This window comes from Meriones unguiculatus, chromosome 2 (assembly GCF_030254825.1).
Source record: "Meriones unguiculatus strain TT.TT164.6M chromosome 2, Bangor_MerUng_6.1, whole genome shotgun sequence".
NCBI classification, from domain to species: domain Eukaryota; kingdom Metazoa; phylum Chordata; class Mammalia; order Rodentia; family Muridae; genus Meriones; species Meriones unguiculatus.
Window position 1 is genome coordinate 27954572 of NC_083350.1, and position 141894 is coordinate 28096465.

The 141894-nt window shown below is 47.8% G+C and overlaps 3 protein-coding genes across 4 annotated transcripts; 1 reads left to right on the forward strand and 2 right to left on the reverse strand.

Moving 5' to 3' along the window:
* Positions 1–9209: 9209 nt before the first annotated feature.
* Positions 9210–54072, forward strand: Hmgxb3 (HMG-box containing 3). 2 transcript variants are annotated; one of them, XM_021633679.2, is made up of 21 exons: positions 9210–9682; positions 13733–13868; positions 14616–14790; positions 18234–18731; positions 20199–20297; positions 26049–26180; positions 28523–28669; positions 28766–28941; positions 30932–31104; positions 31240–31337; positions 34107–34205; positions 35278–35427; positions 39580–39881; positions 40598–40725; positions 45648–45779; positions 46502–46686; positions 47628–47847; positions 49109–49242; positions 49878–49994; positions 51451–51660; positions 52723–54072. In XM_021633679.2, exons 2-21 carry the CDS (start codon positions 13735–13737, stop codon positions 53176–53178), a joined length of 3765 nt encoding a protein of 1254 aa, XP_021489354.1. In that variant the 5' UTR covers positions 9210–9682; positions 13733–13734; the 3' UTR covers positions 53179–54072. The 2 variants fall into 2 exon arrangements, with proteins under 2 accessions (XP_021489354.1, XP_021489353.1); XM_021633678.2 differs by having other exon boundaries at positions 9211–9682; positions 28523–28941.
* A 138-nt stretch (positions 54073–54210) lies between these two features.
* Positions 54211–85735, reverse strand: Csf1r (colony stimulating factor 1 receptor). Its single transcript, XM_021633680.2, has 22 exons — positions 85530–85735; positions 78234–78490; positions 74403–74660; positions 73775–74059; positions 72291–72427; positions 71559–71718; positions 69569–69755; positions 67371–67486; positions 67116–67236; positions 66808–66998; positions 65407–65513; positions 60547–60673; positions 60351–60455; positions 59995–60105; positions 59126–59288; positions 57222–57310; positions 57010–57107; positions 56494–56616; positions 56308–56419; positions 55541–55640; positions 55124–55232; positions 54211–55033 (listed from the first exon to the last, which is right to left on the reverse strand). Exons 2-22 carry the CDS (start codon positions 78280–78282, stop codon positions 54848–54850), a joined length of 2934 nt encoding a protein of 977 aa, XP_021489355.1. The 5' UTR covers positions 78283–78490; positions 85530–85735; the 3' UTR covers positions 54211–54847.
* A 14546-nt stretch (positions 85736–100281) lies between these two features.
* Positions 100282–137611, reverse strand: Pdgfrb (platelet derived growth factor receptor beta). Its single transcript, XM_021633699.1, has 23 exons — positions 137185–137611; positions 122708–122753; positions 121480–121800; positions 119061–119327; positions 118243–118370; positions 117987–118161; positions 117264–117456; positions 116667–116782; positions 114938–115061; positions 114121–114332; positions 111406–111500; positions 110366–110498; positions 109804–109908; positions 109392–109502; positions 108082–108241; positions 107225–107385; positions 106599–106717; positions 106272–106394; positions 105528–105639; positions 104879–104978; positions 104211–104316; positions 103263–103495; positions 100282–102087 (listed from the first exon to the last, which is right to left on the reverse strand). Exons 2-23 carry the CDS (start codon positions 122745–122747, stop codon positions 101928–101930), a joined length of 3294 nt encoding a protein of 1097 aa, XP_021489374.1. The 5' UTR covers positions 122748–122753; positions 137185–137611; the 3' UTR covers positions 100282–101927.
* Between the last annotated feature and the right edge of the window lie 4283 nt (positions 137612–141894).

Consider the following 141894-nt stretch of genomic DNA (forward strand, 5'->3'; position numbering starts at 1 on the left):
AACTACACTACAAGGGCTGAGGATATGGCTCAAGAGTACTTGTTGCTCTTCTAAAACGCCCACATTTGGTTCCCAGCACCCAGGTCAGGCAGTTCATAAGCACCTATAACTCTAGCTCTAGGGAATCCAGTGCCCTCTGGCCTCCTCAGGCAGGCACAAACATAAACACATTAATAAAATTTTAAGGAATAAATCTTTTTGTAAAACTATGCTAGCTGGATGGTGGTGGTGCACTTGGGGGGCGCAGAGCCAAGCAGATCTCTGTGAGTTTGAGGCTAGCCTGGTCTACAAAGTGAGTTCTAGGACAGTCAGGGTTACACAGAGAAACCCTGTCTTGAAAAAACAAACAAAAAACTATATTAACATTTTAATAGGTACCATATGTGCTCTCTACAAATGAGCTTGATATTTCTCTAATTTATTAGTAATAGATACTAAGACTATAAAAGATATTCAGAATACTTTCTCTGTATGGGAAAACTAAATGATTATAAATTTAAATGTCCTTTCTATGAAGGATATTCACAGAGAGAAGGGACTTATGAAGCAAGTTTACTGAGGGGCAAATGTAATATGTCCTCACCTTCATTTTATGTGACAGACTGGATAATGTACAGGCATTGAGAAAGCAGCAGGCAGAAACCAGTCATAGCATGGTCAACACTCTAAAAGGAATCCACTCTTACCCTGCCTGGAAAGCAAGAGGCAGGCTGGGTTGATACTCCTTCTCCCCTGTGGTCCTGGTTAGTAGGATCCTCTGATATATTCTTCCTCCCACACCATACATAAGTACTTTGTACTCTACTTAGCTCTCTAACATGCCTCAAGTGCTACATCTTAAGGCCAGAGTGGCTGCATGGCCACTGGATCTGGAAGCTGAAAGCTTACATTGGGCAGGAAGCCGAAGGAGCACACTGGAAAGCTCAGAGCCTGCCCCTAGTAATGTACTTCCTCCAGCAAGGCCACCAAAGCCTCCCCAAACTGTACCACCAACTGGGGACCAAGTTTTCAAATGCCTGAGAAAATGGGGTACATCTCATTCAAACATTAACTAAAGAAAGTTTCTTGTCAAGTACTCTATTTAAAAGTAAAAGACACCGTTAATTCCTGCTTTTCTAGATATAGGGTCTCATGTAGCCCAGGCTGGCCTGCAGAACTCACTCACTTTATAGCCACATGTGACCTGGGTGCTGGTTCCATCTCCTATATTACCATGCCCAGATTGCAGGTGCTGGGGATGGAACCAGGGCTTCATGCATGTGAAGCAAGCACTATCCCACCCTTTCATATATATATTCCTATATATATATTCCTATATATTTTTTTATTTTTTATTTTTTTTATTTATTTATTTTTTTTTAGGAAGAAATCTGTAATGTTGATATCACCGAGACTCTGGGTCATTCTTTCTAAATATTCATCTATATCATTTAGCTGTCTTTGGTGGTTAGAAAAGGTGTGAACCCCATCGCCTCATGTTTGGCTGCTTGACCCATACTAGTGGCACCATTATAAGGTGTGGCCTTGCTGGAGGAAGTGTGTCACTGTTGGGGCCAGCTTTCAGGTCTCCTATGCTCAAGATAAGCCCACTGTGGCACACAGTCCCTTTTTGTTGCCTGTGGATCAAGATATAGAACTCTCAGCTCCTTCTCTAGCATCATTTCTGCCTGTATACCACCATGTCCTGCCATGATGATAGTGGACTAAATATCTGACCCTGTAAGCCAGCCCCAGGGAAATGTTTTTCTTGTAAAAGTTGCTGTGGTCATGGTGTCTCTTCACAGCAATAGAAACCTTAAGACACTCCAAAACCAGGGTCTGGGAACTCATCAGTTGAGATGGCATTTGTGGTGGGTTTTGGCTGCTCTAATAGGGAAACCTCATTTTCTCTTCTAGCTTTACCAGTATGCACACACCATTCCCTGATCATCTCTGTGTCATTCGCTTCCAGGAAAATGATGAGATCACCTTCAGTGACAAAGACCTGGAAGTCTTACTTCACTTGGGACACATGTGGCAGTAGCTGCTAAGCGCCAAAATGTTTTTTCAAAAGATTTTTTGAGACCTTTTTATTATTATGCAGGAGTATTTTGCCTGCATGTGTGTCTGTGTACCGTGTGTTTGGTGCCCCAGATCTCCTGGAACTGGAGTTACAGTTTGAGCCATCAAGTCAGTGATAGGAATTGAACCTGGGTCTTCTACAAGAGCAGTCAATGCTCTTCACAGAACCATCTTTCTAACCCCATGCGTGCCAGATATTTTAACAGTAATTTCAGCTGTCTGTGTCAGGTCTATTGTAGTCTGGATGAAAATGGCCTTCACAGACTCATAGGGAGTGGCATTATTGGAGGTAGGGCCTTGTTGAAGAAGTGTTTCACAGGGGGTGGTCTTTGAGGTGTCAGAAGCTCAAGCGGGCTCAATGTGATTCTCTCTTCCTGCTGCCTGCCAATGCAGATATAGAACTCTCAGCTACCTCTCTAGCACCATGTCTCCCTGTGTGCCACCATGCTTCCCACCATGATGATAATGGACTAAACCTCTGAACTGTAAGCCAGACCCAATGAATGTTTTTCTTTATAAGAGTTGCATGGTCATGCTGACTCTTCATAGAAATAAAACCCTGAGACAGAAGTTAGTACCAGGGGCCAGGATATTTCCAGAATAGGCTGGACCATGCTTGTGTTTGGAGGAATATGGAACACGTTGGACTACGTAAGTGTAATTGGACACTTTAAGGGAAGCTCAATAAGCCAACCTAGTGGGAGCATGGAAGACAAAGGTGCTGAAGGTGATTTGAACTGTGGGGTCCTGGATCAAGAGGTTTCAGAAGATAGTATTAGTATGTGGCCAAAGATACTTTAGTGAAGATATTTTGGTGGAGAATGGGGCTGCTTTCTGCCCTTGTCCAAAAAATCTGGCTGAGGCAAAATTGAAGTTATGGATTGACAGCTTTGGCAGAGGACATTTTCAAACAGCCTACTATTGGCTGTGTTGCTTGGGTATGAGTGGCCACATTATGCAGATCTATAATGAAAAGGAGCAAACTGAGCAAGGAAAAATACAAAATGTATAGCTTAATGAGAAAAGGGGCACTAGGGAGTGTAAAAGAGCTAAATCCTGTGTTCAAGGAGATAAACAGATTAAAGAAAAGCCTGGTCCTCAATGGAATAAAGGAAATAGTGACCTCAGAACAAGACCCCGCCCAGCTGAGCTTATGAAAGGAATTAAAGAAAAACCAGGGCCAGGGGTATGCTGCTGCACACCTTTAATCTCAGCGCTCTGGAGGCAGAGGCAAGCGTATTTCAGAGTTCAAGGCTAGCGTGGTCTATAGAGAGAGCCCCAGGACAGCCAGCCTTTGGTAGTGAAGGAAACCATCAGAAACAGAAAGCTGGTGAAAATATATTTGAAGAAGGGAGCCATGTTCCAGCCCCAGCAAGCAGACTTTGTATCCTTGTATCAGGGATACAAGAAAGGGGTTATGAAAGCTCCCTCTGAGACTAAAGAAAGCCACTGAGGCCAGGCATGGGACAGAGGTATCCCTGTATGGAGGCCCAAAGAGGCCATTTTGTGAAACTTTGAAGGTGAAGCCTGGATTGCCTTGGAGACCCCAAGATGCTGGATATGCCAGACTCATGTGATACCTGTTGAGGTGGGCTGTTAATAGAAAGTAGAAACAGCCCAAGAGAAAGTAGTGTGCACAGTCAACAAAGCCAAAAGGGGTTGGAGATCTGAAGGGTGCTTTGACATCAGACATAGAGATGTAGAATTCAGAGTTTGCCTAGATGGTTTTCAGTCTTGCTTTGTTCCAGCATTTCCTTACTATGCTCCCTTTCCCCCACTTTGGAACAGTTATACATACCCTGTGCCATTATATGTTGGAAGTATGTGATCTGCTTTTTGATTGTGATTTTACAGGAGTTTATAAGTAAGATATTGCATGAATCTCAGAAGAGACTCTCAACTTTGGACTCTTAAACAGTGCTGATACCGTGATAGACTATGGGGACTCTTGAAGTTGGACTAGATGCATTTTGCATCACGATATAACTACATGACTATGGGGGACAGGGAGTGGAATGTGGTGGTTTAAATGAAAATGGCCCCAATAGTCCCATAGGGTATGGCACTATTAGTATGTGTGGCTTTGTTGGACTAGGTGTGGCCTTGGTGTCAGTCAATTTCAGGGGTATGATGCCTGCCAGCTACCCACATTTCACCACTGTGGACTCCTTCATTCACCACAATGTGTAACAATCATATCAGTGGCTTGCTTGATGTCCAAATCGTCTTGTTCTTCTGCTGCTGACCATTTCTAGGGTGTGAGTTATGTAAAGATCCACTGGCTGTAAGACAGCAGTACAGTCTGAGGTCAGGTGTCTGCCTTGAATCCTTTCCAAGTATGGACATGTCTTGTGAGCACAGCAGTTGTCAGTGAGCAGGACTCCATTTGCCTGCTTCATCCTGGTCTCTACTTGCATCAACCACTCATTAATCAGGTCCCGCGTCATCCATGCCAGTGGCTGGCTCAGTAATCACAGGTGGGATAGGCATTCTTTGACACTGTGATCGGCTGACTTAACAATCAATGGATTCATGGTTTCTGTTCTGGAAGAATTGCAACAAAAGGCTTTCTTGCCCTCTTTACAATGGTCCCTGTCTAGGTTAGTGTTTTTACTGCTGTAATAAACACAATAACCAAAATCAACTTGGGGAGGCAAGGGTTTATTTCATCTTGCAGCTTGTAGTCAGTCCATCACCCAAAGAAGTCAAGGTAGGAACTCAAGACAGAAATTCAAAGTAGGAACTGATAAAGAGGCCATGATGGAGTGCTGCTTACTGGCTTTTACACCTCAGGACCACCTGCCCAGGGTTGGCACTACCCACCATGGTCTATGCCCTCCCACAACAATTATTAATCAAGCCCCTACAGACTTGCCTACAGGGCCAATCTTATGGAGGCATTTTCTCAATTAAAGAGTTCCTCTTCTCAGGTATCGAGATTTGCATCAAGTTGACTAAAATCAACCAGCACAGCCTGTTTCAGGAGAAGTGTATGCAGGGAAAGCAACTAGGAAAAAAGCCAATTCCTGCCTTATCAGCAATAAAGATGTCTTCTGGACTATAGTTAGCAATCATGTCACTCATTAACCTTATCTATCCACTAACTGTCAGGTGCATTTCTGCAGAATGCTTTCAAAGCAGTTCCACAGAGATCTAGAAATCTGTTTAGTCAGCCTACACTTGCTTGAAAATTGCCACAGTCTAGCATGTTGACCAAGTTGAATGTCTGATTAACAGAGTGAGGGATGAGAATGTTTTTGGTGTGGATTTCCTGAAACCATGCGAAGAGGCTATTGGTGCCACCACAGAGAGTATTCATCATCCTTTTCCTCTGGGGTCCCACAAATGCCTCTTACACTTAAAAAAAAATTGGCACAATTGATTAAGAAAGTAGACAGGGAAGTAATGTTGCCTATGCCTTCCATAATTTTCATTTTCTCCTCTAGGCTAAAGTGCTGAAGTTTCTTGTTCCTTTTCTTTACCATTTCTAGAGGATGAGAGCTGTGCCACAACTAAGAGGGTTGTGTCTGTTCCTCCCTCCACACTTGTGGCGAAACAAGTGGAATACCAAGCAGAACTCTAAACAAGGCTTTAGAATGTTAAAGTTTCTAGGGGAAATCAAAAGAAGACAGGATCCATGACACTGGCTTTTTGTCCATATCAGACTACCAGCAAACTCAGAACATTTAAAACAGAAAGAATCTTGAAAGAAATTTATTTATATTCCAAGCCTGGGACTAGTAATGTTTGTTTACACTGCTTGCTATGACAACAGACTGAAGGAGGTTGCAGAGGCTTGCAAATAGTAACACACTATATACATTCAAGGAGCTATACACCTGGTTTTGTAGATACAGAAAAAGGCCAGAGGAAGAGGCTAGTTGAGGGCCACAAAGATTTATTAACTCAGATCACTGATATACCTGGCATGCCATTGTCCTGCTCAAAAGTCCACCAAAATGAGAACTTCAAATTCTCTCATGATCTATCTTAAAAAGATTTTTTTACTGTGGCAGGCTATTTTGGGTGTCACTCATTCACTTAATGAACATTTACAGGTGCCGAGCAGTAAGGACACGGTGATGAACAACAGAGTTGAGTTATACTCCCCCTGAGGAAGATAAAATGGAGGGAAACAGTAGGTAAACAGATAAATAAGGCAGTTACAGAGTGTAGTAATTGCTACGAAGAAAGTAAAGATGATTGTAAAGAATAGGAGAAAAAAAAATCTGACTGGCATGGTGGTATAAGCCTGTAATCCAGCTACTGGGAAGGAGCAAAATCAGTTGGCTGTCAACCTCAGCAAATTAGTGCGACTCTATCTCAAATAAACATTTTAAAGGCTGGGGATGTAGCTCAGTGGTAGAGTTCTTGTCCAGCATGTTCAAGGCCCAGGGTTCAATCTTCATTATAGAAACAGTGGGGTTGTGGGTAATCGCTGAGATCTCCAAGGAGGGCATTAGAGAAAGGCAGTGCAGCCACGGATAAGGTATTTGGAGAAGTTGTGGTTAAGTGCTCAATCTAGAGCTTTGGAGATTTAAAACAAATGCCTTTTCTACTAAGTATCGTCTGACAAAACACCATCCGCAAAACAGTTTAGAATTTATTTGTTTATTCAGTATTTATTTCTGATGTACTCCAAATTGACCCTATAAGATTTGGAGACTAATTTCTCCATTTGGCAGAGACCTGGAACACAGTTTCCAGACAGACAGTGGAATCAAAGGTATAAGACCTTAGGAACAGCTAGAGTACTTTAGGGAGAGGCCTAAGCACTAGGCCAAGGTGTGCAAAGAGTTTTCCATGGAGTGTTACAGTTAGTTAGCTCTTTTAAAATGAGATTGCCAGTGGCAGTGGAAGTCCAGGCATTCTAAAGCCCATGGCAATACTAAAATGTTACAGCCCCTTAGTTAAGCTGCTGTGCACAGCAGAGGCCCAAAACGGGCCAGAAGGCAGGTCCTGTGAGACCCAAGGCAGGCCTGCAGCCAGTAGCACACGACAGGCTAACCAGCAGTCAAGCTCCTGGCGGTCCAGAAGCTTGAAGTGGTGGGTAGACAGCTGCTTGTTTGGCAGCCATAGTCATCTTTGGGTGTCCAGCAGCGACTCTTACCCAGAATAAATGAATTTCAGACAGTCTTGAAGTGAGAGAGCTTGTGCATTTTTTGTGTGAAATCAAAGGCAATATAAAGCTTGGGCAGTGGGAGGGTTTCCGAGGGTGAATGTGTTTGATTTGCTGGGGTCAGGGGTGCCAGGGATACTTAATCTACGTGTACCAAAAACAGTCCTATCATAAGAGGGGACAAACAGAACTTAATTATCCTATGGGTGCGGGAAAAGCTCCAAGTAAAGTCAAAGGTCATTTGGAAAGTCAAGACATCAAGGCATCTTATGAGCATAGGTAGCTATCGCCAGGAATTCCCAGGTGCTTGCCTATCAAGAAAGGGTCGGGCTTGTGATCTTTTTCTGAGGGCTATGTGACTCTCCTTAGAAGATCTGTAGTACCCAGATTAGGTGGAGAGAAACCGCTGCTAAGAAAAGGGAGTCTGTCATTGCACACCAAGCTCTACTGGCTATCCAGAAACACCAGAATTCAACCTTAAAAGCTTGGTTACACACAAAATGACTGTTTAAAGAACTGGTGCCAGAGAAAACATAGGAATCCTAAAATTGGGAGTGTAGCTCTGTAGCAGGGAACACGTACAAGGCCCTGAGCTCAGTCATCAGCACAAAATGGCAGCAGGGTAACAATCCAGATCAGATATGGAAAGTTGGATTAGAGAAAATGGTGGGAAATATTCAGCTGGGGCTGGTTTTGTGGGCTGGGGGGGGGGGGAAGTGAAGGAGTAAAGGGTAACCCTCAGATTTCTGAGTATTCAATACTCAGATTTGAGTATCGAACAGTTCAGTGAATGCTGATGTTATTTACTGAGATCGAACCAATTACTGAAGATATACTATATGAAGCACTTTCTATGATTAATACAGCTTCCTCATAGCAGAACAAACATAATGCTCCAAATTGTTAAGTCCAAAGGAAACTCTAGTTTCCAAAATTCAAAAATGCAGTCCAAATATCCAGAAATGGGCTTAATCTGGACTATAGGAGGATTTCTGGAGGTTAGATAAAAGCCAGCATTGCTCAGAATTTGTGAAGCCAGTTCCCCTCTACCAAAAGTTGTTTCTCTTATCACTAGCTTCCTTTGGACCTGATACTTTTTTTTTTTCCCCATCTAGGTCTAATCTGTTGGCCGTGTTCAAGTCTTCTTCTTTCTCTGCTCTGGACTCTTCCAGACGTCTCTGGCTGTTCTCTCTCAAATCTACAATAAAAACCTTCCCCTTAACGGCATCATGGAATGGTGTTATCGGTTTATACACGAATCATGTCTTGTTTTGAAAACTACTGGTACTGAGAGAAGACACGGGAAGATGAAGACAAGTGAGTGTCTTTTGTCTTGGTCAAACCATTACATTTAGGGGGGAAATTGTCCTGGGGATTGAACCCAAGGCTAAGCACATGATAGGGAAGCTCTCTACCACTGCTCTACACTCCCGGGCCCGAAGACAAGACCCCCTGACCAGACTTAGCTGTGCAAAAGGATCAACCTGCCGTGTTGACGTACAGATCACAGAGGAACACTGCATGAGGTCAGGTAGCTCGAGAAGGTGGCGGGAATGGGAAAGACTGGCACTGCATTTGCAAGCAGTCTTGCAGGAATTTGTTTAAATGTGGCACAATCTATGATGTTAAGATCCAATCCAGTCCTACGTTCCCAGAGTTCTACATTCCAGAAAGTCGCTGTTGTTAGTGCTCACGGGAGTGGGAGGGAAGCTCGGTGCAGCACCAAGTATCAGCCTCAACCTGAAAGAGAAAGATCTGAAAGGTGAAGCCGAGAGCTCCGCATAGCTCCGCCCCTGTTACCTGATCGTCCCTCAGCCCGGCACCGGCAAGGGTGGCCTCCTGGTCTCCCAACCGCAGCCCCAGCTTCCGGCTCCGGGAAGTTCGGCCGGAAGCAGTCCGTCTGCCTTAGCGGACGCCCCCCAATACCCCGCCCCCCGTCCAGCCCCCAAGCCTCCAACCGGTTCCAACAGAGGACCGGTCGGTTGCGCTTGCGCGAGGGTCGTACGCAATCACGCGCGCCGGCTGCTTCCGGTGCGCCGCGAGGGCCGCCGGGACGGGTCTCCCTGGCGATCGGTGGTGTGCTGTCGCCCCTGCCAGCAGCCGCCGGTGCCGCGTAGACTCTTGAGTCCTTGCAATCTTCCTCGGGCTTCCCGGGGCTGGACCCCCGGGGCCCTCGGCAGGCGTTGGCCGAGCCTGTGCGCGAACCTGCGGACCTCCACTCGCCCTTCAAGACCCCGCAACGCAACTCGAAGAGGGGGGAGCAAGAGGGGCCGTGGCGACTCCGCACCGTGTGTCGCCGGGCGGGGCCGCGGGGCCGGGGCTCCTCCAGCCCCCGGGATGCGTGCGCGAGCTGTCGCCTCCACTTTCTTTTTACCGCTGTCACGACTGGAGCCGCCTCTCGCCTACAGCGGGGAGCGCGAGTGCACCGATCAGCATCCTTGCCGAGCCCCGGGGCCAGGTACCCCCGGGAATGTGAGCCAGGAGGCTCGCAAGCTCCTCCGGGTAAGTCCCGCCCTCTGGCCTCACCCCGCCCCACCGAGCTGCCCAGCCACCTGAGTGTGGTGTGCTGTGGCTGCCTCTCCAGCTTCTGTTGCTCGGTGCGGCACGGTTAAACCATTCTCTTTAGTCTGGACGTTAGGGACAGCCCGGAGAGGGAAAGAAGGTAACCCGTGACTGAGCCATCATCTGAGATTCCAAAGAAGGTTTGATAGGGTAGTGAAAGTGTCTCAATTCAAGTGTTGCCCTTCTAGTCTACGGATGAGAAAACTAAGGTTTAAAGAGAGAAAGTAGTTTAAGGTCTTAGGCATCGGTAATAATGCTGCTTAACAGTGTAACCTAAATAAGGACTCAGAACTTATGTCCTCAAAAGGACCCCATTCTCCTTAATTTTCTTTCTTGTTTTGGTGTTTGAGTTTTCATGCATCCCAGGCTGGCCTCAAACTCACTGTTGTAGGTCCGGTTAGCTTTCAACTAATCCCTGTCATCTAGCTTTCATCTCACAAGTGCTAGAACTATAGGCATTCACCACCACACCCTACTCTCAGCTGTTTTTCACCTTCATATTCTTTCCGAATCTCTGCTTTGCTGTACCGAGGCCTAAGATCTGAAAATGAACTTGGGCCCAGGCATAGGGCACTGTACTCAAACAAACAGAAATTCAAGATAGCCCTTTTATGCCCCAAGGTATAACTGGTTCTTAACTTGGTTAGTTCCGGCTGCTAACCCACGATGTACCCTTTTTTTTCAGTTGGTCTCCTGGATTAATACTGCTTTCTTCACAAGGCTCTAAAGGACACAGGGAGTAAATTATATATAAGGCAAAAAGTTTGATCCCTATATGTCCTTGATGTGAGCTGCAGTTGCGCTTTTAGAGTCACATTGTGGACTGTCTCGTTAGGTTTCACTATGACTGTTAGGAAGCAAGTTTTTTTTTGTTGTTTTTTGTTTTTTCCTTTTTCCTCTTTGTAAGGTTTTGGGGAAGAATGGCAGAGATGTCGCTTAGAGCTGACACAACTATAAAATACTTTAAGGAATGTGCTCTTAAACTGGTGTATAGCTTTTAAGATTGGGGCTAGAGATTTGGCTCAGCAGTTAGAGTATTGGCTGTTCTAGAGACCCCAGGTTCGTTTCCTAACTCCTACATGGCAGCTCACAACTGTCTGTAACTCCAGTTCCAGGGGATCTGATGGCCTCTTCTGGCCTTTGTGAACACCAGGCATACGTGGTAGACAGACATGCATGTAGGCAAAACCACCCATAAATAATAATTTTTTTTTTTAAATGGAGGTGTAATACTGTGCGTTTGAGTGTTATAGAGGAGGGGCTTTAGTTTTTTTATATCTCGCTCAGCAGTTAAAGCACTTGTAGGAGGTTGAGAGTTAGGATCCCCAAAACCCATGCGTGTTGGGTAGGTGTGATGGATGACCTGTGTATAATAGTAGTCTTGGAAAGTGGAGACAGGATCTTAGGAGGCGAGTCATGTTGCTTGTCTCCGCTTTTGGTTGAGAGACCCTGCCTCAAAGGAGAGAAGGAGTAGTCTAGTAAGATTCTGGACATCAACCTTAGAACCCCACATTACATACTTCCACCCATGTGAACTTGCATGCGCACAGCAAACCCTCATACATATATAAATGATTTAAAAAACAACAACGAAAAGGGGGTAGGATGGGGCAGGGGTCTTACCTCCCAAAGCTTGTATCCAAGTCTCCCGGCTTCCCTCTTTCTCTTTATTCTTGTCAGTTATTATTTGTGAGGTCTACATGTGTTGTATATGGGCTCTGTGCCATACCTGCTGGTCCTGTCTGTATTTACTACCACAACCCCATTTCCTAATATTTGTTCTGTAGGTTGCCAAGAGCAACCACGTTTCCCTCTCATAAAATCCAGTTGATTCTGGGATCTTTTTCCCTCTTCTTGAACTATTCAGATTTTTATGCCTGTCTTTTACTAGACAAAAAAAAAAGCTGTTATTTCTGTTGTTTTTGTTTTATTTTAGGCCAGCACCGTAGAGATAGGCTTTGAACTCCTTGCTAAGTGCTGGGATGACAAGTATGTATGCCCCAACACACCAGCAAGGTTCCTCTTTAGATCTATGCTGTCTGACACTATAGCCACTAGCCATACAGTTAAGTTCAACAACAGAAAATTAGTCCATTTTTGACTACTAGCCCTATTTCAGGTGCCTAATATCCGTCTGTGACTAGTGTCTACTATATTGGTCAACATTAGTGGAGACCATTTCCATCAAAGTTTATTGAATAGTCCTAGTATAGAAGATTGCCAGTCAAGTTGGATGGCAATATAGCATTGTGAAGAAAAGGACCAGGAGCTGAGTGTTTGAATTGAAAACCTGTTTTTGATCTTTGGGCCTCATGGCCTCTAATGAGTTATTAAATATCTTCACTATAGATCATAGTCTTTAATAGTGAACTTTTTGATTAGTATAGTGCTTGGCTGTTTTCCAACAGTAATGTGATTTAAATCCTATGAGACCTGCGTGTAAATCTGTGGGAATGGGCCTAGTTGGGTGAAATGCATACAGTGTGTAAGCATAAGGATCCAAGTTCAAGCTTCAGATGTTAAGGAAGGAAGGAGGGAGGAAGAGAGGAAGGAAGGCAGGCTGGCCCACTTTCATCTTAGTGCTCTGCCATCACTGGGCTCGCTAGCTGGCTAGTCAAGACAATTTGGTGAGCTTCAGGCCAATGAGAGGCTCCATTTCAAAAGACAAGATGGACATCTAAGAAACAGTACAAGATTGCCCTCAGGCCACTACACGCACACACTTGGACCCACTCCCACGTATGTTGTACTAGCTAGTTTTTAATGTCAGCTCCACAAAAGCTAGAGTCATTTTGGAAGAGGGAACCTTAATGGAGAAAATAACCCCTACCAGATCAACCCATAGGGGTTGGAGACAGCTCACCTTGGGCAGGACCTCCAGCCCAGTGGCAGTCCTGGGTGCTATAAAAAAAACAGACTGGGGCTGGAGCAGTTTGCTCAATGGATAAGAGCTCTTCCAGAGAACCTGAGTTCAGTTTCCAGTGCCCACATGACAGCTCGCAACTGTCTGTAACTCCAGTTCCAGGGGATCCAACACCCTCACATGGGCACACATACAGGCAAAAACACCAATCACACCAGTGCACACAGAATAAAAAAATACATAAATCATTAGAAAAAGAAGAAGAAGAAGACTGAGACAGCTATGAGGAATAAGCCAGTAAGCAGCCCCCATCCATGACCTGTGCTTCAGTCCCTGCCCTGACTTCCCTAAGTGATGGACTGTGGTGCGGAACCAGACTCATAAGCTGAGATACACCCTTTCCTGTCCGAGTTGCTTTTGGTATTGGTGTTTTATTACAGTAAATATATTAGTGTTTTGCCTGTGTGTACATCTGTGCAGCATGCGCATGCCTAGTACCTGTGGTAGATGTCAGAAGAGGGCATGCCATCTCCTGGAAATGTAGTTATGGATGGTTGTGAGCTGCCACGTGGATGCTGGGAACCAGCCCCTACCTCCTTTTTTTATTTAAGCATAAAGGAAAGAGGTAACAAAATCTGAAATAGTTAGAAGGCTTGCCCCAAATCACACAAACAGGCAGAATAGCTAAATCTCTTCCTTAATTAATTAAGTCATCGAAACTGACATTTAAAGTAATGAAACTGTAAGATGGCCCAGAACTTTTTAATTCTTGGCTAGGTGTTCTAAAACAAAGTCTAGTTCTTTATGAAATTCTCATTATGTGGTTCTGCTGTATCCCATGAGGGAATGTAAATGAGGGCTTTCAAAATCTGTGGTACCAAATTTGCCTAAACAAAAGACTCAGTGGAGGCATTTGCTTTTCTCACCCTCTAGAGAGTCTCTTTTAGAAAGGCTGAAACGGAGCCCCACAGTCTGTAAGAGTCAAGTATCCCATGTGCTTGTTAGGATCCGTTGAACTGGAGAAACGTCTAAACCTTTAGCTCCTAACAGAATTGATTTGCCCTGGAGGCTGCTGTTCCTGTTACGTTGGATACTTAAAACTTGCTGTTGACTTCTGTCTTCTCTAGCCATGGATGCCCCGTATGATGGTGCTGAGGTAACTGTCGTGATGGAGGAAATTGAGGAAGCTTATTATACTTCCCCTGGGCCACCTAAGAAGAAGAAAAAGTATAAAATACATGGAGAAAAGGCCAAGAAACCCAGGTTAATGTTAATATTTTGATATTTTGATTCCTGATGGTATTAACAAGTTGGCTTGGGAAGCTGTGTTGAAGAAGACTCAAGATTCATTCAGTGTGAGAGTCTGAGAGGGCATTGATGTAGGGAGAAAGAGAGAGACACTGTCTGAGTGGGCATTGATGTAGGGGGGAGAGAGACTTGGGTTGCAGTGGGACCCAGGCTCTTAAAAGAATCTGAGCTTTATCACGCTAGGATTTTGTGGAGTCTTTTGCAATTTTTTTGTTATGCAATTATTATTTAAATATTTTGAACAGACATTAGTAACATTACTGTTATAAGTGATGCTAATGGTTTCTACAGATAGTATCTACTTTAATTTTCCTTAACTTTGAATACTAAAGACTTCTGGCTGCGCTGACCAGGATTGGACCACTTTGATCGTTACCTGCTTTCTTCTCTCGGCCTTGATGACATACATTTGACCAGTTAGGTGACCAAAGGCAGAGCAGTAATGTATGCGTATAATAAGTCTGGGTAATCACCTCCACTGTAACCTTTGCCTGAGAGTGGAGTGACGGGACCCCTGCACATTTGGCTATATCTGCCTACGTGAATGTGGGTGTTACGGATGGTCTTCACTTGGCTCTTCTTCCTTGTTTAGAAACAATGCTTTGAGTTGGGAGGTTTGGCTTTGCTTGAACAGCCGTTGGCTAACACTCCTAACGTGGCGGCGAGTGCTGCTGGGAGTAAGGGCCGTTCTTGGTTCTGCAGGTCTGCCTACCTTCTGTACTATTATGACATCTACTTGAAAGTGCAGCAGGAGCTCCCCCACCTCCCACAGTCCGAGATCAATAAGAAGATCAGTGAGAGCTGGCGGCTGCTCAGCGTGGCGGAGAGAAGTTACTACTTGGAGAAGGCCAAACTAGAGAAAGAAGGTTTGGATCCTGTAAGTACCCCCTAACTCCCTCATTGGTTTAGTGGGGAAAGACCTGGGGAGACCAATCTCCTCTTCTCATGACTCTTACTTTCTTGAAAAGCTTTTAAGTTAACTTTCTTGAATCTGATACTGTGTCTGCTTCCATTTTCATGATGCTCTGCATTCTTTTTAATTGCAGTAGTACAGAGAGATGACTTTTTTTGAGTTTTTTATAATGTGCCTTTGGTTTCTTTTCTGAATTTTAATGTAACTTGGAGCTCCTTTTTCTCATAGTAACATTTTTCCTTAATGTGATGTCTCATATCGACATTTCTTCTACACCATGTTTTTATGTTAACTAACTGAAAGCAACGTGATTCATGTGTTCTGACTGGTATCATAATAATCAGAAATTGGGTTTGTGTGCAAAGAAGTAAAGTAAAGCCACTTTGTGTAATGCCATGTACTTTTGTCATTGTTGTTGTTTATGAACCAGACTAGAAGAGAAGTGCAAGGTTAAAGCCAGAGCTGATGGTGGTGACTAGGGCTTTGAGGACTTGAACTAACAAATTTGCAAGGATGCATTTAGGCTGGTGTTGATCTGCCATTTGTTATCTCTAGTTCACAGTGACAGAATACACTGATGACCATTTAAACTGCTAATTGGCATGTTGGAGTTTTGGTGCTGGTGATAGAACCTAGGGCGTCATTCATAGTAGGCAGGCATGCTGCCCATGAGCTATATGCCGCCCCAGCTTGGTTTTCTAACATTTTTAACATATTGTGATTGCAGGCCAAAACCTTTTAGTGCAGACTTTTTGTTTTTAAACTTAGGCAACTGTTTCTAACTTCTGTTTTGGAAATGTAAAGAGCAAAGATTCCAACAGCCAAGCTATAACAGAACTGGATTTTTCCTTAATGGAGTCCATCTGCCAATGCCAGTCAGATTATTTGTCCTTACTGTCTAGCTAGTCCTCTTCCTCCAGTGGCTTTGTGTCACCTACAGTCTGGGAGAATTTCTGCCACTAGATGGTTTGTTTGTAACAAGCCTGGCAAGTAACCTCAGCAAAGGTCAGGCTGAGAAGGTAAAATGTAAGCAAAGTATACTTATTCTATATGGCTTCCATAGTCTGACGTCCGCAGTCATAGGGCTTGGAATTTAACTCAGTGGCAGAGCATATTTTTGGCATATTTGCCATGGGCTCCATACTTAGTGCCAATTTCTTTTAAAACAGTACATAAAGGGAGCAAGAAGCCTTTTTGTCTGATAATCTCAACTAACTCTGGACCGATTTGGTTTTTATCAAGACTGAATTTTCTAATCATGTGCAGGAATCACAGGGATCTTCCTGATTTGCGTTCTTGTTTATGTTCACTCACTTCCACCACTACCCTCAAGTTACCAGAGAAGTGACGCTGGAAGAATCACTTAAATGTTTGAATCCATAGGTTTTCTCATCCACAAAGTGGAATTGTAGAAATCATAATATCTAAATATATACTGTAGGGCTGGAGTGATGGCACTTGCTCTTACAGATGACCTTGATTTGATTCTCAGCATCATTGTGGCTCATGACATTTGTAACTTCAGTTCCAGGTGAACTCCCTCCCCCCTTTTTTTAAATCTGTGAGGACACTAGCCACACATGTAATATGTAGACATGTAGGCAAAACTCATGAAACTAAATAGATAAAATATATAATGTAAGTCAGTTATCTGAGTTCTTGGGACTTTCTGATAAGTGTTACTCTTTAGTAGATTAAAAATCCAGTTCTGGTGGTGGAGAGATGGCTCAGCAGTTAGCTAAGGAGCACTTGGCTGTTCCAGTGGAGAATTCAGGTGTGGTTCCCAGCACCCAAATGGCAACTTAACATCCATCTGTAACTGAGTTTTCAGGGGATGCCCTTTTCTGACCTTCTTAGACACCAAGCATACATGCAGAGCACATGCATTCATACCTACAGAACATTCATACACATAAAATAATTAAAGCTAAAGAACTTTTTTTTTTTTTTTTAATTTAATACCATGTAAGAAGAAAATGTCATTTCTGGAGTGCACTGAGACTTGGCGAGGCTTTTTGTGCTTAGTCTAGATTGTCTGTCCTGCAGAGGAGTGTTCATCTTGAGTCCTTGGCAGACTGTCGTCTTTGTGGCCTTAACGACTCCTGCTAAATGCAGGACCTGTGACGCCTGTGTTATTTCTTAAAGTCTATATAGTTTTTTTTTTTCCGGCTAGTCCTGTTTTCTTCAATCAAGACCATTCTGTTTATTTGCCACCATTTAATCTCATTGCCCTAATGTGTCTTCTCCTGAGGGTGCTTTGAAAACTCCATCTTCCTTTCTCTAGTAATAGTTTCATAAAGGCCTTAGTCCCGCCCACCTTCACATTTCCTCTGAGTGCTGCCTTTGAGCCCATTGACTTTTCCCTTTTGATTTCTCTAAAGACGCTCTTGTAATTGATTTTAGTGCGCCTTTAAAAGGTGCTTTGAAAATTTTTTTTTCTTTGTATTAAACTTGGGTTTTTAGTTAACCATTCACTTTGTTCTGTTTCTTTTACTGGGTGACTTTTAGTTTTAATTTGAAAAAAAAAATCAAACACAAATTCCCCTTTGGGCCCTGATCTGCTATGCAAGGCTGGTTCTGATTTTGATCTTTAAAAAACTGGTCTGGGGGTTAGTTTTTTATTTCTTACAAATTTTGTATCTTGGATGCTTAGCCTCATAAATTTTGGCCTTGATTTCCTCACGTATTAACTGGTAATCCTAATAGTGTTACTTTAAAGATAAAGTTAAGTTACAGGTTTCAATGCATTTCAGACTGTTAAGATACCATGTCCCTTCCCCTTCACATATTCAGCGCCTTTCAGATGGCTCCTCACCAGACAGAATTTCTCTCACAACGCTTTCTTAGCTTGGTAACCTAATCATCCTTCTAAATCTGGAGAAATCACTGAGGTCCGAATCCTGATGTGCCTTACTGAGCGAATGGTCTGATAATCTAGTATTACTGGGTTTGGTATTTAAATTGTTTGTTACTTTGTAACTCAAAAGTATCAACACTTAAAAGGAACTCACAAATTGCCAGGTTCTTTTTATAAAACAACAAAAGCCTAGGTTGTTGCTGAGGCTACAAGAGGGAAGGAATAGCGTTTTTTCAAGTCTATGATGTTCTAGCTCACAGTTTTAGATGCCAGAGTTTAATGCATTTACCCTGGATGCATAGGCCCCCAGCTCAATGTCTAACACTGCAGAAAGACCTAATCAGCAGAGTCTAATCCATTTTAAAGTTTCTTGAGCAAGTAAAGTATATTGATTCGAATAAAGATGATGTTGCTGTTGACAGAGGCTGATCTTTTCTGAATTAGGTCAGACAGTAGAGTCCTGCAGACAAAAAAGACATAATACAAATGACTCATGAGCCCTTTGTCCATTCATCTCTGCTTATTTCCCTCTTGCCTTCCATATTCTTAGAACTCTAAGCTGTCTGCACTGACTGCTGTGGTTCCAGACATCCCAGGTTTCCGAAAGATTCTTCCCCGATCGGATTACATCATTATTCCCAAGAGCACCCTGCAGGAAGACAGGAGTTGCCCTCAGCTAGAGCTATGTGTGGCTCAGAACCAGATGTCCCCTAAAGGATCTACTGTCGTGTCTAACGCATCCCCAGATGTGGTAGCCAGCCATGCAGGCATGGCAGAGCAGTGCCTGGCTGTGGAGGCCCTGGCTGAGGAGGTGGGAGCCCTTTCCCAGCCAGCTGCTGTACAGGAGCTTGCCACCTCAGAGATCCTCAGCCACGATGTGCTCCTGGAGGAGGCATCCTTGGAGGTAGGAGAGAGCCACCAGCCTTACCAGACAAGCCTGGTTATTGAAGAGACTTTAGTAAATGGCTCATCAGACCTCTCCACTGGAAGCCTGGCTGTGCCACACTCCCAGGTTGGGGAGAGCTTGTCAGTGGTAACAGTCGTGAGGGTAAGTGGCTTTACACTAATGTCTTCCGCTTATTTATTATTTATACAGTGTTCTGCCTGCATGTACACCTGCACGCCAGAAGGGGGCACCAGATCTCATTATAGATGGTTGTGAGCTATCATGTGGTTGCTGGGAATTAAACTCATGATCTATGGAAGAGCAGCGAGTGCTCTTAACCTCCAAGCCATCTCTCTAGCCCCTTGTCTGGTATTCTTAAAAAAGCACATTGTGGTTTTGAACAGGGTAATGAAGGGTACAGGTATGGTACTTTAATGTTTCTGGGCCTTGGACTTGCTCCAGGGTTCTCAGTTTCTCAGGCTAGCTCAGTGAGAGTTTTCCTCATGTAAGATAGTATGTGAGGGACATTAGCAGAGAGCTGGAAAGGGTGTTGAAGCCAAGAAGTTCATGCTATTAGCCAGTGAGGATTTTGTGTCCTGAGGCCTCTTTTTTTTAAAAAAAAAAAAACACAATGGCAACTTAAATTGTATGTGAGAATTACTGAAAGGAACTCTTGGATATAGATAGGAGTAGGAAGAAAAGTTGTCCTCAAGAACAGGGCTGTGAAACTAGGACCTAAGAAAGAAAGATAAATCTGGGGCCATTGAGATGGCTCAGTGGGTAAAGCAAATAATGATTGATTGTCAAATCTGGAGAACCAAAAACTCCCACAAGTTGTCTTCCTACCTCCCCAGGCCGTCACATGTATGTTCTTCAGTATACCAAGGGATACTCAGTTGAGGTGAAAGCAAAACTCTCATTGATCCTGGGGGAGCTGCCACAGTTGGTCTAGTTGCCCCTGTGTTTCCCTGGGTAGGATAGCATCCTAGAGAAATAGGAGTCCTCTTCAGGGTAGGAAGGTCAGTGTGTTTTAATATATCCAATGAACTTGGGTAAAAGAGAGCAGGTACCCCAAACTATCCAGACCCAGTATATCTGTTTTATTACCGCCTCAGTGCTGTTTTATGATGTGTTGCATGGGTGTATGCTTATATGCCTGTGCCTCTGTGTCTGGGATCCAGAGATCCAGAGAGGCAGTTGAGCCCTCTGCAATTAGAGGTAAGAATGATTTTTGAGCTGCTATGTGGGTGCCATGAACAAATCCAGGTCCTGCAAGAGCAGTTCTCTTTACCACTGAGTCATCTCTCTAGTACCCCTTAAAAGGATACGTTAATGACATTTGATAGGGTCAGAAAAATTGAGTTTTCTTACCGAGTGCTTACGTGATCTTGGGGGTTCGTGAGCCATTACAGCTCTATTTCTCACCCATGAAATGATCATAGCGTGTCTTTCTTGGTAGTGGTTTTCTCTTGTTTCTAAGTTACCTTCTTAGTTTGAGGTAACTGTTTATTTTGCTAAGCCTTCTGGATGAGCACATTGTCTGAGTTCTGGGCCTATGTAGTCTTCTAGTATTGTGTGTGACCTTGGGTGTTTTGCATACTGTTTAACTGTCCTCTCCATTGCCCACAGGACTCCAGTGAGAACAGCCCCTCTGCTCCCACCACTCAGTTCATCATGCTGCCTCTGCCTGCTTACTCGGTTGTGGAAAACCCTTCCTCTATCAAACTGGTCAGTGATGGGGAATTAGGGCTCCATAGCATTCTTTTCTATTAAGTAGTTTTTCGAGGTCTTGCAGCCTTAGGATTTAGGAGCCAGCAGTGGTCTTTGGGGATTCCATGGACCACATGTTGATGGTCAGGAGCCTTGTACATTCAGGTCCAAGGTATTGGGAACTCCCTCAAGTATACAGACTTACTGAACTACCCTGGGGTCAGTTCCATGACTATAGCAAATTCTTAGAAGCATAATGATTTCGGAACACCATGGAACCATTGATCTAGCTAAGCATTGTCATTGCACAGACAATGAAACAGCCCAAGAGATCCTCGAAGATGTAAACAAGCCAGAACTTGGCTTCTTGATTCAGTTGATGTATTTTCATCATATACTCCAACTTCTGGGTTGAGATGTATTCCTAAATACTTCATAGTTTTTGTTTGTTTGCTTGCTTGCTTGTTTTGTTGTTTTGTTTTGTTTTTAAGACAGGGTTTCTCTATGTAGCCTTGGCTGTCCTGAACTCACTTTGTAGACCAGGCTGGCCTTGAGATCACAGAGATCTGCCTTAGATTTTGCAAGGTCTCCCTGCAGCTCAGGCGGGCCTGGAGTTAACAGCAGTTCTGCCTCAGCCTTGAAAGCGCTGGGATTATAGGTATGAGCCACAGTGTCCTGACGTTGCATGACTTTTTGTTGTTGGTCGTGGTGGTGGTAATGGTGGTTTTGCATCAGTTTTTGGTATTTTGTCCGTTTGAAAAAATCTGATTCACTTAGGTTGTTAATTTTATTTATTTATTTATTCATTCAGACAAGGTTTCTGTCTATAGCGAAGACTGCTCCAGAACTCACCCAGTTGGTCCTGAACACTGTCCTATCTCAGGGTCATAGCTGCTAGGATTCCAAGTCTGAGCTACTGTGTCTGGCTTTAGCTTGTCAATTTTATTGGCATGGAGATGTTTATAAAATGCCTTCTTTGCCTTCTTTTAAAAAATAATGGTAAAATATACATAACAAGAGGCTAGAGAGGCAGCTCAGTGGTTAGCTCACTACAGGGGCCCTGAGTGCCATTCCCAACACATATGTTGGGTCTATAACCCCAACTCCAGGGAGATCCTGAATCCTTGTAAACTCACTGTTTTATTACCCAAAATGTGGTCTGTCTTGATAACTGTATATTTGAAAATAAAGTGTGTTCTACTATTTAGGGAAATGTTATATTCCTATTAGATTAGGTCAGGTTGATTGAGAATATCGTTCAACTCTTTCTTATCTGTGCTGATCTTTGGTCTGTGTTGTGTCTACTGAGAGAAGGCATCCAACCAGCACTGTGGATGTTTCTGTTTCTTCTTAAAACCCTGTTAGTCTTACTTAACTCTCTTAATTACATAAACATTAGAGTTGTTACATCATTTGCATAAACTGGCCCTGTCACAATCACATTTAAATCATAGCATTCTACCCAAGCCCTCAGAAGACCATCTAACAATGCAAAATTCATTTAGTTTGTCTCCAAGAGTCCTGAAGTCTTAACCACAAGTCTAGAGTCTATTCTAAGAACTCAAGGCAGTCTCTTAACAGTGGGCCCTTGTAAAAGCTGCTGCATGCCCAGAAGCTCTGTTTGTGTCAGCAGCATCCTGGCTCCAGCAGGCTTAGGCAGGCTGACCTGTCTAGTTCCGCGGCCTGCAGAACATGTGGCCTTTTCTTCGGAAGTGCCTGTCTGTGCCAGAAGTCTTCAGCAGATAGCCCACAATCCTAGCATCTCCAACATTCTGAGATCTCCACTGCAGCTCAGTCTTCCTTCCCTGCCTCACACAGGAGTTTCTGGACACCTTGAAGGTACTCTGGTCTTGCTACATGACCTCAGAGGCATTCTGGAATCTCTGTGCAGGCCTCAATGGCCCTATAACTCTTAGATTTTGCATGTCTATAAAACCGTGAGACAGTGCTGCTAAGTTCTCTTGCTCACTCAAGATGTAGTCCTGCCTACATACATAAAAACTTCAGAGGCTCTATGTGCCTTGGAGCTAAACCTGGGAAAACTTGTCCAGGTGATTGATTGTTTTTGAGTAGAGGACTTCCTCAGTACCTCTCTCAGTTCAGACTATCTTCTGAATTTGTGTTTAGAAGAGTTTGGAGCATTTGACGTGGGGGTCTTGCCTTCAGGGCATCTTGGCTATATACCAGTATAGAGCTAAAGGTTTCTCTGTAACATTCATAGCTGCTTTCTCCTGCCTTGCTCATTTCCTTTCCAATTGTGTATTCTTCATATCTTTGCACCCCCTCGCTATAGTTCTGAATAAGAGCCATGGGCAGTGACTATGCCTCAGCCTGAATGCTATGCTTCTCTGCTAAAGAAGGAGCCCATTACTTTAGATTCACCCTTTCCCCGTTACCACGACCCAGGCAGAATACAGATGTATTTCCTGAATCCAATACAGTGGGCCTTCAGCCCACTTCCCAACGGAGTCCTTGGTCTTCTCTGAAGCCTGATGAGCCAGGCCATCTCTGTTTGCATTTCTGTTGCTGTACTGTTCTTCTGAACTTCCACCAGAACTGTTCAATGAGCTCTGCTTGCTGGACTCTAGGGCTTCCTTCCCGCCCCACCCCCAACATAAACCAGGCCTAAAGGCCTATAAATTATATGTTCATGTCGTCAAGGAATGGCTCTATTCCTGGTACCAAAATCTGTGTTAGGCAGGGTTCTATACATGTATGGTAAGAGGAGATTTATTAGATTAGCTGATATGATAGGGGCTGGATAGGCCTACAGTGGATATCTTTGTGCTGAAAAAGCAGAGACCCTGGTAGTTGTTCAAAAAGCTGGAGACACCTCACCAGTTAGGCACTGAAGGTGTAGAGTGCCCTTAGAGAATCTAGCTGTCAGGCCCATATTGACAAGCTAAAGAAACCTTCAGTGGAGGACTCCAGCAGCAGCGAGAGACACAGTCACTCAAAGGCAAGTAGACATGAAATGCTTTTTCTCTAGACCCCTTTATATCTGAGCTGCCATTTGGAAGGTCTCACCCACTTTGAGGGTAGATCTTACCCCCTCTATTAATCCTCTCTGGAAACTTCCCTCCCTTATAGACCTACCTAGTGGTATATCTCTTAGGGGTTCTGTGTTCTGTAAAGTTAATGGTCAAAGCTGGCCATCATAGTCTGTTAATTGCTGTATTTATCTGATCAGTTCTATTCAGCTTCCTTTGATTTTTTTTTTTTTTTTTTTTAAGATTTATTAGGTATAGTGTTCTGTCTTCATGTGTACCTCAACACCAGAAGAGGGCACCAGATCTCATTATAGACGGTTGTGAACCACCATGTATTTGCTGGGAATTGAATTCAGAACCTCTGGAAGAGCAAGCAGTGCTTTTAACCTCTGAGCCATCTCTCTAGCCCCTGATTCCTTTTATTTTAATTGAATTTTTATGACTCTTATTTTCTTCCTCCCTAAAACTCCTTACTCACCTTATCCCTCCTTCGCCCTTTAAGATCTCTGCCTTACTTTGAAGCCCAGGCTAGCCTTGAATTCCCAATCCTTTGGCTTCATTTTTCTTTCCATTTAATAATCGGTTGGTTATTTAAGTTTGTTTTGGTTATTTTAGTAGTTTGTTTAGAGTTTAGAATACATTTTTTCAACTTAACCCCAGTCTGACTTTCAATAGCTTTTGCTATAGATAATCTATATATTCTTTGATGTTTGCTGTTTTGAGATGATGTCTTAACTGTGTTGCCCAGGCTGATCTGAAACTCATCGACTCAAATGATCCTCCAGCTCCCACTTTACAAGTAGCTGGGAATATAAATAAGTGGCACTGTGCTGCACAGTATATCCTTAGATGAGAAAGTGTGTTGTTGCAGTGTGTGTATGATCACATATATACAAGGTGTACATGGAGATCGAAGGTTGATGTCAAGGTGTCTGTCTCTTTCCACCTTACTTGCTGGAACTGAGCTTATCTCACTGGCTTGGACTCATTGGAGCTCCTTGGTTGCTGGGCTCCTTGGTTTGCTTCGTCTTCTCCCAGCACTGAGATTACAGGCACACTCTGTTTTGCACTGGTACTAGGATCCTCATGTTTGTGTGGCAAGCACCGTCCCCACTACGCCATCTCCCAGCCCAGAAAGTTGCAACATCTTGAAATAGAACCTTTCATTGAAGCTGGATTGATGGAGACATTGGTTCTTTTTCTGGAGACCTTATTTTCCTGGAAGTGGCTGTTCTATCAACAGCCAGGCTCTTCTACAAAAGTGTTCTATGACACTTTTTTATGTTTTAGGACTGAAACAGCCTTAAACATCAGCATTTTTGTCTAGTGGTATTGTTCCTTCATGATGCTGTTGAGTGTTCCATGATTACGATAACTATTTCTAAGACTGACTTCCTCGCATTTTTATTCTGCTTTCTGTGGGTATTCAGTGTGAAGAGTCTGTACTGGTATTGGGCAATGGTCTGGGAAAAGATGAGAAGGGTTTTCTGTACTAATTATAGTAGTCTCAGAACTGTAAAATCCTTTACAGCTTACTGTGCATTTTTTTTTTTTTCATTCTTGACATGGCATACTTCTGTGACATGACGAGGATGTAGTGTTTCAGAGAAGACTGCTCCTAGGTCATTCAGTGTGTCAGTGGCAAAGTTGGAACCTACAGCTTGGTGTCTTTCCTTGGTGCCACTCCAGTTGGCATTCATTCTTGACATGGTACCACAGTAATGGGCAGCTTTTCCTTCTGCCTTCTGGCAGTTAGCTAGTGGCAGGTTAGTGTTTGCTCAAAAGGAATTGTTGGTTTTGGCCAGGCTAGAGAAGTCAGGGATTACCAGTTTAATAAACATATTTGTAAAATATATATTTACAGTTTAATAAGTATATTTGTAAATATATTTTATGTCTAGTATTTATTTACAAATAGATCTAATAAATAAGTAGTTTTGTTTCTAACCGACATGCAGTGATCCAGTTTAGAGGTTTTCCCAGAGGCTGATTGTGGAATAGCAGATGACCCGGCATCTATTCTTAGATTGTCTTCATTTGTTTTTAGAGTCCATAGTTCTCATTTTGTATATCTGAACTATAGATACTAGGATCTCTAATTTTTAAGTAAGAGGAATAAAGATAAAGCAGTTTTTGAAGTCTATAGAGCCAGAAGATATAACTAGATTCACAGAAGCAGAATTGGACCAAGAATGAGGGTGTCCTGAGTTGTAGGTCTAGCTCTGCTCTTCAGAGATGGTCTGTGTATTCCTGGCTGTCCTAGAACTCAACATGTAGACCAGGCTGGCTTTGAAGTTAGCGATCTGCCTACCTCTATCTCCCAAGTACTAGGATTAAAGTATGTGTGTCCAGAAGTGTTCCAGTTCCAGGGTGTCAGATCCTCTGGAACTGGGGTTAAAGAGAGTTGTGATCTACCAAATGGGTGCTGGGAATTGAACCTGGGTCCTCTGGAAGAGTAGTCAGTGCTCTTAACCACTGAGCCATCTCTCCAGCCCCACTATGCTACATGATACAAAACATTTAAAATGTATTAGCTACAATAGCAATAATACCCACTTACTGCATTGCTGAGAGGATTAAGTGAGATTCTGATACAATGTTGAGCACTGAGTGCTACCATGTTCAGTAGCAACCACCATGCTGGTGACTCTGTAACTCTGATGAGTTTGTACCAAAGGAGGGTTATAAGTGACCCTTTTGTGGTGTCCACTTGATATTCTAATAGGCAGCAGAGGCTTGGGCTGGATTCTTGTTCTTAACTCATGTTTTGTTTTTACAGACCACAACATACACCCGCCGGGGCCATGGGACGTGCACAAGCCCAGGTTGCTCCTTTACCTATGTCACCAGGCACAAACCACCTAAGTGCCCTACCTGTGGTAACTTCCTAGGAGGGAAGTGGATCCCAAAGGTAAGGCTCGTTTCCATTGCCCTTGGGAACAGATGGTTTTCTGTTTTCTGTTGTTCTTAAGTGAATGCTGACTTACTTTGAATCTTTTTAATTTGTGTATGATGTGCATGGGCGTGTGTGTGTGTGTGTGTGTGTGTGCGCTTGTTTGTTTGAGTGAGTGCAAGTCCATGCATGCAGTGTCACATATGGAGGTCAGAAGACAACAACGGCTGTTAGCCATTGCTTTTCACTTGTTTAAGACAGGATCTCTTTCGTTGTTCACTGCTGCATATGTCAGGATAAGCCATTCCTCAAGCTTGTAGGAATTCTGTGCTCAGGTGTTTCGTCCACTGGGGCCACCTCTCCAGCCACTTTGCTAAATTCCCACAGCTAGTTATGCAGCACCTTTTCCACTAAACCGTACTTTCCCAGGTATTATTTGTTCTCTTATTTAGCTGCAGAATCTAGGATTTCTTTTCGATTATATTTTTTTGAGTCAGGCATGAACTATTTCTGACAGTAAGGAAATGATTGGCCTTTTCTTACATCGTCCCTGGGATCAGACTGGCTTAAGTTAGCCCAAGAAATACATGCAGCAGTTCCCAGTGAGGTAGTTGGAAAAGAAAAGCTAGTGAGTAAGGCTGTGTAACTCGAGGCTTTGTTTCTGTGTGCTCATTCTGACAGAGGTTAGTGAGCTGCTTGTATTCACTTCCTTCTTAAAGCAACATCTAAAAACTTCAGCTTGAGTCAGTGACAAAAATGAGATTATCTGGAAGAGTTTTTGAACAATCACTTTAATTATCTTTCTCCACAAAGAGTTTTAAATAGCCTGTTGGTAGGCAGTACAGGGCTCAAAGTTTGCATCATAAGAGGTATGTTTAGGCTGTTGGTTTTAGGTTGGTTTTTCCTTGTCCTGCACTGGATAAGCTCTGCAGTTTACTTGGTACTTTGCTTTCATGTTTGCTCATCTAGAGCTCATCTGTGTTAGAATCAGAGTGCTTTGTTATAGAGCCCCTAAGAGCCATCTGAAAGATCGTCTTTTACTGTCTCTAGCCAGGAAAAGGACACCACCCAGATGGCTTTAGAAGTTTGAAGGGATGTGGTTGAAATTTTAATGGCATTAGCTACAGATACTGTACTTCATACAGCACCTAGGTCAGCCCTGAACAGTGCAGACTCGGACCACCCAGAGTGCTATCTTATTTCTGTTGGATTTTTAAATATCCAACTCAATGTTTTTCAGAACTGAAGTCAAGAGACCTGAAGTGCCCAATGTCCAAAGTCGAATACAATCCAGAGACAGTCAGGACTGGAACTGAGTCTCTGGCCACCAGCCAAGGACTTTTGTAGGGGCCATGGGTTCTCATTCTAATCTCATATGGGGTTGGTAACTCATGGTTTTAACCCTGATCACATCTCCTACCAGCAAGAGTCTAGCACACCTTTTGGAGAACCCAGTCCTGTCGTTTATATGAGGAAATAATTCAGATAAAGCCTGCCCAGATCACACACATAATTAGGAATGAAACCCAGCTTTAGTTTTCCCTTAGTTAATATATAGTACCTTTCATGAAACCTAACCCAGGGACAACCACTATTTTTTTAAAAATTAAGTCCGTATTTGTGTGTGTGTTTGTGTATTATTGCTGTTATTTCCACAGCAGTGCTCACTGAATAAAGCTAAAGCACCGAGGACTTTAAAAGTCGATCTAATAGGTAGGAATGGCATCACATGCCTTTAATGTCATCATTCTGGAGGTGGAGACAGGCTGTCTTAAGAGTTTAAAGACAGTCTGGTGCATGGGTCTGATTAGCAAGTGTTAGGCTGGCTAGGGCTACATAGTGAGACCCTGTCTTAACTTCTAACGTAATTAATGTGTATGAAATAATTTGACTTTTTGAAGAGTGACTCACTGTGGAAGTCATTCATATTGACTCACCTGAAGGAATCTAGGACTAAAGGTTTTCTCCAAGGGAAGGAAAACAGTGTGAACTTGAGCACGTTTGGATGAACTGAGTTTAATGGAAAGACCACCAAGGTAACCCACTTGGTACTACAAGATATCAGCTTCTTACTAGATGGGGAGAAATGGGCATGAGACAGTCAGGGCCAATACCCCATAAAAAGAGACTTGTCAAGAAGGAATGTTTACATTAACTCACAACTGAGGTGTCCAACACTCTAGTAAGAAGACCCTGGAGCAGAAGCCTTTTATACTTGCGATCTTGACTCTTCTCTGTGGACTCAATTTCCTTGTTTATTACCCATGTATTTTTTAAAAGAGGATCAAATGAGAGAATATTTGTAAATGTCATTATGAGCCATAAAATACCTTATGTGTACAAGTTTTTTCCCTCTCTAGGAAAAGCCAGCCAAAGTCAAAGTGGAATTGGCTTCAGGTGTCTCCTCTAAAGGTTCCGTGATTAAAAGAAGTCAGCAGCCTGTCATCACTGAGCAAAACCCCTCCAAGGAAAATGCCTCAAAACTGACTCTGGAGAACTCAGAAGCTGTAAGCCAGCTCTTAAATGTAGCTCCTCCAAGAGAAGTGGGTGAGGACAATGAATGGGAGGAAGTGATTGTCTCCGATGCTCATGTTTTGGTCAAGGAAGTTCCTGGGAATCATGGTACATCAGTAACTAAGACGTCGGTTGTCAAGAGTGGTATACAGGCTGAAGTCTCCCTGGGGACAACTGAGAATGACAGTCCTGGACCAGACCTGCCACCATCAGCAGACGGGACCAGCACCTCCAGTTCACTCTCAGCTCATAAAAAATATCCAGGGTATGCCATTGTCATTATATATCATTGGAGCTGTGTTTAGAACAGCAGCAAAGCAAGAGCCCCGTGTTTGCTTTGTCAGATATCCTTATAGTAGTCCTGAGAGAGGCAGCAGAGCCTGGAGAGATTCTAACACTGTGGCCTAGAGACATGACATGATTTGCCTTTCACCTTACATTCTAACATCCATACATGCTATTACATTCCTTGCACATATTTTCTTGTCAGTCTTCATAAAACAGTTAGGATCTTGTTGGTACAGGTTGTGGGTAGAGTTCTAAAAACAAAAACAACAAAACAAAACCAAAAAAAGACGTGTTACTAATCCTGAACATGGGATTAGAAGGAGGGGACTTATCTTGACACCTTATGCAAAGAGTATTCAGCTGTTGGTAAGACTCAGTTTGGTCCTTGCTGGCGCTGTCTTCTGTTTGACCTTTGGCATAGTCACTCAGTGTCTTTTGACTGGTTCTGAAAAACCTTGAGTTGGAAAGAATGTGATTATGAAGACTAAGGGAGATTGCTTGTGAAGCATTCAGGCTGTACCTTACAAACAGGGCTTTTTCTCCTTCTTGCCTTTTTAGAGGCTTAACTGGCTTCTCCATTAGTGTCCCAGAACCTGCCATGCTCTTGTAACAATAGTTGTCAGCTGGGAACAGCTTTGCCCACAGGGGATGTTTTGGCATCGTTGGGAGGTATCGGTCGTCACAACTGGGGAGAGGTTTACTGCTAGTATCTACAGTACACAGGACAGCCTCCCAGGGGAATTGGCCTCTGTGAAATATCACTAGTTCCGCATTTGGTTTCTATTGTGATTTGTAAGTGTTTGTTTAATGACCAGGAAATAATGTTCACATAGCTCAAATTTTAAAAGTATAAGAGATAAATATATTTATAAGCACAGACATGTAGATGTTGTATGTATTTACTGCTTTTTTATTCATATGTGCATGGCTGTTTTGCCTGCCTGTATGTCTGTGAACCATGTGTGTACCTGGTACCCAGGGATATCAGAAGAGTGTATCATGTCTTTGGAACTGGATTTACTAACAGTTGCGAGCCACCGTGTGGGTGCTGAGGATAGAACCTGATCCTCTGCAAAAGCAGCAAATGCTCTTAACCACTGAATCACTTCAGCCCCTTTCCCACTTTTCTATTCAAATACTAGCATAGTGGGTATATTTCTAAGTCCACCTGCTCTATTTCCCCTGACATAGTATGCTTTGGAGAAAGTTTAGTATACTAAAGCCTAAAGCTGTGGGCTTTTGACTGGTATTTGGGGCATAAGTTACTTTATGAGCTGATTATTGAGGCCATCCATGATTCAGCCCTTGCGATTAACACTGGCACTGCAAAGATTAAGAATAGGCAAGGTTGGGCTGGCTTTCCCCAGGGTCAGATGATTGTTCAAGGTTCCTGAATAAACTGCATTGAAAAAAAAAAAAAAGAATAGGCAAGGTTTATTAGCCACAGTGTCTGCTGCCCTCATGTGGGCGCTTGGTAGACTTCAAGTAGCACTTGATCTAATAGAGGCCAATTTGATATTGTAACCTTAATGCCTGTTGCTTTTATATACTGCTCTATACTTCTATATCATTCATTTATGTATGTATTTGGTCTTTTTGAGACAGTTTTATATAACCTAACCTAGCCTTGTACTCACTGTGTAGCTGAGGATGACTTGAACCCCTGATCTTCCTTATAGGATTATAGGGGTACACTACAGCACTCGTTTAATTGTGTCATTGTGATAACTTCTCTAGATACTTACTTCCCCATTTTATGTTTAAAAACTTTAGGTTAAAAGGGATGAGATTACTTGCCTAGAGCCCTGCAGATTTTTAAAGTCTAAATTTAAATTCAATTTGTCTAAAGCCTGCTGACTTAATCATTGTAATAACCGCTAAAAAAGCATGTGGAATATTACACTGTGGTTGCTTTCGTTTGTCCAAGCTTTCCGGCTTTCCTTCATGGTTATTTTTTCCTCCTCTAGAGTTGACCTGTTCACCACTGGACCCAAAGCCCCAGAGCTTAAAGGCAGAGCACGAGGCAAGCCCTCATTACTGGCTGCTGCAAGACCTATGAGAGCAATACTGCCAGCCCCAACGAGTGTTGGACGGGGCAGCAGCATGGGGCTTCCCAGGGCCAGACAGGCTTTCCCCCTGGGTAAGAGCTAGTTCAGACCTGGGAGGAGGGGCTGTCTGATGGTAAGGAGCCAGGAGTGGTGGTGGGGCATGGGAAGGAGAGAGCTGGGGAAGCGGAATGGCTTTAAATCACCAGGCTGCCTTGTGGTTCTCTCAGATAAGACTCCCTCTGTGGGGACTTGCGGGCTGAAGCCAAGCACGCTGAAACAGCTGGGTCAACCCATCCAACAGCCACCTAGCACTGGTGAAGTAAAGGTAAGACCAATCCCCAGAGGACCGCTGTGTGGACCTCTGCTCAGTGTGTTTAATGTTTCAGCGTCTTAGGGCATAGGCAAAAGGCAGACACCAGTTTCTACAGTGATAGGCCTCCAGGAGCATATTAATAAGAATTGAAATCTCATTTTATAAAGTGAATGCGTGCTTTTAAGCCTTTTCTTTAGATAACCTATACGTTTTAAAATAGACAAAAATAAAAGCAATGTAATGAGCACCTATAAAATCTTTACCCAGAATCACCAATTAACATGTGATCCAGTGCCAGCAAGCTCGCTCCGCAGGTAAAGGCACTTGCTGTTAAACCTGAAGACTTGAATTCAGTTCCCAGGACCCACATGATAGAAGGAGGGCACCAACTCCGGAATGTTGTTCTCCAGCCTCTCCGTGCATGTTCCTGCCATGTGCACACAAGATAAATAGGTGTAATTTTTAAAGACTATCATTTATGTATATGTAGGTTTGTACGAGTGTGGGTGCTCTAGGAAGCCAGAGGCTTACCAGCAGTTGTAAGCTGCCTCATGTGGGGTCTTTGAAACCCAACTTGGGTCCTCATTAGGAGCAGCACATGCTCTTAACCACTGAGCCATATATCCAGCCCCCATCCCAAAATGTAATTAATAACAAGTTTTAATTATATGTGCCCCATTTGCTGTCTCTGTGCACATAGCTTATTCCATAATGCTTTCTTGTATATTTCTTAAGGATTCTTAAGGCTGTTCTTTTGCTAAATGTTAGTGTTCTGTGTTAGACTTCATATTCCAGTTTTGTCTTTTACCTACGCATGTTCCCCATTCCATATAGGATCTAATCTAGGATCATGATGTTGCTTTGATTTTTACGGCTGTTTAGCTTCCTTTTAAAAGAGATGCCCGGTTATTACAGAAAATTCAGCTGCACATGTGGCACACAGTAATCCCAGGACTTCGCAGCCTGAGGTAGGAGGGTTAAAAGCTCAAGGCTATCCAGAACTACATAGTGAGTTAGAGCCAGTTGGGTACATAGCAAGAGCCTGTCTCAAAAAAAAAAAAGGAAGAAAGTAGAAATGGTAGTGGGGAGTGAATGAGACATTCAGTTATTATGAAATTATCAAAGAATAAATAAAAAAGAAATATAGGGAAGAAAAGTACAGAAGTTTTTAGATAAAGAAAGAAGAAAATAAATTCTGTCATGACCCTCACCTTAGAACCAACTTGAAAATCTAGTAGGCTGGATTTCAGTGTTAAGTCTTTTTCTTTTAAAAAAAGGGGGGGTGTTGTTGTTGTTATTTTTATGTTTATGGGTGTTTTGCCTGCAAGTGTCTGTGCACCACATGGGTGCCTGTTGTGGGTGGAGGCCAGAAGACACTGGAGTTACAACAGGAACCTCCATGTGAATGCGGGGAATTGAACCTAGATCCTCTGCGATAGCAGTCAGTGCTCTTAACAGCTGAGCTCTCTCTCTCGTAAATGTGTTCTTAATATAATTTCTATAAACTATAAGTGTGATTTTTAGTGTCTATTAGTTTGTGGCCTGTAACTTTTAGTTTGGTGATAATAAAGGTTTCCCATATTTTATAATTCCGTGTACTTAAGAACATTTGCTTGTTTTTGTTTTCTAAGATAGGATTTTGCTATATAATCCATGCTGGCCTTAAACATGTGGTTCTTCTGCCCCAACCTCCCAGGTATTGGAATTATAAGCATGTGCCACTGTGCCTAGCTTTTTCTCCCATATGTATCTAGAGTAGTTTTTGAATCCCCTAAGCCAACATTTTCCAGATGTTGCTGTGGTCTTCAGTAACAAGTATGTTCTCTATTTTATAAAAATATTTATGTTATAAAATATTTTATATTGTACATATCATTATATATTGTGAGAAGGTTAGTACAGGTGAGCACTTCTCTGCTCGTCTTTGACAGTTCCCATTCCTGTTCACAGTGACCGCTTAATGGCTTGTGGCCCAGAACTCAAAAACTGTCACAATCTAGGTTGGAGTAGGAAAGTCCATCTGCTGTCTTCCTTGCCATGCTTTTTGCTGGATCAGTTTCTCTTTGACTGCTCTGAGTTTGCCCTGATGGCATTAACTGGCTTGTAACTGGACAGCTGTTTTATCTGATGCCCAGATGTATTAACAAGCTGTTGTTGTGTGTGTGATCTTGGGTAGAGAGAAGTTCAGTGGCATTCTAGTTCCTGCACTCTGTCCGTGTGCGTCATCACTTGAACAGTTTTTGTAAAGAGTTCCTTTTGCTCAGCAACATTGTTCAGTTTTGAAAGTCACAGCTCTTTTGTCTCTTAAGTTGTCTCATAAACCACTGTTATAGAGTCATTTTGATTTAGAATGCTATATCTTTTCATTATATGTGCATTTCTTATAGAATATGTGTAGATCTTGGTAAAGGGTGAAAACAGTAATCCTCCTTTTATTCCATGACAATTCCATGAAGCTGATAGACTCTAGACTTGCTTCTGTGCTAACAATATTCAATTGTGTATTTATATGTAAAGCAATTACAGATCTTATTGCTCCAAAGCAGTTGTAAATCTGATGTACAGTTCAAAGCTACACAGAGAAGTGTGGCAACCCATAGACTTAAATATGACATTCAGTCTTTGGTGTGCTGGTGGCTGCCAGTGGGCATTCTTGAGGGCGCGTTTGGAGCATTATCTCCTGTAGTTTGCCCAGGAATTATTTCAACTTATTTTAGACCCATGAGTTAGGATTTTGCCTAAAGTGTAGAACCAGCACTAACTGGTTGTTCTGATCCACAGCTATCAAATTACCCAAGCAGCAGGACACCTCAGATGAAAATTGTGGAGGTCAAGCCTGATATGTTTCCTCCATATAAATACAGCTGCACTGTCACGCTGGTAAGTGTGCACCCTGCTGATGGCAAGTTGTTTTGATTTTTGTGGTTGAAGCTTTGTAGGAGGTTGGGGAGCCAGGAGCAGTAGCAGAGAGTGAGTACATCTGGGCTAGATATGAGTGACTGATGCTAAATACCCACCATTGATACAAATGATAGTTGCTGGGTGAATCCGCCAGCACTCTTAACTGCAGAGCCATCTCTCCAGTCTCTCCAGCTACTTTCAAGGGTAACATACCAACTTTAGACCGGACTCTGATGTCTGACTACTCTTTAAAAAATGTCCTGGCCCATGCTTTATATCTACCCGGAAAAACATATAAGTTATATACAGGGTCTCACTAAGTTTTTGAGGCTGACCTTGAACTCACTTTGTAGCCCTAGCCTATCCAGCTTCATAGTGGTGTGTGTGTGTGTGTGTGAGAGACAGAGAGCATGGTATGCATGTTTGTGTACATGCACATGCAAAAGTGCCCCAAGGTTAATGTCAAGACTTTCTCGATTGCCCTCTGCCTTATTCTACTTGAGGTAGGTTTTTAGTCAAATACTTGCTGGCCAGCTTGCTCTGAGAAACCCCATCTCTGCCTTCCATTGCTGGGATTACAGGTGAGCTACCTCACTCCTGGCATTTATTTGGATTCTTTGGACTCTGGTATTTTGCTTCCACAGCAAGTCTTTCACTGCTGAGCCATCTGGCCCTTCCTGTTTTTGAGGCAGGGTCTTATGTAGCTCAGGCTGGCATTGAACCGGCTATGGAGTTATTGAGGCCAGCCATGGACTCCTGCTCCTCTCCCCTCCCTTTGCAAGTGCTGGACTATGGGTGTGCACCACATACCCAGGTTCTTGAAGTTCTGAACCTTGAAGTCAACTCACTCATTTGAAAGATACAGATGAACTAGCCTTGCATTCTTTACCAGAAGTGAAAGAGGATACCCATAGAAAATGGATCTTGCTTCAAGAATCGTTAAAGCTGATTTGAATTTCACTTCCTTTAAACTAATATCTGGTCATCCTGGTTTTTTAGTTCTGTTCAAGATTAACCTAATTTTTTTAATTTAAACATATACTTTTTTTAGGATTTGGGCCTTGCTACATCGAGAGGACGGGGAAAGTGCAAAAATCCCTCTTGTAGCTATGTCTACACTAACCGACACAAACCTCGGGTTTGTCCCAGCTGTGGTTTTAACCTTGCCAAAGACAGGACCGAGAAAACTCCAAAGGCCATCGTGAGTTCCTTCCCCAGACACTTCCTTTAGACTTGAATTGTTTTTTGGATTGTAATGCATGATTAGGGGTTGTCCTCAGGATCCGGACCAGGTTGTAGGTTCTGAAGTTGACAAAGAACCTTCTCTCTGAACCTTGTCCTCAATGCCAAAGTAGGGGTTGGTCAATGCCCTAGTCCATTTTCTGCTTCTGTCATAAAATATCCTAGACTGGATAATAGAATACAGAGGTGGATTATGTACTTCCAGTTCTGCAGGCTGAGAAGTCAAGAACATGGTGCTGGTTGGGATCTGCTTAGTGTCTGATGGAGCCCTTCTCTGTATTGTAACATGGTAGAGGGCACATAAGACAGAACAAGGAGCCAGAGCACTCAATTCATAACAGAGGCACTGTAACGTAATGTGGATAAACTGATCAATCCTGGATTAATCCATTTATTGTTGTAAATTAAATGGGTGTTGGGCTGTGTATTGTTTATTATTAGCCCTATGATTATCACGGTAGTATTAGGTAACCAACTGTCACAATTAATAAGACACAGAAACCTGTTAGATTTTATAATTGCCTATTTACCTTGGGCTGAGCAGATATTTCTACCTATGCTATGTCAGTAACCTTACCATCTACCTCCCAGCCTCCATCCAGTCCCATCCACCTTAACCATTCCTAGTTGGCCTATCTCCCATCCATAATTCTATAAGTACTTGGTTATCCTTCATCTGGGTCATATTCTTCATCCACGCCATCCTCAGAGTCCTTCCTCCTAGTCCATGTGGTTCCTCCTGTCTTCTTATCTGTTTCCCATGGTTCTCCTGTCCCCAAAGCCTGGGAACCTTAGCCACGCCTATCCCATTCTGCCCTGCCCAGGTTTTAAGCCTTCTAATCAACCAATCAGGAATGTCTTAGGCAGGTTTACTCAACAAGGATAGGTGTATCTGGCAGTAACCAGATCTTGAGGGCCAGCAATTAGCATCAAAATATAAGCATCAGACCAACCCTCAACATCCATTTGTAAAGACTTTGTAATTTAACCAAACCCTTTCAAGTTCCATTAATATATGACGCTGGGGATTATCTAATACATGAACATTGGGGAATCACTGAGAACCAAGAGATCAGTCACTGAAAAGAATGCCACAGCAAGCCTTAAATAGACGAGAATGAGAGGCTGTCTTACTGTTCTATAGCTGTGACAGAGCACCACCACCAAGGCATCTTATTTAAAAAAGCATTTAGTTGGGGCTTGCTTACATTTTCAGATGGTTAGTCCATAACCATCATGGTGGGAACATGGTAGCATGCACTGGACAAGCAGCTGGAAGCATTCATGTTAAGAGAACAACCTCAAGGCAGACACAGTTAACTGGGAGTGGTGTGAGCTTTTGAAACCTCAAAGCCCACCCCCAGTGATGCATCTCAACAAAGCTACACCTCCCAGTCCTTCCCAGACAGTTGCCCCAGCTGCCAAACAAGCATTCAAATAAGGTCTTTGGGGCCATTCTCATTCAAAGTACTACAGAAGCCTATCTGAGACCTGAAAGTTGGTTCATTTCTTTTGTAAATAGTCACTGCTAGCCCCAAAACAAGTGAGGGGGATTGAGGGAATCATACACTGGTTAAGAATTAAAGATGAAGTATGCTCTAAGTTGTCTAAGGAGTACAGGAATTGATGACCAAGGAAGGCATGCTCAAAACCAAGCATCTTAGATTTTGGGTTTTGTTTTGTTTTGTTTACCATTGTGAAAATCAAACCAAGAGCTTTCCAAAGGCCAAGCAAGAGCTGTTGATGAAGATACAGTCCCAGCCCATAACCAACATTGAAAGTAAAGAGTATTTATTCCGTTGGCTAGAGAAGGTGTTGTAGGGGGGCAGGGCTCAGATAGGAAAAGCTGTTGGGACTGTTCCATCTAGAGTCTGCCAGCCAGGGAGAGGCCTAGAGGGAGGTTATTTGAAAAAGTGGACTTGGGGCTTAGAGAGACAGCTTGGAGGTTAGGAGCACTGAGTGCTCTTGCAGAGAGCCTAAGTCCTAGCACCCACATGGCAGCCATAACTCCAGGTCCAGTTTCAGAAGGCCTCTGCAGGCACTGCATGGTATGCAGAGACATTTACTCTTGCAAAACACCCATGCACATAAAAGTGAACAGATTTAAATATATATAAATATATGTGTCTGTATGTATGTATGTATTTGAAATGAAAAGAAAAGGGAGACTTAAAATTTGGGAGTAGGAAGGACTAAAGATGGGGAAACTGCTTTAGGCCTCAAGTTCTCTCTGCATGTGGAGGGGAGCCTTTACTGGTAATTGGTCTCCAAGTCTGTCTCCAGCCTGAGGTATATTCAGGGTCACTGCCCTTTCTCAACAAGGAACTAATTTTGAGATGAGATTGCATTAGGATTGGGAACTGAGAGGCCTGGCTGGTGGTGGCCCTTAGCTGGAAGCTTAGCATTTGAGCTTTAGTTCCTGTTAGTGAAACAGAGGAGGGAGGTGAGCTAAACTAAATATCAGCATTTTGCTCAGAGGACCAGGAGCCCAATGGCAGGGCTCCTGGAGCTTCAAACAGTCTACCGTAAAGCCCTGCCATGGGAGAGGGGTCCTAGCCTTCCTCTGGGGCTCCTGCTCTACCACATACCCTCCACCGAAGTGACTTCCTCCCGGATCCTGCAAGCACGCATCCACTCCTCTTCTCATAGTGCTGCCTGTGCCCTGTGTGGCCTGCTTCACTCAACTCACTGCAGAACATAAGCTCTTTTAGGCAGGCATGGATGTGTCCACACCTTACCCTAGAGTCTCAATACTAGTTCAGAAAAATAAAACTGCTTAGAAACTAGGGCGTTGGTGTGTAGCCTTTGGAGCCCCTAAGTGGCAGGGGTTCTCTTTGCACTTTGTTTGCAACTCTTATAATTAAAACTGTACCATCTGTTGGCTGAAGTGGCCTTCAGTCCTTTCTGTTCTCATCCCTGGTTCCAAAGGGACAGTGTGGTTCATTGTCGTCACAACAGAGAATCAGAGAATATGTGACCTTCAGGGACAGCCTGTTGTGGTGGTACTCACTCTTTTGCAGCCCTTCATGCACTAGTCAAGCATGTGTCATGTGCTGTATGAGCCAGGTGTTCAGAGGTAACCATCACCTGGCCCCTTCCCTGAGGCTCTTACAGTCTAGTGCAGGAGAAAGATAGAGAACTGAAACCTTACAGTTACAGTCAGGGAGACAGAAGCTGTTCTTAGTAAAGAAAACACCCTCTTGTTCTTCTTCAGTTAGCTTCTGCAGAGGACTGTGACCCAGGCCTCTTGCTGGTTTGGAGAATAAATAGGCAAGCAGGTGCCTGTACTCACCAGTGAGGGAGAAGTGACTGTATTAGTTACTTCTCATTGCTGTGACCAAATTCCTGGCAAGAGGAAGCTTAAAGAAGGAAAAGCCTGACATGGTAGGCCACACCTTTAATTCCACATTAAGGAGACAAGCAGGTGGATCTCTGGAGTGTTAGGCTAGCATGGTCTGCAAAGTGAGTTCCAGGATAGCCAGCGACGAGGTGAGGTGACAGAACTTCCTTATTCAGTTCACTATCTCTCTGAGAGGCTTACCTGCCCCTCTGGAAGGTAAGTGTCAGGCTGCTGTCCATCTCTGACAGTCTGCAGTCCTGGTAGGCCTTAGGTAAGTGCCACCTGCACATTGCAGTACCAGCAGTGTCACACTGTTTCCTGTGCCTGGCAGAAGTAAGCAGAGGGAGGGAACTCAGACGCTTGGGTGGGGGTGGAGCTTCTAGAGAATTGTCCTTATCTCTACCATCTCTTCTCAAGCATCCTGAAAGTTCTTGTTATTTTGTCGCTTGTTTCACAGATGAAGATACCAAGTTTCAGAAAAATCAAACTGCTTCAGGTTCCCACAGGTATAGCCACTAGTGTCATGTCCAGAACCGAACGCCTGGTCTGTTATCCTCCCAATGAGTGGGAGTTAACAGTTCAATCTATTGTCAAGAGATGCATTTTATTGATAAGAAAACCGAGTCCCACAGAGCTTTAGCAGCATGAAGAGTTACTAGCAGAACTTAATTGATAGGAACTTCTTTCCCCATCCCGGCATCGGCCCACCCCCCTGCTCTTTGCACACGGATGACTTTTGGCCTGAGGCTGTCTCTCTACCCACTCTCTCAGGAGGCGAGCTCACCACACCCAGATGTGCCAAGTACCACAGAACCCCTGAACACTACCCAGAGGGAGATCCAGCGTCAGTCCACGCTGCAGCTGCTGCGCAAAGTCCTGCAGATTCCCGAGAATGAGTCAGAGCTGGCTGAGGTCTTCGCTCTGATTCATGAACTAAACAGCTCTCGACTTATCCTGTCCAACGTGAGTGAGGAGACAGTCACCATCGAGCAGACCTCTTGGTCGAATTATTATGAGTCTCCATCCACGCAGTGCCTTCTCTGTAGCAGCCCATTATTCAAGGGGGGACAAAAGTAAGCACCCCCTTGCCCTGCCCTGGATGCCCTGTCCACTTGGCTCGCATTGCCTCTTTCTTCAGACAGGTCGACAGTTATAATCTAGGGAGATTCTGCTTTCTTCCCTTCACCTTCTCAATTGCCAATGGTAAAATCACTAGCAATCAGGGACTGCTGGAGAGTTTGCTCAGAGAGTAAGGGCAACTTTTGCTCTTGTAAAGGACCTGGGTTCAATTCCTGGCATCCACATGACAACTCATGACTATCTGTAACTCTGGTTCCAAGGAATCTGATGTCCTTTTCTGCCCTTCATAGGCACCAGACAGCACACGTGTGGTGCACATACTTACATGCAGGCAAAACATACCACGTAAGATAATAAATATTTTTATATACATTTTTTAATTAGCAGTCGATTTTAGAGATGCCTGAAGCTTATTATCACCAGCCTAGGCTTTAGATTACATCTGGTATGCCCAATATAACATTTGCTTGAGTTTTCGGTGTGATCGCTTAACATCATGTTATAACTTGAGAATTAGATTACCTTGTAAGTACAGTTTCAGAGCCTAGATCTCAATGAAATGGAGATTTTCACCTAGAAAACCTTGGAAACAAAGCTCCAGCACCCTCTTTTGCTGGTTGCATTAGAGTGTAGAGTTTTGGTTCTGACCACAGCCTGTGGCCAGCATAAAGAAGCTGATTTCCCTCCTCGTTTCTGTTCTGGGTACTAGCTCTCTGGCCGGGCCGCAGGAATGCTGGCTCCTGACAGCTAACCGGCTGCAGGTGGTGACTGCCCAAGTGAAGATGTGTCTGAACCCTCATTGTTTGGCCCTGCACAGCTTCATGGACATCTACACAGGTAGGCGCTAACGTCCTCTGTCCTCAAGCACCCAGAACAGGTTTGGGAGCTGCCTTACTGGTCTGAGCTTTGCTCCTTTGTGCACTGCACCTACCTTAGGAGCTCCTGAAGAAGCCATCTTTGTCCTGGCTGCCTCTTCACCATCATCAGTTAACTCAGGTGCGATGACCAAGTTAGTTTAAAAGTAACAGCTCTCCCCAATTGGTAATGGTGCACACCTTTAATACCAGCACTGGAAAGTCAGAAGCAGGTGGATCTCTGAGTTCGAAGCCAACCTGGTCTACAGAGGAAGTTCCAGGACAGACAGGCCTACAGAGAAACCCTGTCTTGAAAAACCAAAAAATAAAATAAATTAACAGCTCTCAGTGCACTTTTAATCCCACCAGCACTCAGAAGTCAGACAGGTGGAACTCAGTAAATTTGAGATCAGCCTGCATGGTGAGTTCTATCTAGTCTTTATATAGTGAGTGAGACCCTATCCCAAAACAAACCCACATCTTCATTGTAGAAAAAGAGCTACTCTAAGTACAGAGTTAAAAAAAAAAAACTGACAGTGATCCTGCCCGAGAAAGATCACTCTGTGCTCTTCAGCGTGTTCATTTTCTCCAGACTGGCCGGAGTTAGAGAAGCTGTTCACATTCTCGTTTTCTTTGAAGAGAGTAGAGCATGGTGGATGTTGCTGAACGCACTGTTTTTAGCTTAGCAGTGTGTCAGCGACATCTCCCTCTGCCAGCAGGTAGAGAGACAACCTTTTGAAAAAGGATGGCTGGTGCTGTTTTACAGTCTTGCCTATCAGTAAATAATTATGTGTGTCTTTATTTCTTATGGACAAATTCTCAACAGTAGAATTGCTGTATTTTACCCTCCCCTTTATTTATCACTATTAAACTATAGACAGCTTTTCTTTTTTTTCCTCTTTTCTAAGCTTGCTTTCTGTGGTACTTGGGGCTTCCTTACTCTCTTCCTGAAGCTCTCTGCCTTGTGGTTGGCTGACCTTCATGTGTGCTTAACTCAGAGGCGTGGCTTCTTTTTCCTTCTCCTACATCCTGCCCTAGGGTTTGTCTTTAAATGCACAAATAAAATTGTCTCTGAACCTCAAAAAAAAAAAAAAAAGACCAAAAGAAAATACAAAAAACAAAAACAACCCAAACAATAACAAAACCCATGCACCAATCATTGTGAGTCTGAATCCCGAATTGACATGTAGGATTCAGTGCTGAGGACTAAAACACATTTATTCTTCGTCTCTAGAACCTTATGTTGCCTTATTTTGAATACCTGTTAAAGCTTGTATTACCAGTTAGCGCTTTTATTATTTTGTATTCTTATCCAGAGCTGAATTTCTCATTTTTCTCCGCTGTACTCTGTATGGGCTAGTGCTCAGGATTATGTGTTTTTAAATTAACATTCTGTTTAAATTCACATAGAGTACCCAGGACTTGGGATGCAAAAGCAGGTAAATCTCTGTGAGTTCAGGGCCAGCCTGGTCTATATAGCGAGTTCCAGGACACCCATAGCCACATATATACCCTGTCTCAAAAAAAGAAAAAAGAAAGAAAGAAATTTACACTGAGTAGACTTTGTTGTTGTTGTTGTTGTATATCCTGACAGTGCACCGAATCATGAAACACTCAAGCCTCTTGTCCCTTATGGTTGATAGCCACTTAACTCTCACTTTTGTAGTGTCCTCCACCCAAGAACATTGTATGAATACAGCAGTAGTACGTAATCCTCCAAACCTGGTTCCTGGGTTTTATTGTGAATCAATGCGTGTCTGTTTATCACTGACTGATTTTTCTCGTCTGTTGATGTGCTTGCTAGTCTGTCCATTCACCTGCTAAAGGATGATACCAGATTTTAGCAATTACAAGTAGAGTTGCTACAAACGTTTGTTAACAGGATTGCAAGTGAGCATATATTTTCGTTTCTTCTAAGTAAATATGTGATGGCCCAGGTGGTAAGTATATGTTTAGTTTTCTAAGTAACTGCCAAACCATTTCCCAGAGTGCCTTTCTGCTTTGTATTCCTGTCGTCGGTGTACGCCAGCACATGGTGTTGTTTTAGCCATCCTGCTTGGTGCGTGCTGTGGTGCTACATTATAGTTTCCCAGTGGCCAGTGGTGGAGGTGTGTTCTTTGGGTTTTTTTTTTTTTTTCTTCTCCCTTTCTCTGCCTATTTGTGTGTGCCGTGGGGCACGTGGAGATGAGGAGACAACCCTGTGTGTCAGTTCTCATTTCCTACCTTGTTTGAGACAGTTTCTTCTTGGCTGCTGGGTAGGACAGGGTGGGTGGCCCAGAATTCTGTCGTCTCTGCCTCCCATCTCCCTGTCGGAGTGCTGAGCCTACAGATGCACTGCCATGCTGCCTTGACCTGGGTGTGAGGACTCAGGTCCTCACACTTGCATGGCCTTTACTGTACCCACTGAGACATCTTCCCAGTCCTTAACATCTTTCTAGCCTGAGGTGTGTTTTGTGGGCTAGGATGGATGGGTGGCAAACCTCAGGGCTAACAGATGTGTGACACCATTATTGATTGGTTTTCACATAGGTTCTAGGGATTGAGCCTAGAACAGTGAATCACTTCACTGACTGAACTCCAGCTCCTGTGAGTCTGTTTAACTGTATAAAAAGATGCATTGATATTTATGCCCCGTAGGTGTGGGTGTGTGTCTATATATGAGTGCCTGCGTGAGTGTATTGTGCTCCACATGGTGCCAGCGGGGACCAGAAGAGAGCACTGGATCCCCTGAAACTGAAGTTGTAGGCAGTTGTGAGTTACAGCATGGGTGCTGGGAACTAAACCCTGGTCCTCTGCGAGGGCAGTAAATGCTCCTAACAGCCGAGCCAGCCTCTTTACATAACTTGTTTTTAAGATCTATTTTATTTTATATATATGAGTGCTCTATCTACATGTACACCTTAATACCAGAAGAGGCTATCAGATCCCAGTATAGATGGTTGTAAGCCACCATGTGGTTGCTGGGAATTGAACTCAGGACCTCAGGAAGAGCAGACAGTGCTCTTAACCACAGAGCCATCTCTCCAGCCCCTTTACTTAACTTATAATATATAAGTATAAGGTTCACTTGTCCAGTTTTTGCACCAGAGTTTGTAAGATGGACAGTCCTTTCTCCTTTGGTTTGCCACTGCTCCATTTGTATCACTTGGCCTGTGCACATGAGACTGCCCTAGGCACTGGATTGTTCCATTGTTTATCTTTTGCTAGTATACACTGTCTTCTTTTTGTTGGTGTTTTCTCTTTTTGTTTCTTGAGACAGACTCTCATTGTAGCCTTAGCTGTAGTAGAATTTGCTATTTAGAACAGGTTGGCCTAGAACTCACTGCGCTCTGTCTTTCTCGGCTTAGATTAAGGGCACATACTACCATGCTGGGCCCCAGTACACACTGCTTTACCACTGAAACCTCAGAATAAGTTCTGTTAGGCAGCATGAGGCCTCCAACCTTGTTCTTCATAAGTTCTTTAGCTAGTCTGTTTATCACTATAGTCCCACTAGAAATGTTGTGGAAATTTTATTGAATTTATAGACCAACTTGAGGAATATTGTTTAAAAATATTGAGTCTTTCAGTCCAAATATAGTCTTTACATTTTTTTTCATTTTCATTTTTTACATTTTTCTTTTAATTTGGTTTGGAGACTTTTTTGCTATTAAATACTTTATCATTAAGAATTTCATCCTTTTTATAGTTTATAGCACACAGGTCCTGGGTGTATATTGTTAGACTGACACCTAAATTTGTTTGGTTTGTTTTAAGTGCTATACAGATAGTTGGATCCAGCTGTTTGTTGTTGGTAGAATTCTTGAGTATCTGTTGACTTAATATGCCGTGTACCCAAACCCAGTTATCAGCTCGGGGAACTTTGGGGGCTGCTTTCCTAACGTTTGCTGATTAGACAGATAAAAAGCTGCTACATTACTGATTTGTCATGTGTCTTTAATTAATCAAGAGGGTAGAGATCTTTTACATGACCCTAGGAGGAATAGGAGAGGATTAATTACTCTGTTGTGAATTGTATTTGTGAATGTTGCCATTTTCCTTGGCTTTTTATGAGTTTTCTCTGGGTTTGTTGTCTTTTTGTGGGTGGTGATTTGGGGGACACCAGGGTTTTATTTTTTTGGTTGGTTTTGTTTTGGGGGTTGTTTGTGTGTTTGTTTGTTTGGATGGCTCGCACTTCGATACTGTGTTTTCAGCCTTTACTGTCATATCTAAAAAGGGCCTCTCCCACTGGTGGCCTTCTTTCCCAGGAGCATGTGTTTCATTTGCTTTTGTCACATTGCACATTGTGTTGTATATAAATGAGAAAGGAAAAAAAAAAACCACTCTAATTTGACAGGACTTGACTGCATTTACATTCACCTGAGTTTTTATTTCCCGGGTGACCTTACAGCCTGTGTTAGGCCCGCCACGTCTCTGCACTAAGGGGTGCCCTGGGATCCACAGTGTGGTTGTGTAAAAGCTGGGAAGAGTAAGCTGGAGCTAGAGAAATGTTTGGGGTTTTTGTTTTTGTTTTTGTTTTTTGTTTTTTTTTAACTAGGATAAAGCAAAACTGTGCTATACATAGTCTATCTTTCTTTCTGTCTGTCTGTCTTTCTAGATAAGGTTTCTCTGTTCGGCCTTGGCTGTCCTGGACTCGATTTGTAGACTAGGCTGGCCTCGAAATCACAGAGCTCTGCCTGCCTCTGCCTCACTGAGAGCTGGGATTATAGGTGTGCCCTACTGTGCCCTGCTTATACATAGTATTTCATTCAGTGTGCGCTTGTAGACAGCGTCATATCGGAACAGTGGGTCTAGTTCTCTCTTTTAAAATGCATTGTTCTGTTTTGTGACTATATTGTAGTAGACATTAAGTTTGTTTGCACTGTTGATAACTACAGTGATCCCTTTGCCTGTGTTAACCTGCAGGTCTCTTTAATGTGGGAAATAAGTTGCTAGTCAGCCTGGACTTACTTTTTGCAATACGGAATCAGATTAAGCTGGGAGAGGACCCCAGAAGGTGTGTTGGTGTTGTGCTGAAGTCTGTGCAGGAACAAACAGGTAAAGGTCTTGCCCTCTTCTCCGGTCCAGTCCTGAGCACTCTGGGTATTGTCAGTGGTAGGCTTCAGTCGAGTCATTTGGAGTGAGAGTCAAACGAGCTATCCCTGACTTCCTAGTAATATATTCTTCGTTCAGAATTTTATAAATGCCACGCTGACTCTACAAAATGTTTTCATGCATCCAGGGGCCTGTAGCAAGAAATCACAAGTGACTTTTAGAATCATATCCTTTGGTCATATGTGGCTTTGTAAGTTTGGCAGAGTTCCTAGATGTCTACCACTTCCAAGACTTGTGGAGACCCAGTCGTAGGGACCACATTCTTTTCTTCCTAGAAATTGTTTGGCCATTGCTTTTCTTCCGTATGTTTTTTACCTATCCTGTTTCTACAAGCTCCAGTTCTGTGCTTTGTCTTAGGAGGGGTAGATGAGGCAGTATGATTTTGAACAACTCATTCTGGGTTTTGTTTTGTTTTAGTCATAAAAGAAGACAGGAATAGCTCCTATTCATAAACAGTTAAAATCAAATAAGAATTAGTCTAGATAGTGTATTCAAAGCTCTCATTGCCACTATCTAGTTCCTAGGAAACATTAGTTCAGGGTAGCTGTCCTCTGAGTCACTGGGTTGCCACCAGAACACATAGAGATTGCTGTCCTTGCTGGCTACTGGCTGATCCGAGTGCTGTTGTTGTTGTTGTTTTCCTTGACCTCTTGCTCTCCTTCCAGAGAAGACACTGACCTCAGAGGAGCTGAGCCAGCTGCAGGAGCTGTTGTGCAATGGCTACTGGGCTTTTGAGTGTCTCACTGTTCGTGACTACAATGACATGATCTGTGGGATCTGTGGTGTGGCCCCCAAAGTGGAAATGGCTCAGAGGAATGAAGAGAATGTGCTGGCACTGAAGAGTGTGGAGGTAAGTCCCTCTCAGCCACCACAGCCACTTTTAAAACTGTCCTGTGACTTGGGCAGCTTCCCTCCTGCATGCTATTCCCAAGGATAGATGGCTCCAGTCCTGTCTAGGTGAGACCAGTGGCTTTTTCCTCCTGTTGCCCAGTATTTCATTTGAGAAACATCAAAAAGAAACAGGACTTGTTTGTTTTCCTTTTTATGATGCTGGAGATGGAGTCCAGAGCCTGTGAATTAGGCAAACACATTACCAGGAGAATTACACTCCCAGTCCTTGTTGGTTCCCTTCACTGAGAATTGGACCAGGAACTGTGTACATGTTTAGCCATGTGCTCTGCAGCTGAACTACACTGCTAGCCCTTATGTGTACTTTTTAGGCTTCTTAGAAAGTAGTCTAAAAATGAACTGCCAAACTTCCGTCTCCATTCAGTGTTTATTTGCTGCTTTGATGAGTAGGATAGAGATGTGTGTGAGAAAGGGTCCCTCTTTTTACAGAGGGTAGTCAGGAAAGGTCTGATACAGTGGCATTTGAGTAGACATCTGAAGACCATGTAGCTTTGGGGAGGAGCATTCTAGGCAGAAGGCGCTCCCTGGTGTTGATGCTGGGAACCAATCTTGGGTCCTGGAAGAACAACAAATGCTTTTAACCACAGAACATGACATGAACGGAGCTGTAGAAACAAGGGGCTATTATTATTTGGTCTGGGAGAGTACTGTAGTGTGAGAGGAAGAAAGGGTGGCTTGGTTATTAAATTGTCAAATTCAGGGCTCTCCTGGCAGTGTGTGCCTGTCAGATTCTTGGCCTCTCAGGGCTTTGGTTTCCTGGTGTGTAATAAAGTGCACACTGTTGTTGCTAGTCTGTAGCTCGCACACTTTAGCCTATTTTCATCCTTGTTTTGTTTTTTTTTTTTTTCTTCTTTGCCTTTTTAAATCTTGACCACATTTTAGTTTACCTGGCCTGAATTCTTGGGCTCCAGTGAGGTGAACGTAGAGGACTTTTGGACCACAATGGAGACAGAAGTGATTGAGCAGGTTGCGTTCCCTGCCAGCATCCCCATCACCAAGTTCGATGCCTCTGTTATTGCTCCCTTCTTCCCACCGCTCATGAGAGGAGCTGTGGTCGTCAACACTGAGAAAGACAAAAACCTGGATGTGCAGCCAGCACCTGGTAAGACCATTTGGTGGCTGTTTGGTATTAAGAGAATGACTCAGTCAGAAGTCTGAAACATTGGTCATGGCAAGGCAGAGCAGTGGTAGAGAATGCCAGGCCCATCTCAAGGACTGTGTCTAAAAATAGGGCTGTGGCTGGACATACCTCCAGCACTTGGGAGACAGAGGCAAGTGAATCTCTGAGACTTCAAAGCCAGCCAGCCACAACTGCATAATAAACCCTGTCTCCAAAAAAGAAAGAAATAAATGCTTTTTACATTATGACCTAAAATGATACCCACACTCTGGCAAATGTCACATCTATAGTTAGAAAATTGTACAAAATGGAAATTTTCCTATAATAGTAGAATACACCTTATATTCTGTTTTAATTTTTAAAAGCTTGGAATGAAGTATTAATTTTGTCAGTGCTCTGTGTGATAAACTGGCTGTAAGCATTGTTTCTTAACATTAAGTAGTGAGGCTTACCCTCACTTCAGCTACTTTACCTCTGAGCTCTGCCCCCTTTAAGCTTGGTCAGGAGTATAGTATGTAGAGAGCATTTTTAAAATGACAGCTATTGCCTGTGGCTCAGTGGTTAAGAACCCTTGTTGTAGCCGGGCATGGTGACACACGGCTTTAATCCCAGCACTCAGGAAGGCAGAGGTAGGGGATCCCTGTGAGTTCAGGGCCAGCCTGGTTTACAAAGTAAGTCCAGGACAGCCAAGGCTACATAGAGAAACCCTGTCTTGAAAAACCAAAACCACTTGTTGCTCTTGCAAAGGAGCCAGGCTGAGTGCCCATCATGCACGTGGTGGCTCATCATCACTGTGACTTCAGTTCCAAGAGATCTGATGCCTTGTTCTGACCTCCATAGGCACCAGGCATGCACATGGTGTGCATACATTCAGGCATGCACCCACAAATAAATAAAAATAAATTTAAAGTAATAGCTCCTGTTCCTCTTGTTGCTACAAGCACCTGAAACATCTGTGCTCTTGGTTCTTAAGACAAAATGTGTGGGTTAAAAGATGAACTGTTCTAGGGGTCTTGGTAATGACTGTTTCTGTTATCGAATGTAGGTGTTTCAGGAGCATGGTCTAGTCCTGAGAGCCTTCAGGCATCAGCGAAGCACACACACACCTGTGTGCAGCATTGGCTTTTGTGCCTTGCCTGCCACCCTGCATGCCTCACCTCTTGTTCTCAGTCTCCAGCATGAGGATGTCATGGTGCCAGGTGCTGTCAGCAGCGTCTCCCATCAGCACTATTGTGTGTTTCAGGAAATGGCAGTGCCTTGGTGAGGTTGCTGCAGGAAGGCACTTGCAAGCTCGAGGAACTCAGCTCCTATGATGGAGAGGAGCTACAGTACCTTCTGGAGCAGTGCGGCATTCCCTTTAGCCCAGAAGACTCCAGGGTGAGTGTTGGGAGCAGCTGTGGAGACTGTGGAGCTTTGGGAACAAGACAACTACTCTCTCTTCTGTACAGGGCATAAACCCTCTATGACAGGATTCTAGAGGTCAGGAAACCAAAAAAAAAAACAAAAAACAAAAAAACAGCCAGATAGTGTCATATGTGAGGCCTTGACCTAGACTCGGGTTTTTAATCCTGGCTCTTCTTGCTCTGTATGGTGCTAAGTCACATTTTAAATTTGTTAACCTCATTTATAAAATCAAAACAGCTGAAAATTCACAAGGTACTTTTCAAGCATACTTCACACGAGGACTGGGTTCAGGCTTATAAAAATACTGCTGTAAACGCAGACTGTATGTTGTGATCAGCTTTTATTCATACCTTACTTGCTTTCTGTGCTACTGACAATATGCTTCCTTCAAACTCAGATTCAAATGGTAACTCCTCTTTGAAGGTTTCTCTGACTTAAAACAAAACAAATAAGAAAGGACAAGGCACAGGTCTGGCAGCTTCCTTTGGAGCCTCCTCATGTTTACCTACACCTAGTGGACAGGGCTGGTGAGGCTCGGTTTGGAGGGACATTTTATATTGGGTACCTTAGCATTTGTGCCTGAGCCTTAATCTTTTCCTTCTCTCCAGGATCAGCTCTGCTTCTCCTTATTGGCACTCTATGAATCTGTACAGAATGGAGCCAGAGCTAGACCGCCCCCAACTCACTTCACAGGGGGGAAAATCTACAAAGTGTGCCCCCATCAGGTGAGAAAGTAGCGTGAGGGCAGCACTGGGTGCCTCTGTCAGTGTTGAACTGCCCACAGAGAATCCGATTGGTCCCTTTGGGACTGGAACTGATCTCTCTCTGCAACCTAAGGAATCACTGCCATTTGGGGCCCTGGAGAAGGAGCTGAGAGGGTAACTCAGTGTATGTATTATTAAATACTGTACTGCATGCTGGCCCTGAGTTGCGTAAGTGCAAGGGTAAATGACAGAGATGCTATTCTTCTCTAGTTGACCCCCATTATTGTGGAGAAGGAACGTTACCACAGCTTGTGATGCTAGTTCTGGAGGAACCAGGCAAAGAATTGAGGTAGAAAGTGGGGCTGGACCTGCAGTCTCTAGTAGCCAGAGAAGGCCAAGACCTAGGGACAAAGGAAGAGCCCACGGGAGAGCCAGAGGAGGAGTGGCTCCTGTGACTTCATTCTGAAGCTGGTCAGAATAGATGTTGAATGGGGAATGGCTGGTGAAATCACTCCAGATGCAAAGCTATGGGATTGGTTGTGTAATAGATGTCAGCACTGACTGAGGAAAGTATCAGAATGGAAAATCCAGTACCAAATGGGCATTGTCAACAGACTCCCATTTTACAGTGATTTGAGAGTCAAGCTGAGCGGGCTGTAAAAGAAGGATGAGGTAGCCAGTCACTGGAACAAATCTGGGTTTTGGGGAAGGGATTTGAAACTTACTCTGGCAGATCAGCACCCACTCAGGGTATGTTGCTATGTGTCCATCGTCACCTTCTGAGAAGCAGGGGACAGGGATTCCAGTGCTGTCTTGGGGCTGTAATGGGGAACATTTCATGTGGGAGTGACAGATCAGTGGTGCGAAGGCAGAGTTCTCCTGTGTACTCAGATCTGTCCAGCAGTGAGGTAAGTGGATAGTGTTGGTGGAGGTACTTACTGGGTCACAGCAAAGGCTGTTTTTGGGCAGCCCATTGAAATCTAGTGGGAAGAAGCCCTAAGCCTTGTGTTCACATTGCCAGGATGGGTGTAGAGTGATAGGAATGGAGTAGGATTTAGAGATGTTCTGAGAGACCTTTCTGCCTAACCTAAGTCCTAGCTGTTCTCAGGACAAGGATGAGCCGGTAACTTCCTTTAGGGATGTAAGTAGGACAAGAAGGTCAGTGCAGTGACTCAGTGGCTAAAGGCTCTTGCCAAGCAAACCTAATAACCTGGGCTCAATCCCAGAATCCACTGTGGAAGGAGAAAACAGAACTCCTGCAAAGTCATCCCCCGACTTCTGTGTGCGTGCTATGGCGTACCCAAGCCTGCATGCACAGTAACAGTTCTTTTTTGAAAGGAGGAGGAGAGCAACCAAATGTCATACACCCTGCTTCAGTCTCGAGGCTGATCTTCCGTGAAAGGAGTAAGTGAGGTCCTACTCCAGCAGCCTGCTGGCTGGCTCCTTAACTCTGACCTGTGCCCTTCATCTCCCACAGGTGGTCTGCGGTTCCAAGTATCTTGTTCGAGGTGAAAGTGCCCGTGACCACGTGGATCTGCTTGCCTCTTCCCGCCACTGGCCACCTGTCTATGTGGTAGATATAGCCACACCAGTGGCCCTATGTGCTGACCTCTGCTACCCAGAGCTGACTAACCAGATGTGGGGGAAGAACCAGGGCTGTTTCTCTAGCCCTACAGAGCCAGTTGTGGTGAGTTACCTCCTAAGAACTGGAATAAATCCCCCCCACACACACAATTGATGTAGGGGAGCCTGCCTGGGAACTATCGCTAGCATCCTTACTCTCCATCATTACTTTACCTTGATGCACCAGTATTTGCAGAGACACTTTACTAACTGACCATGGTATAGGCCATAGCGTATCAGTTAGTGTGCTTGGGGTATTCCAAACATAGGCATCGTGTGAAAACAGAGAAGCCAGAAGGTTGCTGCATCTGGGAGTCAGTGTACAACCTGGCCACCTTGAAGAGCACTCTTAATTCCTGAGTCTTACATGCTATAGGGCATGCCTGTTGAGACGCAGATACAGTGGGCCTAGAAAACACTCATTTTTGCATCCAGAACTGTAAACTAAATAATAGTCTATTTTTTTTATTTTTTAAGCTGCTTAAGGAAGGTGGGGTCTGGGGTTCAGCACTCAGCACTGATCTTCTCTAACCCTCTGCTTCCAGTAGAAAAGGAAAAATCAGACCCAGAGCAGCAACGGGGTTTAGTCAGGTTCACACAGCAGAGCTTTGGCAGAGTCCCTGTGTTTGCTTAGTACATTGTACCAGGAGGTAGTGTCTACTGAAGGCATGTGCACAGCCAGGCCTGCCTTTGGCCTTGACTAGAGGAGGCATTGGGTACTAGGAAAGAAGAGAAGTGTCGTAAGGGAAATGACCTCCAGGTGCATTATGGGAGGTAAAGGCTTTGGGCTGGCTTTGGAGCGGACATTATTCTCCTTATTCCTTGGGGCTCTTGGGCTCTGAAAACTTGTGGTAGAGACCCAAAAAGGTGACATGCCCCTCAGATCCACTTCCATTCCTCTGGTGCCTGCATTGGCCAGGTACAATGATGACAGCTCCTGAAGCAATCAGCATCTGTGCTGGGATGACAAATTTCCTATTCTCATTCTCACATGAAGAATTGGGAGCATAGAGATAGTATGAAAGGGCTGTGCAATTTAACCAGGGCTGGACCGCTCCTGTTTTCTTTCACAAGGTTCTTTCTCTGTCTTTCCCTCTTACAGAGTACTTCTCTTCTCTTCTTGCAGAGTGTGTCCTGCCCTGAACTCTTGGACCAGCATTATTCTGTGGATGTGACAGAAGCTGAAAATTCTGTGCAGCATCCAGTCACCAAGACTGCCACACGGCGGATTGTCCATACAAACACAAAGCCCGATCCCAGTGACCCTAGTGCTGGCCACCATTCCTTATCTTTGTGCCCTGAGTTGGCACCCTATGCCTCCATCCCGGACAGCAAACTCAGCAGCATCCGCCAGCGGCCTATTGCCTTTGACAATGCTACCCACTATTACCTCTACAACCGCCTCATGGACTTCCTCACCAGCCGAGAAATTGTCAACCGGCAGATCCATGACATTGTGCAGAGCTGCCAGCCTGGCGAGGTAGTCATTCGTGATACCCTCTATCGCCTTGGGGTTGCTCAGATCAAGACAGAGACACAGGAGGATGGAGAGGAAGAGGAGGTAGCCTCAGTGGCAGAATAAGCCAGGTTGTTATGCATAGGGCCTGCACCATCTCTCTCAAGCCATAATACGGCCCTTGCCCAAGGCAGACCTATTGAGGGAATCTGCAGTCCCCTGTAGGGAGGGCCTCTGATTGCTGGAACTGACCAAAGAGCTTCCATTTCATGAGCACAGCGGGGCCCCCAACCTCTGTGGCTCAGGGGAGGTGCTGGGAAACCTCTGCTGGACCTGAGAGAGCATGTGAAGGAGGCATGTTTTTGAGGAGCGGAGGCTGAGGGGAAAGGCTGGGAGCTGGTCGCCCAGGCCTAGCACCACCTGGGATCCTGTACCAGATGGGGAGGCTGTTAGGCTAATGTCCCATGTGAGGGCCGCTGGTTCCAGTCCTATGGGCTTCCTAGCCTGTTGCCTTTGACTAGGGGCCTTGCTGGCTTAGTCATTCTTGGGGTCCCTTTGGACCCTTCATTCTGCCTAAAGGAAGGGTGCATTCTTTTTTTTTTCCTCCAGCTCTTGTTCCCACAACTTGGGGAAGCTAAGGAGGAAGGAACAGGCAGTTATAGCTCTCTCCAGGACTCTCCTCTGCCCAGGGTTTGAGGGAAGAGAATCCTTCCTCCTTTCTCTGGCCACTGCTACTGTACCCTACACCGTCTGGGCCTTTGGACCCTCACCACAGAGGGGATGTGGCCCATGGTTGTGACATAGCTGGCAAGCAGTAGGAAAACTCCCTTCTGTGAAGGGGAAGCAGATAGGGCCATAAGCAAACAGCAGCACTGGCTCAGGTGCCCATGGTTTGCTTGGGGCCCGGGATTGGCCGAGTGCTATTTAATTTATTGAGAGGGTGGGATAGGTGGCTTTCCCTCTCGTTCTCCCCCCCCCCCCACAAGAATAAAGTTTATTAAATTATCTGGTTTTGATGAAGCAATAGCCAGTTCAATGCTCATTGTGTCCTTTTGCTCTGGAAGTGGGTGCTTGTTGGTCACTTCTCAAGAGGGATGGGTGGGTGGAAGGACGTCCTTGGAGGTACCTGTGTGCTGCAAAGATCCAGACACAGCTGGCTGTGTTAATACTGTTAGTTTAATGTTGACTGTTAATGAGGACGAGTCAGCTTGGAGAGGAGTGTGCAACATTTGCTTGGCGTGGCCAGCGTCGCCTTCCAGCCTAGAATGACAGGGCACTAGCTAGAACGCCCCTCACTTTCAGCTGCCGCTTGGCTCATTCTAGCAGTACAAGATCCGGGATGAGGTGGGGCTAGAGTGAAGTTCAAGAGTGGAGACCAGGCCTGTGAGCCTAGGAAGGAGCCCTAAGAAGGCTGTGGCCTGAGCATCTGTCAGGGAAGGCAATCTCTCCACTTACTTATAGCCGTGGGAGCCTTGTCTTTTTCTGAGACACAAATCAGTCTTTCCATTGAAACACAAGAACAGGGGTTCTTTCCAAGTGGGAACAAGATGAAGAAAGTGAACTAGGGGTGCACCAACTGGCATAGTGAATACAGGCTAGCCCTGTGAGAACCCACTGGCAGTGATGGCCCAGGCTCTGGGCACGGGGGCCTCTGACTTCCCCCAGACCCCTCATGTTCTGAAGTTTCAGAGCTGGGCCAAGCTGAGGACAAAGTTCACGTGTTCTCCCCATGTCGCCCGTCCATGGAGGAGGTAGAGCTGGGATATGGGGAGCAGCAGTGCCCCGTGGTCCCACTTCAGCAGAACTGGTAATTGTTGGGCTGCAACAGGGGCTGGGCGCTATCCACTGGCTCACAGCAGGCCAGGTGCTCACTGGAGCTCTCCTCCTCTAGCTCACTGCTGCTGCTGCCACCGCTGCCGCCGCCACCACCACTGTCACTGCTACTGCCACTGCTACTGCTGCTTGACAGGTTAGCATAGTCCTGGGGGTGGGAGAAGCCAGAGACAGGTGAAGTTTTCAGGCCCAGCCCAGCCTGTTCTAGCCAGCCAGGCAGGTACTCCATCCCTCTCACCTGCTCGGTCCTGTCTAGTTGGGCCTGTTCCCGAAGGAGGAAGCAGATCTGCTGGAAGGTGGGTCTCTTGGTAGGCTCCAGGTCCCAGCAGGACTGCATGATGCTATATCTGGATACAGAACAAAGGTTGCCTATGTCAAGCCCCTCAGAGCACATCACTAGGGAGACCCTACTAGTGATGGACTCCCCAAAACTAGTCAAAAGTTGGTTTGGGGGCTAGATGTATGGCCTAGTGGTACAGCACCTGTTAGCATGCTTGAGGCCCCAGGGTTCAAAGTTTAGTATAGGATCTTAAGAATGGACTGAAGATGGAAGCCTGGCTCTGAAAGCTTGTAGACAAAGACCAGGACCACATGCTCTTCCAGTAACTACCCAAACCCTAGAGATTCTTTTGCCTCCCTGGGTGCCTTTGCATACATGTTCTTTGGTGCAAATGTAGGCTGTGCCATTTGGTATCCATCCTTCACCAGTTTGTAGAACTTGCTGTTGACTAGGATGCCCGGGTAGGGATTCAGACCTGCAAAAGGCCGGGATCATACAAGAGAGCACACATGCTTTCCCCTTCCCCACCCACCAGCATCTTAGGCAGAGTGTAAAAGTCCCATCCCAGCTGTAGTGCAGAGCAGAAACCGCTCGTTTTCATGGCCTCCTAGACGCAGCATTGTGCAGTAAGTAGGCTTAGGCTTTGGGAGGCAACAGCCTTCAGCCCCTCATGACCAACCAACCACACAGAGTCCAGCACAGGCTTTGGAAGCAGATGGAACAAAACCTGGATTGTGAATCAGCAAAGGGGTGATGCCAGGTCACTTGGCAGTGCAGTTAAGAATTCAACCTAAGGGCACTGTGCCCAGTCGCCATGGGACTGAAGGGAGCTAGAACGTGATTAGCATCTTCAAAAGCATCTAGCAGGTGTCTAAGGGGCAACAGCATCTGAGATAACAGCTACTACAGAGGCAAGTGAGGGAAGGACTGAGGATAGGCATTGGCTGGAGGGTCTGAATCGCCCTTAGGTGCTGGAGTGCTGGTTTAAGAGCCCTCATCAGCCCTTTGCTCTTGCCAGCCCTTGCTCTGTCTTAGACACCAGGCATCATTGATCAGATTTCATCAGTAAGGTTCAAGAACCAGTGGAGTAGCCAAAGACTGATCGGCCCTAGGCTGTGCCCGGATCAGGCTTCGCAGCTCACCAAGTGAAAAGATCTCCCAGAGCAGGATGCCGTAGGACCATACATCACTCTGAACTGTGTAGACGCAGTCGAAGATGCTCTCTGGGGCCATCCACTTCACCGGCAGGCGGGCCTGCCAGGACAGTACCGTGTCACTTGAGGGCCCTCCGCAGCCTGCCCCACCAGCCACTCCCTCTCATCACTCACATTGCCCTTGACGACATAGTTGGAGTCATTCATGATGTCTCTAGCCAACCCAAAGTCCCCAATCTTGGCCACGTGTCCGCTGGTCAACAGTACATTTCGAGCTGCTACGTCCCGGTGGATGCACTGAGGAAAGCACCGAGAGATTAGTCTGTTTATGTCTCCCTATGGCGAGGAAGGGAGGAGGAGCATGAGGTCTTTGGTCCCTGATGGAGAAGTGGATACTGGTTTTGGTAGTCTACTCTGTACTGGCCAAACCTATGCAGACCTGAGGTATAAGAGAATTTGATGTGGCCAATTTAACTTTTAGAAAGCCCCACAGCCATGTCTCCAGCGCTCCTCTGGCCCTCTAAGCAGGCATTTCAAGACTGGGGCCAGGCTTCCAGGAAGAGCCCACCCTAGCTATGCACTGCTGCCTCCAAAGGCCCTCTGTACATTGCTCACACTAATGCTCCTCCATTCCTTCTCACTGGGCCACCTCCCCTCCCCTTTCTCACACCTCCCCCAACACAGACTCACATTTTTAGAAGCAAGGAAAGCCATGCCCTGAGCCACTTGGCTGGAGAAGTGCAGCAGGTCCCAGAGCTCCAGTGGCCGGCTCACCTCTTTGGCCAGATCTGGGTAGGGAAAGGCATCAACGCAGCCCTGTCACAGCCTGCTGCTCCTCAGCCCCAGTCCTCAGACACTGGGCCCATCCACCCTTCTCTCCCCTCGTCCTGGTACCTCCGTACCTTGCTCAAAGAAGGAGTCGTTTGAAGAAGTAGAGACAGGCCTCATTTCCACGTAGGTGTCTACACCCTGACTAGAAAAGCCACTGTCCCTGGGTAGGAAAGAGAATCGGGAAACGATCCCATCACTGCACTGCCTAGCAAAGGCATTGTCCTCCAGCTGCCCCGTGGACTTCCTTAGTCACTTAGCAGAGGGGAGGGACCTAAAGGTCAGCTTGAGTGTCCCTCTCTGATAAGAAAGGCCCCTTGCCACATTCTACTTGAGCAACCGTTGTGCCCTGCTTAACCATCCTCAGTGCCACAGATAACCTGTCACTGGGCAGCTCTGCCTTTTCAGAGTTCCTTGTTCCTCCTAATACCATCGTGCCCTTTGGTTTTCCTTCAGGTCCTTGCTCTATCCTCAAAGGTAGGAAGAGGTTCTCTTTCTAGCAGCCCTGATGGAATGTGACTCCCTCTCAGGTCCTTGCCCTAATTCCTCCACACTGTATCTAACCAGTTGGCTTCTCATTAAAAATCACTCCAGGAGGGTGGCAAGATGACTCATGGGGTAAAGATACTTATTGCCAAGCCTGATAACCTGACCTCAATCCCAGGGACCCAAATGGTGGAAAGCGAGAGACTCAGCTTATATACATGCATTACAAATAAATAAAAAAATATATAAGTCACACAGGGACGGAGTTGAATTGCTCATTCAGAGGATCTGGGTTTGGTTCCCAACACCCACACAGTGGGTCACAACTGGTAGTAGCCCCAGTTCCAGAGTATCTGACACCGTCTTTTGGCCTCTGTGGACAGCAGGAACACAGGTAGTACAGACACACACTCATACGTACACTTAAAAAAAAAAATCACTTGGCAAGGTTTGAACTTTCCCCATCCTCAGAGCAGCCACTCGGCATTAAATTTGCCCAGGTCTGGAGCACAGCTTAAACTGGCTCAGAGCGTTTGCGCCTCAGCGAGTCTCTTTCAGTTAAGAGCGCGTCTCTCTGTAGGTTTGGGTGGACCGGCAATACCCTTTTTGAAACCATACTTCTGTACTAGCATAACTTGGGTTCCCTCGGTAGGACACGTTTAGAGCATGCCACTTGCCCCTGAAATGCCCCACACTAGGAGTGCTTTGCCTGTCTGCACACTGACAGAAGGTAGCTAGGGCACCCCCTCCTCCCTCGGGCTCCCCCAGTCTCAGCAGCTGCCAGTGCTTACACCACAAGCACAGTACGCACCCTCCTGGACTGAGTGTGGCCCTACCCCAGTAGTCTATTGCTAGGGCTCAACCCGCCATGACCAGACAGAGACTCCAACTCAAAATATAGCAAGCTCAGCCCAGGTTCCTCCTCTGCCCCATTCATGGGCAACATGAAACTCGTTTCTTCCTCTCTCTGCTTCCCCAGTGGCTCTGTCTATAGCCTCTGGTGGCTTCCAGGAATCACGGAACAGCAGAACCTGAGAGGTTCAATACTCTGTTGGCTCACCTGTTGGTCTGAGTGGACCAGGATCTTCACCACAGGCCAGGCTCTTTGACTACCTCCATTCAACAATTAATACACTCTGCTCTCACTTCCCCATGGCAGGCCACTCCTGAGTGGAGTGGTGTGTCCTACAGCCCCCACAGACATGCTGTGGGTCAAACAGAAGCAAGCATTTCCCTCACATCCTCCCATCTCTGGCCAGGGCTCCAAGTTTGGGCCTGGGAGAGTCTTTGCACACAAGAAGGTGACATGTTCAGAAACCCATCTTTGCCTGCCTTCCACATTGCAGGAATGTGGTAGGTGTGCAGATATTTGTTGAATGGTGGGGATATAAAAGCAGAGTTGCCTTAAAGCCTGGGGAAGGTATTCCTCATGACACAGATGGGGTGGGGGGGACAGGGGGATTTTGCATCCTGTCCTTTGCCAGGGAGCTACCTGCGCACATATTTCTTCTCCAGGTGGATGTTCTTGTAGCTGGAGTCCCCTTCGGAGTCCTGACCAGGACTCAGGCTAGGGCCTAGCATGGCCTCAGCCTTCCTTCGCAGGAAGTTGAGTAGGTCGCCATAGCAGCAGTATTCGGTGATGACCAGGACAGGCCCTAAGGTAGCCAGAAGTCAAAGTGAGAGAGGTGCACTCCAAGGCTCCACTCCCCATGTGAACAGGGGCCTCTGGCCTGGGAAGCAGTACACCTGAGTTCTAATCCTGCCTCTGGAGCAGGCTTTTTTGTGCCTTAATTAACTCCATCTGGGTAAAGCCAATGAAAACTTACAAAACTTTCAAAAAAAGAGTTTAGCCTAGCCTAGTATGATGATGCCTGCTTGTATTCCGAGCCTTTGGGAGACTAAGACAAGAAGATCACAAGTTTAAGGCCATCCTGGGCTACATAAGAAATTCCAAACCATCCTGGATTAAAATGAGACTGTCTCAAGAAAGGAAATTTTAGCTCAAAAATTCTTTCTTCAGAGGAGATCCATGCAGTTCAGTGTAGGACAAAGCCACTATTATGAAGAGGAGAGAAGTGACTTGGAGTCTTGGGGCATGTAGGTCTAAGGTAGGGGCTTTTTAAAAGGTAGTTTTGGGGTTTCATGTTAAATTCTCTGTAAGTGGGCTTAGGGAGCTGCACATAGCTATCTGCATCACCCATGAGCAGCTCCTACTCTATGAGTCCAGGCTCAGAATATCAGAGCTTTGGAGGTAAGCATCCTACAGGTACTTAGAGCAGATGAGAAGGGGAACCCAGAGGCAGATGTCTAGGGACCTTGGATACCCAAGACCGTGAGTCTCCAATCCTGCCCAGCTCTTACCTCCATGAGTGCAGGCTCCCAAGAGGTTGACTATATTCTCATGCTGTCCCAGGTGACTCATGATCTTCAGTTCCGACATCAGAGCCTCTTTCTCATCAGCATGAGCCGTGGCTGGGAGATGAGGCCATAAGTCAGGGCAAACAGCAACCGCCCAGAGACCCAGAGGGATCAGAGTCCAAATGAGGGAGGAGAAATGCAGATATACAAATGGAAGGGAAGAAAGGAGGGAGGGAAGGAGGGAAGGAGGGAGGGAGGGTTAAAAGTGTGGAAAGCAACTCTTGTGACAGGGGAGCCAGACTTGTAGCAGACACCACTCCCCAGTCCCCATCCCCCATGCCACACCTCCTCTCACTCACACTTTAGCATCTTCACAGCCACCTTCAACACTGCATCTTCTTTGCCCAGACCGAAAGCTGTGGCCTCCACCACCTTCCCAAAGGCACCAGCTCCAAGAGTCTTACCTGTAATACACACATGAGCTCCTTAGGTTCCTGAGGCCCACAGGGTCCCTGCAGCCCCCACCTGCCCCCCACCTTTCTCGTTCTCGCTCACCAAACTGCAGGTTGTTCCGGGGGAACTCCCACTTCTCATTGTAGGGCAACTGGGTAGGGTCGATGAAGGTGTAGCTGTTGCCCTCATAGCTCTCAATGATCTTCCAGCGTACCTGGTACTTTGGCTTCTGCAGAAGGAAAGGAAGACATGGGGCTGATGGTCTAGCTCCTCACCTCCCAAGAGCATGGGAGGACCATCCTGAAGCTCTCAGCTTGCTATGGGCTGAGAGAGAGCATGGCATCTTGTAGGCCCAGCATCCCAAGGTAATCCATGCTTCATCCCGCCTTACAATGTGACCCTCCCTTCTACAAACTTCACTTTCTTTAGCTGTTCATTCAGAGACTCAGATAAGATGATTTCTGAGGGCCTTGATGACTCTGAGTTTGATAATCCCCGGGCCAAGGTGGAGGACAGAAGTTGAGAACTATCCATTCATTCATGAACCTGTCCATTCTCTCACCCATATAGTTTATGTCCTTGGTTTTTTGGGGGGCGCTACGAATTGGTCCAGGGCCTTCTAGGTGCTTAAGTAGATGCTGCACAGCTAAGCTATACTCCATCCCTGCTTTTATTTTCAATTGTAGTCAAACATATAGAACAGAAAATGTACCATCCGAAACATTTCAAATATACTCCTCAGTAGTATTAAGTGCATTCACAGTGATAGGAAGCAGAATTCTTTTTTTACTTCATAAAAACAAGCTCTGTACCCAGTGAATCACAATTCCCTACTCCTGCCTCTTTCCAGCCACTGGAAGACATAACTCTATTTTGTGTCTAATAATTTTACTGTTCTGAGTGTTTCGTTTAAGTGGGATCATGCAGTGTCTTTTGTGACTTCTTTTGCCATCATCTTACCAATGCTGAGGTCAGAATTTGCCCTCTTTTCCAGGCTGAATAATACAGCCACGTAGACATTTTACTGAACATTCTATCATGCATGAAAATTCATTATTGAACAAGGCAAACTCTTGGCCCCATGGGGTTGGCATTTGAGTGGCTAAGAGAGCCATTCAACTTCAATATATAGATAGGAAACCATCAAGTAATGCCTCAAAAGATGTGCAAATAGTGTCAAGCCTAGCCAGGCATAGTGGTGCACACCTTCAATCCCAGGGCTCAGAGAACCAGAGGCAGGTGTATCTCTGGGAGTTTAAGGCCAGGCTGGTCTGCAGAGTGAGTTCCAGGACAGCCAGGGCTTCGTGGGGAAACCCTGTCTAGAGAAACAAAACAACAACAAGAAGTATCAAGTCTGTTACGGGAATAACCAGCTACTTTCTGAATAGAATTGAGGCTACGCGAGAGAAACCACAACCAGTACTGTCATCTTAGTCAAGAGCTCTTGGCTAGAGATATTATTAGCCCTAGTGGGGAATATACAGCTGCTGTTTTGCTGAATGGGTATGATGTGCCTGTCAATTAAGCTTCCAAATATTTCTGTTTATCCCTGTAGATCATTGCTGTTCTCAGCTTTGGTTAGAGAAGCTACTGCTGTCTGCAAGAGTCAGCAGTAACTGCAGAGACTCATGACTGGCCAAAGTGCTGAGGGTGAGGCTCAGAGGACACCATAGAAAAGAATGTAAGAGCTGGGGTGGGGTGGACTGTTAAGGAACACTGTCTTCCGGGCACGACATGGCTGTTGTCTTGAACTCACAGCAGCTGTGAGTACCTGCGTAAGACCTGGACAGGATTAGTCCTATCAACACCCCGGCTTGGAGGAGGATCACAGGATTTCTGACTATCTTTAGGCAGTTACTGATTACTGTGGGGGAGAGACGTTTGACTCAGTGATATAGCCCTGTAAATAACTTCTCACCTACACTTCTGTAAGCAACCCTAATGAAACATATTGAAACATATGTATGCATATGAGAACACAAATATATACACATATGTATGCACACACATGCACTCCTGCACACACACATATTCATACATACACACACAAATTAAAGTCAAAGAGGAACTGGGGGAAAGAAAGGGACCAGCAGGTATGGGAGAGGGACAAGAGAAGGTAATGGAAGGTGAATATGATCATTATCATCAATATGCATTAGGCACGTGCTTAAAAATGTCATATGAAACCCATTGTTCCATGCAATTAATATATACTAACAACTGTTTTAAAACATTTAAAAATAATGTCATGAAGCCAACAAAACAGGGTGACAGGACAGAAAGTGATGTAAGATGAGCAAGGCAAGTCCATGAGGAGCCAGAAAGAAGAAATTGCCAGGCATAGAGTACACAAATGCTGGACAGCCATGAGATGGCCACAATCCTGACAAACTCCACAGACAGGCGGGTGACCGATGTGGCTTAGTGAATGTGAGGGGAGCGTACAGGCAGGAAGGTCAGGGGGGCCGTAAAGTGTGGGCTACTTCCTAACTCTAGGGAGAAGGAATAGGTTCTGAGGCAGAGCCCTCTGACAAACGGGGTGCCCTGAACCTTACACCTTACGCTGTCTCCAGTTCCCTGTCAGGTTCTCGGTGGCCCTTCAACCCAGCTAAGATTGGGGTCTTGGCAGGAGGGAGGGAGTACTTCACCTTTCCCTGCCTCAGGGGCAGCTATGTTGAGGGCAGGGCGTCACGCCCAGAGCTGCCCTGAGAAGTACTGAGAGAAGGCCACATTTAGGGGAAAGTGGAAACTGGGCTGGTGAAGGACAGTGAGGCCTTGTTCAACAGACCAAGTTACTGTTCAGTCAGGCCTTGGGGACAGGGACTGGGCTATATCCTTCAAGGATGCCTCAGCGAGAGGAGCTAAAGGATGAGTGAGTAACTGTTGTGGGGAGGTAGCCCAATGCTGAAGTCTTACAAGCCAAGTAGATTTTACCTAACTACAAAGAAGAACTTCCCGCTGGACATTTGAGAGAAAAGACTACAGTTAGACTTAAGGAAGAACACCCAAGCGGGCATGATGGGACGTGCTGTAATCCTTGGGAGGTGAAAGTAGGAGGATCAGGTGTTTAAGGCCAGCCTTAGCTACAGACGGAGTTTGAGGCCATCCAAACAAACAAACAAACAAACAAACAAACACAAAACACTTCCAGCAACAACATTATGAACATGTTATGGCTTGGGGAAAGCGGCTGAAATGAGATCTCGGGAGGACCTCCCTCAGGCTGGGTGACCCCTCCTGTCACTTCCATCTTCCATCTCCAGGAGTCTCTGTGGCTGCGACTGTTTTTCTCCTAGCCACTTCTGCTTCCCCTGTTCCTCTGCAGCTGGGCTGAGTCAGCCCTCCCACCTCTGCTAGGGCAATGTTGGAAGGGACGGTCTGAGGGGGGAAGGGAGGTTCAGTTGGAGGCTTACTCACACGTCCGAATCCATGATTCTAGTGCTGGACCCCCCAGTCCCCCCCCCAACCTCAGGAATTCCTTCCATTCCTAGAACTTTAGGAGCTGTCCTTGTGAAGGTGGGGTGGCCTAGAAGGAATGCCAGCTGCAGGTGGCTTCCTGAGCCTTTCCTGGGAGCTGGGCCTGGCTAAATCCTCATTGCATATCAATTTATGGGTTGCTCGTACTGTATGCTGAGGTTTTTCCCTAATTTTCTGACTGGGATTGAAGAGGGCATGGGAACATCAGATCTTGGTCGCTCTCCCCACAGGCCTCCAGTCCGTGGGGTAGGTATGGAGCCTGAGGAAGGTGGAGACCACTGGAAGCTCTACAGAACCTCCTGCTTCAGTTTAGGCCTGGGCCCAGAATCTCTCCAGTGGCTTCTTTCTGATTCTACCCTTCTCTCTTCTGCACCCATCATCCTTTCTTCCTTTGTCCCTATCTTCAGGGATAGCTGACTCCTACCCTTTCCTCTTCCCCCTGTGTGTTCCCCACTGTTGCGGTTTCTTTTGGAGACAGAAGGCGATGACTCAGCCCTGACCAGAAACAACCCTTCCATACGCAGGAGGCCTCTTCTCACCCAGACCTGGGAGATAAAAGACAGGTGGGGCCAAGTCCACTATGAAGAGGCTGGCCAGAAGAGGACTGCTGACTGCCCTGACTCTTTCAGGTCTCTCCTTCATGAGCACCTCAGCCAGTGGACATCAAAGGGTGTGGTGGAAGAGGGCAGCGGAGGCTGCAGGTCCCCTGGCCTTGGGCAGTGTAAGAAGCAGTTAAATTTCCTGGATGGGAAATGAGAAGGTACCTCGGAGTGATATATTCAAAAACTCCTACTGTAGAGAGAGCTGGGGCACCCTAGACCACCATCAGGTGAGGCCAGTCAGTCAAGGCAGAAAGGGCTGTGGGATCCTGGTGTCTGTGGAGCATCGAAGACAGCCTCTAGTTCCACATAAGAAAGGACTTTGTGTTTCTCCCAGCATCGGTAGCCATGACAGTGACTAAGCTGTGTCTAGGTGGCAAGTGGCACCCAGGAACCACTTTGGTATGTGGTCAAGGAGATGCCAGCTTCAGCCACACTCCCATCCCAATGTGCGCGAGCTAACTGGGTCTGCAGCCAACTTCCTACTTGCACGGGAGCACAGGTTCCGCCACTGAGTGCTGTCTCCGACACCCTACACCTTCCTCTACACGTATTAGGTTGGAGAATCTTGGTGACAACCCGCCACCATGAACCCCATTTCACAGATGGAGAAAGGAGCTTCCTGGGGTCCCATGAGCAAAGCCAGGCAGAGCCAGGTGACTTTTAGGCACACCCTCACTTTCACACCTTCTCCGGCCCCACAACAGTAAAAGCTTAGGATTACAGCACGAGGAGCTCCTTAACACTAGCCCGTGTTGACACACAGTAGACGCCGATTGAGGAGCTGCCAGTTGCGTGACAGCCTGTCAGAATGAGCGAGAGCGAACAGGTGCCTTCCACATCTGGCTCCCTCGGGGGCCAGGCCCAGCTCCGCTGCCCAGCTCACCTGCTTGTACTTGTACAAGAGGAGCAGCAGCAGCAGAGCCATGACAGCCATGCAGGCCACCACCACCGGAGTGAACAGGGACTCATCAGGTTGCTGCTTGATTCGTCCTGGAAGAGAGGGACAGAGGCGTGAGCAGGTGGGGAGACCTGGATGTAGCCTCACCTCTCTGACAGTGTGTGAAAACTCTGCAGTAGGCTGGCTCAGTGCCCAGCCACTGCTTGCATGCCAACCCCTGTGGTGGGACATTATCCCTCACACCTATGGGCAGAAAGGCCTTCTGGGGGTTACACCCAAACCCTCCTTAGCTTTCCTGCAGCTTCCCTGTGTGTCCTTAAGAGCTCAGTGGCCTTCTGAATTTGAGAGACAGCTCAGGAGCCATAGGTCTCCCCTTCTTGACCTCTAATCCTAGTCATCTCGATGTAGTAGGAAGGACACAGTTCATCTCCACGCCCAGCTAGGAGCTTGGGTCTCTCAGTAGATAAGTGACACCACACTGGGACGTCTCTGAACATCTCAGGTGTGTCATCCTTCCCAAATGAAGAAAAATGGGACTTTACTACTAAAAGAGTGAGGGTTCATAGAGACGATGCCTTGGGACAGTGCCGGCACAGTGCAGGCTTCACCATTTACAACTGCCACAATCGGCAGTGACACGGAGCAGTCACAGACAGGAGGGGCAATGGCAGCAACTGCTCCAGGTTAGTGACTCGATCCCTTAGCCAAGCAGAAGCCAAGGGCCTGCCCTTCAATCTGGATTGAGAGCCTGGCCCAGGCGCTACCCACAGTAGGTGCCAAAATACTAGCTTTTCAATGACTGAGGAGGCTGAGGACTTCTGGGTGAGACCAAGAACAGTTGAAAACTCCATGTCAGCACTGGACAAACCCTTGCACAGTGGCCCTGAGTGGGCAGAACCATGTCTCAGGATTGGAGAGGGCGGGGAACAAGGGAGAGCTGGAGAGAGATGGATAATGCATCCCATTGGATTTGGGGAGATCAATATTTCTTCATCCCAGCTCTTCTTTTCCTTGCAAGAATTAACAATGCATGGAGGAGCAGGAGTCAAAGGATCAGACTGGTATATAAGCTTGCTTCAGGAGTCCCTGTCTCTACCTCTGCCAGTCATTCTCAGTCCTTTCTCATTCTCTGTCTGGGTTTCTCTGCCTCATTTTCCCCCACTCCCTGACCTTTTGCCCTTTCCTCTTCAGTCCCAAGTGAGGGACTCTGGACCTCTCCATATAACTGTCTCCAGAGCTCTGTGGCTCAGGATTAGCTAGGGTGACCCAGAGGTGTAAGTCAGCATGGCTGGGATCTTCTCCAAGTAGGAATCCCTGGGTGAGGGAGCAAGCAGTCTCCACATACCTGATGCCCATTCTAGCTGAGGGGGAGGGATGATGAATTACCTACAGAGATGGCCCTGAAGGACTGGGAGGTGTTCCCCACATTGTTGTGGGCCCTACAAACGTAAGTTGTGTTGTGCTTGAAGGTCCCAATGAGCAGCTGGCTCTGAATGGTCACTTTGTGGAAGGGCTCCTGACTCAGGACCTCGGTGTGGGCATCATTCCAAATCTGCAAGGCCTGGGCCTCATCACACCTGGAAAGAATAGACTTTGACTCAGAGCTTCAGGGGTTCCCACATCAGCATGCTCCTCCCACTCATGAGTGTCCCACCCAGACCCTCAGCCTAAGGAGGGAAGCCAAGCCCACTGACCTATCGGTGTGGCCCGTGCACTCCAGCCATGTCACGTTGGGCTGAGGGTACCCAGTGACATCACAGAGCAGGACATCAGAGCCATTCACAGGCATCCATGTAACACTGACATCTGGAGGGTCTGAGGAGGAAAGGAAGGATGGAGGAGGACAGGGTTAGCCTTAGTGATGAGGTCTCTGTCTCTTGACCAACTGCCCTGAACCTGCTACCCTCGCCCCTCCCAGCACACCCAACCCTGGGCAGCCTGTCACTCACATTGAAGAGTGAGCCCAAAGGTCAGGTTATTCCAGCCTGCTTTGTTTCGTGCCGTTAAACAGTACTGGCCAGCCTCTGAGGGCCTTACACGGTTCAGGAAGAGCTTGAATGAGTACCTACAAGACAGTCAAGAGATGCTACTGATATCAGCAGTAGCAGGGGCAGAAAGTGGCAGATCCTTTGATACAGTTTCAGGGCAAAGAGGCCTTGTCTGAGCCGGGTCCTCAAGAGTGTGCCATCGAGACCGCCTACACTAGGTCCTTCACTGTCTTCTCATCTAAGAGTGTTCTTTGTCCTGCCCCCCAAAAGGTTTATTAGAGATGATGTCTGCAAGGTTCTGGGAGGTATGTCTTAAGTTCCTTTTCCTGCTTACCACTGGACTAAGCATTCACAAACACCACAACCCCTACTAAAAATCCCTGATGTGCTAGCCCTGTCTCAAGGGATGGTGACAGAGACGAGAGACAGGAATGTTTCTGAGCTGTGCAGCTGCAGAAACCAGAGGCCAGATTCCAATGCTAGCATTTTTGGCTATATGACTTTACACAGCCACTCCACTGCTGTGGTCTTCTTCAGCTCTGAGAGGGAGTCTTATGTCTTTGGTTTTTGTTTTTAACTCATAGGCTTGGCCTGAGGGTCAAAGAGATGTGCATTTAGAATGCTGGGCAAGAATCTGACTCATTATAGGCACTTAATTTAATGGTGGCCTTTATTGCAGAAAAGTCTGGAAGCAAATGCTAATGCAAAAAGTCACCTTGGGCTGATTCCAGTTCGTTGCCTTAGTCTCTAACCGATGACTCACCCATTTTGAGTGTATTTGTTGTTCTTTGAGACAAGGTTCTGATATAGCCCAGGCTGACCTCAAACTTGCTATGTACCCTCTAGGGATGGCCTTGAGCCCCTGATCTCCCTGCTTCTGTTGCCTACAATAGCCGTGTGCCCCATGTCCAGCTAACAGATGCATTACTCAGGGAATAAACACGTTTTCAATGGGGCTGGAGAGATGGCTCAGGGGTTTACAGCATGTTCTCTTGCAGAAGTCCCAGGTTTGGTTCCAGCACCAACATGGTGACTCACAAACATCTATAGCTGGAGTACCAGAGGATTTGTCACCCTCTTCTGACCTCTACAGGCACCAGGCACACAGGTGGAGCTCATGAACACATGCAAGCAAAGTATACACATAAAAATAAAAAAAAAATTTAAAATACATGTTTAAGATTTATTTTTATTTTATGTGTATAAATGCTTTGCCTGCTTGTATGTGTGTGTACCGCATGTGTGTCTGGTGTCCATGGAAGCCAGAAGAGGGCGTCGGATCCGTTGGAACTTGAGTTGCAGATTAATAAGGCTCTGTGAATGCTAGGAGCTGAACCTGGGTCCTCTGCAAAAACAGCAAGTGTTCTTTAACCATGGAGACATCTCCCCAGCACTAATGATAGCAAAGCACCCGTTTAGACAAGGTCTGCAGCCACCACTAGACTAAAATTCACTTTACAAAAAGGCAGTTTCAGTCTGGGGTTCGGCTCTGTGGTAGAGTGCTCACCTAACAGGCTCCAGTCCTGGGTCAGGAGAGCAAAGTCCTCAAGCATATGCTCCATGCAGAGAGAGGCTGCATATCTCTACTGTGGTGGACACTGGCCAACCCAAGTTCTAAGCGCAGAAGGGTGCCAGCAGAGTGGGTGTGGCAGAAGCATGTACCCTGAAAATACCCCGGAGCCTAAGGAAAGGATTTCTAAAAGCAGGTTTGGGGGATGATTAATCCTTCAGCGAATGTGTGACTGTGTCCGTCTGCCCCCTCTCTGTGTGAATCTGGCAGGTATGGCTGTTACCTCAAATACACCTTGGGGTGGAAGTCGGACTCGTCTTCTACATTGGCATTGACTATACCGAGGACAGGAAATGCAGCTGAGAGGTTTCAAGTGAGCTTCACAACACCCACCCCCGGAAATGATAGTGCAGCAGAGGAAAGCACTGGGCTTTCCAGAGGCGCAAGGTAGGGGGGGATAGGACAACTTGACGCAGGGGACTAATATTCCCAGAGTCAGGAAAAGTGAGATGGAGAAAAGGAAGGGGACCCGCCCAGGGTAGTGCGGCATAAATGGAACAGGACCATGGTACCCTCATTTCTGCCTGAAGTCCCCCCTATTCTCCCACCACACACACCCTGCATTCGTCCACGGGCTGACAGGCAGTACCTGTATGTGGTCCTTTGGGTGTTAAAGTCAAGCTTGTGCTGGTCTTCAAAGAACGGCCCTAGGTAGATCCAATTATAATGTTGTAGGCCAGGATAGGCATCTGCATTGACTGTGAGGATGAGGCTTTCCCCCACGGCCACCTCCTGCAAGAGGCTCTGCTCAGAGGTCAAGTTCAGGTAGGCGTTCTCTGGAAATCAACCCAGGAGATCCAGTGTGAGTGGGGAGATGGCCTCCTTTATCTGTTCACTGGACTATCCACCCCTTGAGCCAGGGCCCGAGCACATCCGTGCACCGGGATCACAGTCTCCAGGCCCAACCAGGTCTCAACTCTGTCACCAAGCTTTCCACCGCCACCCCATTCATCCATTCATCTACTCAGCTATCCCAAGTCCTTCTCCCAACCTCAATTACCACTCTGGACTGCGTGAGCTTAGACCACTGGGGAAGCCTAATTTACTCCCTCTTCCTTCTCTCCCTGATGATCCATCATACCCACGTCTGACCACAGTGTTGCTTTGCTCAAACCCTCAAACTGTTCCTCACTTCCTCCAGGAGAAAAGGCCTAGGTCCTCACACGGGATCTCACGACCACTGGACAGACTGCCTGCCCGGTTTACCTCTCTGATCTCATGTGGTACCTCTCCTTCGTGCCGCCCCACTGACCAGCTTTTCCTTGAATGCAGCATTCAGACCTATCTCACGGCACAACAGCTGTTCCATGATCTTTGAGCTCTCATGCCTAAAGTGTCTGAGCTTGCCCTCCACCAACTTCAAACCTGAACACACATCTGGCCAAAAGTGTGCACACATGTTTTTCAAGTGACTTTTGAATGTCTGCGCTAGGAAGCAGGTTGGCTAGAGCTGTGACGGGAGGTGGACATTGCGTGAGTTCTGTCTCCCTTTCCTCTACCTTACAGCATTCCGAGGAGCTGCCTGCGTGGGCTCTGAGGCCAGTGATTCATGCTTCCTCCATCTCCTCCTCTCTGACACTCCACACATGGTCACTTAGCAGGCCACACTGCTAGACCACACTCAGAAGCCCTTCTCACACAGTAGAACTGCTTTGTTGTGTGGTTCTCGGCCTATGGAATGCCACTGCTCCACACTCAATAGCCAGGCAATGGGAGGGCATTTCATCACCGTGGCTGGCACCTGCACCACGCTGTCCTTTCCTCCAGCACCAGGGTGAGTCTCCTAATGCGGTCTCTGCTTGCACGCTCCAGCAGCGTGGCTCTGACCAGGGCTTCTTCTAGACATGTTTTCTAAACATGCTCCAGTACGCTCACTTTGTTTTCAGGTTAAGAAACTGAGGCATAAAGAGGTTGTTTGACGTAATGTGTGGCAGAGCCAGGTCTGATGACAGGCAGAAGTGGGTGCTCCTGACTCCCAGTCCCTCCTGTGCAAGTTGAGCCTGGTGGAGACCTCAGTCCCCACTTTACAACCTCCATGACCTCTCACCAGGATAAGATGCAAATTCTCCACCCGCTCCGTTAAGGCTCTTTGTCACCCGGCTCCTGCCTCATCTTCAACCCCTCATCACCACTGCTCACACATCTCTACATAGCTGCCTTTGGTGTCACAGAGATGCTTGGGCTCCTTTCCCTCGGGGCTTGCACCTAGTGTCCCTCTTCTAGCGTTCCCTTCCTGTCTAGCGGAGACCCAGCACCTCCACTATCACCCCTCCTGCCCCAGCTTGGGAGCCTCAGTTAGAGGGACTGCTGGTGTTTGAGGAGACCCTCCCAGCAGGGAAGCACTGTCTGTTGGTGTGTCTGTGTCATTCCTCATGCTCCCAGAAATGAGTGAACTGGCACGGACTGCACTAGGGAAGTGCTGGGCTCCCATCCCATCCCAGCACGGAACACACTGAAGTAAATCACGACTCATGCTCTGCTAGAGGAAGTTGAGGGTCTAGGAAGTCTCCTGAGATGGGCCTCCAGGGTCAAGCACCGTCTTTCCTCCCAACAGGCCTCCCCCATCGCCTGATGCTCACCCACCACCTGGAAGTTCATTGAGGTTGTGTGCAAGCCGGCTTCATTGCTGGCCTCACAGGAATATTTGCCAGCATCTTGAAAGTCCACAGCACTGAGGCTTAGGTTCCTGACTTTTTTATAAATGTCATTTTCAAAGTCACTGTACAGGGGGATTTTAAGCTGTAGACAGAAAGAATAGAGATGACTTACTAAAATTGTTTTAGGCTCTGAATTCAAATCCTCCACCTTTAAAAAGATGATCTGCCTGTGCATGGCAAGGGACTGAACTCTGAGCCTCAATTGCTCCATCGATAAAATGGGTTGAATAACAGTCCCCTACCCCAGGGTCAAAGCGAGAATACGGTAGAGTCACATAGCAAGGGCTCAGGGCTGGACCTGACACACAGTTCACATGGGGTGAGGAATCGAGGAGACAGACTCTCCATTCCTTCCAAGGAATTCTCATCTTCCTTCTCACTCAAAGTCTTCCTGAAATACCCAGCATGCCCCATGCTTCTAGGGGAGCCTAGGAATTCCTCATTCTCTCAGAAGTAAGCGCTCTATAAGCTGGAGCAAAGGTACAGGGTAATCCCTGAAAGGAATGAGATTGCCGCCTCCTCCCCCAGCAGCTCGAGTCAGCTGTTGCTGGCACAGGGTCTTCTAGTCCACAGCCATGTCCCCGGCCCAGAAAGCTAGTTTGAGCACAGGAAGCCTCTGTGCTGAGAGAATGTGTAGTTCCCCCGGGGACTGACCTCAGTGTCTCCATGTTTGAGGATAACATTGAAGTTGGCGTCTGCATTAGTGGCTGAGCACGCGACCTGGGCAGTCTCCCCTCGAATCCGCACCAGCTCTGTAGGCTCCAATGTTATGGGTGGGGGCTCTGAGTGGGCTGAGGCCAGAAACAACCCATGAACACCTACGCTTACTGGCACTTTATCCAACACCATGGGACAGGATGCTTGGTCGGGGTCCCATCATTCTCCACCCCGAACCCTAGGAGCCAGCGTTGATGTCCCATTTTTCCCAACAAGCAAGTCCCTAGGAGAGTCGCCCTTCTATATCACCCCCGAATTCTGCTTCCATTGCCACTGCTGTTTTTAGCCTCCTGCCTCCCATTTCATTCTCCTCCTGGCATCCAAAGTCCTCTCTTGTGCCCTTCACTTGCGTAAACATTCATTCTCAGAATAAAAGCCAGTCCCTGGCTGGGCATGGTGGCACACACCTTTAAATTCAGCACTTAGTAGGCAGAAGTAGGAGTTCTAGGCCAGCCAGGGCTAAATAGGGAGACCTTGACAAAAAAAAAAAAAAAAAAAAAAAAAAAAGCCGGGATGCCTGCTGTACCTGCCAGGCTTGTGTATACTGTGCTGCAGCTAATACTAGACTTGCATCTGCCCTCTTTCCCATAGTACTTTTCTTTCTATGCCTTTGAATGATGGCTGCTCTTGCTATGCCAATTTGGTGGTGATGATTGGTTTGCAGTGCTGTGTCTCAAACTCAAGGTCAGAGGTATGCAGGGCAACTGTCCTTCCATTGAGTTACGTCTCCAGCCTGTGTAAAGGTCAGAGGACAGCTCTCTATAGCAGAGAGGGTTCCAAGGATCTAGCTTGGTCACTAGACCTGGAGGTAAGTGACTGATGTATTTTGATACCTGGTATCATGCTATAGCTCAGGCTGCCAGTGCTGGGATTACAGATACCCTCTACCATGCCCAGGTCCCGCTGTTGATCATTAGCTCCGAGAGAGAGCTTCAGAGAGCTCATGTGTAAAAGCATTAGCCTCCCCCACTGGTGGCTGTACCCCACCCTGGCCTTTTCCAGTTGCTTCACCTAGACAGTCTGCGTCACCTTCAAATCTGCCTTTCAGGGATAATGTCTAGCCTCAGTAGGTGAGATCCTTGGCAAGCATCACAGTGCCTGACACACAGAAGTCATGGAGCAAGCCTATATGTTGAGTCTGGTATCCTGAGGCCTGGAGACAGCCTGGAACAGGACATGTGGAGGTCTACCTACAGGGAAGGTTCTGATCCCAAATGTTCTCTGGTCCATTGCCTTGGTTAGTCCATCGCAGCTGGTGTCACGGTCAGGGTCCCACCCAGCACACCTCACCCCACTTGCCCCGGAGAGAAAAGAGTAATTGAAAGACAAGAGAAATGGGTAGTTTCTGTCCTCCCTCTGCCCGTGGCTGCCAGCTCTCCTTCTGCCTCCATGCCTGGCCAGGTTTTTCCCATCCTACATACCTCGCTTCACATCGAGGCGGATGCCAATGGAGGTGGACTCCCTCCCGTTCACCACAGCTTTACACTGGTATGTATAGCTATCAAGAAGTTTAGCCTTGTGGATAATGAAGCCTTGCCATGGTGAGAAGGAGTAGATCGTCTTGCGTGAGACCGGCTTGCCCCGTACACGCACCAGTGAGACACTGGCCTTCAGCGTGGGGTCAGTGATCAGGCAGGGCAACACAGCTTCTTGGCCCTCAAGCACTGTCACCTCCTGTGCTAGCAAATTCCAGGGCCGGACAGGATCTGGAAAGAGGAGGGTTCAAGACAACTGAATATTAGTGACGGAAGGATCAGAGGGCTGAGCATTTGCACAAAGTCATACTGTACTGGATCCTTCAGAGAACATTCCAGGTTGGCTTCTGGAACCAGGTGCTCCTAGGGTACTGGCTGCTGTGTGACCTCAGGCAACAGAGGCAAGCCCACGGAGGCTCTGGAAAATGGAGTTATCCATAGCATCTACCCTATAGCATCGCTATGGGTGCTTGGTTGTCAGTGCTCACACCTACAAACTGAGATCTGGTTTATTATGCATGCTAATGCCAGGAGCTAGCCCTCCTGCCCAATATGGGGAATTCGGAGTCCTCACCTTTGACATACACGTGGATGGTGGCACTGCCTGCTGTGGGGTCTTGAAGCTCAGTACACCGGTAGGTCCCAGTGTTTTTGAAGGTGGCATTTCTTGTGGTCAGGATGCTTCCGGGAGATTCGGGGTCCAGGTTCCAGTAGGGAGAGATGGGGCCATCCCATTCCACACTGCCATTGCCCACACATCGCAGGGTCACTGTTGCGCCCCGTTCTACAACCAGCTCGGGGCCGCTGGGCTCAATGACAGGGGCCCCCTGACCTGAAGAAGGTGGCACACAGAAGTAAGGCCTGGGGTGCACCCCAGCTGTCCCCCAACTAAGCTGGGCCACGCTTTGAAAGGGATAGTTCTGCTACTTGAATGGGTCCGTACCCCCAAGGCCTTCCCTCAGCTCCCAAATCTGTTGATATCGGCCAGGCCTAGGGGCCTCTCCTCTGAGACTGGCCTGGGAGCCTCCTTAGCTTCACATCTATCTAGGCTTCCCCACAAAGCCTTGGGGGCCCAGACTTCTGCATCACTTCCCAGCCCAGGAGAGGTGTCCATCAGTCTCATGTACAAAACAGGCTGTGATTGCAGAGCCAAGGCCAGGACCCCATTGAAGCAAGACAAGTTTCAACCAAGTGACTAGAGAATCAGATGCCAAGTCTAGATTTCCCCCGCTCTTCTTAGCCCGGTAGAGAGCCTCCCAAGTGTCTCCTGCTGTGCCCATCTCTACCACTGGGCATCATGTCCACACACTATAGGGTGGCCTGAAGCCATCCATCCTCCTCCCTTTGTGTTTTCACCCCCAAGTACAGGCAGTGATTACACCTTCCTGGCGTGTTAGGCTGTTCAGGTGCCAGAAAACCTTTGCAGCATCACCTGTCCCAGTAAAGATTCACTCGGGCTCAGGTGCCATGCTCATGAACGAGACTGCTGAGGTACCCACTCGGCCCTCTCGTCTCTGGACCCGCGGGGTTTCTTGGCAGCCAATCTCTTTTAAGGAAAATTTGCTTGAAGGAGAAAGGAGAACTTAAAACCCTTGTCAGGTCTTAGGGAAGGAGGCTAGCTGCCTCTGTAGTGTCAGCATTTTTCCCAGGCCTGAAATAGGGGTGAAGGGGGGAAGTGAGAACTGATTCACAGCCTTGGAGGGGCTGGCAGGCACCGTCGGCCTGTGTGGGCGGAAGCACATTGCTGGCACCCGGCTGGCCCTGGTTTCCGCCCAGCATGTGGCCCTTCGACACTGGCATTCTCACTTCTGCTTCCCCGCCCTCCTGGCCATTGCCCCTCTCCACACAGCGAGAGACCCCTGGAGAAGGGGACAGTGTACTGCATCTCAGAACACTCTGGGCTCTCTGGGCTACTGTTTGCTGACCCCACAAGTCAACCCGTCCTACTCCAGCTGGTGAGACAGACACAGTGGTGTGGCAGGTCCGAGGGCATCAGGCCCAGTGTTTCCAACAACCGCTTTCAATGGGTAGCCTCTCCCCATCCCCCGACAGGCACCCAAGCTCCCGTCAGGAAATGGAAAGTCTCTTCTCGCAAATGATTTCAGCCTGGGTTGGTATCTGCTCTGATTTCAAGCCCACTGGAGCCCACCTGCCCCAGCAGCCAGCCAGATGTAGAACAGAGGAGAAGAGTGCCTGTGTCTTTCCTGTTCAGTGTGACCAGAAGGAAAGGGGACAAGCTATTTCACCCTGGCCTGGGCTCACATCGGCCAGGACTGTCAGGGATTGTCCCGACAGTCATTTCCAGATGGGGAGGTCATTGACTCTCTGGGCGTCAGATGTTCTTCTGTCCTGTGAGAACAATCCCAGTGTCCACCTGGAAGGCAGCAGAGCATGAAAGTTCTCCTGCCCTGTCCTACTGCTCCCGTGCCGTATTGCTAATGTGCTAATGTCTCTCTTGGGCATACCAGCCAAAAACTTTAACTTTTAAGATCACAGGAGCCGACTCTGGGTTCTGTGACTCTGCTCCTGCCTTATCTCCCAGACATTTTCCCCTTCCCCTCCCGCAAGCTGCTCTGCTCCGCTTATCTTTGTCTCCTGTCTTGGCCTCCAGGACAGGCCCTGGGACAGGCTTCTGTCTTATTTCTTCCTCGTCTGTACCCTGGATATTTACACAGAACAGGGCTGACACATTCCGCATTCACCACGCAATGTTCTCACTTCCCGCTGGCATGGCTGGCAGGAAGGGAAGCCCACTCATTTCTACCTCCCATTGGATGGGCACTCGGTGGCTGCTGACCCCCTGTGCCTGTCCATTCCTCGTCTCATATCTCCCCTCTCAAATTCTTCCCATGACCCAAACCTCCTCCTCTTTGTACATGCAAAATAGACTCTTCCACCATCAGCTCCAGGAGGCACCCTCAACCTCCTGAACTCATGACCACCTCTCTCCTCTCTCTGTCTTTGTTTCTGGCTGCCTGTCTGTCTGTCTGTCTCTCTCTCTCTCTCTCTCTCTCTCTCTCTCTCTCACTGTCTACCTCTAAGTGCTTCCACACTATTCCGACTCCCACATAAGCTCCCATGGTCCCGCCCACTCACCAATAATCTATTAGATTACAAATCTTAGGATTCCCAGTGATATCTCTCAGCTCCTTTTCCTGTTGGACATTAGGCAGTCAGACAGACAGACAGACAGACACACACACACACATGCGTGCACACACATACAGCAGTCCTCTACATAGAGACTGAAAAAGCAGTGAATCAAAACCACAGAACTTTCTGGGACGAAAGGAATAACCTCTTCCTTGACCGAATGACCATGTTCATCTGTCAAATGTCATTTAACAGTATTCTTAAGAATGTGTGCTTTCTAACGTACACCAATCGCATTCTAACCGAAATGTGCCAGTGCGCAAGTCAGTGAGATTGGCTGAGCCAGCAAAGAGCCTGTCATCTCGCCAGGGGCCAGTAGTACCGATTCCCCAGGGACCAGAATGAGACTGTCCTTCCCCACCAAGTCCCTTCCCTCGAGTCCTCTCTTTCCAAGATAAGCAGGCGCTGTGGTATAAAACGTGTGTTAGGCCAGGTGGAGCCCGGATGTGCTCGTTGGGCCACTTTGGGCCATTTATGCCAGGTCTCACCCTTAGCCAGATCCCCTCTGCGATGGTAGTTTTGAAGAAGATTCTGCTGCCTGAGAAGTTGGGAGAAGTGCCTAGGTGGGCAATGTCTGGGAGACCCTCCCTGGCCTTCCCTGGCCCCCTCTTACTTGCTCATTCACATGATTTCTCGCTCATGTGTGTTCTCCTCCAACTCCCCTCCAAACTTTTCATCCTCGAGGCCTGGGACAGAAAGGCTTCTCTTATCGTTCTTCTACCCTGACCCCGTTACCTATGACTTCCAAGAAAGGGCCTTTCTGAGGCAGGTCCTACGTAACCACAGCCTTCTGGGCTGTCCAGCTGGTGGGACCGCTCCAGGAAGAGCTGCAAAAGCCACTGAGCAGCCAAGCTCCTAAGACTTTCTGAGAAATGCAAATCTCAGTCCTGCCCGAGACCTATCAGAATCTGCCTTGAAGGAGATCCCCAGGTAATTTCCTGTGTGCACAGGAATCATCCAAAAACATTGCTCTCAAGTTCAGTTCACTTCCACCCTCCCACCTGCCATTGAACAGTTGTGGATAATGGTCCTGAAAGCATCGGAGCCACACTCAGGGCCAAGCTTAGACACATCCACAGCACTGGCCAGGCTGCTTCCACTGCACTCTTGCCTTCTTTTCTCTTCAGATAAACACAAACCTTCATTCTTATGCTAGAGAGATGGAAGCAGAAAGTGGGGGCATCTGGGGCTCAGACTCCTTTCAGGGTCCTCTCTGTAACACCCGAAGGAGTACCCCTTTTCTACTCCTTACCATGCCAAGCTATGGACAGCAGCAGGATCAGCGGAGGCCTCAACTCCATGGCCTCCACTGGGCAGTGTGAGCCAATGCAGGTTGGAGGGTCGGCTAGGCACAGGCTCCCCGGCTTCTAGTTCTGTGAGGATGAGTACAGCTGAACACGTTCTTGTCTGCTGCACTGGCTGTTGGTGTTCTTTTCCTCTTCCTCCACCTCCTCCTCCTCGTTGGCCTGGTCCTCTTCCCCTTTTTTTTTTAGCTAGGCTGAAAGGGAACTACAGAGTTTGGAAATATTGGGTCTCTAAAAGAAAACAAAGTACACTCACGCGCGCGCGTGCATACACACACACACACACACACACACACACACACACTTGCATGCACACACACGCGTACACACACATCAGAGGAAGAGGCAGAATCTGAGGCCAGGCTGAACTGATCCTTCAGGGAAGTGATTCAATTTGAGGGACTTGAGAAGCCATCTCTAAGGAAACCCAGGAGGAAAACCATGCCCAAGAGCAGGAGCCAGTAAGTCAGTACCACAAACAGGAGTCTCCAAGATGACCAGTGACTCTGGCTGAGAGAGATTAGGCTAACTGACCCTAAATTCTTCTGACCTTTCTCATCTGCCCTCAAGGCTGAAGGCATCAAGATAAGAGTAACTGAGGATTTGGGCTTTGACACTACTGAGTCTACTACAGCAGCCTCTGGAAAACTCCACTCATTGTCCTGAACCAAAGTTATCCTGGGTTCTTGAAATAGCCAGCCCTGCAGGCAGATCACCCCATGGTGAGGCTGTCCCCCCAAGTGGGAGTGGTTGCCCCATGAGAAGAAATGAGGTCACCCCTAGGTATGAACCATGGAAACCAAATTGTCCTTTCAAGCCTTAGAAGCCACGAATGATTCCCCTGGAGCCAACTGGTTGAACAAGAACAGAGATGTCATCAATCTGACAGCATCCACTGTGAGCAGGACCTCTTGCCCCCTGCACCGGGTCTTCCTGTACTTAAACCTGGACTCTTCCCCCAGAGAGAAGCCCTCAGGTGCTTCAATTTTTTTTTTCCCTACCTTTAGCCATCGCTTTTTCTATTTGATTTCTGAGGCAAGTGGTCAGACTCTGGTTTGCTGTGATTTGTCCCGATTATCTAGGACTCTGGTAATGATATTATGCAACATGCATTTACTGACACTCAATCCCTAAAATCTTTGTAATCTTCAAGGGAATCCCTTTTATGAACCATCGAGGCGACTGGCAGCTGACAGCCTTTAGGTGGCTTCAAGACAGAGTCTGATTACCTGAAGGACTAAAGGAGACTAGAAGTTTCTGGCTAAAGTAGAGGCTCCTAGAGGAGGGTAGAGCCCCTTGCCCCAGATCTTCATCTGAGGGTCTTTAGCCCTTTGTCATATCCCGTATAATAAATCAGGAAATGGGTTTCTTGGAGTTCTGTGAGCTGCTCTAGTGAAATAATGAAATCCATGGAGGAGCACATGGCCTTCTAATTAAGAGTGAGGTAAAGTGGAATTCCTAACTCTATATCTGTGCTCTCTCCAAGCAGATGGCATCAGCTTCAAGAAGAAGAGAGGACACCCAGCTTCAGAATAGATAATCTCTTTGATGTGAGGTGTAATCTGCTCCCGCAACACACACTTGGTCACAGAGTCTTCTGTGTTGATAGAGTAAACAGGAGACCCAGGGTCTGTGGGCTTCCATATTCTCAGTGATAAGTACTGTAACCCTCTCACTCTGCAGATGAAGCTCAGAGAGGTCAAATACCTTTAAGCTTGTTCATGGTCACACAGCTACGAAGGAGATATGGGTGTAGAACTCTCTCTGTTTTTTTTTTACAAGAACTCTAACTGTTGTGCTAAGCTTATCTTTTAAAAGACCATTCCCTTGCCCTCTTCTTTTTGTATGTGTGAGATATGTGTGTGTTCGTGTGTGCACACATGGTATGCACACGTGTGTGTGTGTGTGTGTGTGCTCAAGTACATGTGCCAATACATGGGTGTGGTTATGTAGAAGAGTGGAGGTCAAAGGTCAATGTTGGGTGTCTGCCTCAGTGCCTCTTCACATTATTGCTAAACTAGCTGACCAGAAAACCAAGGGATCCTCCTGTCTTTGCCTGTCCAGTGCTGAGATTCCAAGTATACATACCCCGGCCTGGCATTTACATGAGTGCTAGGGATCCGAACCCAGATCCTCATGTTTGTGTGTCGAGCATCTTACTGACTGAGGCATTTTCTCAGAACACCCTTCGCTTTTTAAAGACAGTCAATTTTGTGTGTTTTAGTCGATTCTTTCCCAAGTTTCCATCTTATCTCTAAGTAATGTGGTTATAAACCTATGTCTTGAAGCTGAAAACAATCTGAGTGTAACAGTGACCCAAGGAAAATAATCCTTGTTCCTTTATGATTAGATGAGCATTTATGTAGGTACATGCTTTTTCCAGGAAACAAAACTACAGTGAATGAATGTGGTGGCTCATGCCTATGATCCCAGAATTCAGGAGACAGAAGCAGGAGAATTTCCACAATTTTAAGGCCAACCTGGGCTACATATGAGACCTTGTTTCAAAAACAAATGAACAAAAGCAAAACCAAGAGGGAGCGGGAAGAGGGAGAAAGGCCAGAGCAGTGTATATGCAGGGATATAGATGTAAAACTCCTCAAGAAAATGCTAGCAAATCAATTCCAGTAACAAATAACAAATTCTTTTAGTGCTATGCCAGCTACGCACCCCACAGAACATTCCACGACTAAATGGAATTTGTACTGGAATACAAAGGTCACTCTGAGTATGAAAACTCAGTGTAGCATACCATGTTGATAGAGCAAACACACAATCCCACATGGGCATCTCTAAGGGTGCAGAAAAAAATCCCTGAGAAAAATCAAGATGGAGTAAAGGGGAACACTCTTGGTATGATTCTCGGGGCTTGCATGTAAAGACACAGCTGGTTCCATGGCTCGACAGAAAGCCTTTCCTCTTAGATCATGGCTGCCTCCTTCTCCTACCTTTATTCAACACTTGTGGGAAATCTTAGCCAGAGTAACCCGGAAGGAATAGAGACAGAAGAACTCTAATTGAAAAGGGAGAAAGTAAAGTCATCTCTATTTGTAGGTAACACAAAATATGTATATGTGTGTATATATATGCTAAATAAATGACAGAAACCTATTAAATATAATAAATGAATTGAACAAAGTCGCGGAATACAAGATCAACACTCAAAACCAAGCTGTATGTCTAGATACTAGCGATGAAAAAAAGAAAAATAAAATAATTTTAATTTTAATATTTATTTTTAGATATGTACATGTGTGTAGACCTGTGTGTATGAATGCAGGTTCCTGCAGAGGCTGGAAGCAACAGATTGCCTGGAGCTGGAGCTACAGGTGGTTATGAGCCACCTGGCATGGGTGCCAGGAACTGAGCTCAGGTCTTTTGCAACGCGAGTGTGCTCTCTTAACCACAGATCCATCTACCTCTCCAGCACATAGTTTTATTTAATTTATCATAGCATCAAAAATAAATCTCAAATGGGGCTGGTAAGATGGCTCTTGGGATAAAGGCACTTGCTGCCAAGGCTGACAACCTCTATTTGATTCCCAAGTCCTACACAATCGGCAGAGAGAACTGACTCTTGCAAGTTGTCCTTTAACTCTCTCTCTCTCTCTCTCTCTCTCTCTCTCTCTCTCTCTCTCTCACACACACACATTTTTCAATTGGGAGTAAATGTAACCAAGAAAGTACCATACTGAATCATGAAACACACCAGAAGTTCAGAAATGAAGTTCTAATGAAGACAATCATGATGCCATGAGGGCAAACTATTTGTGTATCAGTGCAATTCCTACCCAAAGCCTAACTGTCATTTTTCTGCTAAAATAGAAAGGCTGAAATTCATACAGAATTTGAAGGGACATTGAATAATTAAACCATTTTGAAAAGAACTAAGTTGGAAGAATCACCTGTCTCGATTTTAAAACTTACTACAAACCTACTGGAATCAAAGCAGCACAGCACTTTGATTAGGAGTAGATACAGATCCATAGAACAAAAACAGGAATCAAGATGGAAAACCCTCACAAGAGTGGCAAGTCCATCTGGTTGGGAAAGAGTATTTCTATAGAAAACCTATGAAGCAGACTGGGTATCTGCAGCGCAAAGAACAAATTAGACCCTTACTCCATACCATATACAAAAATTAACCAAAGATGAACCAAATCAAAGATAAATGATAAAACTCTTAGAAGAGGCCAGGCAGTGGTGGCACACGGATTTAATCCCAGCACTCAGAAGGCAGAACAAGCCTGTGTGCAGGGTGGGCACACACACACGTGTGTGAATGAAAGCTGTAATCTACAACTCAGTAGCACAAGGGCAAACAATTCGAATCTAAAATGGACAAAAAGTTAAATAGACATTTCTCCAGAGATTATATACAAATGGAGAACTCTCACATGGAAAGATACTCAGTCATGTAAGGAAGTATAGGTCAAACCGCAATGAGATGATGCGTCACATTTACTACACTGGTCATCATTTAAAAAAAAATCAAAAAGCAGCCGTGTACAGTGGTGCATGCTTTTAATGCTAGCACTAGGGAGACAGAGGCAGGCAGTTCCCCACGAGTACCAGGCCAGCCAGGGCTACGCAGTGAGACCTTGTTTCAAATAGAGATCAGAAAGTAACGAGTACTGAGGCAGACAGAGACAAATAGGAACCCCCACACGTTGCTAGTGAAAAGGTAAACATGGCGTGGTTTCTATGGAAATTAATTTGTTTGTTCCTCAAGAAGTTAGCAACAGAAAGCCAGGTGGCACTTGCCTTTAATCCGAGCACTTGGGGGACAGAGACAGGCAGGTTTCTGAGTTCGAGGCCAGCCTGGTCTATAGAGTGAGTTCTGGGACAGCTAGGGCTACACAGAGAAACCTTGTCTCCAAAAAGAAGCAAACAAAGAAAGTTAAGCAACAGGGTTACCATCTGATCATCAAGTATGATGGCTGGTTTTAATATCAACTGGAGCTGACATTAAATAGAGGAAAATAAAGATCCCTAAGAATGGAATAAAAGTAGCCTTAAAAAAATACAACTACCATTTAATTGCTGAGATGCTAATTGTCTAAAGCAGACTCTGGAGCACTTTAGGTCTTCCGGCCGTATGAAGTTTTTAGTGGCTACTTCACAGTGGTGGCCACTGTGGCCAAGTGCGGGACACAGATGATGTGTAAACCACTGAGAGTAACTGCCAACTGCTTTCAAAAATAAAAACAGGAAGCAGTCTCCACTTGGTCCAAAGGCCACTGTGTGCCAATGTCTGGTTAGAGCAAAAATAGCAATCATGGTGTTGCGCACAGGCAAAACAAATGACAGCAGTGTCACAGAGCACTGAGTGGCCCTGGTGCTGTGTTTAATTCAACATCATATTATTTAGGTAGACATCTCCGAACTAAAGTCATATGCTTGTCAAACCTAGGATAACCACTGAAAAATTTCCCTGTCGTATGACAGTAGCGAGGCTAAACTAAAACACAGTCAATACAAAAGGAGACAGGCACAGAGAGAAAAGGGAAGAGAACCAGAGGGAGCAATTGGAAAGATCTGACAAGGTGGTAGATTTAAATCCACTGTGTTAAGTATTACTGCACATGTAAGTAGTCTAAATACATCAACCAAAAGGCAAAGACTCTCTTTGGGTTAAAAAAAAAATGAAAAATCTAACTATTTTTTTACCTACGGAAAATGGAAAATCCTTTTTAGAGATATTTTCTTCAGAGGTGTTGCCCACTCTCGTGTAAACAGCCCTAATTACACTCATTAGTTCAAACACAAAAGGCAAAAGTCAATGTCCACTCCTGATCTTTAAAAACTCTTGCAAGCTGGACATAGAGGCTCACACCTGTAATCCCAGCACTTGAAAGGCTGAGGCAGGTGGATTATATTGAGTTAAAGGCCAACTAGACTGCTTGGAGTAGAAGGAAACATACACACACACACACACACACACACACACACACACACAAGAAATCTGAAAAATAAATAATAAAACCAAACCGTGACAGAGTGAATATTTTCCTCCTAAAATAAGAAACAAGGCAAGGATGTCTATCCTCTTTTTAAACACTCTACTAGAGACCACAGACACTGCAGTGAGGCAAGAAAAACAAAAACCACACAAATTTGAAAAGAAGATGTGAACTATCTCTATGAGGAGACAAAAATGAGTGTCTTTATTAAAAAAACTAAAACCCTACCAAATAAAGTAATATGAAAGGTTAATAAAATTATGGGCACAAGAACAAGATTAACATACAAAAATCAATTATATTAAAACACCCTGTCTGTATAGCAAGAACCAGGCTAACAGAACAAAAAAACCTGCTATTTATTTTTTGGAAAATACTGGGTTTTTTGTTTTGTTTTGTTTTGTTTTTTACTTATATATGAACATGTTCATTTACTTCTGGAAACAAAACAAGTTTATGAAGTATGCTGCAAGGGACAGAAACCTGGGCAGTGACAAGAGCACCTACCTCCAGCCAAAAGGTATCATTTCTAACAGCACTGGCAGCACAGAAATCTATACACACTTAACTGTGTAAAATCTGTATCCAGAATACAAAACTCTGGCAAGTTTAGTTTTGTTAAGCATGTCAATTCTATCCTACATGAAGCTAGAGAGTCAACAAAATTCCAATTAGAAATTGGAGCTGGAAAAAAAAAAATCTAAATTTTTCTATGGAAAAAAATTGTAGAAACTGACAAGTTGATCCTAAAATGTATACAGAAACATGGCAGAGGCCTGAGAAGATGGCTCATCTGTAAAGGGCTTGTTGTATAAGTGTGAACATCAGAGTTCAGATTTCTAGCACTCACATAGAGGGCTGTGTAGGCATGGTGGCTTGTCTCTAAACTCAGCACATTCAAGATGGAGACACGAGATTCCTGTTAGATTCCCTATATCTCTGGGTTCATGTGAAGAGACCCTTCCTCAGTATATAAGGTGGAGAGTAATCTAGGAAAGCTCTGTTAACTTCACACACACACACACACACACACACACACACACACACACACACCAACAAACAGGTACACACACCGGACACATAGTTTAAAAAAAAGGCAAGAAAGAAAGAAAGAAAGAAAGAAAGAAAGAAAGAAAGAAAGAAAGAAAGAAAGAAAGAAAGAAAGGAAGGAAGGAAGGAAGGAAGGAAGGAAGGAAGAAAGGGGAAAAAAGATAAAAGGAAAGAAAAAGAAACAAGAATGGGCAAGCCAGAAAGAAAACAATGAAGTTGGAAGACTCCTACTGTAACCAGCAGTGGAAATCAACTTGACGGGCCGCCCTGCAGTCTGAGGACTCTCCATCAGCACCTTGGGGATTTCCATGGAGATGCAGACAGGGTTCTTGATTTACACTGCTGAAAAGAATTTTGGGACAAGGCAAAATGCAGCAAAAGTGGGTTTATTGATTAGGAGAAACTCGCTTTAAAGAGCGTGGAGCGTGAGCTCAGAGCAGTGGCCTAAGTGGGCCAGCTTGCAGCTATGTGAGTTATTTGGGAGTTACACTGTTTAAAGAGGTAATATGTAACCGAGGTTGAGAGAGGAGAGAAAATGTGTTTGTCTGCCCTGGTCACCTTGACGACCTTGTTTGTGGTATTCTTAAGGAGTGTAAGCTTACGGGCTCTATCTGGGGCAGTTTCCAGTCAGTGTGTAGAAACTCCTGAGTTAAGCAGCAAGAAGCAAGGTCCCTGTGGGGGATGGGAAGGACTCGTTCTACTTTCCATGCCTTCCTCATCTCTCCCTATCTTTCTATCCTGATTTCAGCATCACCCTGTTTATAGACTTCCAGAAAGCTGCCATGTGGTACTGGTGAAGGAACAGACAGACAGACACATGGGGGAACTCAGTATATTGGAGTTCAGAATCAGACACGTTACATGTATGCTCACCTGATTGTGCATGGGGGTGCAAAGATTCAAAAACAAACAAAACCCAGTGGGAAAAACTGCATTTCCATACGCAAAAAGCAAAAAAAAAAAAAAAAAAAAAAAAAAAAAAAAAGTCAAACAAGAGTGAAAAATCACCAACGAATGCTTTAAACATTATGCAAAAACTATGTCTAAATGAATCCAAAGACCCAAACGTAAAACTACGTAATCATTACAAGAAATAAAGAAAGTCTTAATGGCCTCATGCCTTTGAGAATTATGCATAGGAGCTATTAAAATTAATAAATCACTTATTGCTAACAGTTAAGACATCTACCCTTTGAAAGACATACTTAAAAGACAATAGAGCTGGAGCGATGGCCCAGATGTTAAGAACACTTGCTACTCTTGCAGAAGACTCAGGTTCAATTCCCAGAAGCCACACAGTGGCTCATAACCCCAGTTCTAGGGTATTGGATGCCCTCTTCTGGGCTCCTCAGGCACCAGACATACGCATGTTGAACATATATAAACGTAGACAAAACACACTTACACACATAAAATACAAGCAAATTGTAGAGGACTTTGACTCCAGCAACATGGCTGCTCTGGCAAGGGATCCCATTCAAAGACCTTCTAGATCTATGTGATCCAGCTGGAATGCAGACATGCCCTGGATTACAATATGATCTGGCTGGAGTACAGGCATGCCCTTCGTACACACCTTTAATCCCAAACGATGACTTGTTTGTTTGTTTGTGACAGGTTTTCTCCATGTAGCCTTGGCTGTCTTAAACTCATTTTCAAACAATGACTTCTAATCGATGAGCAAAGTGACAAATCAGAGAAATATTCCACAAAATGAGTCAGAGATAAGATTTCTTTGAGAAACTATTTAAGAGTTGGGAGTTGAGTCAGTGGAAGGCAGAAAGTGACTACAGTGCATTGGAGTAGAGCTTGCTTATGAGTTCATGCAGTTCAGTGCAGGTCAGCAGAGACAGTTGAAGCCAGAGAATAAGAGAGAGCCAGAAACCCCTGCACAGATGTAGCCCTTGGCAGTTCAGTGTCCAAGTGGGTTCCATAGTAAGGGGAACAAGGACTGTCTCTGACATGAACTCAGTGGCCAGCTCTATGATCACCTCCCTCTGAGGTGGGGGCCAGCCTTACCAAGCTACAGAGGAAGAAAATGCAGACAGTCCTGATGAGAACTGATAGGCTAGAGTCAGATGAAAGGGGAGGAGAACCTCTCCTATCAGTGGACTGGGGGAGGGGCATGGGAGGAGAAGAGGGAGGGAAGGCAGGATTGGGAGGAGATGAGGGATGGGGCTACAGCTGGGATACAAAGTTAATAAATTGTAATACATTTTAATTTTTTTTTAAGAAGCCAGAAGATTAGAACAAATTGTCTGAGTTAGTTTGAGGACAAGCAAGACAATTCGGTGAGAGGGTCAGAGAAGCCAGATTGAATCACTCATCTTAAAGAGGAGTTTGAGCCAGAACAGCTGAGTAGAACCAGCCAGTCCAGAGTTCAGAAATAATTAGAAAGGGTGAATAAAAGTTACATTTACAGTAAATAAATCTTTTTTTTTTTTTAAGACAAAGCAAAAAGAAGAGTGCTGGCTGTCCTAGCATGAGTGGTTAGAATCTCAGCATTTCCATAAGAAGCCTGGCTTGAGGTAAATTCAGCAATGTAGGGGCAGAGGCAGGAGGATTGATAGGAGCTTACCACTGTCAGACTACCTCAGGTGCAGTTAAGACAGCATGACAGACAACACTGGACATTCTCCTCTTGATTTCACATGTGTATGTGTGCCTGCACACATGTGACACACACGTATAACACACACACACACACACACACACACACACACGAAAAATGAGGGGGCTGGAGAATTGGCTCAGCAGTTAAGAGCACACCTACATGGCAGCCCACAAGTCTCTGTAGCTCTAGTTCCAGGGGATCCAACACGTTCACACAGACTTACATAGAAGCCAAACACCAACATATTAGATAGATCGATAGATAGATAGATAGATAGATAGATAGATAGATAGATAGATAGATAGGAAAAAATGTAAACCACAGACCAGGGGAGACTATGTGATATCATTTGTCTCTTATAAGATTCATATCTAGATCTAAACAATAAACTTTAAAAACTCAATGAAAAAATAATAATTCAATAAAAATGGACAAAACTTTTGAATAAAATAAACTCAGATGTCAAATATATAAAAAAGGTGACAATCAATATTTCTTAGAAGAATACAAATTACAGCCCCAAAGAAATACCACTACGTGCACACATATTTGAATGGCTAAACAAAACTAACAGGAAACCTGATGATTGCAAGTTCCAACAACAAAAGAGACAAATAGCTGGGACTCACACCTTCTCACGTTGGTACACAGAGATTTACCTCCCTCCACCTTTGGTTTGGTTTTGCATATGTATGTGTATAAGTATACACATATGCATATATATATTATAGGGATACAAAATGGTGCTGGTACTTCAGAAATCTGTTTGCCCATTAAAAAAAATAGTTAGAAAAGAAAATATTTACCTATTCTCAGGTGAACTGGGAATTTATGTTTGCATAAAACCCTTCAGGAAAATGCTTTATTTTAATCACCTCAATCTGGGATCATTTATTTACCTAAACTGGACTGATATATGAATCTTCTTCTGCATAAAGTAAGATTTTAATAAAGTAAATGGGGAAGATACAAAGGGCCCACAATAACCAGGATGATCTTAAAGAAAATTAAAAAGTAAAGGAGGGAAGTCTTTCTTTAACAGGTATCACGATATATCATGATACAAAAATAAGATAATTTACAAAACAGAGTCCAGAATAGATATCTGGGGTGTGAACCCTTGATAAATGACAGAATCAGGGGCTATCTCTTTAATAAGTAGATCCGAGTTCATTGGGTAACCATACGATTTCTTTGTTTTGGTTTTTTGAGACAGGGTCTCCCCTATGTATCCCAGGTTGGCCTTCAACTCACTATGTAGCCCACATTAGCTAGAACTCTTGAACTCCTGCCTCAGACTCTTGAATGCTAGACAGGGTTTCTCTGTGTAGCCTTGGCTGTCTTGGACTCATTTTGTTGACCAGGCTGGCCTCAAACTCACAGAGATCAACCTGCCTCTACCTTTCCAAGTGCTGGGCTTAAAGTCGTGTACCACCACAGCCAGCTTAACATGTGATATTTTAAAGCACCATTGATTCTTGTTGAACAACATGAACAGACACGGACAGGGTGGAACAAGGAAAATGCTCATTCACTGCTGGGACAGGTAAATATTGCTGTGGCCACTTATAAAAACAAGTTGAAGATATGCATATCTCATGAGTCAACAAGTTCCACTTCCCGAATGGCAACAATGCAATTCAAAATATGCCAAGACACACAGCATCATTTTGTCACTGTAGCCCCAAATCAGAAACAATCTGAATATTCATCACTAATAGAATGGATAGAACAGATAAAATCTTATACAGTAGTACGACATAAAACCAAAAACAAATACAAATGAGCTACCCATAATTATATGGATATTTGGGTGATATGGCCACTGAAGCCTTAGCTCATTTTGGTTTGAAGTCTGAAAGAGAACATTAAAGGCCCCAATTCGTAATTCTTTCTAGTTTGCAAGCTCTTGGCTATGCGACTTAATGATTACTCTCAGAGTAAAAGGTAGGATATATTTCTCCATGCCTTGATTCTGATTTTGGCCCCTCACTGGCCTTGGCCAGTAGTTGGAGAGAGAAATAGGGAGTTGCCTAAAGAGGTCTGCTTGTGAAATTGTGGCGTGGTCAACCAATGACTGGTCCAGCTTGAGACCCATGGCATGAGAGGGAGCCTTTTCCTCACACTGCCTGGAGGGCCAGGAATCAAAGGCTGGATAGCCCAGAGGCCTAGGGTAGAACCAGCAACAACAATGATAAATGAAAAATTATATTGTTCTATATTCATAGATTTGTGCCTAGCACAACTGTCATCAGAGAGGTTTCACTCAACAACTGATGGAAACAGATGCAGAGACCCACAGCCAAACATTAGGGGAAGCTCAAAGAATCCTGACAAAGAGGGGGAAAGGATTATAGGAGCCAGAGGGGTCAATCACACCACAAGAAAACCCACAGAATTAACTGACCTGGGCTCATAGGTGATACCTCCCAGCGACTGAGCCAACAACCAGGGAGCCTTTGAGGTATTGAGCTAAGTGCTCTGCATGTATGTTACAGTCGTGTCGCTTATGCATCTCCTAACAGTGGGAACAGGGCTGTCTCTGACTCTTTGACCAGCTCTTGGGATCCCTTTCCCTCATACTGATTGCCTCATTCAGCCTTAATACTAGCAGAGGTGCCTACTCTTACTGAAACTTGATATGTCATGTTTGGTTGATATCCATGGGAGGCCTGCCTTTTCCTCTGTGATAAAACACCATGGCCAAAGGCAACTTGGGGAAGAAAGGGTTTATTCTGCTTACACTTCCAGTCAGGGAAAGAACTCAAGGCAGGCACCCAGAGAGGCAAAGGCCATGGAGGAGTGCTGCTTACTGACTTGCTCCTTGTACGTGACTTGCTCAGCTTACTTTCTTATAGCACGCAGGACCACATTCCAGGATGGCACCACCCACAGTGAACTGAGCCTTCCCTCACTGACTATCACTCAAGAGAAGGCATTTTCTCAATTGAGAGTCCCTCTTCCAAAATGTCTCCAGCTTGTGTCAAGCCCAGGAATGTCAGCCAGCCAGCAGCCAGCACTTCTGGAAATCAAAGTGTGTGTTCGAGGTCACACTCAAACTCAGAATTGTATTCTGCTCATCAGTTGCCATTCTTTAAATCAGCCAATCATTTTATAACATGAGGCCAAGCCCTAATCACTCACAGTCAAAGGTTCCCTTTGAGTTAGGAATATAAACTCAGTGGGACCCTCCTGCTTACATGATTTGGCACAGCCAGACAAACTTCTGCAGAAGTAAAACCTTTTGCATTTCCAATATCTTCTGAATTTTGTGGTCATTTTCTTGAGACCCCAGACTCACTTCTTAAAAGTACAAAGATTTGCCGTATTGTTGTTGTTGCTTTGGTTTAGGTCTTACTTCTTGAGACAGGGTCTTGCTAGGTAGCCCGTCCGGTTAAACACAGGATCCTCTCTGCCGCAGCTCTGGCACATATTAAATTACAGGAACACACAACCACACACCCAGGTTACTCCAGTTTCTTCACATTGCTGCATTTGAGGTCTCTCCCAGACCTCTAACCAATGGGCGCTTTCATTCCTTCTGCGTTTTCTTACTGTATATGATGCCACACGTGAACACATGAACCTTCAGGCGTATAAACCTGATCATCTGAGCTGGACCCACTTCTAGAAAAGTGATGTGTGGTCAGTGTAGAGATTTGAAATGTGGAAATGCTGCGCTCTGAAAGAGGCAGTGTGCTTGCACACTTCCACAGTAGTGTGGGAAACCCAGCATTGCTGTGTTCTTGCTGACACTGAATATTATGGTTTTTTTCTCAGGGCTGGGGGTGCTGATCAGTGTTAGAGAATTTACCTAGCATGTGTGAAATCCTGAGTTCCATTCCCAGCACAACACACACACACCAATCTACTAGGAACAAGTGTTAATTTACTAGTGTTTTAATATTCTTTTCCTGATTTAGTGACAAAATAAAAATTTGTTTTCACGTGCTTATCATCCATCCTTCTATAGCAATTTTCTGCCCACTCTTCTATTTTTCTTTTTGTCTTTTATTGATTTGTTGGGACAGTTTGCAAGCTGGACTGTATCCATTAACCGTACTACCAAACCTTGAAAATGTTTTCTAGTGGTCTGCTGTGTCTCTCTTCATGTTCTTTTGGAGGTGTTATGCACACAGAACCTTCTACCCAAATCCACCATCTTTGCATCTGTGCTGAGCTTGCTTTCTTTACAGGACACTTTCATTTCCATTTTCTGGTTCAGGCTGCAGTCACAGGGAATCAGTATCCTGCATATTGGCTCCACTGTCTAGATAAGGGAAGGGAAGACTGGAGGACAGGTAGCTTATCTAAGGTCCCATACCCCGATTTGGGAAAGACCAGAGGCTGTAATTGGGTCTCAGGCCCAGGTAAAGGGTCATTGCCCAGGCTATTTTGGTAAGCTGGCAGACAACAATTCCTTCAGCGTGCAAAACACCCAATGTTTCTCCTACATGATTTCGGCTGCTGGAAAACTCTTGGCCCTCACTTCCTTACTGAGGACACACTATCTCCCACCTGTCTTGCTGTTGTCCTATGGATCCTCAGAAATACTGTTTCCTGCCCTGAGACAGTTCTTCACTGTTGGGGAGACAGACCCTGTGGCTTATTCGGCTGTGTCCTCAGACCTCTTGGCCCCTTTCCTGAAACAGGATCTCCAAGCACATCCATTCTTCTCACATCTCCAGTAATATGCAGGCCCATCAAGGCCTGGCACTTTTGGAGTCTGCAAGCGTGGCTGTGACAGACAAAGGCGGGGCTCCGGAGTGCTGGCATGGGAGCTGGCCTTCGGGAGGGATGGGGTCTTCTGTTCCAGAGGAATATATCAGGGAGGAAACAGTGTTAGGGTAGAGGCTAGCCAGAGTAGGAGAACTGGGAGGAGGTGAAAGGAAGATGTGGGTGAGGCCCACATGCAGAGGCTCCTGACCCGGCTAGACTCTCAGGCTTAATCATGTAGGTCATGGGTTCGAAATGGCCTGGAGGTCTCTACAGCCATGTGCTCCACGAGCCGTGTGGGAACATGAGTGCACGAGTCATACAGGCACAAGCAGCAGATGCCAGGACCAGCCAGCTCTACTCTCTTAGAAGTGGGTGGGGGAACCTGCATGGCAGCATGCCACGGCTGAGTCTTTAGGGGTTCCTTATTGCTGAGGCCACTGCCTGCCCCCATCTCTGGGCACGCTCACCAGTGGGAAGACCCCAGGCCACTCATGTTACCTGGTGAGGATTAGCACAGACCCTGCAGCCAGGCTTCCTGGTTCCAGCCAGCTCTGTCATCCCTGGGAGCTTGGGTAAGGTACTACACCTCTCTGGGTCTTGATTTCATTACTCACAGAATGCTGATAATGAAAAGAAGGAGCCTCGTGGGCTGAGATTATCCTATGAGATAATCACTCAGAAGGTCTGGCTCAGGGCCTTGCACAAAGTCCCAGTGGGTGACCCCAGGGTGAGGAGGTCTCAGCGATGTCGTCAGGAAGATGACAGATGGGGGCGACATTCTTCCTGAGGAACTTGGAGCCGAGTCTGCACGTGAGTCCAAGAATTAGGAAATCCTGTCGTGAGTGTGTGGGCCACATTGCGCTTCTGCACATGTGGAGAACAGCCTTCATCTCTCCATTTGTCTCCTGGAACCCTGGAACCGCTAGATGTCCTGCCCCGCCCCCACCCTCCCATGCTCTGGAACCCTCTGGGCCAAGAACCAGACAAACAACATCGTTTGTGGCTTGACAGCTGGTTTTGTATCAGCTGCAGGTCACAGAGGGCTGACCACACCTGCCCCTGGGGGTGAGAGTTAAGTGGATTCCACTGAAGGGTGATGGGATAATTTTCCAAGCCAGTCTGAAAGGGCCTTGCAATCCTCTTCACACTCTATCCCCTGCAGAAATGGCCACCTCCTCTCTCTATCCTCCCTCCACACTGCACTGTATTTTCTTGTCCTTCCTGTGCCTCTGTATCTTTTTTCTGCCTCTCTCTCTCCTCTCTCTCTCTCTCTCTCTCTCAACTGCTTATGCCCCCTCTCTCCTTCTGTTAGCTCTGTGCCAGTCTTTGACTTCCTCGTGGCCCTTAAGCCTCACCTAGCATGAGCACAGTTGTGAGAGAGGTCACCCATGCACTGTGAAGGTGACACACACCTGCCCAGCAGGAGCTCCCTAGTAGGACCTGTGACTACACAGCTTTTGTATTTGACCATGCCTGGCAGAGGAGAACCCAGTCAGCACCAGATGCATGAGTAAACACATCTGGGGTGAGCAAGCCACATAGAACAAGGTTTCTTCATTCTCAGCAACCAATTCACTTGGCAAAGTAGGCCTTGTTTGAGGCTTGGGGAGACTAGGGCTCAGCACTGGCCCCTCATATAGAGCCTTCACCAGCCTGGTAGATGGAAGGACAAGTGCCTAGATGAGAGCAGTTGCTACAATAAGCTGGTACCACTAGGCATCTAGAAATAGACAAGCGGGACTATGAAGCCCTACCATGGAGTCTGGAGGTTCCCAGAGCCAAACAGGGAGACAAAGGCCGAGCTTCCTACATGTGTGGACTCATGTAGAGACAGAGGCTTCTGAGCTAAATGGAGATCTTGGAGACTGAAAGGTGATGCCTCTTCCTGCACTGAGGCAGGAAAAGGGACAGTTCTGACACCCCTATGTAATGGGGCACGCTTGGTGCCAGTCTGTTGAATGAGGGCATCTGGTCCCTGCCTTCCGGAACTCACAGACAATTGTGGAGCTGGAATGGAGGCATGAGCATGTTGCAGGAGGTCCAGAGAGGACCAGAAGGAAAGTAGAGGAAGGCTTAATCAAAAGTGAGCAGGAGTTGGGGGTGAGGAAGAGCAGTGAATGTTCTAGCAACGAGAAAAAGTAGCTTGGGAATGATAGTGCAGAGGACATCAGAGGTCAAGGACGCTGAAACACACACACACACACACACACACACCTCAAGAAGTAGTCCACACAGAGCACAAAGACTGCCATAGTCCAGGGACAGGAAGAGGAGGTAGCCTGTACTGCCTGAGGACTTAAGCAAGATGACCCTTTACCACAGAGGGCTAGGAGTGGCAGGTGATAGGTGACAAAGATCAGCAAGTGCCTATCTCACATAGGGAGGACAGCTCTAAGGTTCCACTTCTTCATCTGAGCCAGTCTTTCTTTCTTTGGCTTTCCTCCTCCGCTTTGAAGGAGAGGGTGGGAGAAGCAGCAACAGGGGTTGGGTTCATGGCCAAGGCGGGCCTTGAACAACACATGTCAATTGTGTTGGGCTGTGAGGAGCCACTGAAGGGGTCTGCAGAAGGAGAGTAGGTGCTGTCTCCGTGTCAGATAACAAGGAAGCAGAGACACACAGCCCCAGGAACTCCCTCTGGCATCTGTGCAGGGGATAAACCATGATAAACCTAGGATTTTTCCACAAGAGTCATTACTTCCCTGTGTGTGACTTTTCTGATGTTTTGTAGTGACTGCCCACAAAACCCAACCCCAAAGACTGTGAAGCTTCAAAAATAGGGTTTGGAGAACTAGCAAGGGCAGCCTGCTCCATGCCTTCGAGGAAAACGACAGGCCCTCAAGGTGGACACAGGAGCTGGGGGCGAAGACCTGCATGCCACCAGACACAAGATAGGGAAATGATATTGGAAGATTGTATGGCTTCCACCTGCTGTGAGCAAGGACTCCTTACCAGGCTCAGTAGCAGCCCAGGAAGTTATACTCTGAATTCTGAGACACAGCCCCAAAGCCCACAGTGGGCTAGCAACCCGGTCACACAGAGAAGCCCCACCCCAGCAGGCAGCCAGAGCCAGAAACTTAGGCTCCACTCACTGTCTTTGAGGAGTCCAGGGTCTGGCCTAAGCCAGGAAGGCAATGAAATGGCAAGGACACTGGGCAACCCACTCAGAGCTCTAAGGTTCCACTTCTTCATCTGAGCCAGTCTTTTCTTTCCTTGGCTTCCCTCCTCTGCTCACAGTGAGGATGGGAGTAGTCCCGAGAACATTAGCGCGTGAAACCCTGGGACCTGCCCCAACCTGTGAAGCATCAGATGCACCATGGGACCATCTGCCTCATCAAGAACCCTGGGGCTTCCATCAGTGAGACCGTGTTACCATCCATTCACTCTTGACCTCTTTCCCTGCTGGCTTATGACTGTTTACAGTAAACCTGACAGGTTCCAGACTTTTGCCAGAATCCAGTATTGTCCTCCTCATTTTCCTGTTGTTTTTTGTTTGTTTGTTTGTTTGTTTTTTCACCTTCCCAGAGACATTAGGACTTTGTGCATTTTACCTCTTTTTAAGGTCTATTTTTATTTTACATGGATAGGTGTTTTGCCTGTGTGTGTGTCTGTGTACTACTTGCATTGCAGTGCCCTGTGGGTGCCAAAAGAGGGTGTTGGATCACCTGGAACTGGAGGTCTACATGGCTGTGGGCCACCGCGTGGGTGCTGGGAGCCAAACCTGGGTCCTCCAGAAGAGCAACAAGAACTCTTAACTATAGAGCCGTTACTCTAATTCTACCTTTGTGTGTTATAAAGGGAACTTTCAGCAGGGTGTGGTGGTTCATGGGGCAGGAAGATCAAAAGCTCAGGGTCATTTTCAGTTATGTTGTAAGTCTGAGGCCAGCCTGGGATACATGAGACCCTATGTATAGGGTCGGGGTAGCACGGATTTCAGATTCTAATACCTTTTTTTTTTTTTTTTTTCTGCAGCTCCCTATGAAGCCCAGACTGGTCTAGAATTTGTTATCCTCCTTCCTCCACCTCCTGAGTGGTGCTGGGATTACAGTTGTGAGCTACCATGTCTAAAGCCAGTAACCAGAGAGAGACAGACCGACAGAAAGACAGAGTCAGAGACAGAGAGAGACATGGTCTTTCTATGATGAGCCTCCTGCCTCTACTTCCTGAGTTCTGAGATTCTGGGTGTGTGCCTCTCCTCCCTCGCCTACATTGTTAAATAATTATCCTCTTGACTCAGGAATTCTAGCTGGGAATGTATCCTATGGAAACAAACACCCAAATGTGTAAACATAAGTGTGTTTCAAGTCAGCACAGTTGTTACAGCACAGTGTATAACTAGGAAATTGGAAACAATGTGACTATCTATCAGTAGCAACAGGATGGCCCAGGAGTACTTTAAATCACAGGCAGCTCTCAGGGTGGGTGAATTTATGACTGTAGTTCTCCTATGAGTATTAAAATATTGTAAAGAAAAAAAATGGTGCAAAATGCTAATGGTAGTTTAAAAAATGATTATAACTTAATTATATATAAAGCAAAAATGTTAGCATAAATACAAAGAATGAGAAATCCTAGATAAGTGTAACTAAACTTTCAATGAGAAAGAGAGAATTTTTATTCAGATAATTTCCTACCCACCGAGTAGCTAAATAGAGAGTGTTTAAAATGTTAGCAGAGTTTAAGCCATGAAAACACATACTAAGGTTTGATTTTGGGGGTGTAAACTCTGTAACAATTATAAACTTAAAATACTTTTTACAAAATGAATCAATTGAGACAAACCTAAGCAACACACTGAGATAAAAGAGGCCTTATGTGAACAGGGCCCTAGTACAGAGAACTGGTGTTGACAGGGCCGGGAACCCAGACATGCAGGCCCCACCGCAACAGCGTTCTTCAGTATTTTCCTCTTTTTCCGGGAAAAAGGACCCCGGGCTGAGAGGGCAGTGGTGGAAGAACTGAATGGTCCAAGTGGCTCATTTGTCTGGAGGAAAATTCCAGCTCACTTATTTTCCCCGTGTGGAGAGGCTGAGAGGCAGGAGCCCAAACAGCCTGGGCGGTTCTAGCCAGTCTCTAAATTATTTTTCATTATTTTTACCCAACCCTAATGAGACATGAGAAAAGATTAAGAGTAGACAAGGAACAGTCTCCCCCTCCCCCCACCCCGTGCCTCTTCCCATCCCCCATGCGCTTGACCTCCTGCTGCCTGAGTCAGGAGTTTCTGCATACTAACTAGAAAGTAACTGCCCTGCGCAGGAACTGTAGGCAAAACTACTCCTTTCCTAAGAATACCACAAAGAAGATTATAAACACAGCTGACAAACCACAGCTAGGGGTAAAAACACTTGTCTTAATCTCTTGCAGTAAACTATGAAAAGAAAAACTACTTTAATCTTTAAAATTTGGCTCTATGGGCTTGGAGCGAACGGTCAAGAACACTAGCGGCTGTTGCAGAATACCTGAGCTCAATTCCAGGCACCCACATGGTGACTCACAGCCATCTGTAACTTCAGGGCCAGGGATCTCACGCCCTCTTCTGGCCTCTGCAGGCACTGCACTCACATGCAAGCAAAACAACCATACACAGAAAATGAAAAAGTAGGTTGTGCAGAGCAGAGGAAGTCCTGAGTGTATGAGAACCTGGGTGAATATGCGCTGTTGACATGAACACAGCCATGTAAGGATCCAGTAGCCTGAGATCCATAAGAATGGCAGAGCCTTCCTCTAGTCCCTGTGTGGGACTGACCATGTGTGCAGAAAATGTCCACCATTCCTTCCTTGGATGTTTACTGCCTGACAGTTCCCTACAGAGGCTCCTACTGAAATCAGCCTAGACCACCCAGTCCCAGCTATTTCTGTGTGGGTAATCTGTCTTTTCTTCATTTCCTTGCTACTCTTATTTAGGTCAATCCTAGGAGCCTTGTAAGGATGCAGCAGTAAATAAATTTGGGGGAAGGGGGAGAGAGAGAATTTCTGCTTTTTCGCAACACTCAGTTTTGGTTCCCAGCATTCACAGAACAACTCAGGAGAGTCCACTAAGCTAGTTACAGTAGGGCATGATGTCCTCTTCTGGCCTTTATGAGTATTGCATGCAAGTGGTATACAGACGTACACACTTTTAATCTTTAAACCAGGCACTGTGGCTCATAACTAATTCCTGCACTCAGGGAGGCAGAGGCAGGTAGATCTCTGTAAGAGCAAGTCCAGCCTGGTTTACAAAGTAAGTCCAGGATAGCTAAGGCTACACAAAGAAACCCTGTCTTGAAAAACCAATCATCATTGTCATCATCTTTAAAATACATTTTTAGCCAGGTATGGTGGCACACACCTTTAATACCAACACCTGACAAGCAGAGGCAGGAAGACCCCTGTGAGTTTGAGCCCATCCTGGTCTACAGAGCTAGTTCCATGACAGCCAGGGCCATACAGAGAAACCATGTCTCAAAAAACCAAATAGGTAATCAAGAACACAGAAAGTCCTTTCTGGAATCTGAGCTTTGTTCTTTGCAGGGCACACTGGGATATTGCCTCATTCCATGCCTGCCATAGCCGGGAGAGAAGGATGCCACAGGCTTGAGGTGTCCCTACAGCAGACTCCTGAGAGGTAGCAGTATGTGGCTAGGTCCTCTAGTCAGGTGATTTTTCCCTGGTATGTCTCAGCTGCCTGAGTCAGAGGCCTGCCTGTGAGTCAGTGCTATCCCATAATTCACTCTTACTCACACTGGGAGCCACAGCCTGAAGCTCCAAACTGAGATGTCCTTCACACACATCCAGAGATGCCCGCCCCTCTGCTCAAATAAAGCAAGGGAAGGCCCAAAGACATACACCAAGGAGGTAACAGGCCTCAGGTTGAAACCTGCTTCTGTCTTTGTGACCGTGCCAAACAGCTGCGGTGGGAGGGTCCAGAACCCCCAGCCTGCATTGCAACCCTTTCCCTCTGACCTGTCCCAGAAGCTCTAATGTTCCTGGTTCTGAGCCACTGTCAGTGTCACAGACCAGTATGCCATAGGTCTGGGCTCAGCAGAGGAGCCTAAAGCCAGGACCCAGCAGGAGCCAGGATACTTCTTACCTCATGCTGACCCCACAGTCTCTGGGATGGCAGAACAAGCTGGGTCTGCACCCTTCCGTTGCTTCCTGTTGTTCCATACTGCCCTCTGCCCCTTCTCCTCTCACCTCCATTCTTTCTCCCTTCTTTCTTTCTCTTGCTCTCTGGCTATCCTGGGTGTTCTGTTTGCCCTGCTCCTACCTGGGTCCCAGTGGCGACTCTCAAGGACTTAGGATTCAAGCTGTGCTAGGCGCCTCTCCACAAGCTACCCTGGCTCAAGTGAGGAGCAAGAAGTGGGGCAGGGAGGGTGACTCAGCTTAGTGGCCAAAGCCAGAGCACATGGTGAGACAGGCAAGGGTTGGGGAGGGAGGGCTTGAACCATCTCTCCCAGCCCATTCTCCCCTTCCAGAGTCCACAGTCAGAAAAGCCTCACTTCACATCTGGAACCCAAGCACAAGATTGAGGTGGTCACCCATCTACTTTCCAGGATGGGAGGGAATGGAACTTGCTTTAAAGATAAGTTAAGTGAGAGAGCTGAAGGGACCTGTCTGGGACAAACTGTCTTTCCACTCACACAGACACCCAATCCTAAGAGATGAGTCGTTCAGTGAGAAGCACCAAGTTTAATATTAAAATCTTTTCCTTAAAAAAAAAAAAAAAAAGTACAGATAGGAAAACTTAGCGTACAAAATAGCACTTCCGGTGTTTAAATGTGGGTTATTGTGAGTCCTACAAGTACTTGTAAACCTAGGCGATTACATCTTTGGTACCGTTGTGAGCTGTACTACCCAACCTCCAGCAGCCTTTGCTGCTCCAGGCATGGGAGCGGCCCAGCAGGGCTGACTTCCCCTACCCTGTTCTAGCCCACCCATCGTTCCCCAGGCACCTCCAATGTCCATCTGTTCAGGGAGAGTGAGGTGTTGCTGCCAGCTGTGGGGCAAAAACATCCCTGGGTGGTGCTGCCTGAGGACCGAGGACTAGCAGCCTGCAGTTGAAGGCCGTGCCCTCAGTGTCTCCCTCTCATGCCTATCTCAAGGCTTCTTGTCCTGCACGGGGCACATCTGTCCTCACTCCTGGTGACGGTGGCCTGAGGTGACCTGGCTTGCCTTCCCTGCCGCTCTTGCTGGCTCCAGAGTTTATCACGGTATGAAAAGGGCCTCGTGCTCCTTCCGCGTCCTCAGGACAGCTGCAGGGGTTTTTCCTAGGACACTGACTGTCACTCCGAGTCAAGGTCTGGGCAGTTGCGATTGGGGACTTGAAGAAGAGGCTCAGTTCCTGAATCCCCAGAGGGTGTTGGGTATCTGGAACCTTCTGAGGGCTCAGCTGACCCCCAGAAAGGTCAGCTTAAGGACTTGACCCTGCTTTGTCCGGACAAGCGTAAACTCCTGGAACACTCACTCCAGAACTGAAGTATTCGACTGGATTGTACTCAGAGTCCATGAGTCCAACCTGCTGATCTTTCAAAGGGGAAAGAAAACTGGTAACCAGAGAGAACAAGGGGGTCCTCTAGGGTCTCAAGGCAGAGTCAGGGCTCCTAGTGGTGCACACTTCAGGCTTATACCATAGGTGTGGACAATGGCCTGCAGACTGTTGGGGGGTGGGTGAACTGAGAGTGATTGGACTGGTGGACTGAAAGGCACTGGTGCTTCCTGTGACTGGGTGTGTCCTGAGTGCCCTGGGCAGGGCTGCAGGCCAGAGCATCCTGTTCTCAGCTCACCTGCTCCATTAACAGCATTCATTGAGCATGGCTAGCCCCGAGCAGCACAGGCCTGGGAGAATTAAGGCAAGGGGAAATGGATTCTGAATGATACAACCTTGTCCAAAGCTGGCCTCAGTTTAACCAGGAGCTGGGCACCAGGTCCTTGCCTGGTTTTGGGGAAGATCAAAGTAGTGGATTCATCTGAGGGGCAATTGTTACACAGGAGAACATGAACATGACCTTCCATCCGTGAACTTCTCCAAGAATCAAGGCTCCGTACCTGTCCAATAGCCAAGTTCAACTCTTCCTCTTAATCTGAGGAAACTGAGTGCCTTGGGGGAGCCTTGGCTCAGAATCCCATGGCCTTCCAGAGGCAGGTCAGTCCCCACAGTTCTTTAGCCTCCTAAGCTAAGCTGGTCCCTGGACCTTGGGTGCTGCGAACCAAGAGTCTTCTCCAAGGGGACAGCTGGTGGCAGTGCAGTTGCTGGGAGGCCAGATCAGGCCAGGAGGGGGTGGGTGCTGGGAGTTTCGGGAAGGATGGAGTGGAGCCAGTCCCTACAGGAAGCTGTCCTCTGTTTCAGCCACAGGTCCTGGGCAGCCTGAATCCTGTGGCTGCTCCAGCTCTGCTTCCGGCTCTGCCTGTGGCTCTTCTTGGAGATCCAGGGGGCTGTCGCAGGAGATGGTGGAGGAAGTGTTGACTTCGTTCAAGGTGGAGCTAGAGGAAAGAAGCACGTCAGAAAGGAACTGGGGAAACCCCAGGATGACAGTAACAGCCTTGACTAAGAGCTTTCCCATGTTGACCTTACATACTGAGCGGCCTGCATTTTGAGGGAAGCGCAGTTCAGAGGGGTTAGTTATATCATCGCTCCACAACACCAGCAAGTGACTACGGGAGCTAGAACTTGACAGCAGGACCATCAGGCTCTCAAGTTTCTTTCTCATCCTTCTTTCAGGTACTTTGTACTAAATGTACTTTGTACATCTTTGTGCTCGGGGCGATATCTCATTCCTCCTCTAGGGCCTTTCACTATTTCCACCTTACAGAGAAGGAAATTGAGGCTCGTGGAGGCGAAGCATCCAGTCTGAGGTCACAAAACAGAAGGAGGCTGCTCTTGAGTTGAACCTGCTCAGTCTAACACTGATTCCACTTCCCCCCTCCCCCCTCCAACATCTCCCACACCTGCCTGAGAATGTCTGCCTCATTAACTGAGCCAAGGCCCCAAAAGGCCTGCGCGCACTGCAGGAACAGAGAAACTGAAGCTCCCACAGGCAAGAAGACCTGTCCGAGTTTCCTAGTGACAGGCTGAAAACAGAACCCAGCCTGTGTCTCCTACTGCTCCTCCATGGGCTAAATCTTGATTTGGAGAGTCCTCTCCTAGGCCGAACATCAGTACAAGAAGCAACAAGGGCTCCCCCAGGGCCCACCCCACAGTGGATTCTCCCACAACCCAAGGCAGACCATGTGTCTCTTCTGTCTGAGTTTTAAACTGAATCTGCAGCACCTCCATCTCCTACAACCAGGCTCACCTGGGGCCCTCTGGGCATGGTGTCAAGGGCAGCCATGACCCACAGTAACAGCTGGAAAATGCTAAATGTGTCTTCTTTGTCCTCAGGACTAGCACAGGACCTACAGAAGGGCCTGTGCTGACATCCTTAAAAGGAAGAGCTAGCCTGCAAACGCATTCCCGAACATCTTGTTTCTTCCCAGTCTGCCCTTCCTGCCTGCAGCTTCAAGGGCCGAATATATTGACTTCAGCCTCTGCTGGCCACTGGCAAGACTTAGTCCTCACTCTAGCTAGCTGATGGTCTTTCTGTGGCACACACCATCATGTGGATGGTGAACACATGCACCATCCACATGAGTGCCTGGGGCCAACGGGTCGGGGGTACCTGGCAAGGCTGGGGGAACCCTCTAGGAGGCCCTCATCAGCAGCATCGGGCTTGGGGTCTGGCAAGGGGATGATGTAGTCATTGTCACTCTCATTGGGCTGCACGGCAGTGTAGAGAACAGAGCTGGTGCCCAGGGGGGACCGGAGGCTGTGGATCCTCGGCAAGCGGGCTTGGGACCTCAGGATGGCTGGATGGTCACTCCTCAGAAACTCCTCATCTACCTGCTGGTACTTCTGCTCCGTAGGATAGGGAATAAAAACGGGGCGTGAGATGGATGGACAATGTTTTAGAGATCCTCTACTCCACTTAGTGCCCAGAAAAATGGCTTCTGCTCAAAGCTGCACCTGTGAGCTGCCCTCACACCTGGCATCCTGAGACAAGGTACAAACTCAGAGTCAGCAGGTAGCCAGGCAGTACCATGACCCTAACGCCTCCCCCATTTCAGACTAGACAGTTATGGGCTCTTATCCCATTGTAGTCTCCCACAGCCTCCTATTGGGGATGGAGGTCAGTGTCCCTTGCTATGAAACAGAGGTGACTCCACTCTGTCTTGATCTCCCAAGGGCCACCCCAGATGGGAAGACAAGAAGCCAAGCTCAGGACAGACTCGCTCCTCCATTGGTTTTGCGTGAACCCCGGACAAGGTTTAAATAGTTGCTGTGAGGGCTCTGGGGAGTCTGGGGTTGCTCACACATCTGGAGGAGGCCTGGTGTTGTCACCATGAGCAGGTGATAGATAAGATCATCCACCATACCTCTCTGGGTCAAATCAATCAGCTTTCATATCTTGGTTCTACTAAAATAAGTTCATAGCTCTGGCACAACCCTTTCTAGTACCAGCGGAGGAACTGAGGCCCAGAGTGTGTGAAGGGTATTTCTTCCCAAATACCTGTACATCACACCAAGCCGAGTACACAGGGTACTTCCTCCGTGCTTTGTCTCCACATACCTTTTTGTACCCCTCACCCAGGAGCCTCTCCAGGAGCACCACCAGCTGGGAGAAGGGAGGGCGGGTCTCAAACTTTTCTTCCCAGCATTTTTGCATGATCTCGTAGCTGAGGGAGGCAGAGAGAGGGGTCAGAGTCTTCCATTGCTGCAGAGGCAGGGCTGTGAGGTGGGGCTCAGAATAAGGTGAGGAAAAGACCCTGGTGTGGAGCAGCAGCCTGGGGTCTTGTTGACCCCATCACTGCCTCTCCCTGATCTCCTGGGAAGTCTCCCCAGCTTCCCTCATCCCCATGATTCTGTGCAGCCCAAGACATCACAATGAGCACTGTAACCTGAATTTGGCCAATGGGGATTTCCATCCTCCCAGCTCAGGCTTGGTTCTGACGGCATGTAACCAAACTGAGCCCTTAAAAGTTCAGCTCTGGGTCTTTTGTTGGAGTAATGCAAGCAGTAAGATGTCAGGGTGGTGCTAATGGCGGCCACATGAGCAGGGCAGGCTTGAACTTGAAGCCATAATAGAGAAAGTGGAGAACCGGGCTGGGACAGAACTTCCCGATGGCACCATTTTGAACACATTGGTCCTGTTCTAGCAGGATTCACCTAACCTCTGACCTGGTGTTGCATGACCTCTGAACCCTCAAATTCCTCCCAAGTGTTCAAGGTTCCACTCACATCTCGTCAGAGGCATGAGCAGGCTGGGCCATGCGGTAGCCCCTCTTGATGGCATTGTAGAACTGGTCGTTCATGGGCAGCTCTGGGTAAGGGGTGCCACCTGTCATGGAGCAGAGACAGGGACATACTGTGTCAGGGTGTGAGAAGTGGCAGGGTGTCCTCTCAGGCATACTGTCCCGGTGGATATGAGAATGCAATACCCTTGGCATTGGACAATAGACTCCACACAGAGATGGAAATAGAGAAGTAAGCAAACCCAAGCAGGCTTTGTATTTGTGTTCATGTTCTTTGTTGGAGGAGTCTACATGTAGCTCAGGCTGGCCCCAGATTTTCCATCTTCCTGCCTCCCAAGTTCTGGGATTACAGGTATACACCATTACAGCTGGCTTCAAGGACACTTTTCAATATATCTAACTCCTTTGGTGCTCAGACAGGAAGAAAAAGACCCAGAGGACTTGGCAAAGGACTTGCCAAAGCCATACAATAGAAAGATGGCACTGCCTGGATTTGCCCCTGAGTCCTGACTCATATTCCAATGTGCATCCCACAGTCCCCTGCTTCCGGCCCAAGGTGCAATCAGGAGGGAGGTGGGGGCAGGAGGGCAGTTGTTCCGGCGTATATCTTAGGGCTGGAGGAAGAAGTGACTCACCCAGTGTGAAGATCTCCCAGAGCAGAATCCCGAAGGACCACACGTCACTCAAGGTGGTGTAGAGACTGTTGAAGATGCTCTCCGGGGCCATCCACTTCAGAGGCAGGAAAGTCTGCAGAGGTAAGACGGGTGCTGAGTACATGGAGGGTCCCAGCGGCTGGTCTCTAGGCCCCACCACACCTGGAAGCAGCTCCCATACCAATTCCGTTTTACTCCACTCCAAGACTCTAAGCACATTCCTGGCCGGAGCGCTGGGAAACTGTTTCCTAACTCACTATCTAGAGACAGGGCAGCCTGTGTCCCTGGGGAAGCTCCAAGGGGGTGCTATGCAGAGAAGTGGGCAGCCAGGGACATGGTCTCTGGGGTCTGCAGCCCTTCTAGCCCCGGGCTTTGACTTATCTGTCTTACCAAATCATATGGGCGACCCCTTTGCCCACCTTACATCTCCTAGAACAGCTATCTATCCCTGCTTCCTATTCACCTCGGGACCACTGTAGCCGGTCCTGACTCAGCACCTACTGTGACAAATGGTCTTGACCCTGTCCCCATCTCTTCTCACTATGCACAATGCTAGGTGGCTCCTTGTCCTGTCCCTGCTCATAGCTGGGCAGCATGGCCATCTCTGCTGGTGGTAATAAGCCACCAGTGACCCCATACTGAGCTGTGGCCACATGGATGAGGGCGGACCTGAACCGGGGACAGAGTCACCTGGGGGACAACCCCAGGGACAGTGTAAGCACTCACACTGCCTTTGGAGATGTAGTTCGAGTCCCTCATGATGTCTCGAGCCAGGCCGAAGTCACAGATCTTGACCAGCTTGCCCTCACAGATGAGCACATTCCTGGCTGCCAGGTCTCGGTGAACACACTGGGTCAGGAGAGAGGGGAGATGAGGCTGAGGGGCAACTGTGGGAGAAGAGCCCTCTGGGCCAGCTTAGGGAAAATGTGTGCTTTCCCAGGTGTGAGGTTTCTCAATGCCCTCCCCACCAGAGAGTCGGGAGCTGTCTCATAGGGCCATGAAGGTGGATGGTTGGCTAGCTGACCCCTCTCCCACCATCAGGACCACACGTACGTTCTTAGAGGCCAAGAACTCCATGCCATTGGCCACCTGGTAGCTGAAGCCCACGAGGTCTGTATAGCTAAGCACTGGTGACTCATTGATCAGGGTGGCCCGATAGGTCCTTTCAGGGGCTAGAGAGCACAGAGGATTATGAGTTATTTTGTGTACACCATAAGCCTACAAGACCCCGTCTTTAGGCTACCGATTCTCTAAGCGTTCCTTCCCTTAAGAGAATGAGTTTCTAAGTGTCTCATTGAAATCTCTAATGCTTTCATTGTACTCACTAGCAAGAAAAACCTTTGGCCTTAGGCCTGGGGCTTCTAGCTTGCTTGCTTGTTTCTCAGGACATTGTTAGCCCATCATGGGGTCAACTCAGAGCAGATATAACTCCCTGCAGGCCCCAGAAGACCACCTTCACCCAGCTTTCCCCTTCTTTTTGGCTGTGGGCATGCTTCGGGTCAGGACTCCACTGCACAGCAGCATCGGGCAGGCGGCTAGCCTGTTTCCACATGGATGAAATGAGCTATCTTCCTTCCAAGGTTGCTACCAAACTGAGTACATTAAGGGCTTTGAAAGGAAGGCATCACTGTGTGGATGGGAGGAGCCTGCACATATGTGACAACGCTGTATCCACTTACCAGATGGGACATAGTTATCGTAAGGGGCCATGTAGTTGGAAGACTCGATGTCTGCGTATTTGATGTCTCCTTTCATGTCCAGCATAGGCACGTAATCTACAGATTCATCCTTGCTCATGTCCATGTAGCCGCCATCGCTCTCCCCAGTCGGGGACAAGTGGCTGTAGGCAGAAGGGTGGAATAAGGAAAAGCCACAGGTTTCTCTTCCCTCCTGCTTCTGTCCGTTGCTCAGCCCGGGCCTGTGGGGCCCTGTTGTCTGTGGATTTCCTCTGTTCCTGAACCACCATCTTTTGGTCTGTCCCAATACAGTGTGAATGTCTGTGACTCAAACCCTTTCAAACCCTATCAAAGCTGAGCAGCCCTGAGCTGGGCCCTGGGGCTGCCAGGACAACATAAGACCCAGCAGGTGTTCTCAGAGTTCACAGAGGAGTAACTACAGCAGCCAGGACGAGGGGCATGAATGGATCTGTAGAGAGGCTCCTTTCTATGCCTGGGGGGCTGGGAGGTGCAGAGTCTAGAGTGGCAGAAAGGCCACTGCACACCTCCTCTCTATAGCCTTAGTTCCCCAGGAACTAAACAAACACATACAAGGAATGTGTCACAGTGTTAGAGAGGAGAGGGGTGCATTTGTTTATCTTTTGTGTACAAGGATGAAGCTTGACTCTCTGAGATGATGCAGAAGTGACAGCTGATAACGTCCCCTCCCTTCCCCCCCCCTTCGTCATCATTACTGTCTGGTCACAGAGCTGCTTCTAAGAAATGAATCTGCCCCAATGCCTGCATCCTCATCTCGGGCTCTTGGACAAGGAGCACCCATATGCTTGGCAGGCACCCACTGGATGCCACCTCCCTCATACCTGGGCAGGGAGAGCCCCACTGGCAGGGCATTGCTATAGAGCTCGGCACTGGGCGGGCAGTGCTTGTTGGAGTGGCGTTGCAAGAAGGTGTGCTTGTTGCGGTGCAGGTAGTCCACCAGGTCGCCGTAGCGGCAGTATTCTGTGATGATGTAGATGGGCCCTGCAGAAGGACAGGTTCAGGGATGGACTCTGAGGAAGGCTGCCATTTTCCCAGCATGACCACAAAGCCAATATAGAGTCTGGGCTTTGGAGACACAGATAGCAAGATGGCAGAGAGGGCTGGTGCTGTGCAAACCTGGGCTGCTTCTCTGCCTCTGTGATAGCAAGCAAGCTGCTCGTCTCCCGGGGCCGTCCTCTGCCCATCTGGCCAGGGGCTGACCCACCCTTGGGGTTGACGTGAAGACCCCTGAGATGTCTTTGAGGGCTCAGCCTATAGCAGGCCTATGCTATCAGTTGCTGCTACTGTTTTCAGACTGGTGCTTATGTCAGATTCTGATCTACGCAAAGCAGGCGAACATGACTGCTGGCACAGTTTGCTGATTACACTTAAGTTCAACTCATTTAAAATCATCCAACAGATGAAAACAACACTTTTGAAATACGTTCATTGCAGGCACGGATGACAGTCCATGTGCAATACTTCTGTATTTAGACTGATTACACAATACCGAGGAAAATCCCAGATCTCACAACCAGCAGCTGCAAGTAGCAGTGACTTCACGATTATTACTATGTTGGCTGCCCAATGGGTAACCAGTCCCTCAAATAAACATGGTGGGGTGGGCAGAGTGCCTTTCAGCACTGATGTGAGCAAAACCAGTTCCCGGCTTGCGCACTGGTAGGCTCTGCTGTCTCTGTGTTGTAGACCTTGTCAGTGTCTCACAGTTTTCCAAATATGAAAATGGAGGTTGGAGAGACGGTCAGCAGTTAGGAGCACTTGCTGCTCTTGCGGACAACCCTGGCTCAATACTTAGCACCTACACACTGGGTCACAACCCTCTGCAACTCCAGTTCCAGAAGAGCTGATGCCCTCTTCTGGCCTCCTCAGTTACACACATAGAGCTCAGACATACAGGCAAAAAAAAAAAAAAAAAAAAAGTCTGAAGAGACTTGAATTCTAAAACTGCTGGAACCAGTGGCCTGAAAATCTCACTGCCGTGAAGGTATTGAGATTCTGAGTTTCTAAAACTCATCTAGGACAGTGAAATAAGAGTGCTGGACACTCTGGCAGGGGTGTCTTGTGGGTGGTGGACTGAGTGAGAACAGGGAAGAGAGGGGATTCCCAGAGTCCTCCAGGGCCTGGTTGGTACCTCCTTTGGTACAGGCCCCCAGCAGGTTGACCACGTTCAAGTGGGGTCCCAGGTGACTCATGATCTTCAACTCCGACATGAGGGCTTGCTTCTCACTGCTCCTGGCTGTAGCTGAGGGGGAAGAGGGACTCAGCCTGGTACAGAGGCCCTACAAGGGCCTACTCTTGTTCCTCTGTCCCACCCTGTTGTAGTGTCCTTGGGTAGTGAGGACCATAATGGAGAGGGAAGAAGGTGGGAGGAGGGGAGAGAAGAAGGAAGCATCAAAAAGAGGTCATAGTGAGGAGCCCTACTGTCCCACAAATTCAGGACCTGGCCCCTTCTGAAGAAATTAACTGTACAGGGGAGGGGAAGGCAGAGTGAGGAGGCCCCAGGTGTGAGGAAAGAGGAGACTAGCTCATGTTTCAAGACTCACATTTCAGCATCTTGACAGCCACCTTCATGGTGGCCTGTGAATGGCTCAGACCATGAGCCGTGGCCTCCACCACCTGTCCGAAAGCCCCAGAGCCAAGAGTACGCCCTAGGATGGATAGAAACCTTCAGCTCCTGGGAGCAACGTCCCTCATCCCATCTTCCCACTCAGATCACCCTCCACATCCCTCCAAACTCCCTACTGTGCTCCCCCTCAGGAAGCTTTCCATCCTCTGGGTCTCATCTAGATCCTATATTCTGCCTGCTTCCCCTGGGATCCCTGAAAGATAGCCTGCCTCCTTGGGGGGAGGGGGTACAGCTCTTTTGCACCTGCCTCAGACTCCCTGGCCTATCTTCAGTACTTCCTCTTTGGCCTGGAGGGTCCCATATTAGTCCTGGGATCCTTGGGCTACAGTGCTATCAGGGGTCATCTTGTCTTCACCGTATAGAAAGGAGAGTGAGAGCCAGAGAAGGCAAGATGTCAGCCCTATGTCTCAGCTAGTAGCAGCCATGCTGGGAGCAAATCTTAGTCTCCCCTTTGCCACCTGAGACCTCTTAGGACTGACCTAGAACTAGCTGGTCCCGGGGCAGCTCCCAGGTGGAGTCATAAGGCAACTGCACAGGGTCCACGTAGATGTATTCATGACCATCAGAGCTCACAGACTCAATCACCTTCCATCGGATCTCATAGCGTGGTTTCTGCGGGACGAGACCAACCACAGGTGAGAAGGTTAGAGGGCATCTTGAGGATGTCAGGTCCAGCCCCTTAGATGACAGACGGGACAGAAGACTCTGAGACCAAGAGAGGGCAAGGACATATCTGAAATGACACAATGAATGGCCAGCAAAACCAAGGTCTCCATGAGCTCAGATGCAACAGGCATGAAGGGGCTCCAGAAGTGGGAGATGTGGCTGAGATACCCTGAGGATGCAGCCTCTGGAGAGCAGTTGACAGGGTGGTGCTCACTCACTACAAATGTTTCGCCGGCTTCTGAGCCCCAGCTCCTCCTCAGATGAGAAGAGCAGGTTACCCAGAAAGCGACGCGAGGTAGGACAGATGTCAAATGTGGGTTGCCCCTCCTCTTGCCGACTCTGTGGGACCTCAAAAGCCTTTGGATGTGGAAATCTTAGGATCTTGGAGTCATAGGATTGGAATCTTATAATGACATGACAAAGGGGGACTAAAGACCCGATTCAGGAATCTTGACCGTTTAGAGCTCCAGAAAGGGGAAATGTCAGAATAGAGCGATGGAACAGATTCATGGGGTCAGATTACATTCTGGTGACTCATGGAAGTCTCTATGGGTAAGAGCTAGAAGAATCCCGGGGCCAGGATAGTCCACCCACAAAGTGTCGCTTGCCCCAGGACTGGGTTGAGCAGGAAGGACCCAGACAGAGGAAAGGGCAGGGGCCAGGAGTCCTGGACTGCTCGCACCAGGCCACGTCAGCCCAGCCTGCTGGGGGCGGAAGGAACTGGAGATGCAGTGTTGCTCTAAGTCAGCCCCTAGCTGAGTGCCATGGTGGGCCCTTTGTATGGGCTAGAGCGTGTGACATTCAGTGGGGACCACGAGGAAAGATGGGCACGGCACCGCACCCGCAGGCTCACCTTCTGCCACAGCATGATGAGGATGATGAGAGAGATGACGGTGAGGACTACCAAGGCCAGGATGGCTGAGATCACCACCACTTTGAAGGGCAAGGCTGAGGACAAAGACCAGAGCAGGCAGGTTATAAGCAAACAGTAGCTGAGCTGCTCTCCCATCTTGCCATGGGCATCACAGACCTGCCTGGGCCTGCTCTGCCTAGTACAAAAGCCCTTACTGCCTAGATAGCTGGTCTCAGGGCCCACACTCTGGCCTTTCCTACCAAATCCAGTGCCCCCCCCCCATGACTCTGGTCTCAGACAATAGCCAGGCTCAGGCTGGCTTAAGCATCATCCCAACAGGCCTTGAAAGTCCTCTTCACAGCATTGCCAGTGCCTCTCACAGCATTAGGCACATTGAGGAGCAAGGCACGTCCTCTAGACCTCCATGCCCTGATAGCTCTCGTGCCCAGGTCATAAGATTTAAGGCCCATTTCTAACCAAACAGCTGAGGCACTCATGGAGTGACTGCCTGAAGGAGCCGATTCTGAAACTTCAGCAGCCTGACGACAGGAGTCTGGTCCTCTGAGCCCCACCCTGGGGACCGCTAGTGTGTGCGGTGGCGCCGTCATGGAGTGTGGCCCCCATGGCTCTGAGGTGAGCATGCAGGTCTACCTAGGCCCCTTGAGCCCTGTGTCCTCTCTAGCCCAGGCCCTTAGCCTCGCTGCTACTCATTAACCCCTAGGCCCGGCTGTTTCCCCGCTTAGCAACAGCTGTTGTCTTCTGGGAATTTGCTTCTTCCTATGTCCCCTTCCTGCCCTCCTCTGTTCCCCAGGGAGCCTTCTCTGGCTCACCCCACACCCTTTCCTTCTTGGGGTCACTGACTGACATTTCTGTTCTCTCTTCCCAACAGCCCCACATCCTGGTCTTGCAAAGGGAGCCTGTACCCTCCAGGGACTCATCAGCGTCATCCCAGGCCTCTGTGTCATAGTACGTGGTGTCCTGTCCAGGAATCACACAAGGACTTTACTTCTGCATTTGCTCAGGCTGTACACTCTCTGCTATGCTCTGCCCACTCACTCAGAGATATGTGTGTATGTGTGAGAGTGTGGGAGAAATAAGAGCATTTAATTTTGTTACTGAATATTCATCATATGTTTAGTGTATGTGTGCATTGGATGGCTGAATGCCATGTGTATGGATGCTGATGGGGGCCAGAAGAAGGCAGTAGTCCATGGGGGCTACAGGTGATTATAAGCCACCTGACATGGTGCTAGGAACAGAACTCAGGCCTTTTGGAAGAGCAGCAAGTACACTTGACCTCTGCAGCATCTCTCCAGCCCCGATAGGGATGTTTTAACAGTAGCTTCTTCTAAGGGCAGGTGACTGGCATGTACAGAGATAGACATGTCCAAGCTCATGGAAGCCTGTGTGTCTCCGTGTGTCTCTGTGTGTTTGTGAGTCTGTGTGTGTCTGAGTCTGTCTGTCTGTTTCTCTCTGTGCATGTCTGTGTGTCTGTCTCTCTCTCTGTCACTGTCTCTCTCTATGTGTATATGTGTGTGTGTCTGCATGTATACAAAATTGTCTTTGAGGCTCTGCTTGCTCTGACTTTTGTCTCCTGTGGCCCCATTCCTCACTGCTTCTTTTCCCATGCTTCTCCTGCCCTAAATCCACATACAGCCTGCCCTGCAGCCAGGATGATTTCCTCTAACTTCTCAGGACCCACTCTGCCTCCAGGAGGCCCCACTGGCCTCCTTAGCTGCAGCCCCACCTCTCACAGGCTAACACCTAGTCATCTTTCAGCATTTGATGTGAAGCTTCTTTTTCTCTGGGATACTTCCTCAACCCCACAGTTGGCATGGGGCCTCTTCTTTCTCAGGGATTTTCCCGGAAGTGCTGATCCTTTGTGGGCCCGTTTACTTCCTGTTCTGCATCCTTCCTCTGGACTGGCCCATTGGCCTCTACGCCCTAGTGAGTTTGGGTGCCCATAACTTACTGAGTGATGACGTTAAGTGGTAAATGATGAAGCACACACACACAGGTGCAGGCAGCGATGACTGGGAGAAACACACACACACATCTGGACCCTAGCAAGCACCATTCATACATGCAATAATTGTACATGTGTGTGTGTGCCTGCTAAGGTTCACACATTGTCTGGAGGTGTATGTATACAGAGTTGTGCTCAGTGCTTTCATACGTTATGATTATGTGATTACAGACCCTCACAACACCAGTTTCCATACACGCATGATGGCTTAAATACATGTACGGGAATTGTGGTCCCACATGTGCATGTATGTAGACGTTCATTTTGTGGATTTACACACAAGTCCTAGATTTGGGCAGGCTCACACACACAGCTTACAAAGATATATCTGCAGCTTTGCATACGTGAACAGCACTTGCCTGAACAGTGCTTGCCTGAGTGCTCGCTAACATGCATGTACCCTGGAGATTAAACATCCTCAGCACGGATCACAAACGTGCACATGAAGACAGTACACCTGAGTCCCAGGATCAACCCTACTCATGCAAGTTTACACCAGTTTCATTTCCTACACCTGAGAGTCAACGCTGTTCAGGTTTGTGGTGTACAGACTTGTGTCTGTGCACCTGTGTCCACGTCCTAGGTTTGCGAACATGCTGATTTGACCCGATTTGGGAATTCAGGTTCAGTAAGTGGAATCAAGGAAGGGGTGAGAGGTCATCAGAGCCATCCACAGCTGGGGCACTCACAGTGCGGTACTACGGTCACCTCCTGCGAGTCTCTGCCCATCGAGTTCTGCAGCGTGCAGCGTACTGACAGCGGCTGATCCACGTGACGCAGGCGCAGTGTGCTCACCACCTCATATTCCTGCTCTTCCTCCCAGAAAGTCACGTTAGTTTCCAGCTGGCTCTCCTCCTTGGAACTATTCCCCAAGGGTATAGGTGACAGCTTCCGTGGACACCTGCCAGGAGACACAAAGGGATTGGCTTTGCAGCCTCTCTTAATTTCCCCTCTGCAGATGGGGACGCCAAGGCCCAAAGCAGATCTTATCATTTAGTAGTGGCAGAAAGAACACGCTTAATTTCTATGACTGGTCCTTAAGCGGATTCCTAGGGTGTTGTGTAGATGGACCAGCAGGGGGCGCTCAGGCTCCAGAACTGAGACTCCTAAAAGGCAAAATCCACTCATTGGCCCCTTTAGGTTACCCAGCGTGTCAGGGATAGAGACAGACTGTCTCTATCTACTAAACTAGACTCAGCTCTTGTCCAAGGTATAGAACATCTACTTGGTGAATTAAACACCTCTGTGGGCCAGAGCCTGCACCTTCTGGGCTGAGGAGGGCTCAAGATCAACATAAGAAAAGGAGCAATTTAGGTTAGACACAGTGTCTCCAGGAAGGCAGAGGACTGCTGTAAGATGTGGCCTGGACCTCTTAGGCCGGCCTAGATTACCCGACACTGATCATTCTGGGCAGCTGTGGGCATTCTTTAACATCACTCTGAGACTTGCTCTTTCCTTAACAAAGAGAGAAGAGCTGCAGGAGGCTGGGGCTCAGGGCGAGCTCACCTTTTGATGTCTCTGCAGGTAGACCAAGTGACATTCGGCTGAGGCATGCCCCGACCACGGCAGCGGATCGTCTGCTCCCCATTGGCAGGGTGGCTCTCACTCAGCTCCAGCACACGGACTGGAACTGAACAGACAAGAGTATAGGGTCAGGAAGTGGGGTGATCAGAACAGACGAACAGGAAAGGCTCTCAGAAAGACATGCTCTGTCATCCAGACCCCCCACACACTCTCCACTCCTCCCCCCCGCCCCATCCCCCACCAGGCAGGGGGCTGCAGGTGAACAGCCAGGAGTCACAGAGTGAAAGTGACAGATTCCTTTAGGGTACATCAAAGGGCAAGGCTCAGAGTCTGTCCTTAACATCACTCTGAGACTTGTTCTTCCATTAACAAAGAGAGAACAGGCCCCAGGGCCCTGGATAGCCAGGCCCATAAAGCTAGATTTTAACAGCATTGTTTTGTTTCCTCTGAATTTATTTTACTGGTTGTTTTATATTTGTGGCATATGACACTGAGTTTCCATCTACAATTGAGATGCTAAATTTGTCTTTCAAAATAAATTTATTTTTAGAAAGATAATTGACAAAACATTAAGTCGTTATTATGTCGTTTCTATGCTCCACAGTCGCTGTCATAGCTCTTCATTTCAGGAACAATAGAAGCCAAAGCTGTCCAGACCAACCCCACAAACACTTACCCAGCTAATCCCTTCCCCTCCATCCTTTCTCCATTTCTGCCCTGACCTCATGCCCCTCCATATACGCCAGGGCCCTCTGTTCTGGCCATGCTTAATTTCCTGCTGTTTCTCCGGCATTGTGACAAGGGAGATATATGATCTAGAGTGCCCTTTCCCCAATATCCACTTGTCTACCGCCCTCCCTGTTGGGATCCGTAAGCAGGCATCTCTACGGCCAGCCCCAAGGGACCTGACAAACTGGTTACCTGGCATCTGCGAGACCACCTAGAAGGCCACCTGCTGGTCACCTGGAACCACCTGCACATCCTCCGGGTCACCTTATAAGAGAACTTGAACCTCCTCCTCTCTCTCTCTTTCTCTCCTGCCTCGGTCCAGAAACGGTCTCTGCGACCCTTTCCCCTAATAAACCTCCCATGTGGAACCTGCCGTGTAACTCTCATCCCTCACGATTTCTAACACTCCCCTTCTTCAAGTTTCTTCACAGATGCCACCTCCAGAATTAGGCCAACCCTGATCACCATATTGAAAACTACAACCCTCACCACGTGCTATGTCATGCTCTCTCGTCTATTGATGAATCTGTCTATCATCTGTCTTCTGTCTCTCTTCCTCCTTCCCCACCCCCCTAAAGTTACTTGTTACCTTCTAACCCTTTTTGTTTTTGATGGGATTTCCCCCTTTATTATTTGTCTTCCCCCACTAGCGTGCAAATCACAAAAGGTAGAACTCTGAACAGATTGCTATAATGAAATTACTCAGCAAAGTATGAACGGTATGAGAGAGGCAAAGTTTTGCCATTGGTACATAAATGGCCCAGGTTTGGGAGAACACCAGTATAATCTGATGGTCTTCTGTTGCAGCTAGGGAAACTGAGGTCCAGAGAGGGGACCTGACAGATCAGCTGTCTAAAATAGAGCCTCCTTGGTTCCAGGCCCTTTCTCCAGCTTCTCCTGTGGGTGGATGGGCAGAGAAGGAAGGAAGAGGGGCTGAGGAGGGAGGGAGGAGGAGAGAGAGAGAAAGGGAGATGGTTCTTACCATTGACCTGCAGCTTGAATGACAGTTGGGCCGCTTCGTCCTTATTATAGGCCCGCATAGTATAGTAGCCAGCCTCTGCCACCTTCACGCGTACCAAGGTCAGTTCTGACACGTACCTACGGAGCAGGCCAGGCCAGATCAGAACTGCTGGAACCCCTAAGGTGTCCCCACCGTCCTGTAGAACGCAGAGGGAAGGAACACCCTCTCCAAGGTCGCGTAGATGATGGCAGCAGAGCCAGTCTCCTGAATCCTCAGCCACAGGCTACAAGGAAGGCTTGGGGTGGACCAGGGTCTGTATCCATCTCTCTGCAGCTTATCCCCTTCAGAGGGGCACAGTCTTGCCTGTCTGCTGATCTCTAGCCTCAGGGACACCTTCTTCCCATCCAGCCTATAACTAAACCTCTAAGAGGCCAACCCACTAATGTCTGTTTCCCCCACAAGGAGGGGCAGAGTGGCCTGCTCTGGCCCTGCAGCATCCTGAGTACCTGACATGCACATAGCACACAGCTGACTCTCAGACAAGGCGGTCCTAGCTTTGTTAGTGTCTGAAGACCCTGCCTTGAAGCTTCCAAAACAGGTGGACTAGCTGGCGCTCACCGGGTCTCAGACACGTTGCGAGTGGACAGAACCATCTCGCCAGCGCTGGGATCACCCAAGGTACGGTTGTCCTTGAACCACTGGACAGTGGGCGGTGGATAAGCCTCAAACACCACCTGCAACGTCCGGCTCCGATGCTGCTCGGCAATTTGTACATCGCCCAGTGTTCCCAGCAGCCGCACATAGCCTTTCTCTGTGAAGGTAAAACAGTCAGGGGCGGGCCCTCTGGGCGGGGCTATGCGCAGACACCAATGGGGGTGTTCACCCGGCCCATCACTGGGGAGCCTTCCTGGAGGCCTGCACCAGGCGCTTTTCTGTTTAAGGTCCTTCTCAGGGCTGCTGGAATCTAGGGGCAGGACTTCTGCAGTGCAAGCTTTGGCTGGGATGGGAGTAGGGATGGAATTTGGTGCTGATGGCATTAGAGTCAGTGCTGTAGTTGGGACTGGAGTTGTAGTTTTCTGTTCTGGATCCATATTCTACACCCTGGAACTTCAAACTAGTGCAGAGGTTGCCTCTGGCAATGGGGTTGCCAAGGCCTCCACTGAGGGCTTGAAAATGAACTAGGAGTCTTGCTGGCTAAGTGGGAAGTCTAGGTTGGGCTTAGAGCTAAGTCTGTGACAGATGCTAGACTTCATTCTTATAATACTGAAGCAGACCCCAGGTCTGTGCCCAGAGTCTGGTCCAGCTCAGGGTGGGGTAGAGGGCTGAGCCCAAGGCACCCACCGACCACAGTGATGTTGATGGCCTTTTCATCTCCATGGTCATTCACGCTCACCGACACGTTGCAAGTATAGGTCCCCGAGTCGCTCAGCTCAGCAGTGGGGATTTGCAGGATGGAGCCAATGCGGGAGGGCACTCCAAAGAGGTAGTCTGTCACTGGCTCCACCAGCCGCCCGCTCTACAAGGACAAGTGCCCACATCAGAAGCCAGTGTGAGCCACCAAGTCCGCTCTGGCCTTCCAACCCTTACCAAGTATTACCTTCATGCGGGGGTATGTCCACTGGAAGTTGACTACATCATTTCCCATCACAATGCAATTGATGGTGATGTTCTCACCCTGGCGGACCACCGTCTGGGCTGCGTTCACAGAGACATTGATGGATGACACTGGAGTGGGGTGGAGAGACTGGATTAGGGCCAAGGAGGTCATCAACAGCCACCAGCACTAGGCTTGGGGAAGGAGAGCCGGCCGCAAGGAAAGGTTGGCAGTTGTGAAAGATCCATTCATTGATTCGGCCAATAATAATTAAGCTGCTACCATACACAAATACTATGCTAGACACTGGGGCTAGAGGAGGAAACATCACTGACAGAATCTCTTTCTTCATGGAGCTGACAGTGAGAGAGCCATCTAGAAGCCAAAATCCTCTAGGAATCCAAGGGTGAAGAAATTTACCCAGCACCTTTCACACGCTAGGCACCTTCATCTCTTTTATTTACCTTCCCCAAAATCTCATGAGAAAAGAGGTCCTCACCATTTTTATCTTATGGGGGGGAGGTGGAATCAGGCACATGTGCAAAGTATTCCAGATGGGAAGTGGCCAAGCTGGGATCCAACCCAGCTGGCTCCAAGCCTGTGCTTTTGTCCCTACCTTATGCAGCCCAGACCAGCCTTTAGTGCACTATGACTGTGGACCAGCTCCATCCTTTCCCTGAGCCTTTGTTTCCTTGGGCATAAAACGGAGAGAACACTTTCTAGGTCCCTCCCAAAACTACAGGAGAATCCAATGAGATGTGGAGCTTAGTAAACAGAGGGGCTATTCTTTTCTGCAGGGCAAGAAAGGGCGGGGGGCTCACCCTGGAGGCTGTACACATAGTAGGTATCAGAGTCCACTTCCCTGTCCCCAATGGTGGTTTTGCAGATGTAAGTCTTGTCCTCAAAAGTGCCGGTGAAACCTCGCTGGTGGTCATAGGGTACATGCAGAGGGATGTCCACTTTCTTCTCATGCAGTGTCACTTCCAGCTGGGGATCTGTCACTCGGCATGGGATTGTCGTTTCACTCACATCCGTAACAAAAATGAATAGGTCCTCAGAGTCCATAGGGAGGAAGCCCATGGTGGGATCTGTCAGGAACAGAGCCAAGAAATAAAACATCCTGGTTAGGTTTTGGTTTTTGTTTTTCTATCAACTTGACATAAGCTAGAGTCATCTAGAAAGAGGAAACTCAACTGAGAAACTCAACTCAATCTGCCTTCATCAGACTGCCCGTAGGCAAGTCGGTGGGGCATTTTCTTGATTAATGATTGACATGGGAAGGTCCAGCCCACTGTGGGTGGTGGCCCTCCTAGGCAGGTAGTCTTGGGTTCTATAAGAAAACAGGCTGAGCAAGCCATGAGGAGCAAGCTATTAAGCAGCATTCCTCCATGGTCTCTGCTTCCGTTCCTGCCTCCAGGTTCCTACCCTCACTTCTCTTCCCAGTGGACTATAGGCTATTCCCTTCCCAAATTGCTTTTGGTCAGGTCATGGTGTTTAGTCACAGCCAGGACAGTGGTGAGTTGCTGTTTGACTTTGAGCAGTCTCTTCGTGCTTCTGATCCTCAGTTACCTCAATACAGAATAAGGATGCTGCTATAGTTTTGACATTGGTCCCTGCCAAACTGCATCGAAATATAATTGCCACCGTAACAATATTTACAGGTAGGATTTTTAAAGAATAACTGTCAGCCAGAACTGGTGGTGAAGGCCTGTGACCCCAGCTACTTATGAAGCTGATATTAAAGGTTAAAGGACTGCAGATTTGAGGGCTGCCAAAGCTACACAGCAAGTTCAAAGCCAGCCATAGCCACCAAAACCAAAAAAAAAAAAACCCACAAAAAACAAAACAAAAACAAACAAACAAACAAACAAAAAACAGGAACAGTAGGAGCTGGAGAGATGGCTCCAGGGTTAAGAGAACTTACTGCTCTTCCAGAGAATTTGAATTTGTTTCCTAGCACCTACATCAGGTAATTTACAACCACTGTAATTCCAGCTCCAGGGAATCCAGCACCAACTTCTGGCCTTTGTGTGGCTGGTGCTCGTGTGTGAGAGCACATACACACACATACAACACACACACACACAATGCATTCACACACATATAAATAAAAATTTTAAATGATAAGAATAGAGAGACCTGGGAAAGTCCTTGCCTAGTATGCACAAGACCCTGGGTTCAATCCCCAGTGCCAAAAAGAAAAAGTGGAGGTAGGGGTGATAACTCAGGAAGGCATCATAGACTGGTACAATTACAAAAGGTTAAGTTCAGCCCCTTCTGCTCTTCTTGCTCTCTCTTGCCCTTCTGCCTTTTCCATGGTATAAAGTGGCAAGAAGGATTTTGCTGGGTCTAGAAATGTAGCTCAATCGGTAGATTGCTTGCCTTGCATTCATGAAAGAGGTGCAAAAATGCACTCAGGTGGTAGAGGTAGGAGGGTCAGAGGTTCAAGAACATCTTTGGCCTTATAAGAACTAGACATTACCTCAAAAATAAAGAAAAAGATGCCGAGTGTGACAGCACACACCTTTACTCTTAGCACTCAGGAGGCAGAGGCAGTGGATTTCTATGAGTTTAAGGTCAACCTGGATTACACAGTGAGTTCCATACCAACCGGGGTGACGTGTGAGACACCCCCCCCCCCAGGTTGGGAGGAGGAAGAAGAGAAAAAATAGAAGAAAGAAAGAAAGAAAGAAAGAAAGAAAGAAAGAAAGAAAGAAAGAAAGAAAATATTTTTGCCAGATGCTGGTCCCCAGATCTTGAGGGGCCCCTGCCAATGTTGGTCCCTGCCTCCAGAACTGTGTGCCAATCAATTTGGTTCATTAGAAATAGTCTTGGGCCTTCTGTTATAGTAGCACAATGGGACTAAAGAAGATGTTCTCATTGGCCATTTCCTGCTCTTCTTTTGATGTTGACAGGGCTGGTGTTGGAGTGAGGAGGTGAAGTCCTAAGTTAAAGAGTAGCTGTACCCAGAGCTCAAAGAACAGGGCAGTAGGATACGGGAGCCAAAATGGACAGGTTGAAAGCAGCTGAAAATGAGAATTCTTGAGGGGCAAGAGCAGAGATGTCTGGGAGAGAGCAGACAGTGGGTGGGGAGGAGAATGCTCCTGCGCTGAGCCAGGCTAGATGCTGTGCTTTGCCTGTGTCACGTGGCTGAAGAGTCATGAGGTACTCTTCAGGCTCCCTTTTGTACTCTGTGCTGTGGAGATGACAGTGAGGGAGCAGGCACACAGGCTACCTTACCTGGCACAAAGATGTAGATACGCTTCCGCTCGCTGAGCTCTGGCCCTAGGGAGTTGTTGTAGGCACAGAAGTACTCTCCGGTGTCTCCCCCAGTGACATTAGTGAGTGTCAGCACGCTGGAGAAGGTGCCATCCTGATTCATGGCCACTTCTTGCCAGGGCACCTGGGACATCTGTTCCCACATCACTGGAGCTGAGCCTGAGCAGGTCAGAACGAAGGTGCTGGAGATGTTGAGGATGAACTCTGGCCCAGGGGGCATGATGACTAGGCCTTGGGGGGTCTGTGGTCCCAGCAGCAGCAGCACGGACAGCAACAACTGGCCTTTGGGGCAGGAAGGGTCACACATCAGGACAGAGACATTAATTAACCCCTTCCCCAGAGTTGTCCTGGAAACCTCTCTGCATAGCGCCCAAGTCCTTAAAGAACACATCTTCCCAATCAACACAGCCTGCTTGCTTGACCACATTCAGGCCCTCTAGGACTCCTGCCTCATTGAGTCCAGCCTCTAAGCACTTCAGCTATGCTATGTGCAGGCAGCACGCAGGAGAAAGGGGCAGGAAATCCTGTGGAAGCAATCCCCAGACCTTCAGTTCCTGCATTGCCTTCCAGGTCACTCCCTGGGCCTCCTCTCTGTAGCTGCTCAGGTTCCTTTGGAGCCCACAGGTGGCCATAGGAAAGAAGGTTTCTATAGCTTAGAGTTGGGGCCGGGGGGATGCTGAGACCTCTGGGGGCTTGGCGGTCAGGGGTGGGGAGGATTAAGAAATGTGTCAAATGACTGGTGCCTTCCCCATGATAGCTTCTGGGGGAAAGATTGGAGGAAGCACCATACACCTGGGTTCACAGGGAGAATTTTATAAGCCACACCCTCATATTCCCTGGTTGCTTGGGCATTCGCCCAGACCTTCGAGAGCTGAAGGCAGGTATCCAGCTGGACTGAAGAGGGATAGAAGACTGGGGTATCTCAGCGGGTGCTGTGGGTGCAGAGGGATAAGCAAGGAGCTTGAGCTGGTGGTTCTGGACAAGGAGGTAGTCATTGAGGGGATCTAAACAAATAAAAAGCTAATACGTGGGCAGTTGAAGGAGGTCTCCATAGACCTCCTAATACAGGGAAACTGAGGCTCAAGAGAACTGTGGAGCTTCTGGACTCATTCTCATGCTACCAAGCACCACCAATGCCAGCTCCCTAGAGCATCCCTGGAGTCCTTACCCTTGTCCCCAGTTTGCTTACCTTTGAGGACTGAAGCTGGCATCACATGTGGAAGCCCCATGGTGCCCTGTAGAGTAAGACAGGGATCAGGGTCCAGTGTGAGCAAAGGCAGTGCCAGGGCCCACCTTAGACCTGATTCCTAAAGAGTCAGCTCTGCCTGGGCATCCAACCTTCTGTATCAAGGCTGGAAAGACATCTAGCTTCCCAAGCCCTCTCCTCTTTGTTGCCAATTCCCATATGGCCTTGTTTGAGTCCTTTGCCTGTGGGCCTTGGTTTCCCTGTATAGTACAGTGGAGGTGGGGAAATTGGGCTAGATAGAGGGCCTGCCAGCTCTGACAGCTCAGTCCTCCGAGTGACAGTTCCAATACCAGGCACTTATCTGCCAGGACAAATATTTGGGAAAGCGTGATGAAAGGCCTGGAGGAGTAGGAGGGGGTGAGCCAGAGCCTGGAGAACTCCCACAGCTCCCTCCACAAGTACAACAGGAAATGGGACGTCTGTGGGAAGGGAAGTGGGGAGGGGGTCAGGACTATGGAATGTGGGAGTGGGCTGGCCCCCCTACTCAGCACAGAGCTGTGCAGGAGGCCCAGGAGAGAGGGCCCAGGTTCACAGCTTTATCTAATTTATCAGCCTTTGAAGGTCCTTGGAGACCACTGAAGCCAAGCTTCCCATCTCCACCTTCAATGTCTATATAGGGAAACTGAGGCTCTGAGAAACAAAGACATTTACCTGGGGTTCCTAACAGAGCCTGTTCAGGAAGGAGATGGCTGAATGGTGGGGGCAGAGGACGACAGAGAGGGCATTTGTAAAACAATGTTGGAGCAGCGACAGCGGCAGGGACACAGACACAGCCATTCCTCAGACGCTAAACCATCACCAATCGCCAGGTTTCGTCAGAGTCACAGATCAAGAAACAGGAGGCAATCATGTGGCAGGCAGCAAGGAGCATCCTGAGATCCTGAGGGCTGCCCATCCCCTCCACCATGTCGCCCTTTCTGGTTCCTACCCAGGGCTGAGGAGTCAGCTCTCATGGGCTCTATCGCCATCAGGGCCATGGCTGTGGGCAGAGCCCCTGGCCGGAGAGGAGCTGATGATTACACCACCAGGGAGGGCATGAGACCCAGGCAAGGCCCAGCCTAGCTCTGTTCAACACCCTAAGAAGCGAGCTGCACAAACCTGCTTTTCCTCCTTTCCTCCAATTCAGACAGCCTGCCTGAGGAACCCCTCTGCGGCCCTGAGTCTCCCCTCTCAGAATTATTCCTGGTCAAAACCTTCCTGATGCCCCCTGCTCAGTTCTCCCCCTCACATCCCTCTGGTGCTGGCCCCCTTCAGCTGGACAACAGGCCTCCTTGGGCAGCATAGAGAGCTTTGGGTACCCAGGCAGAGCCAACAGACCCCACAGAGGCCCATCTTCCCCTTGGTGGGTGCCCCTCTGGCTCCCCACTTCCTGCCAGAGATGTGGGCCAAAGAAAATCATTAGCAGCTCAGGGTGGGGGAGGGCACAACTCAGCCTTCCTCCCCTCCCCTCCCAGTCTCCCTGGCTGGCTACACTGTTTATTATTCTAAAGGAGGAATTTAGCCTGCTGGCCAGGAGATGGGAGGTCACTGCAAGGAGGCTGGCCTGGCTCTGGTAGGCTGTGCTGACCCTGTAGGCTGGAACCTCATGGCATGTAGTCCCCAACCCTGCTACTTTGTGGCACCCCATCTTTCCTTTGCCGGCCTTCTTCTGCAGAGAGTAAGGCTGGGGTAACTAAGAGCAAGGGCTCTAAACTGGAAAGGAGCTTTCTGAAATGGGAAGAAGAGATCCAAAGAGGCCCAGAACCATGACCAGGTCACATAGACATAAAGCCGGTTCCAGCTATGGGGAGGATAGACTAGGCAACTGAGCTGAGGGACAATGCAAGTCAAAGATGCCAGCAGTCTTGGAGTGGCTTGATTCTCTCTGAAAAAAGAATAGCTCCTCTCACCAGGCCCTTGAAGCCACTGTGACAATGCCTGGATCTCCTGTTAGTCCTGGGCTCATTTGCATATCCATTCACAGAAAGGTTGTGATGGTCATCTTTTTTGTTTGTTTGTTTGTTTGAGACAGGGTTTCTCTGTGTAGCCCTGGCTGTCCTGGAACTCACTCTGTAAACCAGGCTGGCCTTGAACTCAGAGACCCGCCTGCCTCTGACTCCCAAGTGCTGGGATTAAAGAAGTGCGCCACCACAGCCCAGCTCTGTGATGGTCATCTCGGAGAGCTTGTCATTATTAGAAAGTTCTACCTTTTTGACTTATCAAAGAGAAGGTTCTGGCCACCATTATTCTCAATGCAGTGACCTGAGGAAGAAATGGCTGTTCAGGAATACAGATGACATTTTTGAGGCCACAGTACCTGAGAATCCATGACCCAACTCATCCCACTGACCTAGAGTGAAAATCAGAGCACGTTGTCTAAATGGCCAATTTCCTCCTCTATACACCCGGGAGTTAGATGGCTTTTCAGGTGACTTCCCACCAAATGAACTCAGGGTTTAGAAGGGTGGTACGGACAGCAAGTTATATTCAGATTGAGGCCTCATCAGAGTGGGGCTCAGGCACCCAGCATCGCCTCCTGGTCGCCTCAGTGGCTCTGGACAACCCTAGTTGTCCATTCAGTACCTTATGGAACATTTTGTGCTTCTGGGGCTGCTGTGTTCTGAGCAGCCTCAGAAAGGACCAGGCAGCCCCCTGACTCACCCTGAGGACATGCCTCTGACAACTTCCTTTCTTCAAAGGAAGGAGCTGTGCTCCAGAAAAGAGTCACCTAGGTCAGCATGGGCACCAAGTGGCAAACACCCTCTACCTTCTCTGCTGGATAGAGTCTCCTATAGTGGAGAGAATCCCCAGATCCCATCCCCTTGCTGTGGTCAGGAAGCCCTCAGTATTGGCCCAGGCCAGGTCCAGAGAAGGGGTTGTCCTCAGCTTCTCACAACAGATCTGAGGCACCTCTTCGCAGATCAGAATGAGGCCCAGGGGAGGGACCGTGCTTGGGAGTCATCCTCAGAGCCTCAGCCTTCCCGCTCACAGGCGCACACAATTCCCCACTCCTTTCCCACCAACTTAATCTAAATAAATCTAGCCCATCTTGGCCACATCCGCCAGCATCAGCTTTCCTCCCTCGGGGTCCTGCGGCTCCCACGACACAAGAAGTCTGGGAGGGGGGGCAGCTGCATTGCTGCCAGAAGGAGGCCTGCACGCGGTGAACACATGCACATAGCCAGCCGCTGCCTACGCTCTCTCTCACACGCTCTTCCACAGCACACACATGTGTAGCTATTTGGGTGTGTGCCCAACCCTGGCCCAGACACGAACCATATGCATGCCCACACAAGACACACGTGCACACGGCTCACTCAGTGCCTGGTACACGTGAACACGAACACTGCACAGATCAACGTTTGGGTACTTTACCATGTACCCACGGGAGCTGCACTCGTGTGTAACTGCCTCTCACGTACCCCCCACATTGGACATACGAAGAACATGGGTACCCAGGATCGCAATCGCCCTCAGCACATGTATCTGTGCACAAGCACAAAGGAGCGATTGGGTCACTTGATCCTCTGACAGCTCTGAGGCAGAGAACAATCATTCCCATTTCATAGCTAGGAAAGCTGAGGTGAAAGCTGCTTTGGAAGATTGCCAAGAAACGCAGACAAGACAAGAGGAAAGTAGAGACAGACATGAGGCAGCATGCCCCTCAGGGACCTGTCACCCCCTGCAGCCTTCCCTCATCACAGTGTGTGGCTGGGCAGAGGGCAGTGGGTGAGGACTGACCGAAACAGATGGCTTTGAGATCAGTGTAGTGGAGAGTCAACAGGACTTGGTGGCTGCACGTTGGTGGGCCCAAGAGGCAGGTTTCAGAGATACGAGTTCAGAGTGCATATGACAGGGGCACAGAGCCATGCTCTAAGGTGAGAAGGAGGCGACGCACAGGCTGAACAGTTGCCATTGAGCTGGTTTCAAACATGGAAGGTTTTTGTTAGCACTGAGCGGAGGCGGGGAACAGGCCGGGCAGAACAGGCCGGGCAGAAACGCAATGAAGAAAGCCAGCTGCCGTTCAAAGGGGTGCTCGGTGGGCCCTGTGTCACCAACCTCAGTCCCACTGAGTTCTGAATAAACAAGATACCCAAGCAGGAGGCCCAGTCCTGGGGTCACAAGGTCAGACTCTTGGAATGTCAATGCCCTGCAGCCAGGAAACATCTACTCGTCCCTTTCCGAGGCTCACTGTTACAGCTGGGGAAACTAAGGCTTGGGGCCAGAAAACGAGATGTCCCACTGAGAACAGGACCTAACAGGTTATGGGATGGTGCTGCTCACTGCCTGGTATAGGCTCCAGCTACATATAGCCCTGCCTCTCCACAGAACAGTCACTTTCCTTACCCTGTCCCAGACAGGGGGACACCTGTGACAGAGACACAGAGTGTGACCTCTGTATCTACCTGGCAAAAGTGGGACACAAATTTGTTTCCTGGCCCTGTCCTGTCTTCCAAATCAGGGGTCCTTCACAGTCCCTGGATAACTGGCAGGATAGAATAAATGCATATTTTCGCTCTGTTATCTACCTATATTACAGCCCAGTGCAAGAGAGAGGAAGAACTTTCCAGGCTGACATGGCTCTCAGGCCCCTTGCCCTGTGGACTTGGAATGCTGGGCTTAGGGGTGGGGGCAGGAATGAGTCTCTCCAACCCCGGGCTGGGATGCCATGACTCAGCTCAGAAGGGGCAGCCAGCTCTAGGCTGGGAGTGTGCGGGGGTAAGAGGAATCTGCAGCCTGGGACAAAATCCTTGGCTAGCAGCTGGACAGTGAGCAAGTGACAACAGCCTGGCCTGGACCTGACAGATTTTGGCACTTCTAGCTCTCCCAGAGCCAGCTGATCTGGGTGTGATCTTACAGTACCAGTCAGGAAGTTGTCTCCCTCAATCCTGGGAGGGTCTGGAGGGTGAGGATATAGTTCCAAGTGGGAAGAGAAACCCGGGAAGGAAAAGAGCCCGTCCCCTCCATCCTATGGCACATTTTCCTGGAGAAGTCTCAGCGTGCTACCACTGTACAGTGGCTCTCCCCAGGATCCTTAGGGTACCACTAAGGACTGACGATGTTGGTTATCCATTCAGCTTCCGGCTGCCTCTGTGTGCCTTGCCCTCCATCTGTCCTCACTCCCTCTCTCTGCAGCACCCATCTGACCCTATCATTTCCCTGCCCTGTCTATGGCTCTCAGTGGCTCTCAGGTAAAGGCTGCTCCTAAGCCATGGCTACAGGAACCATCACTTAACTCATCACTTAGTCCCTACCAGGACTCTTCACTGCTGAAGGTCACTGTCCTCTCAGCTCCCTAGGGTACCACACTCATTCTGTGCTCCTCTCCCCAGGAGGCCTCCCCAGGGACACAATGGAAAAGGAATGGCCTATTTTCTGGAAGTCCAAAATAAAATGAAACATCTGTCTGGAAGGAAGCCAGGCAGATAAAGAACAAACCGATTCCCCCCTGCAGCAGCACCCCCCCAAGCCCCCATAGCCTGTGTGTGCTGGGGGTTGGGTGATGGTAGCACAGCCTGTGGGAAAGTGCTCAGTGTGTGCCTGACAGCGCTAGGGGCCCCAGGGAGGGGGCCTGGGTCCCCATGCATGCTGGGAACCAGCCTGGGAAGGAGGTCAGAGAGGAGGATGGGAGGCCCAATCATGCATCTGCCCACAGCCCAGCCGCCTGCAGAGCAAGCACTTCCTGCCCCCTGCTTCAGGCGCCTGGCTGGCCTCAGGCTCAGCCTCCACTGCCTCATTCCAGGCCACATAGCCTGGCTCTGCAATGCCCTGGGACCCCTGGCTTCCAGTCTCTAGGATCTATCTACTTGGGCCCTCCCCTGTCAGTTATTTCAGAAGACATGGGGACTTAGATGGCCTTGGAGAATTCCAGGACCGTAGCAATCTGCCTCAGGCCATCTTCTCTATACCCAGCAGCCCTTACACAGTCACAGAGAGGCTGTTTAAGGCCTCATGTGTCACCTGGGCCAGGTTTTCCCGAGCGTGATCTTGTCAAGTTCTTAGCCCAACTGCTTAACCCCACACACTGCTGCTTTCCTGTCTCACAGATCAGGAAACTGAGACATAGAAAGGACACACATCATTTGCTCAGCTGAGGCTACAGTGTAAAATCTTGGCAGGCTGCTCCCAGCCCCTGCCAGCACCCACTCACTCACTGCCTTTCCCTCAGGACTAACAGTTACAGACCTACAGAAGGGACAGTGGGAGCCCAGGCAGCACCAATCACACATCAATCACATCTCTGCTGCCCATTCATTCTTATTCCTGGACTTCTCTAGACTTTCCTTTGAGCTAGGCCATACTGACAGTCACAGGTGCTACAATCTTAGGGCCAATAGGGTCCACATATGCTCAGTTCCCCACCTTCTCTGGAATGCACACAGCCTAGGACAAAAATCTCACCACATCCCCTGGAGCCCTTTCTACCCAGACAGCTTGGGATCCTCAGAGGCCAGACTACCATGGTGGCTTTACCATACTGAGCACAGTCTATCTTACTCCGTCCCCTACTTCTTTGTTGGTCCTAATTCTGTCCACCAGCCTTCCCATAGCTACTGAACAATACCTTTCTTCTCACTCGGTTCCAATCTGAAAACAAACAAAAGCCAGACATTCTGCTCAATGAAGTGATCCAGAGATTTTGTTTTATTCACACAACAATTGTGTGTGTGTGTGTGTGTGTGTGCTCATTATACCCATCTCCCAGAGAAGAACACTGAGTCTCAAGGAGGTTTGATGACTTGCCCAAAGCCACATGACCAGTAATCGGAGGAGCTAGGATAGTATGCAAACCCAGGCTGGTTTGGGTTCAAAGTCTGTTTTCTGAACCAGTGAGCAGACAGCTGATCTCCCAACTAGGAGCAGCTCTGTCTGTCCACAGGAAACTACCTAAAGCTCTCACGATCCTCCTAGTGCAGGGCGAAGCCCCTGCCCTCATGGAGGACAATGTTCAGGGGACCTGAGCTCTCGTGGTCACCCAGAAATTTGAAAGACAAAGTAGAGACAGAAGTCAGAGCCTTTTTGAGGCTTCACTGTAGAATCCAAGCATCAGCAGGTTATTAAGAGAGGGATCTCTAGCCCCAGCGTGGTGGCTCATGCACACCTAGACAGTCTGGCTCAGTGTGTTGCCAGCTCTGCCTCAAGCCTGCCTGTATGGGCCCACCACCCCTCACATAGTCACAGAGGGCCAGAGCCTGAGAGCTACAGAATCACAGCCTCTAACTCCCTGCAGCACCCCCCCCCCACTCTCTAGGGCCTCATCCTGGGCTGGTGCCATGGCAACCGAGAGCACCAGGCCCTGGCAGCCAAAAGAGCCCCTGAGAGGGGGTCCCAGGCTGGAGCTGGAGGGGTGCAGCAGGCACAAACAAGCAAGCCTTCTGTTTCCCTGGCCGCTACCATCGGGATCAGCCGTGGGCTGGGGGGCCTTATGGAGAATGTGTTCTCAGAGCCAAGTGGGCAGGGGGCAGGCAGGCTTCGAATCCCATTCCTACTGACCCACCAGCACACGGACTTCCCACACCAACCCATAGTCTACAGATCAGGCAGGAGCAGCCGAGTAAGGAGAAACCCTGCCACTGATCTGTGCCAATTATAGAACATTGAGATTCCCCTCAGAGCCCTCCTGGGCAGTGAACTGGGAGGAAAAGTGTCCACGTTTCCTTCAGCCTCATACTTTCTCAGCATCTCTTACCCTATCCCTCCCTGCAGGGCTTCACCCTCTGGTTCTCCCTCTGACTGTTAACTTGCCTTCTCTAAGTCTCATTCTCCAGGCTGTAAATCAGGCCTCTGCACTGAGATGTCGGGGCTGTGGATGAAATGCACGCAAGCAGATGCTTGAAGGAGGGCCTTGAACCCCCATGTAAAGTCAGAGACCACCTTCTCCATCCCTTTCCTGCACAGAAGTCGCTCACGCAGCCTGCCTAAAGTGCAGAGCTGCGAGCTGGCAGACCAACTTGTATGCAGGTAATACAGAAGATGGCTCAGGAAGCCACTTGGGATGTGGGAGCCGCCAGGGCTATTTGGGACGTGGGAGCTGCTGATAGTAGGAGATCCACCCTTTCCCCTGTGCTACACTGGTGCTCAGTGAGAAGTGCATTCAGCTACCAAAGAGCCAGCCTAGGAATAAGCTGGATCTGTTAGATGTCTCCCAGCCCACGGCTATCAGCTAAGTCTTCTCTGTCCCTAAATTGTCCAACAATTCAAGGAACATACCCAACGATTATCTGGGATCTCTCCAAATTCCCAATATGGGACTGAGCCTATAGTAGGTGCCCTGTTGATGCTTAACACAGAGCAGGATGGAATGACTACATGGATAGAGTGAGCTCTTCTGTTCCTCAGGCCTCGTCCTCAGCTATCTTAGCTAGTGACAGTGTTCTCTAGGCTGGGGACTGGGTTGTACAGACAAGGGTGACCCTTTCCCTCTTGGATAGAGCAGGTAGCTGGTGAGAGCAGAGCAGACAGACTTACGGGTACCCTAAAGCCAGCAGGCTGTGCCTGATGCCATCCAGGGCAGAGAATCAATGTGGGAGTTCAGGCAGGCTGGGAGAGCTTCTCCATCTTAAAGCCACTTAATCCACATTCAAATCCCAGTCCTCCCACTTGGCCCCTATGTGACCACTCTGAAGTTAACTTGTCTGAGTGTGTTTCCTGAAGAGAGGCATGAGAGCCTTCTGCTGTTGCTATGACAGTTCAAGGTGATAAAGACTCTGTGGCATACTCTCCCGATCAGTAAATGGTAGCAACTATGATTCTGATTCTGGGAGGCTGGCCTCTGGTGTTTAGTTGGGTTCTATGACAGATGATGGCAGGCAGGCCACTCCACAGAGCTCTGCGTGAGCAACTTTTGGGAAGTGAAAAGGGCAATGATGGGTCTGTTAGACTAGTGCTGTGGTTTAGTGATAGGTGACAGGCAGAGAAGGAGGGCAACCATTCCTAAAGAGAATGGTTTTGGGGGCACTGGGTGAGGATTTGGGCTTTGCCCTGGATTTATCAAAATATCAATCTTCAGGGCTTTAACAGATGATGATAATGCCATAATGGCAAGCCTGGGTGGGGCTGGGGCCTATAGGAGATTGACATTAGCAGGTATTTCATGGGAGGTTGTGAGGTGGTACAGAGTCAGAGATTCCAGCTCCTAGAATCCCAAGCCAAGCCAGAAGTCCCCATCAGGGGCACCTATATAAGTTGTGGGGTAGGTGTAAAGTGAGAAGGGATTTTTTGTTTTTTATTCTTCCTTTTTCTTTTCCTCCTCCTCTTTCTCCTCCTTCTCTTCTTCTCCTTCTCTTCTTCTTCTTCCATTTTCTAAGATAGGGTTTCTGTATGTAGTTCTGGCTGTTCTGGAACTCGGTCTGTAGAACAAGCTGGGCTTGAACTCAGAGATCTGCCTGCTTCTGCCTCCCTATGTAGTGGTCTGGACTTCCCTGCTGCCTTTGTATCATTCAAACTCAACCTCAGGAGAAGAAGAGCTGGTAGGACTACAGTTCTTGGGGACCCACTTTCCAAGAAAGGAAAGTAACAAGGTCACCAACAAAATGTGACCAACAGCCTTATGAAGCCTGGCAAGAGGACTGGGGATGTACTTCAGTTGGTTGAGTGCTAGCCTAGCATGTGAGAAACTCTGGGTTCTATCCCCAGCACCATGTAAATTGGGCATGATGGTGCATGCCTGCATGGTGGAAGGAGTAAGGCCCAAAGTTCAAGGTTAACTTCAGCTACATATCAATTTCAAGGCAAGCCTGGGTTATATAAGACCCACTTCTAGGATAGGAGAAGGAGTCTCCTGCCATGACTGGAAAAGGGCTAAAAGCAGAGCTAGGTGGGCCTCTGGGGCCACTTGTCTTTCCCTTCCTCTTCCCTTCTTCATAGAAGAAAAAACTACAGTCAAAATGGAGAAGTGATGGGACTGGAAGTTTTATGATCCAGAAAACCACACCAGGGGATTCCCATCCTTCATCAATCAAGCTCTTTGGGCTGTGCCTGAGTCAGCAGAGCACTTACTCCCCAAGAAATCGTGTTCCCTGGCACTGTATAAAACTGCACATGGTGGGGACACTATTCTAAAGTCCTAGAACTAAGGAGGTGGAGACAGAGAGTTCAAGGTCAACCTGGGATACCTGGGACCCAGGAGAGAGAGGAGGTTTGGGATGGAGGTGAGCTTTGTTCCTCTTCTGAAAAAAATCTGCCCTGTAGCTTTACCCCCAGAGAGACATGGAGAATGGTCCCTAGACAGGATGTGAAGCTGGGAACCCTCTGGGTGGTGGTATGGACATATGCCTGCTCCCATCACCTGTGATCTCCAATGGCTTGAAATACGTCCTTTCTTTTTTTCTTTTTCTTTTCTTTTTTTTCTGACCTTGGGTCCACCCCCAAACCATAGGGAAATCAGACCAAATGTGCCAAAAAACCTTTTCATCTCTGAAATTCGGACGATTCTTGAGCCTCTGACCCTCCCCAGGGACAGTGCTGTCCATCACAGAATGGAGAAGCTGGAACCTCCAGCAGATGAAAGCGTCAAGCATCAAGACATCAAACAGGCGTTCTCCAAGGCAGAAGGAGTGACGGTATTAATGTGATTAAAGCTGTACACAGACATACTTTGATTTTCACCCACCTTCATCAGGCTGAGCATTATCTGAGGCCGCAAGAATGTGCTTGAGAGTAATTGACCGTGGGGCCAGGCCTAGGTGTCCAGGAAGCTGTTTTCTGAGGCTCGGAACCCAAGACTTGGCAGGAGGAAGGATAACTGGTGAGTTTCTGTGCAAGAAGTGGCAAGTGTATGAATTCTACATCTTCTCTAGGTGTGGGTCCCTGGTGGTCCATTCCCACCACTCCTGCTAATGCCCCTATTTGTTTTGGGCCATCGTCTGCTTCCTCTTCAAATCAAAGCTCAGCCCCGGAAAGGATCTAAAAGGTCTTTCTCACACAGCCCTCACAACCTTGCTTCCCAGCCCTCCTTGTTCTCAAGAAAACAGACATGTGCGTTCTGGAGGAACACGCCCTGGGACGGGAAACTGAGCACATTAAAGGGCCCACTCCAGGTTAGAAAGTTCTCTTCCTTATTGCAGGTTAAGGTTTTCCATTAGCAGCCATTGATCCAAACCTCTTTCTGCAATGTGTAGAGAAAGGGTAAGAAGAAGAAGAAGAAAAAAAAGCCTTTCATTGTAAAGTTAAATATGCATGATCCCTGAGTACACAGCAGGGCCTGTGCGGCTGCCAGTCTGGGCTGGCAGGGCTTGGAATCCTGGAATTGTTCTGTGGTGGCACGGAGCTTAGCGATCATCGGGGTCAACCTCTTTGTTCAGCTGAGAGAGGACTGAACTGCGGCCCATGGTCACATGGCTTTCTGGGATTCAAGCCCCTCTCAGGAATGCTGAGGACAGATGAGGCAAGCCTTGGAGTTTAGACTAGGTCCCAGACCCCACCCAGGCTCTCCTCGTGAGGCTGAGAAACCAGAAACAACCGAATGCTAATCCGGGATCTTTTACTTCCAGTCTGTGGGACTCTGGGTAACTGACTTAGCCTCTTTGGGCACTTCTTTATCTGCAAAATGGGGAGAATTTGTATCTGCTCCTTAGGATTTCGAGATTTAATTAACCTAGCAAATGCATATGAGCGTTCTGAATGCCAAGCACTAAGGAGCAAAGAGAGAAGAACTTCAAGGCTTCTTCAAGGCAGAAACAAGGTTAAAACACACCCATTTCTCCAGGCAGTGATGGCACACTCCTAGGCAGAGGCAGGCAGATCTCTGTGAGCTTGAGGCTAGTCTGGTCTACAGAGTGAGTTCCAGGACAGCCAATGCTACACAGGGAAACCCTGTCTAGAAAACAACAGCACAAAACACAACTGTTCAGGAGTTAGTTCTGCTCACACTAGCAGAGGTGCCACATAGGAACCCTGGGAAGGAACCACACCTTTCTCCTACCTCCCTGCTCCAGGGGGAGTTGACTATGGGAGAAGCCCCATTCCAAGGACCCACTGCCAAGGATCCAAAACCATCTGGAAGAAATAGATGGGTCTTTCCGGAATGTCTAGTGACCGCTGTCTCTTTCGTCCTTCTCCACCACACTGTGGAGCCTTGCTAGGACAAAGCCAGATTCCCTCCTCTAGCCCGAGGGCAGCTAGTCTCTGCGCCAACGTGTATACAGGTACCAGGAGTCTACGTCAGCGGTCTTTAGGGCTGCAGAACATTCTCCTATCTGCATGCTGACGCACAGGAAGTGGCCACAGGCTGCAGTAATCAGACTAGCACCTTGCATCTTGGTAAGCCCACAGACTGTCACCACTGTTCCCAGAGAAGACTGGAGCCCAGAGATGCAACGTGATATAGCACAAGCTCATACACTCAGCCAACAGCAAAATAAAAAAGTTCAAGCCTGACCAGGCACAGCAACAAACACCTTTGGTCCCAGCCCTCAGGAGGCAGAGACAGGCAGATTTCTGTGAGTTTGAGGCCAGCCTGCTCTGTGTAGCTCCGGTACATTCAGTCAGTACCCTGTCTTAACACAAAATTAACACCTGGTGCCAATCAGAGTGTTCACAGCCTCTAGATACGGAGCAGCCCAGGGATGCCAGGCTAGCCACAGGGTGCTTATGTAAGAGTAGGCTTCTGACTTTGAATCCTCTGGGCTTTCCACTGCCTCCCAACATCTGCTGGCAATTACAAGCCCAGCTTTCCCCCCCCCCCCGACAGAGGAAAGAGGGCTGCTGATAACACTGCCTTGCCATGCTGTTGTCTGAAGAGCCTGCCAGACAGCCTCCCTCCTTGCTCTGGACCAGACACGGGGGTCATGAAGCATCTAGGCCTGATGCTACGTTTTCTGCCCAAGGTGGTGATGGAAGCCGGGAGGCTCTGAGGCAGGAGGGAGTGGGAATGCCTGGATGAAGCACTACCAGGACCTATGGGGTGAAGCCTTGGGTTTACTTCCATTTCAGCCTAAACACTAGCTCTGCTGGGCGAGCCTACAGTCCCTTAGCCGTGGTTTTCTCGTCCGCACACAGGGGTAACAAAACCAACTTTGAAGCCTTGCCATGAGGTGTGGGTGTGCAGCAAGCTCACCCTTGGCAGTGCCACCGTTGACTGTGTGCTCCCTACGGCTCCGGGGCCTCCTGCATAGAGACAGACTGATCACGTTAGAAAGGCCTGTTGGACGCAACAGTGAGTCCTTCCTCCTGGCCACTGGTTTTCTACTGCCAACCCACGCCTGGGCACCGGGGTGGGCCACTAAGCAACAAGAGCTGGGTCCACACAGGCTGTGGTGTGCAGACGGATGTCATCGGAGAGGCCAAGTCATAGGGTGCTAGTGGGAAAGGTGTGGCAGGCACCTGAAGACTGGAGGAACCAGGGAGGGCTGCCTGGAAGAGATATGGTTGGAGAGCCCAGGAGAGGAAAGTGATGAGGAAAAGCATTCCAACCGGGATGGAGGGGAGGGCAAATGCCTACAGGCAGGGTGGTGTAAATTCCTTTCACAGATCCTGGAATCTAACATCTGGAACTAAGAAACCAGGCTGGAACCACGGCCCAAGTCTGTCTGGGGCAGTGGGGTAGAGGAAGCATATTGTCACTGCAGCTCCACTACCCCGCTACCTACAGAGCTGTGGCTACAGTTAGGTGGCCTTTGCATCAACCTAGAGGAAGAAACCATCCCTGCCTCAGGGAGCAAGTGAGCATCACAGGGTACGCTCAGAGTGCTGGGGTCAGGCCTTCTTCAGTGACAGAGGTGGGGCTTTTCCACAGACAGGGGGAAGCTAGGGAGATCTGGGCAAGAGGGGAATGTGATTAGACTCGGTTCAGATTTTAGGGTAGAGTGGAGAAAGAGCAGAGTCCCGGGGGAGAGAACAAACAGGGAAACAGACTGTGACACCCATAGCCCCCCCTTTCACAAAGGAGCCCCTAGACCTGACAGCTCGGAACTAGACCCCACCCCAGACACATGACCTCTAGGCTGGTTTGTAAACTTCCCTCCATCTACAACTTTGAGCACCAGAATTTTCTCAGTGGCTAGGGCCTTGGAAGGACGTCTTAGGAATCTGGAAAATTTGCAAATCTATTTAAAATCTCCAAAGTCATCCTGGCCAGACTTAGTCTGAGGCACAAGACTTGGTCCAAGCGACAGGGGATAGGATCCTGAGGTCCCCTCCCTTGCTTCTGCTACCTCCTCCCCCCACCCCCGAACCCCCAGACTTTACTGTGCCTTGGAGGTCCTGCTCAATTAGCACCCAGAAAGGTCTGGGGTGTCTGAAGAGGTCGGGTAGGCAGCAGAATTGAGGAAGCAGTAGCTACCCATGGGAGGGGTGAAGGGACATCCCTGATATCAAGGGGAGGCCCTGCCTTCCTCCCATCTGATTTTGTTACGAAACCCCCCCCCCCCCCCGCACAAAGCCGTACAGGCTAAGAAAGGGGGACAAGAGATGAGATGGGTTTTTCTCCTCCCTGGACTTACCTGGCTACAGACGGCTTCTGGTGTGTGTTATCACCCCCTCCAGGAAGTCCTCCTCGCTGTCCTCTGTTATTTTGCTGGCCCCCAAACGGACAGCAGTAGAAGGGCTGGCCTGATTGCGGGAAAGCCGTGGGATAATCACGGGAATGGAGAGGTGCTCGGGGCGACGAGAAGCCCAGCCCCTTCCTCACTCCAAAAGCATCCTCTGAGAGGAGTGGAGCAGCCTGGAGGGGCCGCCCTGGGTCTAGCTGGCAGGCAGGAGGCTGACGACTGGTCTGGGCCCCCGCTCTGGCTTGGACTCTTCTGTTTGTCTCTCTCTCTCTCTTTCTCAAAGTTACTCCCAGAGCAAGCCTAGGTCTTAGATAGGGCTGCCGGGACTGTGGCCACAGTCAGCCCCAGAGCTCACACCACTGTGGGCTTTACATGCCCCCCCACCACACACACTTTGGGGGAAAGGCTGCAGGGCCGATTCTGATTGGCCAAGCTGGGAGAAGGAGGGAGGGAAGCGGTGGAGGAGGGAGGGTGAACGCGTGTGTCTGTTTTCAATTTCAGGTTTTTTTTTCCCCTCTCTCTTTCTTTTTTCCCCCAAGTTTCTTGTTTTTCTTCCTCCTTTCCCTCTGCTCCCTCCCTTCACCGGCTCGCTCAGGATGTTTAGAAATTCCGCTGCCCACGCCAGCCACTGAGTCACTTTATTAGAGTAGCCTGCTCCACTTGCCTGATGTCTGTCAAATGGAGCCTCCCTTGACCATGGCACCTGGGGTGGGAGTGTGTGTGTGCCTGTACTTTCTCTGTGCCTCAGTTTCTCCATCTATAAAGGAAGCACTGATGATTTGTGCAGTGAACTCAGCATTCACTCACTGAACAAGCCCATTGAACATCTGCCCGGTGTAAGGAACTGTACCCTGTGCTGGGACTCTGTAGTAAGAGACCATCTGAGTTGGAGGGATATACCCAGCCAGTAAAGGAGTTGCCAACAGCACACTAAAGAAAGACCCAAGGCTGACAGGGCTTGGTCACTGAGCCTTAAAATCTGCTACCACTGAATCCTGACTCTTCACCGGGGCCTGGAGCTGTCTCCTTTGCTACCTTCAACTTTGGGTCTGATTCTTGTTCATCTCTGCACACAGATGAGTCAGTCATCAAAGGAACGTCTCTCTAAACACTCACTGCAAGATGAAAAACCAGTAAGAAGCTGAGAATGGTGGAGCATGCCTGTGAGCTCAGACAGGCACATTAGAAGACCTGCCTTAGCAATACAAGGAGATCTTTTCTTTCAAAAAAAGTATATTCTTAGATCCCAGAAACAGCAAGTCTTACAGGCAGATCACCCCAAGAACCCAAGGATGATGGGAACTGGTGTTTTCAAGCTGTGGCAGCCTCCCAGGAACAAGCTAGCGAGACTTCGCAGAACCGGACCTGTGATCACTAAAAGCCAGACCACAGGATGCTGGGAGACAGCCTGGTTTAAGCACTCATTCCTCTTGGTCCCTGCCCTGAAAATTTCCCCTCTAGCTCTTGTTAGTACCACAGACAGGGTTTAGGACAGCAGTTCCCATCTCTTCCAAGGGTGATGACCAGACCGAGCTACAAACCCTCCTCTTCCTTCACTATCCTTCACTGCCTAGACTGGACTGTCTAGGCAGCAGTGGTTGAGCCTGGTGTCAGCAATCTGTATATAGTGTTCTGCCTGCACATACCCCTGTGGGCCAGAAGGGGGCACCAGATCTCATTATACATGTCTGTGAGCTACCATGTGGTTGCTGGGAATTGAACTCAAGACCTTTGGAAGAATAGCCAGCCAGTGCTCCTAACTTCTGAGCTATCTCTCCAGCCCCCCTTTAGCATCTTAAAGCTCCCCTCCCCAGAGGTAGAGCTAGGTTGTCTGGAACCACACTGGCAGAGACAGGTGCCCTGCCCTGACTTCTACCTAGCTCACCCTGCTTAGCTGCGAGCAAGGTATCACCACAAGGTACCATTGCATTCCTGTCCTTCTCCCTGCTCTCCTTCCCCAGACCTGGTTCCCTTCCCCTGGCTGGCTCTTTTCTGCATTCACCTCTCTAGATCTCTGCTCCTAGCCCTCAGAGATTTACTGGGTGTTGTTTCAAAAGGACTTGAAGGCTTAATGGACCTACCACCCTCCACTCCTGGGGAAGCTGGGTTCCAAGGTTTGGAGAAGGGGTGTCCCAGATCACATACAGCTAAATTCTGCCCTCTTTCCACTCTACCTTCTACATATCTGCTCCACTCTTCTGCTCTTCCCCAGTCCCACCAAGGTCTCAGATCAGAGGCATCTGAGACTCCATTATTTACCTTGCCGTCATTTCTTGGTCTCATCCCAATAGCAATTGCCAAGCAGAGGACTGAGAAAGACTTAATGGAAGAAAGGACTCAGACTGGCCCTGGCCATGTTGGGCAATGAATCTCTAGGAGTGCCTGACCCAGGGATCATGGGGGAGCATGGATAATGCCAAAGGTCACAGGGTCAAGCTTATATAGGATTTCCTGTGCCAAGGAACCCACCAGAAATTGGCAACTCCCTGGCTTTGAGTCCCCAATCACAAAACAGAGAGAGGTATGATGGTGATGGGGGGGCATAGCCTCAGAATTTCACTTGACTGTGCTCCTGTGAACCCTCAGACCAATTGTAGCAACCAGGATAGCTTCTGGGAAGAGTGTTCATTCCATAGTCCCAAAGGAAGTGAGGACATTTGGCTTTGGACTTTCACAGAGTCACTGAGTGGGTCCCTATCCTAGCTGAGCCTCAGTTTCTCAGCTGGGATCACTGCTGCACAAGGACTGCAGGTCCTCTCGTGGCTGGGCAATGGCTAGGGAAAGGAGGCTGGCAGGCCCTGGGGCAGGGGACAGCTGGGGGCCAAAGATGCAGCGCAGAAGGGAGGGGCAATGGTGGGGGCTCCCCAGGGGAAGCTGGGGGCTGCCGCTTCCGGCCAGCCCAGCAGTCCTCTGGCCCATCTGGAATCACTTAGCTCCTCCACCATTAACCCTTGGTGGGCACGGGAGCTGTTTCTCCACCCACTGATGGGGGACAGGCACGACAGAACTACACAGGGCACCACAGGGCACTTCCTTACGAAGGCCTGGATGGGAGCACTAAGCTGTCACAACTTAGGATAAATTTGGGACCCAGAGGCTAAAGCTGGGTTCAGATTCCAGCCTCTCTATTCCAAGCTGGAAGGTCCTGAATGAGTCCTTGAGCTGCCTCAGCCTCAGTTTCCTACCCTAGAAAACAGGTAAGTCAGGGCCGAGTTCTTGGACCGCTGAGAATGATGTCCTCCAGGACAGCATGGTGCCTGGAAGAGTGACAGTGGGAAAGGACGCTTCCTGTCATCTGAAAGCATTCCATCAGTATGTGGCTCTGCACGGGCCACTTCTTCAGCATTCTGCAGGGATTGGTAGTGCCGGCATGCTGGGGGGGGGGGGCAAGCACGGCCCCAGGCCCACTCTGAACACAAGGCAAAGTGTATACTCACTTGCTGCCCACATCCTGGGGGCCAGTTTGGCTATGGTCAAACAGTGAGGAGAGACCCACCAAGGGTGAATGATGGGTAGGGCTCACAGGGGGCCCTAGGCCTTGGGGCATCACACTTCTCACCCCCTGAGCCTATGGTATATTCAAGGGGTAAGGACCTGAGCCCTAAGGCTGAAGTTCCAAACCAAACTCAGTTGCTTCTTAGCTGTATGCCTCTCAGAACGCCTCGAGCCATGGGACTTTAAAATAGAGACCTGTGTGCCTGCCTCACGTGCTTTGAGAGGCACGGGTACAAGACTCACACACGTTTGCTGCACGCCTGAGAGCAGAACATGAAGGGTACTACAGAGGATAAAGAATCTCAGGTCTTCCCTGTGGCTGCTGTCACCAGAGTCCACGATCGTTGTTGGAGGGAGGCCCTCCTCCCACTCATTTCACAGCCAACGGAAGGGGTCATGACAGAAGTGGCTCCTGCCAGCCATACGATCCTTCAGTGTGGGTACAGATGCAACAGATGGCAGCAAAGGCTTGGTCTTGACTTTTACCCCCCACCCCGGTTCTGTCCTGGAGGAAGGGTCCAGGCTGTGTGTCACCCCTAACACCTCCCTCACTGTCAGAGCAGGAAGCAGCACTCTGTGGGGTGGACTGAGGGGCTGGGAGGGGAGCCTCCATGAGAGGAGTTCCTGTGGGCCAGCTCAGCTGCACACAGGCAGGGCCAGAAGCCACCGCAGCTGGCTCTCCCATGCTCCTCGAGCTTCCTGCCCTGCTCCCAGGGCAGGCATGGGGTGTGAGGAAGCAGCACACATCCCAGACCTTAGCACAGCCATCTTGAATGTCAGAAGGGCACCCTCAAGAGCAGTCTGCCAATGAACCCAGAGAATGGAGGGCTGCACAGGGTGGTGCCTGAGCTGCAGTACCCTTGATTCCAGCCTAGCTCCCTTCCCTGCTTCACACCATGTGCAGATAGGTAGATCCTCTACCAGTAGGTGAAAAGCCAGAGGCTCAGAATAGAAATCACAGCATGGTGTCACTGGGAGCAGGTGTGGGGATCAGCGGGGACATGAATCACCTTCCACAGAAATTCTTAGGAATCCTCTTATTGGCCCAGGCTGTAGCCGGGATGGCAGGAGATTTGGAGTTCAAGACCTGCCCATTCACACTTACCTCAGCCCACTAGCTGTTCTCCCACATGCCACCTCAGTGCTCCAGGACCACAGGGTACAGGG

Bases quoted from the DNA above. Each gene is read 5' to 3' on its own strand.
- Pdgfrb (XM_021633699.1), bottom strand. From the start codon at position 122,747: ATGGGGCTTCCACATGTGATGCCAGCTTCAGTCCTCAAAG. The intron at 109,909-110,365 runs GTCAGTCCTAAG...TATCCATCCTAG, and splicing joins CCGGGACCAGCTAGTTCTAG to GGCGTACTCTTGGCTCTGGG. The intron at 108,242-109,391 runs GTACCAACCAGG...GTCCTTCTGCAG, and splicing joins GGGGGCCTGTACCAAAGGAG to GGCCCATCTACATCATCACA.
- Csf1r (XM_021633680.2), bottom strand. From the start codon at position 78,282: ATGGAGTTGAGGCCTCCGCTGATCCTGCTGCTGTCCATAGCTTGGCAT. The intron at 72,428-73,774 runs GTATGTAGGATG...TTCTGGCCTCAG, and splicing joins CCGCCTCGATGTGAAGCGAG to CCCACTCAGAGCCCCCACCC. The intron at 60,674-65,406 runs GTGAGCTGGGCA...TTCCTTCTGCAG, and splicing joins TCTTGTACAAGTACAAGCAG to AAGCCAAAGTACCAGGTACG.
- Hmgxb3 (XM_021633678.2), top strand. From the start codon at position 13,735: ATGGATGCCCCGTATGATGGTGCTGAGGTAACTGTCGTGATGGAGGAA. The intron at 28,942-30,931 runs GTATGCCATTGT...TTCCTCCTCTAG, and splicing joins GCTCATAAAAAATATCCAGG to AGTTGACCTGTTCACCACTG. The intron at 31,105-31,239 runs GTAAGAGCTAGT...TGGTTCTCTCAG, and splicing joins CAGACAGGCTTTCCCCCTGG to ATAAGACTCCCTCTGTGGGG.